Below are 104505 nucleotides of genomic sequence, written 5' to 3' on the forward strand. Positions count from 1 at the left end.
CAGAAAGACCCGTTATCCAGAAAGCCCCAGGTCCCGAGCATTCTGGATAATAGGTCCCATACCTGTACATAACACTGAACCATCCACACAGTGAATAGCATCTATACGTGTAAAAAGATTCACTGTTTGAGTGCAAATCTACTACTTTTTTTATACAGGGAGCCTTACATTCCATAACAAGATCTAACTGCCCCTTCCAATATAATAAGCATACATTTATTCACAAATCACAGTTATTACTTTCCTTGCATTTGTTTTAGTCTACAGGATAAATATATTTCTTGAGAAAGATGCAGTGCTAAGACTTTTTCACTTGAAGATCATATGATAAGGGTGTACTTGTGAAAGCCACTAGTCAATTTCCATTTGATTTGCTTGTGGTACTCACAATATAACTTCCTTCCTCGGGTCTGCAGAGTGGCCTCTACAAAGAACGTCAGAAAACCTCAATGGAAAAGTTCTAACTATCCACACCATGTCATGTACAATAATATGAGGATTTTAGGTACTAAAGACAGGGCTGGATTTACATAGCGGACGCCCCTAGGCCCACTGCCATTTGTCGCCCCTGTCCCCCCCCCCCTTTATTCGTGCAAATTTTCATGGAGATTATATCTCCTGTGCATCCCCAGTGTTTTTGAACCAATGTGGGTGTGGTTGGGCAGCATGCCGCCCCCCTAAAATCCTGCCACCCTAGGCCCGGGCCTAGGTGGCCTTTCCACAAATCCGGGCCTGACTAAAGATGTAAAAAAAGTAAAAGATTAGCAAACTTTAAATGTAATGAAGTCACTCCTCAGACAGTACTGTACTGTTCATCTTTGAGTGGTCCTGACTGGTTACTTGCATGGTCCTGATAGGGTTTCCTGTCTTCTACTCTGCCTGTCCTGACCTGTCTGTGCATGCCCTGCTCTACGCTGCCTGTATGTGCCATATTATGCTCGCCCTACTCTGCCTGTGCGTGCCATACTCTTCCTGCCCTATGCTCCCTGTGTGTGCCATACTCTGCACCCAAGAGCTCTGCTGCGCTACTCTGCATGAATATGGGAGGGAGGGGCAATAAAGGGAAGGGGATGGGGATTTTTGATTAACGGGGGTTTAGTTCTCCTTTAAATTCTCAGTGGGCTCTGAGCAGCTGTTGAGAAGCTAAGCTTGGGGGTTGTCAAAGTTTACAAGCAGGAAATAAGGTTTGTCCGTAATATACTATACTGGGGAAAAGAGACGGGAGCGCTCCAACCCCCCGCCGTATGTTTAATTCAATATATTGGAAGCCTTTTCTTTTTAGCGGTTATTTTTACGTTCTTAGAAACTTGCTCACCGCTATTCTAAAATGGTTCGGGTGCACTTGCCCCGAACCCTCCGCTTTTAACTTTCCAATGCCTATGATTACGTGTGGTAACACACGAAACGCGTTAGGACGATAGATGTTTGTGTAATAAAGTAAAGTGATATTTTACCGCTGTCTGGAGTCCTGTTGAGTGCGTGCCAAATTGCCGATTTCCAAGTCTTGTCTGTAATATAAGCTTATATTGTGACATTTCTATTCCTAAGCTCAGGTAAGAGACAGCAACACAGAACATGTGCAGTGAATCAGCAGAAAAGAAGATGGCAAGCTACAGGGCAATCTGTGTAGGCACAGATCTTCAATACTAAAGGGCTGTGGTCGCCTTGGGCAGGTACAAAAACATAATGTACAAAATTTCTAGGCTAGTTCTTTAGTTAGGCATTAGTACTCCTTCAAGGGTATGTATTAATATGGCTAAATAAACTTTTTTTTTTTTTTTTTTACATATGAGTGATGGGTGATATGCCTACAGTGAGCACCAACCACTTGTATTTTTGGTGTGCTACCACCATAAATGTGGATATGATCTTAAAAGTGCTTGTGATAACATGATTGTGGTTTTAAAGTAGGTTTGGTTTCAAAACTGGGAGTGATGCAAACTGGCTTTCATTATCAGCTCTCTACCACATAAACCAGAAAAATCCATAGCAGCCCATAGCATATGCTGTGCATCAGCAGAAAAGAATAGGGGAAGTTATTTTTTCAGAGGCACAGATCTGCGGTGGCCTTGGGGCTGGTACGGAAGCCTAAAACTTGTGATGCAACATGTCTTTTTGTTGATAATTTGTTCTCATTTAACAGTCAGTCCTCATTTGCAAGCACTTTACCCTACATGGAGTAACAGGTCTCCTTTAGACCTGTTGAACTTTATGTGCAAGACTAAGCAATAGTAACAGAATTTTAGGTCTCAGGACACTCATGGAGCCTCAAAAAACACCTTGGCAATTACTTTGAAACAATCAGCTTCATTCCCAATTCTCCAGTGCTCACTACCCAGCAGCTTGACTACTCTCTGTTGATGCCACGCATAGATATTGCTGGTGTCACTAAACTTATCTCCTTTGTACCACTCTGATCAAAAGGATGTGCAATCGAAGCAGTTTCCAATGCAGGAAGAGAAACCAGTGAAGTAAGATAACCAAGAAGATCTATCCAAAAGATAACCACCTCAGAGAATACTAGAATATTTATAATTTTTTCAGAACAGAGGAGATACAGCTGTGGTACTTAAAAACCCACAAATGCACCTACACAGATCACAGATTTTGAGAAACCCAAACGCACATGCTACTTTGCGCCTATATAAACGTTCATACATCTGTTATATTATTTCTCTTTCACTCTGAATGAGAATGGACTCTGTATCATTTGTATTCCTGGCTTTCTTCATCCAGTACACTATAGCAGGTATGTTTGTTCCTACTGTTTTGCTTTAAAGTTTTTAAAGGGGACTTATCAAAAAAGTTAAAATAAGCTTCATCATTCTGAATTAAGACATTTTATATATATTAGTTAATTAAACATTGTGAACAATTTCTGGAATAATCAATTTACTCTTCACTCTCCCCATCAGCATCTGTGTCTCGTTATTCACTCTTTATGCAAGAGTTGGGAGCCTGATTCTGAATGACAGCTAGGTCTAAGGGCTCTTACTGACGAGCGGTTGAAGCTGCACTCCCCTGAGTTCCGTTTTTCTGCCTTCAGCCGCAGGGGAGCGCAGGAATAGACGCATTTAGCTTTTTTCAATGGGGCTGTACTCACACTGGCGCATGTAGGCGCTGAACGCAGGTTGAGACGCAACATGCTGCATTTTTCCTGCGTTCGGCACCTACACGCGCCTGTGTGAGTACAGCCCCATTGAAAAAAAGCTAAATGCGTCTATTCCTGCGCTCCCCTGCGGCTGAAGGCAGAAAAACGGAACGAAGGGAAGCGCAGCTTCAACCTCTCGTCAGTAAGAGCCCTAATACAGCCTTTGGAGAGGCTCCTTTTGCCTAAAATATGTATTAGAGCTCACTGTTTTAAAATCACTGGAAATCCTGTTTCTTTACTTGTTAAAATGATTTATTCTGTTAGATTTTGTTTGTGCTGAAATCGGTTTTTGGATTAAGCTCTAATACATCTACTAGGAAAAGGGAACCACCCTAAAATAAATATTGGATCTAACTATAAACAATAAAAACCTGACACCCAACTCCTGCATGAAGAGGGAGAATGAAGAGAAACAGATGCTGAAGGGAAGAGTAAAGAGTAACTTGATTATTTCACAAACAGTACAGAATTGATCATATAAATATATATAAAGGGTCTTTTTTAGTATAATGAAGCTTCTATTTGATTTTCATGATAGTTCCCCATTAATCTTAAATATGCACTATATTTGCCGATAGAGGTCCTCTTTGTCATTTCAAAATATTGCTTTCTTCATCTGCTGAGGGTAAGCTCCAAGAAATAAAATCCTTCTGTAGCTGTCAAAATATCTGCATTAGGTCATACCACATACAGGACTACTTCAAAGTAAATAGTACAAGTACCTTACATTATCCAACATTACTGTTGTTCTGAGAAACATGTAAAAGCTGCTCCATTTTTATTTTTGGCAAATAATATTTATATCTATTAATTAATTATATTGTGCAATATCTGTAATTTCCTTAGTACTACTGTTTTCCAGAAGTGTTACCAGTTTTACACAAGGTATAATTAAACCCTTTAGTCCACATCCCTGTACTGGAATTTACTTTTATTTATATGGCTTATTAGAAGTCATCAAGGAGTTCCAGAGAAATTCCATAGCAATATTCTATGTGACCTCCTACTATGGGATACACACTATCCTTTACAATCTAAAGTGTTAAAGAGATAATAACATCAAAAATTAAACCTTTTTTTACATCTATATTAACATTATCTTTGCATGCTATTAATAATTGTCATAAAGTATTTGCCTAATGCTTTTACATTATCTATCTAATCCTCCATGATTCTCTATGAGGGGACTGTTTATGCAGTAGAAGTCCTTAAGGGCTCTTACACATGAGCGTTCTGACCTGCGCTCCCCTGCGTTCCGTTTTTTGGCGTTCAGCCGCAGGGGAGCGCAGGAATAGACAAAAGCCAGGCTTTTTCAGGCGACTGTTGAAAAGCGCATCGCCTCGTGTGGTTAGCACAGGCGTTTTTACATAGGCGCCCATACAAAACTGTCGCCTGCGCCGGTCGCGGCGACTGTCGCGGCGCTTTGTCGCCGCGACCGCAAACGCGTCGCTATCTCCCCGTGTGGACTAGCCCTAAAGGTTCAGTAAAGCTCCTGTGTAATAAAAATACAATGATAGCACCTTGTATACGTTTCTTACCACTGACCATGCCTTGAAACAACAGCCACTGCTCTTATCAGCTAAATTCCATGACTGTGACTGACACAAGTCTCCTATTCTCATATCTAATCAGTGTTACTTATAGGAACAGTAACAACAAAAAAGTGAAAGTGTTTTAAAGGAATGACAATTTAATGTACTGTTGCCCTGCACTGTTAAAACAGATGTGTAGCCATGGCTGCAGCCATTCAAGCCCAGGATACATAGTAGATAACAGATAGGTTCTGAAGAATCCCATTGTATACTACATAGCTTATCTGTTATCTGCTGTGTAACCTGTGCCTTTTCTCCTTTACCAGCTTTGAATAGCTGCCCCATGGCTACACAGCACCTTGTATGAACGGTTATAGAATTTCTGAAGCAAACACTGATGGTATTTTTAGTTGTACCATTTTGACCTTGTGTAAGACAAAACTCAGTAAAGGAAAACCTTTAGTAATAGTCAGGCAATTTATTCACACAGAATACAACATAACAGTTTTGTCTGGGTAAGCTGTTGGAGTAACACACAGAATGTCACCCAAGGACTCACCAAAGACACCTCTTGATCCAAGCGTTATATAGCTTTCAGAAGGCAGTTACAGTAATTGTGACTAGGGTACACGGAAATACCATACATGGTCTGGCGAGGAGACTTATTGGCATATACATTTATACATTCCTGTAAGATGTGCAGTTTTGCAACATAAGAGATTTCTGGTTCCAAATGTCCACAGCCTCATAAACATCTGTTGGATAAACATAGCCATTGTGGTACAGCCAGCTATTGAGCAACACTTCTGCAAAAGGGCATAAGAGACATGCTGACACTCTGGAATCTAAGTAACAGAGTGGAGATCATTTATTTGTATGGCCTAGTATAAGTTATATGAGTGACCATTGTCCACAGTTGACCATTAGCCCTTATAGTCCATCCTGCCTTGGGCCCTATAGGGTTATGGCATCATAGAGGGCAGGGGTAATAGATAACGACCCTCTGACACTAGCCATTCATCCATCATAGGAAATAGACCGTTCCAGATATAAAAGATATAAAATATATAAACAACACACCATTACTTTAAAAGACTTTAATGTTTTGGTGTTACTGTTCCTTTAATTGCACAAAATATCTTGTTTTATTTTATCTTAAAAATATCCGTTGTTATACCTATCGGCAGATGGCATTATAAATGGAAAAGAAGTTTCTAAACATTCTAAACCCTACATGGCATTTCTCAATATCACCGGTTATGACAAACCAGAAAATCGATGTGGTGGAATCCTGATAAGTGAAAACTTTGTCTTGACAGCAGCACATTGCAAAGGATCGTAAGTATCTTGGACCTCAGCTAAGGCAAAAAGGTTGTGTCTCTAGCATACATTATAAAACAACTGAAGGTATAATTGTTACTCTATGGACAACAGAATACATAGAATGTGTTTCTTAATCCTTACTAAGGCTGTACAACCTGGGGACATATCTTAATTTGGCCATACACTTGAAGAGCAGTTAAGAATGGGAGTGGATTTTTCCCAGATATGCCCACCTAGAGGTGAGTGATGTTGGGCTGATCCAATCCTTCGTCATTAGGGATTCGATCACAATGAGAGGAGAATAGGTGGTCGGAGAAAAGACTGCATTAATGAACTGTTGAGGTCCTCACCCAGTGGGATATTTAAACCTGTCAGTTCGATATCTGGATGATTTTTGGGCAGATATCAGTCATGGAAGCCTCCTGGAAGGCCCCATACAAGGGTCAATAAACTGCCGACTCGGGCTGTCAGCAGCTTTTATCGGTCTATGTATGGTCACCTTTACATGCAAAAAAAAAACTATAATGTGGCACTCAGGGGAAATGTTTAGTACTACCTGTGAGCTATTTACATACATCACATTTCTAATACAGCACACAATGGCACAATTTATCACAGCATTCATTTAAATAGGAACCTTCATCAAAACATTATTTTGTACCGATAAGAAACATGATTATTTCAGAAACAGTACAGGTATTGGACCTATTATCCAGAATCATCGGGACCTGGGGCTTTCCGGATAACGGGTCTTTCGTAATTTGGATCTTCACACCTTAAGACTACTAGAAAATCATGTAAACATTAAATAAACCCAATAGGCTGGTTTTACTTCCAATAAGGATTCATTAAATCTTAGTTGGGATCAAGTACAAGCAACAGTTTTCTTACTACAGAGAAAAAGGAAATAATTTTTAAAATTTGATTATTTGATTATAATGGAGTCTATGGGAGACGGCCTTTCCGTAATTCGGAAATTTCTGGATAACTGGTTTCCGGATAACGGATCCCATACCTGTATAACATTTCTAATTGATTATTCTTAGGAGGTGTCTTATGAGATGAACCGTATTATTTTTTCTCTAAAATGGCTCCTAAAGGTATTATATTCATTTTTAGTCCCATTTGTGTTAAGCATCTGTAAGAAATCAAAATGGTGCTGCTAATATAATGTAAGTGTCAGATCTTGATGTTTCATTTTGCTTCCTAGCCAAATTGTTGTGACATTGGGAGCTCATAATATTGATAAGTGGGAAAAAGTACAGCAGAAGATAGATGTCTGTGAGCAAATTCAGCACCCGTTGTACGAAAAAGATGAGAGCAAAGACATTATGCTGCTTAAGGTACAGTACCAGCTAATTTGTCTAGTGTCCTGGGTTAAATTGTGTTCTGTATTTCTGAAGAAGAAACATGTATTTTTGGCAAAAATGTGATGGCTGTAATGTCTAACTATATAGGAATAACATATTCATATAATATAAGGGCAAAGAAAGCGTTCTGGCATTCTTAGTGCAGAGCAAGCAGATTCAACTGTAACCTTTATATCGCTCATGGTTTTATTCTGTGACTGGGTTTTTTTTTATTCTCGACTTTCCTGATGCTGTCCCTCCTTACCCCCATCTATTTCCTAACACTGCAATGTGTCTTAACATATTTTAGGATGTAGTTTAAATGTATTCTACCAGATCCCTTCTTTTATGTTCTTTTTAAAATGCAGCTGAGGAAGAAAGCAGTGCAAAATAAATATGTCTGTCCTAAATGGCTCCACAAAAGTGTACCAAAACTAAAGACTGGAGATCTTTGCAATGTTGCTGGATGGGGTCGAATTAATACATTCAATCACAACATGGCTTCAAAACTGCAGGAACTTGACATGAAAGTAGTTGCTCCAAATGAGTGTACTAAAGCTTTCCCAAACTACAATACGAAAGAATTAATCTGTGCTCAGAACATTATAAAATCAAAATCTACCTGTTGGGTAAGTGATTAATAAGGAAAAAATCAACTAATGAACTACACTCAATATAGAAAAGCAAAGGAAAAATTTTTTTTTGTAACTTAAGAGTGAAACCACTCATTTTTGGGGGGAGGGGGGAAATGACTCAGTGCAAGAACTAGCTGCATGCTTGTGTTTTACCGCTGAACTAGGTATGATATCTTTGTTTTCTTCAGTCACTATAGACATCAGTAGATATAAAAAAAAGCATAAGGACAAACCTACATGCCACTGAAAGTTCAAAACTTAATAATATTCTTCATGTCATATTATTATTATGTTGTAGAGCAAGTCTCATGCTACTTACTGGTCCAGCAATAGTGTGCATCTGGTATTCTCAAGTTATCAAAAAATTTACAACACAATGAATTTGTTTCTCATCAAAGTCTTTTCTTCCTTTACTAGGGTGATTCTGGTGGACCTCTCTTTTGTGGCAAGTATCTTTATGGGCTTGTACATGGTGGTAAAGGAGACTGCACTGGCCCTCGCCTTTTCACCAGTGTTTTCTCTTATATTGACTGGATCAATAGCTCCCTAAAAAAACCAAAGTGCAAGAAAGAAAGCTACTGATTGTGAGCACAGGAACCAACTTCCTAAGCATGAACACAATCGAGAATTTACATTAGAGGTTATACATTGTGAACCTCAAGAACATGTTGTAATTACTTCTCTCTAAAGACAACATTACCCTCCATGCCCAGTAGCACGCATATATACTGCATTTTTTTTTTTTAATTAAACGATATTTTAATATTAGAGGAGCATTTAAAACTGATTCTTTTTAGTTGTAAGACATTGGGTATATACATGTATTGCTATCTTTTGACTTTTCATAGGGGCCTTATTAACATAAGACTCGTGAATTATTACACAGGACATAAAAGTCAGTAATTATCACAAGCAGAAAATACACATGGAGCAGGAATTCATCATCCTTAAATCCTCCCATCTAAATCTTCCTCCGTACAACTCACTAATCCTCAGTTTCACTGTGCATTCTTTCTATTCACACAGCACACTCATAAATAAATCTCTCTCCAGCAAAGTACATCTATCCTACCAAATATGTCCCTCAAGCCTCAATCCAGGCATAAACTGAGCTTCAATACTGATTAGAGATTCAACCAGGTTTCTACCTTTTTCAGGAGAGTTTGGATTCAGCTGAATCCAAGTACGTGGCCTAACGCTTCCAGTTGGAAAGAAAATGCAGCTCTATGCTTTAGCTAGAGTTGCCACCGGGCTGGTAAATATGATGCCAGTATTATAAATGGGGGGGAATAGGCAAAAATATAGAAAGAACGGTATTTTTTCCAGAAATTCGGGTCCACCCTTTTGGAGTGCATTGATGGAGCAATCAGTTCTGGAGTGCAAGGACCTGCACTCCAGGGTAGGTTGCAAAGTGTCAAAACATTCCAGCTTGTGCCTGCTTTTTGCACTTTGCTCCCTGTCTTGGGGTCAGTAAATGAGCCTTCATACATTTAAATAAAAAATTATCACATTTTGTATTGAAAGGGAGAGTTTGATAGCTTGCTCATTAACAATAATATACATAATATACATAGGCTTACTCTTCAAAAATAATTTGCTAGAACCTATAGCACAAAAATGTGCATTCTACAGCCCTCCCAGCTGTTACTGAGGAGTGGTCCTACAACTGCTGGAAGACTGCATTTTTTTTGTAACTTATATTTTATATCTCATCAAAGAAAAAATAAAACATGTTTGATACAGTCTACATCATACATGTGGATATATTCAACACGATTTCAAATTTGAAATTTGTAAAATATGTTACTTTATTGGTTCCATTAAAATTTGTTAGCTTCGGTACAGTGTATGATAATCACCATTGACGCGTTTCATGCCCTACGGCACTTCCTCAGAGTGTTACAGATTTCTTACAAGGCATAACTTTATAGCATATCTAAATGACAAACAATTCACACAGTGTGATTCTTAAAGGTGTATTACACATATATAAACCAAATTTCTCTTCACATTTCTCTTCAGATTTATATTCCCTATATATATCTATTAAGATTTTTAAGACAATCACAAGTTATTAAAAGAACTCTTTTTGATTCCATGTATGTTTTTTCTCTTTTGGGGATAGTTAGATTGCACATTGTGGAAATTTACTTAAAGAAAGCATTATTTTACATATTGTCAACTTAATAAATTGATCTATTCAATATAGTATTTAATCTCCCAATCTTTATTTAAACCTACTGGTTTTTCTGTTTCTAAAGTAAACATCCACCATGTTTCTCTTTTATTGATTCATTTCTCCAAATCCCCCTTTCTCCTATCTAATCTGACATGTTCTATGCCTTGGAAGGATATACATCTATCATTACCATTATGTTTATTTAAAATATGTTCAGCTATAGCAGATGAGACGTCTTTTCTCCCTACACATGCTATATGTTCCAAAATCCTATCCTTCATTCTCCGCATGGTTCTACCTACATATTGGCTTCCACATATACATGTTGCCAGATATATCACATTATCAGTTTTGCAATTTACCGGTATATAGGATTTACAGTCATATTCTTTGCCTGTAACTGAACTCCTAAAGCCCTTTGATACATTTATATAATTACAAGCCTTACAAACCCTTGCTCCACATTTGTAGGTATCTACATATGTTAACAAATTAGGTCTTCTATGTTCTCGTTTTTCGGGTAGCATGCTAGGGGATATATGGCTAGCAATTGATTTACTTTTCCTATACGTAAACCATGGCTTATCAATGTTTAATAACGGATCCGCACTGATCACATGCCAATGTTTCATTATTATCCTTTTTATATCAGTTGCCTCATTGCTGTAATCTGTCACAAAATAAACTTTTTCTCTATCAGTTGTTTTTGATCTCTTATGTTTATTAGTTCTATCACATTTATTTCTACCACTCTCCCTTAGCATATGGTTACGATCACTAAGAACAGCTCGATCATATGCCTTTTTTAAAGTTTTAGTACTATATCCTCTCTTTGCTAATCTGTCCCACAAGTACATTGCCACTTTCTGGAAAGCATCCCAAGTTGAACAAATCCTTCTTAAGGAATTGTCCAATCGGGATGCCCTCCAGAAGCGGTTCCGGGTGATTACTTGTCCTTAACAAAAGGGAATTTCTACTAATGGATTTCCTAAACACATCTGTCTTAATCTTGCCTTCTTCTTGTGTAAACTGTATATCCAAAAATTCTACACTTTTTCACTAGTCTTATAAGTGAATTCAATACCACATTCATTATTAATACAAAATGACACAAATTCTTGTACCTGTTCAGTATTTCCCTTCCAGATCACAATTAGATCGTCGATAAACCTAAAGTACTTAAATACATGTTTACTCCATTTTGACTCATCTCCAAAGATATGGCACTTTTCAATCCATCCCATGAATAAATTTGCATACGACGGCGCAAAACGCGCTCCCATTCCAGTGCCACATCTCTGGATATGATACCGCCCATCATACATAAAGTAATTATGGTTCAAAAGATACTGAACAGATTCAAAAATGAATTCATTTTGTTCTCAAGAATAGAAATTCGATTTACAAAGCCAAAAGTGTAAGGCCTGTAGGCCAAGATGGTGTTCTATTAAGGAGTACAAAGCTGTAACATCTAAAGTTATCCAAATCATATCATCTTCCCATATGACATCTTGTAACTTGGTTATAACATCTCCACTATCCTTTATATAGGAATTTAGATTAGTAACTATAGGTTGTAGTAGTTTATCCACATACTCTCCAAGTTTCTCATTTAGGGACCCCATACCTGCTATTATTGGTCTACATTTGGGGGTTTCCAATCCCTTGTGAACCTTGGGGAGTGTGTGGAATATGGGAATTTTAGGATGTTCACACCAAATATAATCAAATTCCTTAGTTGTAAGTATTCCCATGGATTTGCCAAATTCTAAAATCTTTCTAAGTTTCAACTGAAATGTCTTCTGAAGTGAATGTATGTTTGATACAGTCATTACATATGGATTTTAAGGAGCAATATATGGTCTCAGTCACATATTAATGCCCAGTGCTTAGGCTCATAATCCATGTTATACATGTTAGTCTGTAAATGTAACAATTGGCATTAAAACATTTATATAAAATCAAACAATAAGTGAAAGAAAGAAAAAAGGACAGAGAGAAACCAACTAAAGACCTAGTTCGCTAAATGCAATTTTTATTACTAAACCGTTTGTGATCTAAGTACATAGCTGGGTTGAGGTCGAGAGTAGTTCCCATGGAGACCAGATCTTGAGATATAAGGAGATTTATTTTGCAATCTTGCTAAATTATATTCATATTGTTTGATACCATTCACCCTGTGTTCTTGCAGGGAGGGGATAGAGGAGGTCTTCCATTTGGCCACAATTGAGATGCAGGCAGCTGAAAGTATGTGGTTGGCCATTTTTTGCATGTGCTTTGGAAGTTGCTTGTATGGTTTCCCCAGGAGTATGTGTAGAATGCATTTATCTAGAGTTTGATGGGTCACCTGATTCAGCAGGTTTATGATTTCATCCCAGAATGTCAGTATTTTGGGACAGAACCAGAATATGTGGGGCAAGTCCCCTTGATGCCCGCATTCTCTCTAGCAATTAGAGGGAGTTTCCGGGAATAACCTATGGAGCTTGACTGGTGTGTGATACCAAAACATTAAAATTTTAAAGACATTTTCCTGTTGTCTGACACAGGTAATCCCTCGTTTGGTGTTATCCCAGATCGCCTCCCATTCCTGGACTTCAATCCTTCTCCCTATACAGTCATCCCATTTTTGCATATAACTGTGTCTATATCCTGTTTCCAGGGAGGGGTTAGCCAGTAACTTGTAAATGGAAGAGATTAAACCTTTTTGGGGTAGTCCCTGAACTGCCAGGCGTTCAAAGGAGGTAAGATGGTCATCTATCTTTGTCACCAACGATAGGGCACAGTAATGCCTTAACTGAAAGTATTCGTACCATGAGAGTAAGAGGTCTGGTGCTCTGTCCTTTAATGCTTCCTTCATTGGGAAAGTACCATTGGCCTGTAAAGTCAGATCTTTTAAAGTGAAAAAAGGGGCATCTTTCCATTGCTGTATATATTATGGGGTTAATGCTGGCTGGAATTGAGGATTACCCAGGTGGGAAAGTAGTAGGGACGGATTTGATGCAAGCTTACATTTGAATCTTAATTTCCACCAAAGTTTTATTGTATGTTCCGTGGTCTTAAGCATCTGCACTTTAGGTTTAACCTTTCCCAAGTCGGACCAAATCCATGCATTAGGATGATAGGGTTGGAACTGGTGTGTTTCAATATTTGCCCATACAATATCAGAGGACCATCGTGACCATGCCAACACCTGGCGAATCTGAGCTGCTTCATAGTAATATTGAAGCTGTGGTGCCCCCATACCTCCCATTTGAACCGGGATTGTTAAGGTTTTTCTATTTATTTTATGTCTCTTTTTTCCCCATATAAAGACATGGAATAGTATCTGGATCTCCTTTAGCACTGTCTGGGGAATAGGAATAGGTAGAGTCTCAAAAAGGTAAAGATATTTTGTGAGGATAGACATTTTTAGAGAGGCTATTCTACCCATCCAAGATATGGAATATCCAGCCCATTTCTGTTTAGATTTTGTCTCTTGAACCAAAGGTGGGAAATTGTATCTAAAAAGATCTCAGTATTTAGGTGTGATTCTTATTCCTAAGTAGGTGATATAGTCTTTCTTCCAGTTCTACTTAAAAGTGGCCTGCAGTGCTCTCAAGGATGAAGTAGGGATAAGTAAGGGAAGTGCTTCAGTCTTAGTCACATTGATTTTATACCCAGAGAGAATGCCATAAGTGTCTAACAACTTATGTAGGGAAGGAAGGGACACTTGTGGGTTGGTTATCTTTAAGAGCACATCGTCTGCAAAGAGAGCGATTTTGTGTTGGGTAGGACCCACCTCTACTCCCTTAATGTCTATATGGTTACTTATATGAGCTGCTAGTGGTTCTATGCTCAGTGCATAAAGGAGGGGTGACAGATGGTAACCCTGCCTGGTGCCATTTGAAATATTAATCGGGGCGTTGGAGTGACCAGGTAATTTTAGATAAGTTGTGGGATTGCTATACAAGGCCTGCAGAGCCTGGAGAAAAGGTTCCGTTAAGTTGAGGTGTCGGGGAAGGGCGAAAAGGTGTGTCCAGTCTAGGCGGTCAAACGCCTTCTCATCGGCTGCTTGTGCTAGTGCTTGTCTATTCTGCGCTTCTAGTATGTTAAGTAAGTTAATCACTCGCCTTGTGTTGTCCCCTGCCTGGCGACCTAGTATGAAACCTACTTGATCTGCATTAATCAGTTTCGGCAATAAGGGGGCTAGCTTCAGATCAGTGTTCAGTAGGGCGATAGGCCTATAGTTGGTTTGGGTCCTTACCATCCTTTGGGTCCTTACCATCCTTCAGAATTAGGGTGAGAAATGAGGTTAAGTCTGTAGAAGGCGCGAATTTGCATGATTCACCGCTGGCGAAAAAATTCGCAAAACGCCCGTGCAAATTCGCTCGCGAAAATTCGGTGTCGTTAAAAAAAAAATATTCGGAGACAAACGGACGCCAGCGTCGAAAATTAGTCAAAAACGAGACACCGGAGCCATTTCACAAATTTTTCCGCGAAACAGCGCAAATTCACCCATCACTAGCTATTATACAGTTTGGTGAGATAGGGTAAGAGGGTGAGGCGAAAGTGCTTATAATATTGGTAGGGTAACCCATCTGGGCCTGGAGCTTTGTTATTGGGGAGGGTTTTGAGTGGGGCTGAGACCCCATCTTGTGTAATTTCAGCGTTTAGGGTTTCTAGGTCATTTTTATGAAAAAAAAAAAATCAGGTAGTGAGGGGGTTGTTCGCAGGGAGTCCGATGTCTGGTTCTGTCTTAAATTGTATAAGGCAGAGTAATATTTGTGAAATTGCGTTGCTATATGATCAGGATTGTGCATCAATGTGCCTGATTCATCTTTGATTGCCGCAATGGTGGACTGGACTTTTTGTGGAAGACTGCATTTTGAACATTGCTGTACAGCTAGAGAAACATCAAAAAGGCTTCACCACTGTATAGCCTGCCATAACAATGTTGTATTCCCACTGTTATTGCCAATAAGAAAAGAAATGTATATGAAGGACGAGAGCTCCCTCTGTAGGTGGTCATGCTGAAAATGACACTAGCTAGACCTGAAGCAGGGAATACCAGCAGGAATAAATATTGCACTCAAAATTGCACTTTGCTTGCTGTGTCTTGGTAAGTGAATGTGACCTTAGATTTTTTTTTGAATCTTGGAATACTTTGCTACCTGGCTTGTTATCTGGCTCTTGCATCACTGTATATGCACGCATGACACTTTACGTCACTTACCCGTGACTTCCTCAAAGGGATATTATTTGCATTTTTTCATTCAGATTTAAAGCTTTCCGCAGTTAATGTAACTGTGGACACAACTTTGTAAATCTTCCAATTTGAATGACGAGTAGAACACAAATGATAGCCCCTAAGAAAGTCACAAGTGAGTGTTGAAATGCATCATGTGTGCGTACACCGTGAAGCTAAGATGCACAAGCAGAGTAGTAAGGAGGTTTCAGGGCCAGATTTCTAGAAACGACACCCCTCATGCGCGAGTGCACTTTCAATCATAGGAGGACTGGGAAGTTTTGAGTCCCCAGTGCTCCTTAGGGATGCGGCAGGGCGGCATGCCACCCCTAGGATTTTGCTGCCCTAGGCCCGGGTCTTTGTGGCCTCGCCACAAATCCGGGCCTGTAAGGTTTGCTACTGAATGATTGCATGTACGGTTGCTGCTTTATGGAAAAATTTGACTGGCAGGCGAGGGACGAGCACAAAAGGAGGCGGAAGCTGGTGCAAAATGGGCGGGGTTATGGCACAAAAGGTGTGGGGCTATGACACTGCAACACTAGGATTTAGGGGGGAGGGAGGATTTAGAAGCGGGTCCACATACAAATAAGGTAAAATTTAGGATAATTGAGGGCAGACCAAGGTTAATCTTAAGAGTATTACAAAATTACCAGCAGCTACATTGCTGTTAAGTATGTATTACCAGCCCCGGCCTTGGCAGGTGTTTAACCGGCTAGGCCGGTAAAATACTGGCTGGGTGGCAGCCCTACGACATAATGTGACTCGCATGTAGTGAAAAAAGTTTCTTCTGTGAGTACTATGTCACTCTGTGATAGATGCTGAGAGGTAACTCACTGGCAGTATGGTATTCAGTGAGCAGGCAGGAAGAGAAAGCTGTTTGTCAACGAAGTGGAAATAATTATAGTAACACTCTGTGGTATTTAGGATTTGGGAAAATAGTCAAGGCTGAATATAGTTAAACCCTCTGTATTCTCTGGCACTGAAGTGTTAGGGATTTATTCAACAAAAGTGCAGCAATGTCTGTGGGTATACAGTGAAAAGAAATACATAAGTGAAAACATAAGCGAATGTGAAACACCTCAGCACATACATAGTGTATTCTGAATGGACAAGAGTCCTTATTAAAAGGGTTGTTCACCTTCACATACAGTTTCAGAGCAGATTAGGTCATTTTAATATGTATTTCTTCAAAAAATCTACTGACAATTACTTGTGAAGTGAGCATTTCTCTCTAGGGCAACAGTTAGTGGAGGTGCCAGGTTTGGGGGGTGGGGTTGCCTCCTCCTTTATACATATGACAGTGTGCATACCTCCCAACTGTCCCGTTTTTTGCAGGACAGTCCTGATTTTGACAACGCAACCCGCTGTCCCAGATTGTTACTGAAATGTCCTGATTTTCTCTTTGATCTCCTGCACTGAACAGCCAGAAAAGGATACAATGTTTCTAACTTAATTGGCTTTTGGCAGACAGCCCAGAATATGTGCCAGGTGTACTTAGATACTTTTGTAACAATTTAAGATAAGCAAAGAAACAATTGAAACAATTTAAGATAAGCAAGTCTCTTGGGGAAATTGTGACTTGCAGCTTAAAGGGCAATTCACCTTCATTAGCAAAGCTGTAATAACATAAAAACTGCAGAAATGTGTTCAAACATTCATAACCTGCCAAATTTTTGTAAAATGAACATGGTAATTAGGGGGTGTGTCCACAAAAATGGGCATGTTCAAAATGTCACTCTACGCTGCAAATCTTTTTATCCCTCTTTCTCATATTTTCAAAATGTTGAGATGTATGCAGTGAGTTAAAACTCTAATGCTTAGCACTGGTAGATGGCATCTCAAAACTGCATCTCACACCACTTTTTCATGTCTTTCATCTGATTGGTTGATAAACATATCAGGATGTTAAATAAGAGGCTGAGTTCACTGACTACAAGCAAAGCCCAATAAAGCTGCCCATAGATATTGAGATTTTTAAAAGATCAGATCCTGATCGTGAGACCACGATCTTCTCGGAACGATCCTACGATCGCGCGAATTTGCCATCAACTAAAAAGACCAATTTGCCAGGAAAACAAAGGGGAGCTGCCTCAAAAAGAAATGATGCTGTTACCTCAAACAGACTGCGAAACAACTTTTAAGGTGGCCATACACGGGCAGATTTTTTACTTCCAAACGACCAATCTCAGAACGTTCCGATAATATCGGTAAGTTATCGGGTAGTTGATGGTGTACGAACGATCGTCGGACGAACGATCGTCTCAACATTATCGTTCGCCAAATTGATCGGATGAGTTGAAAAATTTTAGTCGCTCAGGAATAAAATCGGCCAGTGAGTGTGAAATACAGACATTTGTCGTAGAACGATCGTTCTTTGCGCATGTCAGGATTGTAGAACAAGCCAACGAAAATATACAGAAGGACCAGAACATTCTTTGCTTAAGCTTCATTAATCATATGAAGCTATGTAAAGAAAATAAATTGGTGCTCACTACATAAATATCATCCTATAACCTCATATGTGATGAGTTTATTTATAAATTCATATGTCTGCATGGGGCATGGAAGGAGAAACTGACTATATCCTACAGACAATGACACAATGCTGGCACCACTCCTACTGTCTGATGAGGTGAAAACACTGCTACAAGTGTGAAAGTGCAGGGTATACAGTCTGTGTCTGATTGTTAAAAATGCATTTACAACTTTAATCTCAGGTAATCTCTTTATAGATACTGATTTTATCAGATACACAAAAACCAGACAGGTGCTGGACAACAATATCAACCAATACACAACTACACAAAGCAGTCACAGCAGCCAGACAGATGGTGGGCAAGACAAGAGGGGCTGCCACTTGTACAGCACAGACATAAAAACATTATAAACCACATAAAAATCTCTATATGTATTAAAAGCCACATGTATGCAACAGGTAATAGAAATAAAAGCAAGACCAATACTTTTTTTAAAAAAAAAATATTTATTTAAGCTGCACATGCAGCAAGCAACGTGCTATAGCATATTATGTTCATACACTATGCAGCAATTTTTTATAGCATTCAACACTATTAAAAGAATAAAAGAATAAAAGATTGGTTGCATTTGAAACACATGCAAAACATTATGTGATAAACATACTTGGGGAAAAAAATGCACAAGATTTTTACAGCAAATTATTCATCAGCATAAGAAACTTTTTTGCATATGTTCTCAAGTGTTGTTTCTAATGAATTTACAGATTTTTTAATGTTTGCCAAGATTTGCTTGCATTTTTCAATATCCCCTAAGATATTTTGTTCTTTTTTTGGATCAGAGTTCTTGGTTGCTGCTGCAATGGAAAACTCTTCTGAAATTTGAACATCTGGCTGTCCCTCTGTATAAAGATACAGTAGTTTTTGTGGTGCAATGTATTCTTCTGTGAAATAAAGTGGAAAATTGTTTTAATATTTTTTTTCTTTTTTTTTTTAACAGTGGTGGCTGCTTAGAACTATAATGTGTAACCTACCTGTACTGGTTAATAGAATGCATGGGCTGCTAGGAGATGTGTCACTCAACTCTTCCACTGGATTTTCTGTTGCATCAGAGGTTGCATAGGTTTTGGACTGCTCAAGTGGATCAATGGTCACAGTGTCATCCGAGTCATTATTCTCCTCCCTGTCATCCTTCTCACAATCCTCTGACTCTGGTGGATCAGGCTTGCCCACAGAAGAAGAGGCACTTCCTCTAGAATATTTTCTGGTCCAAAGCAACTTTTTACGCTTTTGTTCTGTAAAAAAAAAAAAGGGTAAATAACACGTTTTAGAAACTTAGAACTTCGATATAGTGAAGTACAAAAAATACTCACTTTTTTTAATTATCCTTCTAATGCTTAGAAGTTGTTCTCGCTCTCTCAACTTCAAATCTGACCATCTTTTACGAAGCTGGTCTTTTGATCTGGTTACTCCAAACTTCTTGTGAAGCCCTTGGATGACTATGTCCAAGATATTATTTTTCCTTGTATTCGGCCTTGAATACTTTGCCTCTTTGCAGTCATAATCTTTTTTTTCCAGGATGGACACCATGTACACCATCTCCTGTTTGGACATAGCAGTAGCCTTTCTCCTTGCACTGTCTTCCTCAGCAGTAAACTTTCTCCTTGCACTGTCTTCCTCCTTTCTCCTTCCACTGTCTTCCTCAGCAGTAAACTTTCTCCTTGCACTGTCTTCCTCCTTTCTCCTTCCACTGTCTTCCTCAGCAGTAAACTTTCTCCTTCCACTGTCTTCCTCATAGGTAGGCTTTCTTGTGCTACTGTGTTCCTCCATGGCTTCTCCACTGTGCTGCTGCATCAGAGGAACCTGTGTGATGTCACAACCGGAAGTAGGAGGAGCCAGTGAAATCTACGATAAATACTTTCGTTCGTTCGTTTGTTGCGCAGTTTGCGGGACCGAACGAGCTGATCTAGATCGTAGAATTATCCCTTCGTCTTTCTACGAATTTTCTTGCTGCTGTCTACTAACATAATTTGGTAAGTATGCCTTTTATGACATAGTCAATGCAATTACCTGTACACCAGTAGTTAATACGTTCGTTCGTTTGTTCCGCAGTTTGCGGGGCCGAAACCAGTAGTTAATACATTCGTTCGTTTGTTTGCTCCGCAGTTTGTGGGACCGAACGAGCCGATCTAGATCGTAGAATTATCCCTTCGTCTTTCTACGAATTTTCTTGCTGCTGTCTACTAACATAATTTGGTAAGTATGCCTTTTATGACATAGTCAATGCAATTACCTGTACACCAGTAGTTATTACTATTAATCATTGTTTCTTCAGCTACATTATCAACATGCCAGCAGAAAAATTTACCAACCCAGAATTCCTGAGAGAATTTATTGAATTGTACCGGGCCCTTCCTTGTCTCTGGAAAGTGAAATCGGGAGATTACATGAATAAAATGAAACGAGAAAAGGCATATGAAGAATTGGCAAACCTTTGCAAATCAGTGTGCCCCAAAGCTGATGTTCAATTTGTGAAGACGAAAATTTCCAATATAAGGACTGTTTTTAAAAAAGAATTAAACAAAGTGCAAGCTTCCAAAAAATCAGGTGCCTCAGCTAATGACTTGTATGTTCCGAAACTATGGTACTATGATCTGTTACTGTTTACAGTGGATCAGGAGGTGGCAAGGGACTCCAGGTCCAACTTTTCAAGTCATTTTGAATCCGAACTGACTCAGGCAAGCCAATCAGAGGATGTAACAGCCGTACAAGCGCATGACATCACAGCTGAACAAGTACTTGAAGAACAAGGGGACCACACAGAAAATATGTCCCAGGTAAGTTCATAAAAAACACAATGTATACATTTTAAAGATTATGTTTACTTTATTTTAAAATGAATGCTGACACAATTTAGGTACACATTAACTGCTGAAGCAGAAAACCATAGCTGATAGCATTTTAAAACCATAGCTGATTGCATTTTTAAACCATAGCTGATTGCCAATCTACTGCGCCAGTGTCATTGAAGAAATCAACATATTTCTCTCTGCTTAATTTGGCCTCAATAGTAGCATTTCGTGATGTAGCAGCTTGCAGTTCCAAAAGTCCATTTGGCTCACTTCGCCACTCGGCTGATATAACAGTTTGTTGATCGATGTCCTCTCTGTCCACCATATTTCCTGGCATGTAGGAAGCACTGCTTGTGCGGCGTAGAAAGTTATGTAGCACACAGCAGGCCAAAACAACACTATCAATTTTTATTGGGGATAGATTTATGGCGGAATGGAAAATGCGAAATCGATTAGCTAGTATGCCAAAAGCATTTTCTACAACCCTTCTAGCTCTAGTCGATAATTGTAAATTCTTCTTTCACGTGACAAATTTTTTTGTGGGAAAGGCTTTAAAACATGTTTATGTAATGCAAAAGCTTCATCTGCAACAAAAACATAATTCATCCCTTCTCTTGAATCAGAATTTGATGGTAGGTGTAATTGGTCATTTTTGAGCTGCTGCTGATAAAAAAAGGTTTGTTCCATGGCTCCACCATCTGACACTCTTCCATTTTTCCCCACATCAACCATTAAACATTCATATTTGGCATTAACTATTGCCAAAAGCACAATGCTGAAATACCCCTTGTAGTTAAAATAATAGGAGCCAGAACTGGAGGGAGGCTGGATCCTCACATGCTTTCCATCAATTGCTCCAAGACAGTTTGGAAAATTCCAGTAATCTTCAAATTGTTTAGCTACTGTTTTCCACTCCACTTCAGTTGAGGGGAACTGCAACAAAAAAAGGGTAAAAAATTATATTCATTGTAATTGATATGTTACATTTCTCACACTTTTTTTATTTTCACAGGCATCACAACACACTAGCAGTACTAGTGCTTCCAGCCTTCCAAACACAGATGGACAAGAAGATAGAATGTCACAAAAAATGCCAAAGGGCAGGAAAAGAAAAAATAAAGTAAATTATGAAGAATCAACACAGAAATTAATAAACGAAGCTGCTGCTCTTCTTCACAAGCCATCAGATGAGTTTGATGCATTTGGATTCGCGACTGCTTCCAAACTGAGAAGAATGGATGAAGAACAGAGGCTGTTTGCAGAATCAATTATAACTGAAGCCCTGCAAAGAGGCCTAAGAAAAAAACTAAATGACACAACTAGATGCATGGACAATCCATATGAAAGCACTAATAACTCAAACTGGTTTCCTCCACATCAATTTCCTCAGCACATACACAGAATGTCCACACCAAATTCTGTTGTAACATATGACCAACAAACGGCATGGCCATCGATGGTATCTCCTATACCAACAAACAATGGATTTAACAATAATGTTTCTATTTCAGAACAGGAACAACCGCAATATTCTCATCTATAAACCTGTGCACAATTGGATGTTTTTGCTCTTTTTTGTAATATAGTTTATATATTGTTAAATTATAATTCCAGTTATATAGTTTGTATGTATTATTGGTACACCCTGTGCATACTTTATGCAAAATGAATGCACTTTTTTTATTACACTTCTGTTTATATTTTATTTATGTTTCATTTCAATAAATGTTAAACTTTACAATACTCTGTCTGTCCAATGATGGCTGTGGGAGGTGAACCTGGCAGGGCTTTAATCTGAAAGTTTGTAAACTAAACAAATAGAGATTTTACCTTTAAATATTCTGCATTCAGTGCTTCCACTATGGCATTGCAGGTTTCTGGAATGATACGCCCCAAAGCCTGTGCAGAAATTCCCGCTGAGAATTTTAAATCTTCAAATGACCTTCCTGTTGCAAGATATCGTAGTGTTGCAATTAATCTCTGCTTTGCAGGTATAGTTTGCCTCATGCATGTGTCTTGTTTAGAAATCCGTGGTGCTACTGCTTGTAGAAGAGTGTTAAAACTGCTGTCTGACATCCGTAGGTAGTTTTTGAAATCATCAGGGTTTCTTTCTCTCAGCTCTTTCAATAGACCCATGTGTGAATACTGCTCACGCTTCATAAGCCATCGTTTGCTCCACAATGATCTCTTTTTTTTTTTCTTTTGTACTGATGTTAATAAAACTATAGCAAGTGCAGCTCTTTGCTTTGAATCCATAAATGAAGCCATTCCACAGATCGTTTGTTGATCAACGTTCGTCCGTACACGAAGGAACTTTCGGCAAACGAACATCCACCGATGACTAATGTTTTACATCACTTCCTGTATGCTGTACATCCTGCTTCCACCACAAGTTTATATCGCATCGTACGTTGATGTATAATCGTTGTTTTCTTTTGTCAAACGATACGATTATATCTGTTCATATAATCGTTCTCCGTGGATGGCATATCTCATGGTAAAACGATCGTCCGACGATCGTTTAACGATACGGTCGTTCATCGCAGAACGATAAAAGTTTGCCCATGTATGGCCACCTTTAGTCGAAACCTTGTGATACACCTCAGCCGTGTGTGCTACTGAATATATCCACAAATATAAAGTTCACAAAGATCGACCCAAACTGCAAGATTAACTGCTCAAGCTTCAGTGTTTATTGTTTAACACAACATGTTTCGAGTCTCATGAGACTCTTTGTCAAGTGTAAAGGGTAGCTGCCTGCTTGGCCCTGCAAACATAGATAGATTGCACTGGGGCCGATAAAGATTTTTTGACCTGGCCGATCAATTTCCTGACAGATGTCGGCCGAAAAATCGTAAGATGTACGATCATTCGAATCCCACTAACCGCACGATAATTTCGAAGGACTGGTCGGGCTTCCCTAAAATCGGTCATTCGGCAAGAGAAACATTTGCGTCTATGGGGCGCTTAAGGGCTGTGAGTAGTAGCATGGAAGACAACACCAGTCTTTTTGTGGAAACAATGGGCTGCTGGAAAAAGCAATGAAATCAGTCTGGGGGGTCTCTTGTTTGTAAACAATGGCTGGCTGCTGGAAAAGGTAATGAAACCAGTCTGGGGGGTTTTCTGTTGGTAAACAATAGGCTGCAAGAGAGGCGGGAAAATTTGGGGGTGGGACTAGGATAACAATGGTAATTAGAGTGGCAGTAAACAAAGTGGCATCAATACTAAAATGTGTTTTTCACGCATCCTCCCTCCCTACATTTTTTTCTAGTATTAACAAGCCAGTAAGTATTCAAATTGAGAATCTGTGGAGAGTGGCGGCAATGCTGGTCCTATGTGGTGGTTAGCAGGCCTTTGGACTTTGTGGGGGCAACTTCCAGGAATCTACCTGGCACTGATTCTGCTTTCCAGCCTTGTGAGTAAATCAGGCAAAGCCCATTCTAATGGTAACCACTGAGGTGCTAATTGGCACTGGTTTTGCTTCTGGGTCAAGAAGTACACCTACAGAAGCCCTTAAATGTCTACTATGATAACTGGTGATGGGCCTGGTCATTAGCAACTGTGCAAAGTGTGTTAACCCTTAAATGGCAATGCCATCCTATTTCACACTGGTGCAAAGGCAAAGCGAGCCCCATGTGGTGCTTTGTAGGCCCTGGAAGCAGGGCCGGGCCACGACACACAGGCGCCCAAGGCAAGCTGGGGGATGAGGCGCCAGCTTACCCGAGTGCGCATGCGCAAGATGTCGCTCGCGTGCGCAAGAAAGACGGTGTTTTTTATTTCTTTTGCGCTTCTGCGCATTTGCAAATTGGTGCAAACGTGCACATGAACAAAAATTGCCCAGAACATGCGTTCGCGCACATGCACAGGAGCACAAGTAGACGTAAAAACAACAGAGAGTCGGCACTGGACCGGGGGTAGGCGACAGAGGGGGGTACGTGCCTTGTGCCCCCCCCAGCTTTGCGCCCTAGGCACGTGCCTACTCTGCCTACCCCTTGGCCCGGCCCTTCCTGGAACTGTGCGTGGCAACCACTGGGAATCCCCCTTGCACTGATTTTTGCTTTCAGGCCTGGGGGTAAACCAGGTGAAACCCATTTTAATGGCAACCACTGAGGTGTTCACTGGCACTGGTTTTGCGTCCCGGGCAGGGGACATGTGTACTATGACAACTGGCGGTGGGCCTACCAATTTGCAATGGTGCAAAGTGTCTTTACTAAGTTTCTAATAAATATGACCTCCCCTTTTTCCAAAACGAATTATGTTGTCTGAGTGGTTATTTTGATTACTGTCTTATGGCAAAATTTGGTAATGTGGGTTTTAGTTTGAGTCAAAGGAGGCAGCTACATACTACAGACCTTAAAGGAACAGTAACATCAAAAATTAAAGTGTTTTAAAGTAATAAAACTATAATGCAGTGTTGCCCTGCACTGGTAAAACTGCTGTGTTTGCTTCAGAAACACTACTATTGTTTATATAAATAAGCTGCTGTGTAGCCATGGGGACAGCCATTTAAAGGAGAAAAGGCTCAGGTTACACAACAGATAGCATATAAGCTCTGTATAACATAATGGTGTTATCTATTATCCATTATTTAACGTGTGCCGTATAGCCTTTTTTCAATTTCCACCATTGCTACACAGCAGCTTGTTTATATGAACTATAGTAGTGTTTCTGAAGCAAACACAGCAGTTTTACCAGTGCAGGGCAACAGTACATTATATTTCCATTACTTTAAAAAACTTAAATTTTTTGGTGTTACTGTTTTACGGCTCTTACGGCTACTGTTACTGCTATAAGGCTCTTGCTGATCAGAGACAGCATTGCTATGGATCAGAAAGCTGCTGTTGTGTTTTTGCCAACTTGTTTCAGTGTTAGTTAACTTTAACACTGGGCAAAACCGTCATATTATTTCATCGCAGGCCGAGTCTGAGCTGCTAACTTTTCTTTTTTTTTTTTCGGTATCCGCACTGAAGGGATGTAAACAGTAAAAGTCTGCCCTAAAGGGAGGGAGGCGGTGATTTAGGGGGTAGTATATTCCAAGCATAACAATAAAGTTCAGTGAGTGGCTTTTGTAAAAGGAACAGAAAGATCACAGCAGGGTACTGTCTATGTCTCTTTTCACAAATGGGTGGGGTAGGGGGCTGTGGAAGCATATTTACATTCAAATAGGTTATATAATACTTATGCATCTGCTTTCCTTCACTAGTAATGTCTTCTGTTACACTTGATGGGGGATGTGCTGCTACGACAAGTAGGACAAAGTAACTATTACATATCCATCTCTAGGCAGTGTAAAGTATTCTGTTATATGCAATCAGAAGCTACATGAGTACAGGTAATGAAAAGTTTCTTCTGCTAGCCAATCAGGGGACACCAAGAGAAAATAAATTATTTAAAAGTTATGTTTCAAATTAAATCAGTGCAGCAGTAACATTGAAGTATATTTCTAGCAAATCTAGCCAGAAAAGCTGCACCGATTATATTACATTCACATACAGGCAGTGCAATAACACCGTGGTAACATGTCCTAAAATGGACACCATAGCTTAGCTCTTCACTTCTCTCTCCAATATTTTGGTCACATGCTCTGACATCACTAATCTGGGCCTTACTCTAAGTCAAGGGGCTGCTTTATGAAGTCACTGAGGGGCGTTGCTGAACAAACCGGATGTGGGTGAAGCAATATAAGTAAGGGCAACGTGTGATTATTGCACTGGTGTTGCTTTTTGTCGACATGGTTGTGGGTAAGTAGTAATAGTTGTAAGCACGTGTGGTGGCCTTTGCTTTGGTAATCTCCTGTAAAGAAGTTATTTCTGATGGAGGAAGGCTATTCTGTACGTGCGCTAATTCTATACTTTAGCTGTTATCTCTGCTTATCATTTTCTAACTCCTCGAGTTTGTTCTCTAGTTGGAGTAAAGGCGACCATCTTGTATTTAGTGAAACACGTGGGAGCTAACTAGTGGAATACAGTAGGTGGTTATGGACAAAGCAGCACGGGCATTGTGTAGTAGTTTTTCTTTCCTGCCCTTTTCCAGCTGGAAGATATTTTGGCATATAATTGTCTGCAGCCTATATCTTAACAAAATCTTCTTAGGGGGGCTTTAAAAGCAACAAAATAAAATCCAAATTTTACTTTTCTTTCTTTAGTGAAAAAGAAGCCTATCTCCAAATTCCAATATAAAAAACAATAACATAAAACATGATTGTATGCAATGAAATTCCCCAGCTGCTTTACTGACTGCTGCTGATAGGAAGCTATAGATTGATTTGCTGCACATCAGGGGAACTCTCTTTGGAACAGCATGGACACATTGTGCAGGGATATATTGATTTTTGCTTACTCTAAGGGCTAAGCTCTGTAATAAACCTCTGCACCTGCACACACCTTCCTTCCCAGCCATTCAAAACCCTGGCAGATCTGTTTGTTTCAAGTAAATGTGGGAACTTTATTTTTGCTTTCATGTGTGTGTACTGTAAATTCTAACTGTCTTCTATTTGCTTTTTCAGCTATCGACCTGTGCAGGAGGCCACATATAAAGGTATGATACAACTAAATCTTCTGAGCAGTGGGTTCACTTGTGTCGTCCAAAAAACATAAGGCCCTTGTTGCTAATGAAATATTTGGACTAAAACCCAGCGACTGGGGGCTTCAGGGCTGTGGTATTCTAACAAGTTGTTACCATCCTATGTCCAGGATTACCTGTGGCATCTTCCTATTGCTGTAATAGGATATTTAATAGATGTTTGCAGAGACCAGCAGATCTTGCTCCGATTGATAGAAAAAGCCAAGTGAACTAAGCAAGACAATAGTACTTTTAAGGGGCTTGGGTACTGCTATAATGGTGGTCACTATAAAATATTTAAAGGACCAGTTCACCTTCCAAACTTTAGTATATTCTTGGCATATAACTTTCCAGCTTCTAAATAAACCAGTGGTCAGCAACCTTTACTATCAAAAGAGCCATTTTGCCCCCTCTTTCACAAAAAAAAAGGTCTGGAGCTGCAAAATATAACAGGTTATAACTTTTAAAAAGTTTTAACTTTTTTTTAATTGTAACTGTTACAACAGAATACAACAAACAAAAGTGCAGTGTGTATGTGTAGGCCTACTTTGAAATAAATTAAACACTGAAAAGCCCTATTAAATGCTAGTGTTCTCATCTGTTTAAAGGTGAGGGCTATAGACATCATTAAAATATGTCATTACCGTCTATAGCCCTCGCACCGGCTGCAGCTGGACTCTGGAGGCTTCTCTCTTGTCTTGAGTGTGTGACCGCGGTAAGGACCATGATGAATCATCTTGCTGTGGCTCAGTCTTGCCTGTCACTCCTGGGACGTCTATACAGCCCTCCACCTGCTGGCGGCTTCCTGAGTTTGAGACCACGGTAATCTAACCGTTGGTTTACCGGGGTCGCACACTTAAGAAGCCGCTAGCAGGTGCGAGGGCTGTATATACGAAGTGACAGGCAAGACCGAGCCGCAGGATGAAGAGCCGCAAGAGCCTCCGGTTGCCTACCCCTGCTTTAAACAAAGTCTTAATTATGTAATACAGGAACGGCAGTTTCTGTGGCTAAACTTGGCATGATGAGATTGCATAGTCCGTGTTTCACCTGAGAATACAATGATTATGTAAATGCACTGAACAAGCTTTCTTTTGTTCTTGAGGTTTTGCTTGGTGTTTAACAATCCCTTTTTACATCTGATTTGTTTTTTTTTTAACCTTTAGATGTGTCGAAACTATGGCCACATCCTGCATTTGATTGAACGATGAACAACCAGACTAAGGTATGAAAAGTGGCGCTACCAACAGGCCATTGCTAATGGAAATGTTGGTGGGGAGGGTGAACAATTATCAGCTATATGATTGAGGAAATTTATTTGGGAAAAGCACTATAGTCTGACTTGCATATTGAAGCTTTAGGGTAAGGCCACACTGGGGAGATTTGGTCGCCTGGTGACTTTGAAGCTTTCGGGTAAGGCCACACTGGGGAGATTTGGTCGCCTGGTGACTAATCGCCTCGTCTTTGTGACGACCAATCTCCCTAAACACCTTTCCTGAGCTCTGCGCTGGCTAAAATGGAAAAACACCGGCACTAATCAAATGCTGCGATACGTTTTCCGAAGTCGCCTGAAGTTACCTCGTGAGGCAACTTTGGAAAACAAATCGCCGCATGTGATTTAGCACCTTTTTTTTGTTTTGTTTTTTCATTTTAGCCGGCGCATCGTTCAGGGAAGGCATTTGGGGAGATTGGTAAACTGCCAATGTGGCCTAACCCTTAAGTTGGGGCCTCATCACCCCAGGACCCAGTATCCGAGAAAGTTTGCTTAATTCTGTCAGTAGCAGCTCAATTTCATAATGTGTTTGTGTCCCTGTGTATTACACTTGTCTACAGTCATTATAAACCCAATACAGCTCCGTGATGCTGTTGTGGGGTGGGGGGTACATATTCTATATATAATGGCAGGCACCAGTGTTCTAAATTGGTGTAAATCTGGGGATTCCTGATAGACAAAGTTGTTTGGTTAATTTTGAGGTGTGAATCTAAAACTGGGTTTTTATGTTCTTGATGTGAGACCCCAGTTTGTCGCTTTGGTTTTATCTAACTGAGCCTGATGTGATGAGATTGCATATTCCGTGTTTCATCTGAGAATCCTATGATTATGCACATGCCCTGATCAGTCTCACTATCTTTGCAAATTTGAAATAACAGGATGAGCGTTATAAATTAAATCAACCTTTGTTGTATAGGAAATAGAATTTTGTAAGGGTACACTTAGGGGGCTATTTATCATGCTGTGTACCCTTACACACTGCTGATTGTAATAGGCAATTTTACCACAGCATGATAAATAGGGCCCCTTAGATGCTACGGTATGTATCCTCCTTTATGAATAACCTTCAAAATGCTGAACATTTTCCATATGTATTGAAAATATAACTTCCATAATGAGACTGGTGGAGTGAGCTAACGTGTAGAATAAATATTTTGTACTATTACTGTTGTACAATTTGAGGTTTTAATGTAATTACTTTTCAGGAACTAAAGTAAAACTTGGCAAGAAATGAAGTGAGTGCACCTTTTCCAGCTTGATAACTAATGGCACAACTATCAAGGTAAATATAGGCTGCCTGGGAAATCTTGTGTATTAATATGGCTTGCTGTTGCATATGTGATGGCTTATTAAAACAAAAAAAGGGGGGGGGTCTATAAAAGTGACCAGTCTGAAAGGTATAATGTAGTGATGCATCCTTGACCCATGGCAGCAAATATGTCTTGGCTACTCTTATATTTTTCACTTGGCAAACTACTTGTGCAGTTACTACCAAAGTACTGCAACAAATTTAACTGCCCTTTTTTTGTTACTGTTCTGACAGCTGTTCCTCTCTCTGCCCCAAGACATGGGCTATGGGATTTTAGGCTGTCAAAGAGAAAATGACCTTTTTCACTCAGGGGCATGCTATGGCAAACTGGCTGCCTGTCCTTGCCCGCTGAATTTTGCGGGGTCATACAAATATCAAATGGCTTATTTACATGGCACTTTGTGGCCTGGGAAATTTTTTTTATATATATATTTTTTTTCACTAGCTGGAGGGAAGGTGGCGAATAACTGTTAAAGTGAATTGCAAACTTTAAATTTATCACTTTGAAAATATGGCACAAGCTAATATCTTGAAAAATAACATTAGTTTAAGCATTAGGGCTCTTACTCACTGGCGTTCTGACCTGCGCTCCCCTGCGTTCTGTTTTTTGGCGTTCAGCCGCAGGGGAGCGCAGGAATAGACGCATGCCATTATTTCGAATGGGGCTGTACTCACTCAGGCGCGTGTAGGCGCCGAACGCAGGTTGAGACGCAGCATGCTGCATTTTTCCTGTGTTCGGCGCCTACACGCGCCTGAGTGAGTACAGCCCCATTTGAAATAATGACATGCGTCTATTCCTGCGCTCCCCTGCGGCTGAACGCCAAAAAACGGAACGCAGGGGAGCGCAGGTCAGAACGCCAGTGAGTAAGAGCCCTAACAGATACAAATTGTAAATGTTAACCTTTTAAAATCTCTTCTCTCAGGTGTTAAAACTCTGTAGAAGAACTGAAGAGCTCATCCATGGAAACCTGAAGCTGTGTAGTACTGGTTATTCACCAGTGAGCCTAAATGCATATAATGGGTTGCAATTATCTTGCAGTCTCATATCAACTGCAGGTATAAATCTGGATGATCTTCCTGACCTAAAGCTGATTTTGGGTGCCAGGATAGCCAGTTTTTCCCAAGTTAGACAGACCCAGCTGAATCCACAAAGGGATACCAGGAGCCTTGTATAGAGTACTATAAAACAGTGTTCTGCATTTCCCTCTTAGTTCCATTTATTTTATACTTTTGTTTTAGTCTAAATGAGTTTTTGGTCGATGCCCCAGTTCTGGCTGATAGAAATATTTAAATTCAGAAATTCTGCATTATCATAAACCAGCATATTCCAATAAAATTTACTTTATACTCCTTGGTTGCTTTTGTTTTCTCAATCCAAAGTGAATTTACATAATCTTAGATTCGTTGGGAGCTGAACTTCCAAACCACTCTGCTAATCACAGCACAATTGCACTACTTCATTTTTCCCATTTCATGGTGCAAGAAATTACTGGTCTTGTGACTCTGAAAGATGGAGCACAGCAGGATATAGGGTTTGTTGGAATGCAGACCACATGTAGAGATGACGACTGTGTGGTTGTAATATAAGCAGGTAGATATAATTAGGCAGGAATCATAAGGGAGTATGTTTTGACTGAAGCTATATGATATACTGCAGAGATACATTTTAAGTCAGACTTGAAGTTACAAATTGTGTATTGACTAACTGGACAAAAAAGGTTCAATATCTGAGATCATGTCTAGTATACACAACTGCATAACCAGAGTGAAGTGGCAGTATCACAGGGAAAAAAAACACAATTTCCAATAGTATCACAGGGGAAAAAACACCCATTTCCAAGAGTAGTTCCACTTTCATTTTGCTTTTTTTTTTGCTTTTTTTTTTTTTTTTTTTAAATTTCTTACCTTGAATCCTAACCTAACTCTTTGGGTTTGCATTCTTTTAACCACATTTAGTTTTTTTTTTTCTGCATTCTATTTTTCCACGGTGGGGTCATGGTTAGAGAACACAAACTGATGAAGTATTTTGTTCAATCTTTTTAAAGGAGAACCAGGCCCTTTCTATGAGACCTTATAGCAGCCCCTCTGGCATTTGCCAGAACCCACAAATTGCCAGTCTGGGCCTGAGGAAAACCAAGCCCTTATTAAAATCCCCTACCCTACATGCATCCCCCCAGACTAGGTGTTGCCCTGGTAAATGCCCTTAACTCTTTACTTACCCCTCGCAGATTCAGGGCATCAGTTCATGGGAGCTATCTTCTCTTTGGGTCTTCCGGGCCCGGCGCTTCAGCAATTTCCGTGGCTTTCACCAGCTTCGCACGTGCTGACATGCTGCTCTCTTCCTGAAGATTACCGGGAGAAGATGGCGTCTGTGAACTCTGATGCCCTGAATCTGCAACGAGGGGTAAATAGGGGCATTTACTGGGGGTAACAGCTAGGCTGGGGAGGAGCAGGGAGGGGCGTTTATGGGGGGGGTAGGGGATTTTAATAAAAAAAGTTGGTTCTCCTTTAAAGTTACATGAATTTTGAACCCAGAACCAAATCCTGGATTATATGCATCACAAACTCCTGCTGGAAAGAAGTACATACCATGCACCCTCATTGCAATAAATCATTTTAATTGATAGTAACATTATAATTTGGTAAGACCATTTTTGTTCTTAAATATACAAGCTAATTCTTTTAAAGCCTACTTACTGTAATTCCAAAAATTGTATTTGATGAAACTTTTAGAAATAACATCACAATTCTGTACTGCATCAGTGGCTAAGGAGTACAACATACTCTGATAAATAAACATGGTTATGTTTACACTCGTTGGATGAGATGTATAGTCAAAAAATTAAAGTGTTTTAAATGAATGACCATACAATGTACTGTTGCCATGAACTGGTAAAACTAGTGTGTTTGCTTTAGATACACAACTATAGTTTATAAAACCAAGCTGCTGTGTAGCGATGGGGGCAGCCATTCAAGCAAAGGAGACACATTAGACAATAGATATTGTAAATTGAAGAATCCCATTGCATAGTACAGAGCTTATCTGTTGGGTATCCTGTGCCTTTTCTCCATTTTTAGCTTTAAATGGCTGCCCCCATGACTACACAGCAGCTTGTTTATATAAACTATAATAGTTTTTATGAAGCAAATACACTTGTTTTACCAGTGCAGCACAACACTACATTATATATTTTATTACTTTAAAATACTTTCATTTTTTTGTTGTTACTGTTCCTTTAAGCTCAGGGCAATAGGCTGTGCAAAATAAATGTTTCTAATATAGTTAGAAATGTAAAAAAGGCTGTGTGCACGCTGGGGAAGGAAATATCTGTACAAAATGATTTCACACAGCACCATATTGAGGGAGTTACTACATAACCTCCATTCCTATGAATAATTAGGAGTTTATGATTTATAACCCTGCCTATATCAAGAGGAATGTCAGACAATATGCTGCCTATGTGAGCTAAAGTTCTTAACAAACCTCTGCTCTCTAAAACCTTATTTAGATATACAGAAGTGATGACAGAATAGTTATGACTGAACATCACTGTAACAATTCAAAGCTAAGTAATAACATGAAATAATAATCCTACAACTCAACCCTTACTTCTGTTGTGCAGTTCAGATGCCACTTATAATTAAATAAAGCTAGGAAGTATAAAAGATTCTCCTAGCTATTGATCTATCACGTCATGTACATATATGTAAGCTGGGAATGGCCATTTTGAATTTGGGACTAAATCAGTGCCACAATACAAGCCCCAGGGTGCAAATGACCTTTAGTTACTAGATGTAATTCAATTGGTTTATCATAAATATGAGGGGTCATTTATTTTAGCAAGCATTATTATGCACAATTTCATTAAAGGTACTTGCATCAAAATTTGCCCTTCACGTTGGTTAAGAATGGGGCGCTACTGCGCCTATTGACGCACAGGAATAGGGTTGCCACTTGTCCGGATGTCAAGACCATCTGCTTGGTCACTAGAATTCTGGAGACAACTCTGTATTGTGGGGGAAAACGCAGATTGTGCTTGAAATTGCACTTTGCATACTGCATCAAGATAAGTGATTGGCAGGCAGAATAGAAGCCTGTGAGGTGATCTGGCCTGACTACCTCCATTTTGGAGTATATTTCCTAGATGTGTCCCTGAATTTTCAAGTGATCTGGCAACCATATCAAACAGTTTTAGTTTTAAAAAAAACAAATGGAACACTCATCAGGGTTGCCACCTTTGCCAGCGGCTAAACCCAAACAAAGGGGGCGAGTCAGATAGCATTGGGGGTGGAGCAGTGATGACATAAACCAGACAGAAAGTTTTGATGTCCAGTTCAAAGCCACACTGGTGGCAACCTTTCTCTTAACTATATTATGCCTGATGAGTGAGCCCTTCAATTACAGGTATGGTATCTATTATAAAAAAAATCTGTTATCCAGAATGCTCTGAAATACAGCAATGCTAGTTTAGAAAAACAATTTCTTATGTTCGATTGATTTGCTTTTTTTTTTGTTTCTGTAATAATAAACTAACCTTACTTGATAATTCATTTATTGACCAGATTATTGTTCGGTTTTCACAAGGCTAAAAACCAAACAAAAACTTGAGACTGAACAGGCCTTAAAAAAACCGAACTGTTAGGGTCAAAACCAAACAGGTGGCAACCCTAGCACTTATTCATACCTCCCAACTGTCCCGTTTTTAGAGGGACAGTCCCTCTTTTGACAGCTCAACCCGCAGTCCCTCATTTGTACTGAAAGTCCTGTTTATCTCTGCACTGATCAGCCAGAAAAATAAACAATGTTTCTTACTTAATTGGCTTTTGGCAGAGAGCCCAGAACAGCCACAGCTGCTTATAAGATACTTTGTCCCTTGGGAAAAGTTAAGCTTTAAGCGATTTCTGATGGCGGCCCTGAACATAGGTATCACTTCTTATTGTTGCAGAAAGAAGTGAGATCAATTTGCCAGTTGGAAATGTTAGCACCATATGGCCTAAATAGAGAATATGACCTAAGCGCTATTTATCAGTAATTTATTGTAGTCATGTTTTAATTGGTTTTTATTTTATTTTCTTTATTTCGTAGGATGTTCATTTTATGTGCACATTGTGGACTCATTCTTTAAAATACTGTGATACTTGGTTAAGGGGGATATAACACTAAGATTGACATCTTAAGGTGGCCATATTCGTAACGATTACAACCATAAAAGATTATTTGTTCCTTAGACTGAGGGCCCACTTTCCAAACTATTATTCCTCCTCTCCTCACTCAACCTCTTTATTCTCCTAGTCTCTTTTTTCTAAATACCATACTCTATTGTTCCATTATTAAGATTCTTTGTTCCCATAAAGAAATAGGGAATGACAATGAAATAGGCTAAATGGTTAGAAGCAAGAGGCCCACTGACACCTGGGCCCACCAGAAGTTTTCCTGGTATCCCTGTAGGCCAGTCTGACACTGGTGGAAGGAGCATATTTTGGTTATACTGCGGAGAAAGCAGTGACAGGTTTTAGCAGTAGTATTAATATGATTAGAGAAGAAGAGAGACTGGTCAAAGATGACCCCCAAGCAGTGAGCTGCATTAACATTGTTAATGGTCATGCCAACAATAGTAATGGTGAAAGGAAGAGATGGGCTGGGGTTTGGGTGGATAGACCATGAGCTCAGTTTTGGCCAAGTTGAGCTTGAGATGGCATTGGTTCATCCAGGAGGAAATAGCTGCTAGGCAGAATGCAATCTGGGTTTGAACGTCATTGGTTAGTGAAGCGGTGTCTAAATATATCTGGATGTCATCAGCATACAGGTGAAGGGTGGGAAAATTGTTTGTGAATAGAATCGACTTTGCTTTTAAAGAAGTTAGCAAAGTCCTGGGGGTATGTTGACTGTACTTCCCTAATCACATTGTCTAGCCTTGAGTGGGAGTTTGCAATGCCCTGCCTTGGCACAGCTTAGGATGAATTTGGCCCAGCAATACTTAAAGAGGTTATTCACCTTCCAACACTTTTTTCAGTTCAGTTGGTTTCAAATAGTTTAGAAGTGTAACGTGTCATTTCTCACCTTCTAAAGCAGCTCTGGGAAGGGGGGGTCGTCAACCCTGTAAACTGTTCTAAATTGATACATTTAATTGATACATTTTTTATCTTTGTCCCTACTGAGCAGAATCCCTGAGTTTTATAAAAGGCAGCTGATAGAATTGATACAGTAGTTGCTAATATTCCAGAGTTGCTGCTGAGAAATGTATCAACTAAATGTTGCAAAATTGTAACAGTTTAGAGTCTGCACCTGAATTACTGATCTGCCAGTCTCAAACACCAGAGACAGGGACATTCAACTTTAAGCTTAGATTTTGAAAAAATAGACTATATCATACCATTTCTATATTATGACTAGTTGATTTCAGGATACCAGATCTATTTTCTACAGAACTAGCTAACTTTAAATGTAGCTTAAATTCTATATATCCTGCATCCCCTGCTACTGAGTTGCTGTTGCAGCTCTTGACCCCACTGTCTGGGGGTAGGGCTATATCCAGATAAACTCAGGCAATTACCCTACCAGCACATTGCTCCTTTGGCACCCAGCGAGTCAGACTGTTAGGACTTTCCTCTGCCTAAATCACACAGTGGGCTCAGAGCTGAGTTGGTGAGTGAATAAGTTATGTAATGGTGGCTGAAAAGAGCAATATGAGATTATTGGCAAGTAGCTTATTAAAGACGTATAGGTGGCTGCCTAGGGTGCCATCATCAAAAGGCACACTTTTAAGGGGATTTTTAGTTTTTCTAATTTTGCTTATTTAATAATTTATTTAAGTAGTAATCCTGGCCTGGCGTGGGTGGAATCCATCACCTCCCTCACTTGTCACCTCCTGCACCTTCTCCCTCACCTTCTCCCTCCTTCTTGCCGGCAAGTAACAGCTTCTGCTGGTGTGGTGCGGCGGCGCAACATGCCTCAATGACGTCACTGACACAGTTCGCCGACTGAGAGAGGCAGAGAGCTGGCGGCCTAGGCGTGTTGGTGTGGTTTGTGTGCTTCACTGCTCTGTCTCAGGCTCAGCATTTACAGACAGTTGAAGGAAGATTGATATTCTTCTATCAAGACGCTAGTAAGTGAAGCTTCCAGATTTGTGGGCCATATTTTTCTATTGCTGCTGGTCTGGGCGCTGGCACAGGTTATAAATACTAGGGGGACAATATGATGTGATCACAGACAGTGATCTGATTTATGTTTGGTTCAGATTGCTGCTGGCACAAGTACATAAGTTTGGGGAAAAATTGGGCAATAATTCTGATTTATTTTTGTCTGCTGCTGGCACAGGTAAAGATTGGAGACAATATTCTGGCTGCTGGGCTTGTGTACCAGGTGCAGGAGGGATGTATGATGGGTGGCTACTAGGCATGGCACAGGTGCAGGAGGGCTGTATGATGGATCAAATTATCATACTGTTTTGTTTTTTTGACATTTTTCAGTTTAACATTACACATTTATATTTATATAAATGAAAAGTTTAATTTGTTAATTTGTTGTACACTTTCTCACTTTCTTTATTTAAAAAACGACATGGTAAAGTGGGTAATGTAGGATGGGGGGGGTGCTGATTGAAGCTTTGCCTAGGGTGCCAGACTACCTTGACCTGGCCCTGGCTGGGTTGTTGGCATAGTTAATGGGATGAATTTGTATTAGAGATAAAAAACATGACCTGGAGTATTCCAGTTACAAGCCTTTTAGCTAGATGACCCATTAATAGCATACAAAATCTCTTAAACTGTGAAGACACAACACCTTCTGGTACATGGGAAGACTAGTAGCATTCAAGTAATAAACTGGTATAAATCACCCTTGTTGTTTTTTCTTGAAGGTATCTTAAGCCCCTGCTTCCATCCAAAGCTGAATCCAATAAAGCAAACGAGGTGGGGAAAGAATACCAAAAAGCTGCAAGGTGCCTTTATTCACCGTCACACGACATGTTTCAAGCTAGGTAGCTCTTTTTCAAGTGTATGTACCCATCTGTTTAAAGAGGCTTATTCGATGTACCTTAATTAATCATTGCTATATCAAAAATGACAAAGTGTTTATATAATCCTAATGTCTCAATTGTACCCTAACCTTTTAGTTTGTTAACTCTAATCTCTAGGTCCTTCTAACCCTATTGTACTCTGTAATCCTTGTTTGTTATCCACCATTTATTCCCTGTTTGCTATAACTGCAGTAAATCACTGCGTATCTTGACAGCGCTATATAAATAAATGATGATGATGATGATGTGATCTCATTAGGCAGAGGAATGCAGCATCGCCTGCTTTTTCTCTCACCCATCCTGAAAGGCTGCATGCAAACCTCCGTGCTAGGTCCTCTGCAGGCGATGCTGCATTCCTCTGCCTTATGAGATTGCATGCAGGAGAGTGATTTCCCCTGAGGATGTCCTAAAATGCTTTCTGTAAATAACTACTGGCAGCATACAAAAGAGATCTGATGAATTCTTGGGTGTAAGTTATGTGGGACGGCTACAGGTATCATTCCCAAGTTGAAGCTGTAGGTACAAAGTGTGGAGGGGCTGTGCATAGCCTGGGACTGCTAATGGGAGCATACAGGACATCTCTGGAGAATTCTATAGGTGTTATTCCCAGGTTGGGCTCATTATTTTACAGGAAGAGTGTGGAGGGGCTGCATGTTCACAGTAGGGAACTTCTCATGGAAGAGAAGAGAGTTCCGGTGACTAACTCAAGCGTTGTGCCCAGAAAGTGCTCATTAGCTTCTTGGAAAGCCAAGCATGTGACTATTCGGAGCAGATATGCCTAGCGCTGCAACGTTTCACTGATTCCCATGGTTTGTTCTTTGCCAACAAACATTGTTTTCAGGATTTCGCTTCTTTGAGTTAATGTGTAAAACATTCTTTGGCTTTGGCTGGGGCACCCTCTAGAGGTCACTCCAGGCAGTACACATTAGTTACGGCAATAAAATGCAATGGGATTAGCAAGTAAATTGTAGTAGAAGGATGGCCTTACTTTACCAACAGGACAGGTCCTAGCGCCTGCCTTTGTGCTCAGCATACCATCCACCCCCAAGCATGCACATGCGCCCAGGGCCACCATCAGGGGGGCACACTACAGCTGTACTGGGCCCAGACCTAAAAGAGGGCCCAGCTGTGCTGTAAAGTTTTTGCATGACTGAAGACCTGATGCCGCGCTGAAGACCCAAAGCCTCGCCTAAAAGCTGCACTGAAAAGACCTGAAGCCGCACCGTAGACACCAAGCAGCGATTGTCACGGCCGGCACCCAATACCAGAACAGGTGCCAAGTACCCTGGTCTCGGCTCGGCTTCACCAGTAGTGTGACCACCGTTGGGCTTCGGGAGGAGCCCTCAGCTTACTTGGGTGCCACCTGGACTTAATGAGGGGTACAAGGCAAGATGTTCTGGCTAGCAGAGGGGCACGGCAGGTAGCAGAGTCTTTTGGGCCGAAGGTCTCGGTACAAATGGAACAGGCAACAGAATCGTCAGACAGGCTGGGTCGAGGCAGGCAGATAACAAGAATCGTCAAACAGGCTGGGTCGAGGCAGGCAGATAACAAGAATCGTCAAACAGGCTGGGTCGAGGCAGGCAGATAACAAGAATCGTCAAACAGGCAAAAGGGTCAAAACCGGGTGATCAATCGAAGGGTTAAACAGTAGAGTAGTCGTAAGCAGTCAAGGTCAGGATCCAGAATTCAGAATAGTCAAAATAGCCAGGCAGGGGTCAAAACAGGGATCAAACAGATTCAGAATATAGCTCAAAGCACCAGGAAACGAAATCCTATTACGGGCACTGAACAAAACCAGGGATCCCTTTAAATAGTATTTGAATTTCGCGCCACTGCGCGCTGACATCATCACGTCAGCGCGCACGCGCATAAAACCAAGGAAGAGGCGCGCGCGACCGCTCAGTGCGGCGAGCGTCCTCGCCGAGGGGGCGGCAGGCGTCCCTGCCGTCCCCCCACTAGACCACCAGGTAAGTTCGTTACAGCGATGAAGCCCCAAGCGGCGCTGAAAATACCCCAAGCCCCGAAAAGACCCCAAGTCCTGAAGGGGGGGGGCTAACCACCAATGGTTTTTAAAACTTGTGAGTGAGGGGGTTTACCAATTTTATTGCTGGTGTTTGTGTGGACTTTTTACTGTGGTATTGGAACTGGGATGGGGCTTGGAGGCGGGATCTGGGGTGGGAGCAGGGGGCCCAGAAAATTTTTCTGTACAGGGCCCCGTGATTTCTGATGGCGGCCCTGCATGCGCCCAAGCACTGTGGAGCTGTGGGTCCGTGGGTCCCCAGTGCTCCTAGAATGCAGCTGAAATTTTGCTGCCCTAGGCCCAGGCCTTGCCACAAATCCAGGCCTGTGAAGGGACAGGATCTATGTATTCAGTACTTTTATTGTATGGAAATATTGAATACGCAGAGGTTCAGTTAGGAAAAGTCTAAAGTACTGTACAAAAAAATGTATACATAGTTCCAAGCTAAACGGTACTATGGAATTAAGATGTCCACACCTCTGCCCGACCAGCTCGCAAGCAATAACCCCCCAGCTACTTATCGCACCTCTGGCTGACTCACATGCCAATATAGACCCCACCAGCAGATATGCCCCCTGCTCATCACACCAACCGGACCACTTTTACTCCTACACTGCAATACAAGTAGTTTTGCTAAGAATACAGCAGAGGCATGTGTGTAGTGTCCTAGCAACCAGTTTCCAGTTGTGCCTGAGGCACGTGCTACTGCTGCCCACCCAAAGCTCCAGCTCTAATTCCAGAGACACACAGACTCTCTGCATCTGTGGAACTGCTTTACCCAGTCAGTGTGCAGTAAAGTATTGCATCATTGTGTTCATGGGAAGTGGCTATGGCTGCATTTATAATTAAACCATTGCAGTCCAATGTCTAGGACAGGTCTATAAGAAATTTATTTAATTGGGGTACATGTGGTATTAAAGCAATTTGAAAAGTGTTCAGGAGACTATGCAATTTTATGTCCAGACATGACACTAAATTCTTTATCTAAATAACGAATGCACAGAACACATAGCATTGATTAGGGTTGCACCTTTTACTGAAATATATACCAGCCATCTCTGTTACCTTTCATCCCTGTTGTAGCTATGTTTATATATATATATATATATATACTGTGTATATATATATATATATATATATATATATATATATATATATATATATATATATATATATATATATATATATATATATATATATATATATAAATTGTAGAGAAGAAGATATTGCCACACAACCCTCTTGGTTTCTGGGTGCAAGTAGTCAAAAAGGCACTGCCAAAGTAGCCAATATCATAGAAAAAATAAAAACTGACACAGCACTCCAAATTTTGTATGCAAAAAAGGATATATATTGTAGAAAAACATACCAAAGCCCATAGGGCGACGTTTCGGGGTATACAAACCCCTTTCTCAAGCCAAGGGCATCATTCAATTAACAAGCATTAGTTTACACCTATTTATACAAGGTAACACAGGAAGTTACATATAGCAAATGACATCATTGATGATCTTCACACATTAACCCCTTAATTGCTTAATGTTATCCATGCAGGTATACAACAACTCAGCGTTAGTCCACTGCATATCCAAATCCAGCTAAAAAGAAACAAAACAAAGAATAAAAAACAGAAATGAGACCAATGCTTATCCCGTCATAGAAATACATATAGGTCATAGTACCTATTAAGCCCATTTGGGGCTAACGTGTTTAGTTGGTGTATACACCATATCTCTCTTTTCCTCAACAATAGCTCTCTATCACCCCCCCCGTTTAGGGGAGGGTACACATTCCAGAACCATATATTTCAAATCTGTATCCTTATCTGTGTCCTTTCTCCTCATAATGCTTAGAGACTGGCAACTTCACATTGCCCTTCCTAATTGTAGATCTATGTTGGGATATGCGTGTTTTTATTTGCAATGTGGTCTCCCCAACATAGAGGAGACCACAAGGACAAATTAACACATAAACAGCAAATTTAGTCAAACACGTATAGTACTCCCTCAGAGTATATTTACGACCGGTGGTCGGATGCTCAAATGTTGTACCCTTATGCACACAACAACATTGTGAACATGTGAGACGGGAACCTCCCCCGCGATTTTGTACCCATGTATGATTGTGTTGAGACTTGTTTTTCCTTCGTGTCAGAATGAACCAACTGACTACCCAACGTTCTCCCCCTTCTATATGACACTAATGGGGGTCGACCAAACTCTTGAACTTCAGGATATGAGGATTGAAGAATCCCCCAATGTTTACGGAGAATGTTAGCCACCATATTGCTACGATCATTGTAATGAGTGACAAATGGTATGGACTGTTCTTTATCTTTACGATGAACCTTAGCTTTCCTTGCCCTGGTTTGGGCTCTATCTAGGACATATTTCAGATACCCACGTACAAGGAACTTATTATACATGTCCTTTGACTGCTGATCACGTCTCTCTGGCTGGCTAACTAGCCTCTCAACCCTAGTAAACTGACTAATGGGGATAGAGTCCCTAGTATGCACTGGATGATAGCTGGTGTAATGTAGTAATTGGTTCCGATCTGTGGGCTTCGAATATAATTCTGTAGTAAATGCACTCCCTTGTCTGTTTACTGTGACATCCAAAAACTGTATAGACCCCCTATCTCTATGTATAGTGTATGCAATATTCGGATGTGCTCCATTAATCTCTTGATGGAACCGGTCGAGTGAGTCCGTGTCGTCCCTCCATATCAGAAATATATCATCGATATAGCGCCACCACACCACGACGTGTGTGGTGAACGATATACGATGATAGATGTTATTCTCCTCCTGCCTAAGCATAAAGGAGTTTGCATATGAAGGGGCGACATTTGAACCCATTGCGGTTCCCCTAAGCTGTAGGTAATACTTGTCCTTGAATCTGAAATAATTCTCACAAAGGATAATTTCCAAAAGTTTCAAAAAGAATTCCACTTCCTCTTACCATATTGTTTGCTTTCCCTTAGTAATGTAGCACAAGCTTCAACACCATCTCTATGTGGTATGGACGTATAAAGTGAGGACACATCAAAAGTAACTAGTAACAATTCCTCAAAATCTTCTACCTGTACAGACCTCAATTTGTCTAAAAAATGGTTGCTATCTTTTATATATGATTTCCCTTGCTGCACCAATGGTGCAAGGATCCTGTCCAACATGGAGGCCATAGGGCAGAACAAAGAACCTATGCTCGCCACAATAGGCTGACCAGGTGGTTGGACAGGATCCTTGTGTATCTTGGGCAGCGTGTATAGTACTGGGGTAACCGGTTTATCAACCACTAGAAAATCTCTTAAAGGGGACCCGTCACCCAAAAAAATTATTCAAAATCCTATTTTATCAAATTAGTCAAGCAAAATGAACTTTAATTACACTATATAAATTATTTAAATCTTGCTTCCTTCAGTCTGGGATTTCAAAATTATAGCAAGCAGGCAGCAGCCATTTTGTGGACACTGTTATTAAGACAAACCTTGTATCATCTCAAAATCTTGTTTGTGCACCAGAATAGGGGACCCGATGTCCACCCCAATGCCCTGGCTACACAATTAAATGGTAAAGAGAATGGGGGAATGTGGGGAGAGCAGTGACATGTAGGAAGTGCTGAATGGAAAGTGAAAGTAATTGTCTGCCCCGCCTCTATGCCACTGGCATAGAGGAGTGGCAGACAATATTTGATTGACAGCTGAGATTTTTAAATGAGCTTGCAACATCTATGAATCCTTTAATAAAAAATAGAAATTGGATTTCATATTTAGTTTGAAAAGGACTTTTATCATACAGATTTTTGTGTCTGGGTGACAGGTCCACTTTAATTCAACGGAGATGGTCCCCTTTGTGAGCATTTTGGAAAAAAAATCCAAAAAAAATATTGACTTAATTTACTGTTTATGTGTTAATTTGTCCTTGTGGTCTCCTCTATGTTGGGGAGACCACATTGCAAAAAAAAACACGCATATCCCAACATAGATCTACAATTAGGAAGGGCAATGTGAAGCTGCCAGTCTCTAAGCATTATGTGGAGACACAAGGATACAGATTTGAAATATATGGTTCTGGAATGTGTACCCTCCCCTAAACGGGGGGGTGATAGAGAGCTATTGTTGAGGAAAAGAGAGATATGGTGGATACACCAACTAAACACGTTAGCCCCAAATGGGCTTAATAGGGACTATGACCTATATGTATTTCTATGACGGGATAAGCATTGGTCTCATTTCTGTTTTTTATTCTTTGTTTTGTTTCTTTTTAGCTGGATTTGGATATGCAGTGGACTAACGCTGAGTTGTTGTATACCTGCATGGATAACATTAAGCAATTAAGGGGCTAATGTGTGAAGATCATCAATGATGTCATTTGCTATATGTAACTTCCTGTGTTACCTTGTATAAATAGGCGGGGCAGACAATTACTTTCACTTTCCATTCAGCACTTCCTACATGTCACTGCTCTCCCCACATTCCCCCATTCTCTTTACCATTTAATTGTGTAGCCAGGGCATTGGGGTGGACATCGGGTCCCCTATTCTGGTGCACAAACAAGATTTTGAGATGATACAAGGTTTGTCTTAATAACAGTGTCCACAAAATGGCTGCTGCCTGCTTGCTATAATTTTGAAATCCCAGACTGAAGGAAGCAAGATTTAAATAATTTATATAGTGTAATTAAAGTTCATTTTGCTTGACTAATTTGATAAAATAGGATTTTGAATAATTTTTTTGGGTGACGGGTCCCCTTTAAGAGATTTTCAAGTGGTTGATAAACCGGTTACCCCAGTACTATACACGCTGCCCAAGATACACAAGGATCCTGTCCAACCACCTGGTCGGCCTATTGTGGCGAGCATAGGTTCTTTGTTCTGCCCTATGGCCTCCATGTTGGACAGGATCCTTGCACCATTGGTGCAGCAAGGGAAATCATATATAAAAGATAGCAACCATTTTTTAGACCAATTGAGGTCTGTACAGGTAGAAGATTTTGAGGAATTGTTACTAGTCACTTTTGATGTGTCCTCACTTTATACGTCCATACCACATAGAGATGGTGTTGAAGCTTGTGCTACATTACTAAGGGAAAGCAAACAATATGGTGAAGAGGAAGTGGAATTCTTTTTGAAACTTTTGGAAATTATCCTTTGTGAGAACTATTTCAGATTCAAGGACAAGTATTACCTACAGCTTAGGGGAACCGCAATGGGTTCAAATGTCGCCCCTTCATATGCAAACTCCTTTATGCTTAGGCAGGAGGAGGATAACATCTATCATCGTATATCGTTCACCACACACGTCGTGGTGTGGTGGCGCTATATCGATGATATATTTGTGATATGGAGGGACGACACGGACTCACTCGACCGGTTCCATCAAGAGATTAATGGAGCACATCCGAATATTGCATACACTATACATAGAGATAGGGGGTCTATACAGTTTTTGGATGTCACAGTAAACAGACAAGGGAGTGCATTTACTACAGAATTATATTCGAAGCCCACAGATCGGAACCAATTACTACATTACACCAGCTATCATCCAGTGCATACTAGGGACTCTATCCCCATTAGTCAGTTTACTAGGGTTGAGAAGCTAGTTAGCCAGCCAGAGAGACGTGATCAGCAGTCAAAGGACATGTATAATAAGTTCCTTGTACGTGGGTATCTGAAATATGTCCTAGATAGAGCCCAAACCAGGGCAAGGAAAGCTAAGGTTCATCGTAAAGATAAAGAACAGTCCATACCATTTGTCACTCATTACAATGATCGTAGCAATATGGTGGCTAACATTCTCCGTAAACATTGGGGGATTCTTCAATCCTCATATCCTGAAGTTCAAGAGTTTGGTCGACCCCCATTAGTGTCATATAGAAGGGGGAGAACGTTGGGTAGTCAGTTGGTTCATTCTGACACGAAGGAAAAACAAGTCTCGACACAATCATACATGGGTACAAAATCGCGGGGGATGTTCCCGTCTCACATGTTCACAATGTTGTTGTGTGCATAAGGGTACAACATTTGAGCATCCGACCACCGGTCGTAAATATACTCTGAGGGGGTACTATACGTGTTTGACTTAATTTGCTGTTTATGTGTTAATTTGTCCTTGTGGTCTCCTCTATGTTGGGGAGACCACATTGCAAAAAAAAACATGCATATCCCAACATAGATCTACAATTAGGAAGGGCAATGTGAAGCTGCCAGTCTCTAAGCATTATGTGGAGACACAAGGATACAGATTTGAAATATATGGTTCTGAAATGTGTACCCTCCCCTAAACGGGGGGGTGATAGAGAGCTATTGTTGAGGAAAAGAGAGATATGGTGGATACACCAACTAAACACGTTAGCCCCAAATGGGCTTAATAGGGACTATGACCTATATGTATTTCTATGACGGGATAAGCATTGGTCTCATTTCTGTTTTTTATTCTTTGTTTTGTTTCTTTTTAGCTGGATTTGGATATGCAGTGGACTAACGCTGAGTTGTTGTATACCTGCATGGATAACATTAAGCAATTAAGGGGCTAATGTGTGAAGATCATCAATGATGTCATTTGCTATATGTAACTTCCTGTGTTACCTTGTATAAATAGGTGTAAACTAATGCTTGTTAATTGAATGATGCCCTTGGCTTGAGAAAGGGGTTTGTATACCCCGAAATGTCGCCCTATGGGCTTTGGTATGTTTTTCTACAATATATATCCTTTTTTTGCATACAAAATTTGGAGTGCTGTGTCAGTTTTTATTTTTTCTATATATATATATATATATATATATATATATATATATATATATATATATATATATATATACATGTATATATATATATGTATATATATATATATGTATATATATATTTTAGGTATATTTTATATATATTTTATGTTTATAGATATATATATATAATATGTTTATATATATATATATATATATATATATATATATATATATATATATATATATATATATATATATATATATATATGTATACACATACGTTTATATGTTTATATATATGTTTATTAAGTAACATAATTTGTACAAAGCCCTGTACATTTTTGCAATAGAATAATAGTACTAACACAGAAAAAAACATTACAATAAATAACATAAAAATTCATAGTAACAAAGATTAAGAGGCAGATACTAGAGCTTACAATCTAAGTGGGTGGGGTTATTATGGCACAAATAGAAGGTTAATAAGTGCTGCTATTCACAGTGACTAGTGAGTTGCCCAGTAAGTGCCAACATTGGACCAGAGACCATGCTAGTGCTATCATTTGCCTGACTTTGGTCGGAATTTACAGATATTCTATCACTTTGGCCACTGCAAACAAACAAAACTGCGTGTAATTTGTATGTCATTAAGGCTCACAACAGAAAGTTATTACAGATCTATTGCCAGTCTGGGCCTGCTGCATTTCTCTGATCTGCACTGCACAGACTCTACCTTACTCCGATCCCCACTGCACCAAACATACACACGCAATTCAGGATACATATTCATGCTCACAGTGACAAAGAAGGTGAAGCGTTAGGCAGGGAAAGACAGTGCAGTTTTCCATACAGCAAGAAAAGGAAGCCTCCAGAAGCTTTTTGGTACAGCAGGGGCACCAGAGGGTATGGGGTCTATTGCCTATAATATGCGTCAAGTCAATCATTTTTAGATTTGGCCAAATAGCCACCATAAAAGTTTTGGCCAGATACCAGAGTATAAGTTGCATATTCAAATTTGAGCAAAAAAATTTTTTTTGATAGTTTGTGAAAAAAATATTGTAGGGATTGATTTCCAGATCTTTAAAGTCTGGTTTGGTTGAAGATCTAGGATTTCACAGAATCCAAAGCTACTGTGTCAGTCACACAGTGCAGGCACACTGAGCTCAGAGCTGTTAACTTACAAATGCAGGTTATCGGCCGGTCTGGTAACTCTCAAAAAAGTAGGAAGGGGGTTAACAGCCCTGGGAGCGTGTTTTGGTGCTGAAATACGCTCCATGTGCTTGCACCCAGGCTGCTGCAGTGGCTCTGGATTCAGTCACAGGAAAAGGCTGATGCCAGCAGAAGGGCAGGTCCATGTGGCATTAGCTTAGATCAGTGATCCCCAACCGGTGGCTCACAAGCAACATGTTGCTCAACAACCCATTGGATGTTGATCTCTGTGCCCTCAAACCAGGTATTTATTTTTAAATTCCAGGATTGGAGGTACGTTTAGTTGCAGAAAAACCGTGTGTTCTGCCAAACAGAGCCTCCTGTAGGCTGTCTGTCCGCATAGAGGTCACTAAATAACCAGGGATTTTTTTAATGCTTGAGTTGCTCCCCAACTCTTTTTACATTTATAGTTGTGGCAAAGGGAACTTAATTGTTATCCTCCCAGATACTTGTCCTACCAGCTGTGAGAGAGAAACAAATCTCTTGGTTGCCAACATACAGGACTTGAGGGAAAATAGGGTTTTGCCAGGTTTGAGGTTGGGACCATATTTTAGCAACTGTCTGGTTGAATGGTTTCTTATAAGTACAACAAAGTGAGAAAAACAGAAGGAAGATATGTCCATGAATGTTTTCATCAGGTGGATCCAGGAATGTAGAGGCCCAGTGAGGATCTAAATAATGAGCAGTTTCAATATATCCTGGTAATATACAGTAGTATAGCTTTCAAATGTTTTGGAGTTTTAAACTGAATTTTCTGTGGGGCCCAGTGATATCTAGTTATGCCACTGGTTTTTCTGTAGGCAGGTGATGGTATACAGTATCTAGAAGTGATTGATCTAAAGCATCTCTAAAATGTTTCACTACTGCATCGAATTAATATGCAATGGAGCATTCTTGTCAATGTTGTATTAATGGATGAAGTTGGAAAAAATGTACACTATTTATAAAATTGTACTATGTGTTTTTGCTGTTTTACTTACAGCAAACAACCTACACATGTTGTGAGTCACAGACTGCTTTTTTAACCACATCTGCTATGTTACTATGCTGGTACCAGGAATGAACTTATGTGAGGAAGGGCAGTGATAAACATTTTGGACCCCAAATAAAATAAAAATAATCAAAAGTTTATAGCTGTATAGTAGAGTAATCATAGGTCTGCCTGTACCTGGAAAGCTGCACCATCTGGTTTTGCCCAGTAGTCACATTAGGAAGATAAGAGCCACTAAAATGGGTTTACTGCTGTTGAAAAAGTAGCAGCTGAGATAATTACAGGTATGGGGTCCATTCTCCGGGAACCCTTTATACAGAAAGTTTTGAATTACGGAATAGACGTCTCCCATTGACTCCATTATAATCAAATGTTGAAAATGTATTCCCTTTTTCTCTGTAATAATAAAACAGTACCTTGTACTTGATCCCAACTAAGATATAATTAATCCTCATTGGAAGCAAAACCAGCCTATTGGGTTTATTTCATGTTTACATGATTTTCTAGTAGTTTTAAAGTATGAAGATCCAAATTACAGAAAGACCCGTTATCCGGAAAGCCCCAGGTCCTGAGCATTCTGGATAATAGGTCCCATACCTGTACATAAAACTGAACCATCCGCACAGTCAATAGCATCTATACGTCTAAAAAGATTCACTGTTTGAGTACAAATCTACTACTTTTTTATACAGGGAGCCTTACATTCCATAACAAGATCTAACTGCCCCTTCCAATATAATAAGACCTTAAAAGCATACCTTTATTCACAAATCACATGTATTACTTTCCTTGCATTTGTTTTAGTCTACAGGATAAATATATTTTTCTGAGAAAGAAGCAGTGCTAAGACTTTTTCACTTGAAGATCATATGATAAGGGTGTACTTGTGAAAGCCACTAGTCCATTTCCATTTCATTTGCTTGTAGTACTCACAATATAACTTCCTTCCTCGAGTCTGCAGAGTGGCCTCTACAAAGAACGTCAGAAAACCTCAATGGAAAAGTTCTAACTATCCACACCATGTCATGTACAATAATATGAGGATTTTAGGTACTAAAGATGCCTTACATTCCATAACAAGATCTAACTGCCCCTTCCAATATAATAAGACCTTAAAAGCATACCTTTATTCACAAATCACATTTATTACTTTCCTTGCATTTGTTTTAGTCTACAGGATAAATATATTTTTTTAGAAAGAAGCAGTGCTAAGACTTTTTCACTTGAAGATCATATGAGAAGGATGTACTTGTGAAAACCACTAGTCAGTTTCTATTTGATTTGCTTGTGGTACTCACAATATAACTTCCTTCCTCGGGTCTGCAGAGTGGCCTCTACAAAGAACGTCAGAAAACCTCAATGGAAAAGTTCTAACTATCCACACCATGTCATGTACAATAATATGAGGATTTTAGGTACTAAAGACAGTACTGTACTGTTCATCTTTGAGTGGTCCTGCCTGATTACTTGCATGGTCCTGGTAGGGTTTCCTGTCCCCTACTCTGCCTGTGCCTGTCCTGATCTGTCTGTGCATGCCCTGCTCTACGCTGCCTGTGTGTGCCATATTATGCCCGCCCTACTCTGCCTGTGCGTGCCATACTCTTCCTGCTCTATGCTCCCTGTGTGTGCCATACTCTGCACCCAAGAGCTCTGCTGCGCTACTCTGCATGAATATGGGAGGGAGGGGCAATAAAGGGAAGGAGATGGGGATTTTTGATTAACGGGGGTTTAGTTCTACATTAAATTCTCATACTCTATGAGCAGCTGTTGAGAAGCTAAGCTTAGGGGTTGTCAAAGTTTATAAGCAGGAAATGAGGTTTGTCTGTAATATAAGCTTATATTGTGACATTTCTATTCCTAAGCTCAGGTAAGAGACAGCAACACAGAACATGTGCAGTGAATCAGCAGAAAAGAAGATGGCAAGCTACAGGGCAATCTGTGTAGGCACAGATCTTCAATGCTAAAGGGCTGTGGTCGCCTTGGGCAGGTACAAAAACATAATGTACAACATTTCTAACCTAGTTCTTTAGTTAGGCATTAGTTCTCCTTTAAGGGTATGTATTAATATGGCTAAATAAACTTTTTTTTTTTTTTTTTTACATATGAGTGATGGGTGATATGCCTACAGTGAGCACCAACCACTTGTATTTTTGGTGTGCTACCACCATAAATGTGGATATGATCTTAAAAGTGCTTGTGATAACACGATTTTGGTTTTAAAGTAGGTTTGGTTTCAAAACTGGGAGTGATGCAAACTGGCTTCCATTATCAGCTCTCTACCACATAAGCCAGAAAAATGCTGGCACTGTGTACAACAGAAGTTAGACAGCACTGGTCTATGGCATCCTACAGCAGCCCTTCTTGACAGAAACAAATTGTTAGTTGGGGCTTGATTTTACATTGTAAAAAAAATGTATATACTGTATATATTGTGACTCTATCATCACAGCCCATAGCATATGCTGTGCATCAGCAGAAAAGCATATGGGAAGTTATTTTTTCAGAGGCACAGATCTGCGGTGGCCTTGGGGCTGGTACGGAAGCCTAAAACTTGTGATGCAACATGTCTTTTTGTTGATAATTTGTTCTCATTTAACAGTCAGTCCTCATTTGCAAGCACTTTACCCTACATGGAGTAGCAGGTCTCCTTTAGACCTGTTGAACTTACTTTTAAATGATAACTTTATGTGCAAGACTAAGCAATAGTAACAGAATTTTAGGTCTCAGGACACTCACGTAGCTTCAAAAAACACCTTGGCAATTACTTGGGGGGTTTACTTTGAAACAATCAGCTTCATTCCCAATTCTCCAGTGCTCACTACCCTGCAGCTTGATGTTTCACCACTCTCAGTTGAGGTCACGCATAGATATTGCTGGTGTCACTAAACTTATCTTCTTTGTACCACTCTGATCAAAAGGATGTGCAATCGAAGCAGTGTCCAATGCAGGAAGAGAAACCAGTGAAGTAAGATAACCAAGAAGATCTATCCAAAAGATAACCACCTCAGAGAATACTAGAATATTTATACACTTTTCAGAACAGAGGAGATACAGCTGTGGTAATAAAAACCCACAAATGCACCTACACAGATCACAGATTCTGAGAAACCCAAACCCACATGCTACTTTGTGCTTCTATAAATGTTCCTATTGTCTGTTATTTCTCTTTCACTCTGAATGAGAATGGACTCTGTATCATTTGTATTCCTGGCTTTCTTCATCCAGTACACTATAGCAGGTATGTTTGTTCCTACTGTTTTGCTTTTAAGTTTATAAAGGGGACTTATCAAAAAAGTTAAAATAACTTCATCATTCTGAAATAAAACATTTTATATATATTAGTTAATTAAACATTGTGAACAATTTCTGGAATAATCAATTTACTCTTCACTCTCCCCCTCAGCATCTGTGTCTCGTTATTCACTCTTTATGCAAGAGTTGGGAGCCTGATTCTGAATGACAGCTAGGTCTAATTCAGCCTTTGGAAATGCTCCTTTTGCCTAAAATATGTATTAGAGCTCACTGTTTTAAAATCACTGGAAATCCTGTTTCTTTACTTTTAGGATTTGCACAAAATTATTTATTCTGTTAGATTTTGTTTGTGCTGGAATTAGTTATTTGAGTAAACTCTAATACATCTACTAGGAAAAGGGAACCCCCCCTAAAAATAAATATTGGATCTAACTATAAACAATATAAACCTGAAACCCAACTCCTGCATGAAGAGGGAGAAGGAAGAGAAACAGATGATGAAGGGAAGAGTAAAGAGTAACTTGATTATTTCACAAACAGTACAGAATTGATCATATAACTATATATAAACTGTCTTATTAAATATTATGAAAATTCTATTTGATTTTCATGATAGTTCCCCTTTAATCTTAAATATGCACTATATTTGCCGATAGAGGTCCTCTTTGTCATTTCAAAATATTGCCTTCTTCATCTGCTGGGGGTAAGCTCCAAGAAATAAAATCTCCTTCTGTAGCTGTTAAAATATCTACATTAGGTCATACCACATACAGGACTACTTCAAAGTACATAGTACAAGTACCTTACTTTATCCAACCCTACTGTTGTTATGAGAAACATGTAAAAGCTGCTCCAATTTATTTTTGGCAAATAATATTTATATCTATTAATTAATTATATTGTGCAATACTTGTAATTTCCTTAGTACTACTGTTTTTCCAGAAGTGTTACCAGTTTTACACAAGGTATAATTAAACACTTTAGTCCACATCTCTGTACTGGAATTTACTTTTATTTATATGGCTTATTAGAAGTCATCAAGGAGTTCCAGAGAAATTCCATAGCAATATTCTATGTGACCTCCTACTATGGGATACACACTATCCTTTACAATCTAAAGTGTTAAAGAGATAATAACATCAGAAATTAAACCTTTTTTTACATCTATATTAACATTGTCTTTGCATGCTATTAATAATTGTCATAAAGTATTTGCCTAATGCTTTTACATTATCTATCTAATCCTCCATGTTTCTCTATGATGGGACTGTCATGTTTATGCAGTAGTAGTCCTTTAGCATTAGAATCAGGTTGACAAAATATTCAGGTTTAGAAACTTCAAGTAACGGACACTTACAAAACCAAGCCTGTCAGTGAAAAATAACCACTTTTAGGGGTAGGTATGTGGTGTATAAAAAATTCCATAAAATGGTCCTTCCTCAGTGTCTGAGGAAGGGCCATTTGTGTCCCAAAACATTTGATTGGGTGTGCAGTGTCTGAAGCACCTTGCATTAAAAGTTGGGATTATCCCGTTTGAAGCACAAGAAGCTACTGGTGTTCCATTTTGTTTAAAAGTAAAAAATATATTTCGCCACACATTGCTAGGCATCACCGTGTAAAAAAAGGGCATAACAATAGTGTCATTTTTCTCCGCATTTTTTTTTGAGCAACTTCCACCAAAACATACTTGCAAAGGAGTTCACATGGTGTAAAATAAAACACACCTTGATACATTTGCCATTTATTTTACACAGCTTTTTCCAGCATTTTTTTCCAGCAAATTTTGTTTTTACACAGCATAATAAATAGGTCCCAAACTGTACGTTAATATTTTGAAGATTAGTTTTTTTAGTATCAGTATCCCTTTAATGTATGACAAAATATAAGTTATGTTTTATAAAAGATCACCTGTCATTGCAAATCTTTTTTTCCCCTCCAGAGCTGTGAGCCACACTACAGCTAGAGGAAACAATACCACTATTAATCATTGTCAGCTGCATGCCACCCATTTTGGGGAAATCCTACATTTTTTGGAATTAAACTTGGATTACCCAGGTCCCATGGGTATCGGGCCAGCCTGCACATCATTTGTGCTTTTATAAGTTTCTATAATACACCCTGTTGCATGGATCTCCATTGTTTACATGTTACTATCTTCTAAAAGTTAAAATGGTATATAGTTCCACATGACGGGGTGGGCCACAAAGGCTCACAATTACATATACTGTTGTGCTCTGTGCTAGCTGGGGAAGAGTACATACTACATGCCACTATATCAACTTTGGAATAGGCTGCACTAGTTAATGTATCATGCTACCACCATAGCTTTGTTCAGATTAAGAACAACTGGCCTGGTATTGTTGTTAGTTTAGTTTTTACCACCTAGTTGGTTCTATTTGATGTAGCCATTTTCAGACAGGAGGAGAGCTATCTTAATCAGCACTGCGTGGAGGACAGAGAAGCTCAACATCTGTTACATCAATGCACAAGTCACAATAAGGCTTGTGGGTGACTGGCTGCACCGACATGTATAAAGGTTCAGTAAAGCTCCTGTATAATAAAAAATACAATGATAGCACCTTGTATACGTTTCTTACCACTGACCATGCCTTGAAACAACAACCACTGCTCTCATCAGCTAAATTCCATGACTGTGGCTGACACAAATCTCCTATTCTCATATTTAATCGGTGTTACTTAAAGGAACACTAACACCAAAAAAGTGAAAGTGTTTTAAAGGAATGACAATTTAATGTACTGTTGCCCTGCACTGGTAAAACAGATGTGTAGCCATGGCTGCAGCCATTCAAGCCCAGGATACATAGTAGATAACAGATAGGTTCTGAAGAATCCCATTGTGTACTACATAGCTTATCTGTTATCTGCTGTGTAACCTGTGCCTTTTCTCCTTTACCAGCTTTGAATAGCTGCCCCATGGCTACACAGCACCTTGTATGAACGGTTATAGAGTTTCTGAAGCAAACACCCCATTACTTTAAAAGACTTTAATGTTTTGGTGTTATTGTTCCTTTAATTGCACAAAATATCTTGTTTTATTTTATCTTAAAAATATCCGTTGTTTTACCTATCGGCAGATGGCATTATAAAAGGAAAAGAAGTTTGTCCACATTCTAAACCCTACATGGCATTTCTCAATATCACCAGTTATGACAAACAAGAAGTTCGATGTGGTGGAATCCTGATAAGTGAAAACTTTGTCTTGACAGCAGCACATTGCAAAGGATCGTAAGTATCTTGGACCTCAGCTAAGGCAAAAAGATGTGTCTCTAGCATACATTATAAAACAACTGAAGGTATAATAATTTAAAAAAATAGTCTAGATATAGCCAGGTACAACAGAATACATAGAATGTGTTTGTTAATCCTTACTAAGACTGTACAACCTGGGGACATATCTTAATTTGGCCATACACTTGAAGAGCAGTTAAGAATGGGAGTGGATTTTTCCCAGATATGCCCACCTAGAGGTGAGTGATGTTGGGCTGATCCAATCCTTCGTCAATAGGAATTCGATCACAATGAGAGGAGAATAGGTGGTCGGAGAAAAGACTGCATCAATGAACTGTTGAGGTCCTCACCCAGTGGGATATTTAAACCTGTCAGATCGATATCTGGATGATTTTTGGGCAGATATCAGTCATGGAAGCCTCTTGGAAGGCCCCATACAAGGGTCAATAAACTGCCGACTCGGCCTGTCAGCAGCTTTTATCGGTCTATGTATGGTCACCTTTACATGCAAAAAAAAAAACTATACTGTGGCACTCAGGGGAAATGTTTAGTACTACCTGTGAGTTATTTACATACATCACATTTCTACTACAGCACACAACGGCACAATTTATCACAGCATTCATTTAAAGAGGAACCTTCATCAAAACATTATTTTGTACAGATAAGAAAAGTGATTATTTCAGAAACAGTAGAGTTATTGGACCTATTATCCGGAATCATCGGGACCTGGGGCTTTCCGGATAACGGGTCTTTCCGTAATTTGGATCTTCACACCTTAAGACTACTAGAAAATCATGTAAACATTAAATAAACCCAATAGGCTGGTTTTACTTCCAATAAGGATTAATTAAATCTTAGCTGGGATCAAGTACAAGGAATTGTTTTATTATTACAGAGAAAAAGGAAATCATTTTTTAAAAATTTGGATTATTTGATTATAATGGCGTCTATGGGAGACGGCTTTTCCGTAATTCGGAACTTTCTGGATAACGGGTTTCCGGATAACGGATCCCATGCCGGTAACATGTCTAATTGATTATTCTTAGGAGGTGTCTAATGAGATGAACCGTATTATTTTTTCTCTAAAATGGCAGAACCTTAAGGTATTATATTCATTTTCAGTCCCATTTGTGTTAAGCATCTGTAAGGAATAAAAATGGTGCTGCTAATATAATGTTAGTGTCAGATCTTGATGTTTCATTTTGCTTCCTAGCAAAATTGTTGTGACATTGGGAGCTCATAATATTGATGAGAGGGAAGAATCACAGCAGAAGATAGATGTCTGTGAGCAAATTCAGCACCCGTTGTACAAAAACGATGACAGCAAAGACATTATGCTGCTTAAGGTACAGTACCAGCTAATTTGTCTAGTGTCCTGGGTTAAATTGTGTTCTGTATTTCTGAAGAAGGAACGTGTATTTTTGGCAAAAAATTTTATGGCTTTAATGTCTAACTATATAGGAATAACATTTTCATATAATATAAGGGCAAAGAAAGCGTTCTGGCATTCTTAATGCTGAGCAAGCAGATTCAATTGTAACCCCCTTTATATCGCTCACAAAACCCACATGGTTTTATTCTGTGACTGGGTTTTTTTTTTATTCTCGACTTTCCTGATGCTGTCCCTCCTTACCCCCATCTATTTCCTAACACTGCAATGTGTCTTAACATATTTGAGGATGTAGTAAATTTATTCTACCAGATCCCTTCTTTTATGTTCTTTTTAAAATGCAGCTGAGGAGGAAAGCAGTGCCAAATCAACATGTGTTGCCTATACGGCTCAGCCAAAGTGGACCAAAACTAAAGACTGGAGATCTTTGCAATGTTGCTGGATGGGGTCGAATTAATAAATTCAATTACAGGATGGCTTCAAAACTGCAGGAACTTGACATGAAAGTAGTTGCTCCAGATGAGTGTACTAAAGCTTTCCCAAACTACAATACGAAAGAATTAATCTGTGCTCAGAACTTTACAGAACCAAAATCTTCCTGTTGGGTAAGTGATTAATAAGGCAAAAATCAACTAATGAACTACGCTCAATATAGAAAAGCAAAGGAAAGATTTTTTTTTGTAACTTAAGAGTGAAACCACTCATTTTTGGGGGGAGGGGGAAATGACTCAGTGCAAGAACTAGCTGCATGCTTGTGTTTTACCGCTGAACTAGGTATGATATCTTTGTTTTCTTCAGTCACTATAGACATCAGTAGATATAAAAAAAAGCATAAGGACAAACCTACATGCCACTGAAACATAAAGTTCAAAACTTAATAATATTCTTCATGTCATATTATTATTATGTTGTAGAGCAAGTCTCATGCTACTTACTGGTCCAGCAATAGTGTGCATCTGGTATTCTCAAGTTATCAATAAATTGACAACAGAATGGATTTGTTTTACATCAAAGTCTTTTCTTCCTTCACTAGGGTGATTCTGGTGGACCTCTCTTTTGTGACCAGTATCTTCATGGGCTTGTTTATGGTGGTAAAGGAGACTGCGGTGGCCCTCGCCTTTTCACCAGTGTTTTCTCTTATATTAAGTGGATCAATAGCTCCCTAAAAAAACCAAAGTGCAAGATAGAAAGCTACTGATTGTGAGCACAGGAACCAACTTCCTAAGCATGAACACAATCTAGAATTTACATTAGAGGTTATACATTGTGAACCTCAAGAACATGTTGTAATTACTTCTCTCTCAAGACAACATTACCCTCCATACCCAGTACCACGAATATATACTGTATTTTAAATTAAACAATATTTTAATATCAGAGGAGCCTTTAAAACTGATTCTTTTTAGTTGTAAGACATTGGGTAAATACATGTATTGCTATCTTTTGACTTTTCATAGGGGCCTTATTAACATAAGACTCGTTAATTATTACACAGGACATAAAAGTCAGTAATTATCATAAACTGAAAATACACATGGAGCAGGAATTCATCATCCTTAAATCCTCCCATCTAAATCTTCTCCGTTCAACTCACTAATCCTCAGTTTCACTGTGCATTCTTTCTATTCACACAGCACACTCATAAATAAATCTCTCTCCAGCAAAGTCCATCTATCCTACCAAATATGTCCCTCAAGCCTCAATCCAGGCATAAACTGAGCTTCAATACTGATCAGAGATTCAACCAGGTTTCTACCTTTTTCAGGAGAGTTTGGATTCAGCTGAATCCAAGTACGTGGCCTAACGCTTCCAGTTGGAAAGAAAATGCAGCTCTATGCTTTAGCTAGAGTTGCCACCGGGCTGGTAAATATGATGCCAGTATTATAAATGGGGGGAAAAGGCAAAAATATAGAAAAATATATGTCCACCCTTTTGGAGTGCATTGATGGAGCAATCAGTTCTGGAGTGCAAGGACCTGCACCTGCAAGCACTGACTCCAGGGTAGGTTGCAAAGTGTCAAAACATTCCAGCTTGTGCCTGCTTTTTGCACTTTGCTCCCTGTCTTGGGGTCAGTAAATGAGCCCTCATATATTTCAATAAAAATACATTTTGTATTTAAAAGGAGAGTTTGATAGCTTGCTCATTCACAATAATATACATAGGGGCAAATTCACTAAGATCCGAAGTTGCGCCAGCGACAGCTTCGCCGCACTTCGCCGCAGGGAGGAGAATGGTAGCAAAGTTGCGCTATCGTTAATTCGTCAAGCAAAGCGAATTTACGCTAGCAATGCCTCATTTGAATACGACACCAAGTTAAAGTACAATGAATGTATATGTAGCAACAAATACATTGAACTACACAAGGCTGGGAAAGCTTCATAAAATAAAATAGAGTTGTTATATTGCCCTACACATGTGCCCATTGTATAGTTTAGGTGCCATATGTTAGGAAAATGTAGGGGGGAAGGAGTGTGCCTCCCAAAAAAATGTATGATTTTTTTCAGCCTATCACCCTTAAAAAAGGAAAAGACGCCAGCGTTTTTTGGGACTTAACTATTTTGGGACTTTTTCAACTTTTTTGTTAACAACTCCTATCTACTCTATTGCACTTCGCCTGCTCTAACCTGGCGAAGTAAACTCTGGCAAAGGAGGTCACGTTCAGAAAAAGACCAATGTTAGTAAATTTGCGTATTTTCGCCCCCTTCGCCAGAGTGCAACTTCGCACCCTAACGCTGGCGAAGTTGCACTCTGGCGAAGGGGGTGAAAATGCGCAAATTCATCATCATCGCTGGCGAATTTTTGTGAAGTTGCGAAATGACTTCACTCTGGCGAATTTTCGCCAGTGTTAGTCACTTCACCCTTTAGTGAATTTGCCCTGTAGTCTCTTGGCTTACTCTTCAAAAAGAATTTGCTAGAATCAACCTGTAGTACAAAAATGTGCATTCTACAGCCCTCCCAGCTGTTATTGAGGAGTGGTCCTACAACTGCTGGAAGACTGCATTTTGAACATTGCTGTACAGCTAGAGAAACATCAAAAAGGCTTCACCGCTGTATAGCCTGCCATAACAATGTTGTATTCCCACTGTTATTGCCAATAAGAAAATAAATGTATATGAAGGGCGAGAGCTCCCGGTGTAGGTGGTCATGCTGAAAATGACGATAGCTAGACCTAAAGCAGTTATGCTGGTATTCTGGGAATTCCAGCAGGACTAAATATTGCATTCAAAATTGCACTTTGCTTGCTGTGTCTTGGTAAGTGAATGTGACCTTAGATTTTTTTTTGGATCGTGGAAAACTTTGCTACCTGGCGTGTTATCTGGCTCTTGCATCACTGTATATGCACGCATAACACTTTAGGTAACTTACCCGTGACTTCCTCAAAGGGATATTATTTGCATTTTTCATTCAGATTTAAAGCTTTCCGCAGTTAATGTAACTGTGGACACAACTTTGTAAACCTTAAAATTTGAATGACTAGTAGAACACAAATGATAGCCCCTAAGAAAGTCACAAGTGAGTGTTGAAATGCATCATGTGTGCGTACACAGTGAAGCTAAGATGAACAAGCAGTGTAGTAAGGTTTCAGGGCTCGATTTCTAGAAACGACGCCCCTCATGCGCGAGTGCACTTTCAATCATAGGAGGACTGGGAAGTTTTGAGTCCCCAGTGCTCCTAAAGGATGCGGCAGGGCGGCATGCCACCCCTAGGATTTTGCTGCCCTAGGCCCAGGCCTTTGTGGCCTCGCCACAAATCCAGGCCTGTAAGGTTTGCTACTGAATGGTTGCATGTACGGTTGCTGCCTTTATGAAAATTTTTTACTGGCAGACGAGGGACGAGCACAAAAGGAGGCGGGAGCTGGTGCAAAATGGGTGGGGTTATGACACAAAAGGGGTGGGGCTATGACACTGCAACACCAGGAGGGAGTATTTAGAAATAAGGTAAAATTTAGGTTAAATGGGGGCAGACCAAGGCTAATCTTAAGAGTATTACAAAATTACGAGCAGCTACATTGCTGTTAAGTATGCATACCTCCCAACATTTTGGAAGTAAAAAGAGGGACAAAAAAGATTTTTCGCACGTAGAACAGCAAATTTTTTTGCCCACGCCCCTTTCTGTGGCCACACCCCCTAATTACCATGTTCATTTTACAAAATTTGGCAGGTTATGAAAGTTTGAAAATATTTCTCCTTATCTAAAATGTTTTTTTGTGTCTCAAAATTGTTACAAAGTATCTTATTTGCACCTGATACCTGTTCTGTGCTCTCTGCTAAAAGCCAATTAAGTGAGAAACTTTGTGTCTTTTTCTGGCTGTTCAGTGCAGAGAAAGCTGTTTGTCAACAATGGGAGTCAGTGGAAATAATTATAGTGACACTAAGTGGCATGGGAATAGTCAAGGCTGAATATTGTTAAACCCTCTGTATTCTCTGGCACTGAAGTGTTATGGATTTATTCAACAAAAGTGCAGCAATGTCTGTGGGTATACATTGAAAAGAAATACATAAGTGAAAACATAAGTGAATGTGAAACACCTCAGCACATACATAGTGTATTCTGAATGGACAAGAGTCCTTATTAAAAGGGTTGTTCACCTTCACATACAGTTTCAGAGCAGATTAGGTCATTATAAGCAAATATGTATTTCTTCAAAAAATCTACTTGTGAAGTGAGCATTTCTCTCTAGGGCAGCAGTAAGCGGAGGTGCCAGGTTTGGGGGGGGGGGGTCGCCGCCTCCTTTATACATATGACAGTGTGCATACCTCCCAGTGTGCATGTCCCGTTTTTTGCAAGACAGTTTGATTTTGACAACACAACCCGCTGTCCCAGATTGTTACTGAAATGTCCTGATTTTCTCTTTGATCTCCTGCACTGAACAGCCAGAAAAGGATACAATGTTTCTAACTTAATTAGCTTATTGGAACAGACAGCCCAGAATACGTGCCAGGTGTACTTAGATACTTTTGTAACAATTTAAGATAAGCAAAGAAACAATTGAAACTATTTATGATAAGCAGGTCTCTTGGGGAAATTGTGACTTGCAGCTTAAAGGGCAATTTACCTTCATTAGCAAAACTGTAATAACATAAAAACTACAGAAATGTGTTCAAACATTCATAAACTGCCAAATTGTTGTAAAATGGGCAAATCTTTTTATCCCTCTTTCTCATATTTCCAAAATGTTGGGGGTTATGCAGTGTTTTAAAACTCTGTGTAATGCTTAGCACTGGTAGATGGCATCTCAAAACTGCATCTTACGCCACTTTTTCATGTCTTTCATCTGATTGGTTGATAAACATATCAGGATGTTAAATAAGAGGCTGAGTTCACTGCCTACGAGCAAAGCCCAATAAGGGCTGTGTGTAGTAGCATGGAAGACAACACCAGTCTTTTTGTGGAAACAATGGGCTGCTGGAAAAAGCAATGAAATCAGTCTGGGGGGTCTCTTGTTTGTAAACAATGTCTGGCTGCTGGAAAAGGTAGTGAAACCAGTCTGGGGGGTTTTCTGTTGGTAAACAATAGGCTGCAAGAGAGGCGGGAAAATTTGGGGTTGGGACTAGGATAACAAGGGTAATTAGAGTGGCAGTAAACAGAGTGGCATCAATAGTAAAATGTGATTTTCTCGCATCCTCCCTCCCTACATTTTTTCTAGTATTAACCAGCCAGTAAGTATTTAAATTGAGAATCTGTGGAAAGTGGCGGGAATGCTGGTCCTATGTGGTGGTTAGCAGGCCTTGGAACTTTGTGGGGGCAACTTCCAGGAATCTACCTGGCACTGATTCTGCTTTCCAGCCTTGTGAGTAAATCAGGCAAAGCCCATTCTAATGGCAACCACTGAGGTGCTAATTGGCACTGGTTTTGCTTCTGGGTCAAGGAGTACATCTACAGAAGCCCTTAAATGTGGTGGGCTTACCCAAGTGTGCATGCGCAAGATGGCGCTTGCGTGCGCAAGAAAGACTGTGTTTTTTACTTCTTTTGCGCTTCTGCGCATGCGCAAATTGGCGCGAGCGTGCACATGAACAGAAATTGCCCAGAACATGCGTTCGTGCACATGCACAGGAGCACAAGTAGACGTAAAAACAACAGAGAGTCGGGCACCGGACTGGGGGTAGGCGACAGAGGAGGTACGTGCCTTGCGCCCCCCCAGGTTTGCGCCCTAGGCACGTGCCTACTCTGCCTACCCCTTGGCCCGGCCCTGCCTGGAACTGTGCGTGGCAACCACTGGGAATCCCCCTTGCACTGATTTTTGCTTTCAGGCCTGGGGGTAAACCAGGTGAAACCCATTTTAATGGCAACCACTGAGGTGCTCGCTGGCACGGGTTTTACGTCCCGGGCAGGGAGTTTGCCTTCAGAAGAAGCCCATACATGTGTACTATGACAACTGGCGGTGGGTCTACCAATTTGCAATGGTGCAAAGTGTCTTTACTAAGTTTTCTAATAAATATGACCTCCCCTTTTTCCAAAACGAATTATGTTGTCTGAGTGGTTATTTTGATTAATGTCTGATGGCAAAATTTGGTAATGTGGGTTTTAGTTTGAGTCAAAGGAGGCAGATACATACTACAGACCTTAAAGGAACAGAAACATCAAAAATGAAAGTGTTGTAAAGTAATAAAAATATAATGCAGTTTTGCCCTGCACTGGTACAACTGGTGTGTTTGCTTCAGAAACACTACTTTAGTTTATATAAACAAGCTGCTGTGTAGCCAAGGGGGAAGCCATTAAAAGGAGAAAAGGCTCAGGTTACACAACAGATGGCAGGTATGCTCTGTAGAACATAATGGTGTTATCTGTTATCCATTATTTAACCTGTGCCATATAGCCTTTTTTCAATTTCCGCCATTGCTACACAGCAGCTTGTTTATATGAACTATAGTAGTGTTTCTGAAGCAAACATAGCAGTTTTACCAGTGCAGGGCAACAGTACATTATATTTCCATTACTTTAAAAAACATTTTTTGGTGTTACTGTTTTACGGCTCTTACGGCTACTGTTACCGCTTTAAGGCTCTTGCTGATCAGAGACAGCATTGCTATGGATCAGAAAGCTGCTGTTGCGCTTTTGCCAACTTGTTTCAGTGTTAGTTAACTTTAACACTGGGAAAACCGTCATATTATTTCATTGCAGGCCGAGTCTGAGCTGCCAACGGTTTTTTTTTTTCCGGTATCCGCACTGAAGGCATGTAAAAGTCTGCCCTAAAGGGAGGGAGGCAGTGATTTAGGGGGTAGTATATTCCAAGCATAACAATAAAGTTCAGTGAGTGGCTTTTGTAAAAGGAACAGAAAGATCACAGCAGGGTACTGTCTATGTCTCTTTTCACAAATGGGTGGGGTAGGGGGCTGTGGAAGCATATTTACATTAAAATAGGTTATATAATACTTATGCATCTGCTTTCCTTCACTAGTAATGTCTTCTGTTACACTTCACTTACTCTGTTATATGCAATCAGAAACTACATGCGTACAGGTAATGAAAAGGTTTCTTCTGCTAGCCAATCAGGGGAAACGAAGAGAAAATAAATTATTTAAAAGTTATGTTTCAAATTAAATCAGTGCAGCAGTAACATTGAAGTATATTTCTAGCAAATCTAGCCAGAAAAGCTGCACCGATTATATTACATTCACATACAGGCAGTGCAATAACACCGTGGTAACATGTCCTAAAATGGACACCATAGCTTAGCTCTTCACTTCTCTCTCCAATATTTTGGTCACATGCTCTGACATCACGAATCTGGGCTTTACTCTAGATCAAGGGGCTGCCTTATGAAGTCACTGAGGGGCGTTGCTGAACAAACCGGATGTGGGTGAAGCAATATAAGTAAGGGCAACGTGTGATTGCTGCACTGGTGTTGCTTTTGTCGACATGGTTGTGGGTAAGTAGTAATTGTTGTAAGCACGTGTGGGGGTCTTGGTAATATCGTGTAAAGAAGTTATTTCTGATGGAGGAAGGCTATTCTATAGGCGCGCTAATTCTATACTGTAGCGGTTATCTCTGCTTATCATTTTCTAACTCCTCGAGTTTGTTCTCTAGTTAGAGTAAAGGCGACCATCTTGTATTCAGTGAAACACGTGGGAGCTAACTAGTGGAATACAGAAGGTGGTTATGGACAGAGCAGCACTGGCATTGTGTATAATCTACTTGTATTTTCTGTTCAAAGACTTTTAATATGGTTGTATTATAGCCTGGTTCTCTGTATCTAGAGCTCTTTGTACTGTAGTAGTTTTTCTTTCCCGCCATTTTCCAGCTCTTAAGATATATTAACATATAATTGTCTGCAGCCTATACTTTAACAATGTCTTCTTAAGGGGGCTTTAAAAGCAACAAAATAAAATCCAAATTTTACTTTCTTTAGTGAAAAAGAAGCCTTATCTCCAATATAAAAAAAATAAAACATGATTGTATGCAATGAAATTCCCCAGCTGCTTTACTGACTGCTGCTGATAGGAAACTTTAGATTGATTTGCTGCACATCAGGGGAACTCTCTTTGGAACAGCATGGACACAATGTGCAGGGATATATTGATTTTTGCTTACTCTAAGGGCTAAGCTCTGTAATAAACCTCTGCACACACCCTCCTTCCCAGCCATTCAAAACCCTGGCAGATCTGTTTATTTCAAGTAAATGTGGGAACTTTATTCTTTTCATTTGTGTTTACTGTAAATTCTAACTGTCTTCTATTTGCTTTACAGCTATCTACCTGTGCAGGAGGCCACATATAAAGGTATGATACAACTAAATCTTCTGAGCAGTGGGTTCACTTGTGTCGTCCAAAAAACATAAAGCCCTTGTTGCTAATGAAATATTTGGACTAAAACCCAGCGACTGGGGGCTTCAGGGCTGTGGTATTCTAACAAGTTGTTACCATCCTATGTCCAGGATTACCTGTGGCATCTTCCTATTGCTGTAATAGGATATTTAATAGATGTTTGCAGAGACCAGCAGATCTTGCTCCGATTGATAGAAAAAGCCAAGTGAACTAAGCAAGACAATAGTACTTTTAAGGGGCTTGGGTACGGCGATAATGGTGGTCACTATAAAATATTTAAAGGACCAGTTCACCTTCCAAACTTTAGTATGTTCTTGGCATATAACTTTCCAGCTTCTAAATATTTAAACCAGGGGTCAGCAACCTTTACTATCAAAAGAGCCATTTTGCCCCCTCTTTCACTAAAAAAAGTCTGGAGCTGCAAAACATAACAGGTTATAACTTTTAAAAAGTTTTAACTTTTTTTAATTGTAACTGTTACAACAGAATACAAGAAACAAAAGTGCAGTGTGTATGTAGGCCTAATTTGAAATAAATTAAACACTGAATAGCCCTATTAAATGCTAGTGTTCTCATCTGTTTAAAGGTGAGGGCTATAGACATCATTAAAATGTCATATCACTGTCTATAGCCCTCGCACCTGCTGCAGCTGGACTCTGGAGGCTTCTCTCTTGTCTTGAGTGTGTGACCGCGGTAAGGACCATGATGAATCATCTTGCTGTGGCTCGGTCTTGCCTGTCACTCCTGGGACGTCTATACAGCCCTCCACCTGCTGGCGGGTTCCTGAGTTTGAGACCACGGTAATCTAACCGTTGGTTTACCGCGGTCGCACACTTAAGAAGCCGCTAGCAGGTGCGAGGGCTGTATATACGAAGTGACAGGCAAGACCGAGCCGCAGCCTCGGGTTGCCTACCCCTGCTTTAAACAAAGTCTTAATTATGTAATATAGGAACGGCAGTTTCTGTGGCTAAACTTGGCATGTTGAGATTGCATAGTCCGTGTTTCACCTGAGAATACAATGATTATGTAAATGCACTGAACAAGCTTTCTTTTGTTCTTGAGAGGTTTTGCTTGGGTTTAACAATCCCTTTTTACATCTGATTTTGTTTTTTTTAACCTTTAGATGTGTCGAAACTATGGCCACATCCTGCATTTGATTGAACGATGAACAACCAGACTAAGGTATGAAAAGTGGCGCTACCAACAGGCCATTGCTAATGGAAATGTTGGTGGGGAGGGTGAACTATTATCAGCTATATGATTGAGGAAATTTATTTGGGAAAAGCACTATAGTCTGACTTGCATATTGAAGCTTTAGGGTAAGGCCACACTGGGGAGATTTGGCCGCCTGGTGACTTTGAAGCTTTAGGGTAAGGCCACACTGGGGAGATTTGGTCGCCTGGTGACTAATCGCCTCGTCTTTGTGACGACCAATTTCCCTAAACACCTTTCCTGAACTCTGCACCGGCTAAAATGGAAAAACGCCGGCACTAATCTAATGCTGCGAGTTCGTTTTCCGAAGTCGCCCGAAGTTACCTCTTGAGGCAACTGTAGAAAACAAATCGCTGCATGTGATTAGAGCTTTTTTTTTTTTTTTTTTCATTTTAGCCGGCGCATCGTTCAGGGAAGGCATTTGGGGAGATTGGTAAAATGCCAGTGTGGCCTAACCCTTAAGTTGGGGCCTCATCACCCCAGGACCCAGTATCCAAGAAAGTTTGCTTAATTCTGTCAGTAGCAGCTCAATTTCATAAGTGTTTGTGTCCCGGTGTATTACACTTGTCTACAGTCATTTTAAACCCAATACAGCTCCGTGATGCAGCTGTGGGGGGTATATATATATATATATATATATATATATATATATATATATATATATATATATATATATATATATATATATATATATATATATATATATATATATATATATATATATATATATATATATATATATATATATATATATATATATATATATATATATATATATATATATATATATATATATATAGACTCCAGTTTTGTCAGTGTTCTAAATTGGTGTAAATCTGGGGATTCCTGATAGACAAAGTCGTTTGGTTAATTTTGAGGTGTGAATCTAAAACTAGGTTTTTGTGTTCTTGATGTGAGACCCCAGTTAGTTTTATCTAACTGAGCCTGATGTGATGAGATTGCATATTCCGTGTTTCATCTGAGAATCCTATGATTATGCACATGCCCTGATCAGTCTCACTATCTTTGCAAACTTGAAATAACCGGATGAGCGTTATAATTAAATCAACCTTTGTTGTATAGGAAATAGAATTTTGCATGAAAACAAGCACCTTAACCATCAGAGTAAGGGTACACTTAGGGGGCTATTTATCGTGCTGTGTACCCTTACACACTGCTGATTGCTATAGGCAATTTTACCACAGCATGATAAATAGGGCCCCTTAGATGCTACGGTATGTATCCTCCTTTATGAATAACCTTCAAAATGCTGAACATTTGTAATATGTATTGAAAATATAACTTCCATAATGAGACTGGAGTGAGCTAACGTGTAGAATAAATATTTTGTACTATTACTGTTGTACAATTTGAGGTTTTAATGTAATTACTTTTCAGGAACTAAAGTAAAACTTGTCAAGAAATGAAGTGAGTGCACCTTTTCCAGCTTGATAACTAATGGCACAAATATCAAGGTAAATATAGGCTGCCTGGGAAATCTTGTGTATTAATATGGCTTGTTATTGCATATGTGATGGCTTATTAAAACAAAAAAGGGGGGGGGGGTCTATAAAAGTGACCAGTCTGAAAGGTATAATGTAGTGATGCATCCTTGACCCATGGCAGCAAATATGTCTTGGCTACTCTTATATTTTTCACTTGGCAAACTACTTGTGCAGTTACTACCAAAGTACTGCAACAAATTTGACTGCCCTTTTTTGTTACTGTTCTGACAGCTGTTCCTCTCTCTGCCCCAAGACATGGGCTATGGGATTTTAGGCTGTCAAAGAGAAAATGACCTTTTTCACTCAGGGGCATGCTCTGGCAAACTGGCTGCCTGTCCTTGCCTTCTGAATTTTGCGGGGTCATACAAATATCAAATGGCTTATTTACAGAGGGAAGGTGGCGAATAACTGTTAAAGTGAATTGCAAACTTTAAATGTATCACTGAAAATATGGCATAAGCTAATATCTTTAAAAATAACATTAGTTTAAGCATTACAGATACAAATTGTAAATGTTAACCTTTTAAAATCTCTTCTCTCAGGTGTTAAAACTCTGTAGAAGAACTGAAGAGCTCATCCATGGAAACCTGAAGCTGTGTAGTACTGGTTATTCACCAGTGAGCCTAAATGCATATAATGGGTTGCAATTATCTTGCAGTCTTGTATCAACTGCAGGTATAAATCTGGATGATCTTCCTGACCTAAAGCTGATTTTGGCTGCCGGGATAGCCAGTTTTTCCCAAGGTAGACAGACCCAGCTGAATCCACAAAGGGATACCAGGAGCCTGAAAATAGATTTGCACTACAGTGCAGCCTATCTTGATCCAACTACCTTGCCTGGCTGCATTAAGAGAATTCATCCAAAAAACGGCTAACCTGAAATGACGGGGCTGTCCTAGGAAAAGTGTAGCATGGGTTATTCTTTGTTGAATGACTTTCCACATGTATAGAGTACTGTAAAACAGTGTTCTGCATTTCCCTCTTAGTTCCATTTATTTTATACTTTTGTTTTAGTCTAAATGAGTTTTTGGTCGATGCCCCAGTTCTGGCTGGTGGAATATGCTGGTTTATGATAATGCAGAATTTCTGAATTTAAATATTTCTAATAAAAGTTACTTTATACTCCTTGGTTGCCTTTGTTTTCTCAATCCAAAGTGAATTTACATAATCTTAGATTCATTGGGAGCTGAACTTCCAAACCACTCTGCTAATCACAGCACAATTGCACTACTTCATTTTTCCCATTTCATGGTGCAAGAAATTACTGGTCTTGTGACTCTGAAAGATGGAGCACAGCAGGAATGCAGACCACATGTAGAGATGACAACTGTGTGGTTGTAATATAAGCAGGAAGATATAATTGGGCAGGAATCATAAGGGAGTACGTTTTGACTGAAGCTATATGATATACTGCAGAGATACATTTAAGTAAGACTTGAAGTAACAAATTGTGTATTGACTAACTGGACAAAGGTTCAATGTCTAGTATACACAACTGCATAACCACAGTGAAGTGGCAGTATCACATGGAAAAAAACACCATTTCCAACAGTATCACAGGGGAAAAAAACACCACTTTTTTTTTTTTTTTTTTTTGTTTTTAAATTTCTTACCTTCAATCCTAACCTAACTTTGGGTTTGCATTCTTTTAACCACATTTTTTTTTTTTTCTGCATTCTATTTTTCCACGGTGGGGTCATGGTTGGAGAACACAAACTGACGAAGTATTTTTTTCAATCTTTTTAAAGGAGAACCAGGTCCTTTCTATGGGACTTTATAGCATTTGCCAGAACCCACAAATTGCCAGCCTGGGCCTGAGGAGAACCAAACCCTTATTAAAATCCCCTACCCTACATGCATCCCCCCAGCCTAGGTGTTGCCCTGGTAAATGCCCTTAACTCTTTACTTACCCCTCGCAGATTCAGGGCATCAGAGTTCATGGGAGCCATCTTCTCTTTGGGTCTTCCGGGCCCGGCGCTTCAGCAATTTCCGTGGCTTTCACCAGCTTCGCATGTGCTACTCTCTTCCTGAAGATTACCGAGGAGAAGAAGGTGGCGCCTGTGAACTCTGATGCCCTGAATCTGCAACGAGGGGTAAATAGGGGCATTTACTGGGGGTAACACCTAGGCTGGGGAGGGGTGTTTATGGTGGGGTAGGGGATTTTAATAAAAAAAAGGTTGGTTCTCCTTTAAAGTTACATGACTGAATTTTGAACCCAGAACCAAATCCTGGATTATATGCATCATAAACTCTTGCTGGAAAGAAGTGCATGCCATGCACCCTCATTGCAATAAATCATTTTAATTGATGGCTGCAGGTAAACAATAGCAACATTATAATTTGGTAAGACCATTTTTGTTCTCAAATATACAAGCTAATTCCTTTAAAGCCTACTTACTGTAATTCCAAAAATTGTATTTGATGGAACTTTTAGAAATAACAACAATTCTGTACTGCATCAGTGGCTAAGGAGTACAACATACTCTGATAAATAAACATGGTTGTGTTTACACTCGTTGGATGAGATGTATAGTCAAAAAATTAGTGTTTTAAATGAATGACCATACAATGTACTGTTGCCATGAACTGGTAAAACTAGTGTTTGCTTTAGATACACAACTATAGTTTATAAAACCAAGCTGCTGTGTAGCGATGGGGGCAGCCATTCAAGCAAAGGAGACACATTAGACCATAGATATTGTAAATTGAAGAATCCCATTGCATAGTACAGAGCTTATCTGTTGGGTATCCTGTGCCTTTTCTCCATTTTCAGCTTTAAATGGCTGCCCCCATGACTACACAGCAGCTTATTTATATAAACTATAATAGTTTTTATGAAGCAAATACACTTGTTTTACCAGTGCAGCACAACACTTCATTATATATTTTATTACTTTAAAATACTTTCATTTTTTTGTTGTTACTGTTCCTTTAAGCTCAGGGGCAAATTTCTGTACTCAGGTTTCTGTGTAATTTAGGAATGGGGCAAGGCAAAGCACCAAACATTTTTTAATTTGAAGAAGCAATTCAGTTTAAAAATAAAAAAACTGGATAAATAGGCTGTGCAAAATAAATGTTTCTAATATAGTAAGAAATGTAAAAAAGGCTGTGTGCATGCTGGTGAAGGAAATATCTGTACAAAATGATTTCACACAGCACCATATTTAGGGAGTTACTACATAACCTCCATTCCTATGAATAATTAGGAGTTTATGATTTATAACCCTGCCTATATCAAGAGGAATGTCAGACAATATGCTGCCTATGTGAGCTAAAGTTCTTAACAAACCTCTGCTCTCTAAAACCTTATTTAGATATACAGAAGTGATGACAGAATAGGTATGACTGAACATCACTGTAACATTTCAAAGCTAAGTAATAACATTAAATAATAATCATACAACTCAACCCTTACTTCTGTTGTGCAGTTCAGATGCCACTTATAATTAAATAAAGCTAGGAAGTATAAAAGATTCTCCTAGCTATTGATGTATCACGTCATGTACATATATGTAAGCTGGGAATGGCCATTTTGAATTTGGGACTAAATCAGTGCCACAATACAAGCCCCAGGGTGCAAATGACCTTTAGTTACTAGATGTAATTCAATTTGTTTATCATAAATATGAGCGGTCATTTATTTTAGCAAGCATTATTATGCACATTTTCCACAAGTGAGTTGAGTCAAAAAACAATTTCATTAAAGGTACTTGCATCAAAATTTGCCCTTCACGTTGGTTAAGAATGGGGCGCTACTGCGCCTATTGACGCACAGGAATAGGGTTGCCACCTGTCCGGATGTCAAGACCATCTGCTTGGTCACTAGAATTCTGGAGACAACTCTGTATTGTGGGGGAAAACGCAGATTGTGCTTGAAATTGCACTTTGCATACTGCATCAAGATAAGTGATTGGCAGGCAGAATAGAAGCCTGTGAGGTGACTTGGCCTGACTACCTCCATTTTGGAGTATATTTCCTAGATGTGTCCCTGAATTTTCAAGTGATCTGGCAACCATATCAAACAGTTTTAGTTTTAAAAAAAACGAATGGAACACTCATCAGGGTTGCCACCTTTGCCAGCGGCTAAACCCAAACAAAGGGGGCGAGTCAGATAGCATTGGGGGTGGAGCAATGATGACATAAACCAGACAGAAAGTTTTGATGTCCAGTTCAAAGCCACACTGGTGGCAACCTTTCTCTTAACTATATAATACCTGATGAGTGAGCCCAATCCTTCAATTACAGGTATGGTATCTATTATACAGAAATCCCTTATCCAGAATGCTCTGAAATACAGCAATGCTAGTTTAGAAAAACAATTTCTTATCTTTGATTGATTTGCTTTTTTTTTTTGTTTCTGTAATAATAAACTAACCTTACTTGATAATTCATTTATTGACCAGATTATTGTTCCAAAAAACCAAACTGTTAGGGTCAAAACCAAACAGGTGGCAACCCTAGTACTTATTCATACCTCCCAACTGTCCCGTTTTTAGAGGGACAGTCCCTCTTTTGAGCTCAACCCGCAGTCCCTCATTTGTACTGAAAGTCCTGTTTATCTCTGCACTGATCAGCCAGAAAAAGAAACAATGTTTCTAAATTCATTGGCTTTTGGCAGAGAGCCCAGAACAGCCACAGCTGCTTATAAGATACTTTGTCCCTTGGGAAAAGTTAAGCTGGCCATAGACTCAAAGATCTGCTCGTTTGGCGACATCGCCAAACGAGCGGATCTTTCCCCCGATATGCCACTAACAGCATGTCTGTATCGGGGGTAATTAGAACGTTCGGCCGTATGGCCGAACAATTGAATTACGATGGGTCGGTCGGGTAAAAATCAAACCTTCCCGATCGATATCGTGGCCAGATATCGATCGGGAAGACCCGTCGGAAGCCCCCATTAGGGTTGCCACCTGTCCGGTTTTGAACCGGACAGCCCGGTATTTTGAAGGGCTGCCCGGTTCAATGCTTCCTGCCCGGTTTTCCAAATAAGGAAAACCGGGCGGGATTAGCTTGATTGACGCCGCGATCGGCCAATCGGCGATCGCGATGTCATAGCTCCGCCCCGTGACATCACGGGACCGCCCACTGACGTCACGGGAACGCCCACTGACGTCATGGGACCGCCCCGTGACGTCACGGGACCACCCCCTGTCCGGCTGGAGCCACAGGGAAAGGTGGCAACCCTAGCCCCCATACAAGGGCAGATTAGCTGTCAAATTGGTACAAACGACTGATATCTGCAGGTTTATCTGCCCGTGTATGGCCACCCATAGACTCACAGCTTAAAGGGCAATTCACCTTCATTTGCAAAACTGTAATAACTGAAAAAAAAAAAAAAAACACAGAAATGTGTTCAGAATTTCATAACTTGCCAAATTTTGTAAAATTAACATGGTAATTAGGGGGTGTGCCCACAAAAATGGGCGTGGTCAAAACAATCTCCCTGATATGCGCGCCAATCTTTTTGTCCCTGTTTTTTTTTCCAAAATGTTGGGAGGTATGACTTACTGTATAGTTAATTATGAGAAACCTTTAGTTTCCCTTTTAGTCACGGATTTCCACACATCATCCGTTTCCCTACTTGCGTGTTTTATGCAGCCATATTAAACCTCCATGCTGCCCTCTATGTTGCATCAAACCCCTTCTGCCAGTGCCGGGGCAATTTGATTTCAGATCTACCGCCTTAGTCTTCTTATGGGCAGCACAAGCTACGCCCTTCTGCAGTCACGTGGTGCTTTGTGACGCCCGATCCTAAGTAGGGCTACAGACTAGACACGCCCCACATTGGCTTCACGTTCTTCCGCCTACCTTTTGGTCACATGGCTGTGACATCACAACTTCCTGAATGCCACTGCATTCTAGCAACAAGGCACAAACTATGGCAGAGGGGAGTGCGGACACAGAAGCAGAAATCCAGAAGAGATTGCAGGTATGTACCTGTATGACATCTGCAGAGCGCGCATTGATATAATTGCATTCTGTTGCGTGCTTACTGCGATTTTTTTTAGTTTCCATGGATTGATGACATGTGTGCATTTGAAATGTCAGTGTCTAGGGATCTAATTGATGGCTTCATGTCAGTAGTCTTGTATATAGTCAGGCATGTGACAAAGACCTGCTTAGTAAAGTATAACTCATGCTATCTAATATAATGGCACAGATTATTTTACAGCTATATCATCTGTTACAATAAACTGTAAAAAAAAACAATAGTTGATTTAGTGCAGAGATGACAGTGGTATGGAAGCCGCCAATTTATTTTCCAGGACAGATAGCGACCATAATTATATCTGTAACTACATCTATAACATCACCGTATAGAAATACAGTACTGGCATGTCCGGCTTGAAGTCCGCAAGGACAATGTAAATGTGGCCATAGACATTAAGATTTTTATAAGATCTTATTGTTATCGTAAGACCAAGCTTATCCTGAAGCGATCGTTTAAATGTATGATTTGTCCAACAACTAAAAATATCTTTTCAAGCTATATTGTCTAGATGAAGCCAGAAAAACTGTGGGTAGCCACGTGCGTGGCCCAGCAGACAGCTGGATAATGGATACATTAAACTATGAGCGATGAAAATTTTCTAACCTGCCTGATCGGTTTCTGACAATATTGGACAAAAAATTGTTACATGCCTGATCGTTCGGTGCCCACCAACCTCATGATAATTTGAGGGATTTGTCAGATCGCACTAAAATCGGTCGTTAAGGAGAGAAAAATCTTAATGTCTATGATCACTTTTTTTTTTTTTTTTTTTTTTTTAAAGGTTTTTATTTTGCATTTTATAACAATAAACAAACACATTATGTCATGTGTGGTTTCATCTTTTTGTAGTTACATAAGCATTTAATAGGTTTGAATCGTGTACATTTGTATACACTTTAATTCAGTTATATTTCTGTTTTGCGACCCCTAGTCCTCTTGAATAAATGGTATAGATGGTTATAGCACTGTTTGCTTTCCCTCCCTGACAATTTTTTTCCCCTGAAGTTGCACCATCTTGGCTCCCAATGCAAAACTACTTCCAGTTGGTTACTGTACATCTTAATACTTCATGTTTTAGTGTAAGAGGTGAGGATTGGTTTGTGTAGATCTGGTGTATAGGCAGAAGCATACGTCACTTGTTTAGGGTTTATCTGCTAATTGTTTATTTAGGATTTCGATATTTTTTAAACATTACAAAATTCTACATTACTGTATAAGGCCGCACGGGACTGAAATGACTATTAAAGCGTACAATTGAAATGTTATTTTTAACCTTTAGGAACTTGTTGACCATCTTTATACATTCCGAGACCACTATTTTGAGACGCACAGTGTGGAAGATGCTGCTAGGAAGCAATATGATGTTGAAAAGGAAATGGAAAAAACCATTGCACAGATGGACGAGATTGATGGTAATGAAAGACTAAGAGTGACTGTAATAGTTTATGTTCTATTAGAAGTTCTAAAGCAGTCAGCCAACCTGTGGCCTTCTAGATGTTGTTTATGTCCCACTTCCGTCATCCCTTTGACAACCAAAGGGTGCTGGGATAGTTTGAGGGGGCCTCTGATTATCCATCATTGTTCCAATGCACAGATTGACTCTTGGACCCTCATTCTTTCTCTATTTTTTCTAAATACATTTTTAGATACCTGGAAGAGTAAAGCTTTCTTTTTAATGCTTCGAGGAAAGGCCTTAAATGTCACTCCGAATCATAGCCAAGAGGCAGAGGATGCACTATCTAAGGCAGTAAAATTGGATCCTGGACTTGTAGAAGGTTGGAATCAGCTGGGAGAGGTGTATTGGAAGAAAATGGATGTGGCAGCTGCTAAAACATGTTTTTTGGGAGCACTGAATCACGTAAGGGCCAGAGAAGGTTAATTTTATTAGAAGGATAAAAAAAATATAGCAAAAAAATAGTGACCCGTTTCTTATGATGACAGAATTATAATTGAATCTTGTACCTGAATGAAAAAAAAAATGTGAATGTTTATTTAAAATATGTCCAGCGTCTATTATTTAAAATATGTACAGCATCCTGCATTGGATTGTACAGCATTGGGTAGGTTTGTGATCAATTTCACAGCAAGGCAGAATGTAATAAGCAGTGCTGATTCATTGTAGTTTAGTAGAAAAATTACATTAAAGGAACAGTTCAGTAGAAAAACTGGGTAAATAGGCTGTGCAAGATAAAAAAATGTTTCTAATATAGTTAGTTAGCCAAAAATGTAATGTATAAAGGCTGCAGTGACTGGATGTCTAACAGAACAGAACACAACTTCCTGCTTTTCAGCACAGGCTATCTATTTACCCAGTTTTTTACTATATACTGAACTATACCTTTAAGGCCAATGGCAGACTCTGATTTTCGAACAATAACAGGGAAGTATACATTTTTGTTCCAAATTATTCACCATGTTCACGCTGACAGGCTGCTCCTATACTTTGTCATTATAGACAAAAGAGAGAAAAGACATAAGAGTTGACAAAAGCAGATCAAGCACTTGCAAAGGAAAGGCAAAGTGTGCCATTGGCCTAACCATGTGCCAGCAAGGGCTCCTGCAGGAGTGACGCATATGGAGATTTTTTACTGCCATTTATCTGTCAGTGAGAGTTCACTTATACAATTTGCTTAAGGAGAAGGAAAGGCTAAAATTAAGTAAGCTTTATCAAAAAGGTCTATACAGTATAAATACACCAGTAAACCCTCAAAGTAATGTTGCTCTGAGTCCTCTGTCAAAAGAAACACCACATTTCTTTCCTTATATTGTGTACACATGGGCTTCTGTATCAGACTTCCTGTTTTCAGCTGAAACCTCCAGGGCAGGGCTTGAGCATGCTCAGTTTGCTCCTCTCCCCCCTCCCTCCTCCCATCCCTGCTGTAATTTGAGCTCAGAGCTATGAGTGAGCAGGGAGAGACTCAGGCAGGAAGTGATGTCATACCAAGGTTATATGGCAGCTTCTATCCTAAACAAGTGTCTAGAGCTGTTTACTCAGGTATGGGAAATCATTCTATTATTCTACTATTATTTTAACTTATGATGTAGACTGTAATATTCTTTTTTTTTTTTTTTTTTTTTTTAAATTTGAAATTTTTATTGATTTTTACCAATACAGTGCAGATTGCAGAACGTAATGCAACAAAAGGACATCGGCTGAAGTAGTAACAAAGGAGGTATCTAGACAGCAGATCGATAAATGCAGTTTCCACATATGAACCAATACCTCAAAAAAGCTAAAGTGACTGTATTGTCAATTATAAAAGGGGGGATAGGGGGTTGAGAAGGGAAAGATAAAGAAAAAGAAAAAAAAAGGGGGAAAGGAAAATAAAGAATAGAGGAAAGGTGTCAGAAATAGCAGTGCGTTCAACCACAGAAGTACATCTAAACGAAGGTAACGTGTCCTACACCGTCTAGGTGCAGTGGCTCACCTCGCCACATTTGTCCTCAGCTAAAGCACGTCCAAGTAACGGGTCCACGGATGCCACTCCAGCTCCTCCTCATAACTTCTATCCAAAAGCCTGGCTCGAATGGACTCCATCGCTCTGATCCAATTAACTTTTGTTACAAGGGTCTGTACCCCCGGTATTAGCGGCTTTTTCCAATTAGCTGCCAGTAAAGATCTTGCTGCTGTAAGAATGTGTGTGAGACTGTAATATTCTAACACAGTTTGACAGCTGGTCTTAATATTTTATTTTTGTGTTTTTGTTCATTATTATTTTTGTTTAGTAGCTATTTAATTTTGAATGTGAGCAGCTATCTGGTTGTTAAAGTTTAATATAATCTAGCAACCTGTCAGTGTTTTGTATGAGAGGATGGAAATGAATAGGAGAGGACATTTATAGAAAGAGCAATAATAATATGGAGTAATAATACAATTGTAGCCTCACAGAGCAATAGTCTGGTTTGAAGACTCATAACTTTATCTCACTTTGTATTTGTATATAGTTGTGATGGCAATAAAACTAAATTTGAATGCTGAATCTTACTATCAAACACAGGCTCTCTTTCGTATTGTATGACTCACCTAGAGGAATTGTATATTGAAGTTCTGCCATTCAAAAATATCTAAATAGGCATTTACAGCTTCTCCATTGCCAATATAGGATCTTTCATTGTGCCAAAAAAAAAATATATATATATATAGTCGTGTTCCAAGGAATGACGCACTGCAAGACTTCATAATGAGATCAAGCAAAGTGAAGTTTATTTGACAAATAAACTTCACTTTGCTTTATCTCATTATGAAGTCCTGGAGTGCGTCACGACTATCTGCACTATATATGACAGCACCCAGGCAGTAAAACTCTGCTGGATTGGAGTGCACCACAGCCTGAATGTATGTGTGTGTGTATATATATATATATATATATATATATATATATATATATATATATATATATATATATATATATATATATATATATATACTGTTTCAAAAAGTACCCGCACTCTGTCTTGGTCCTGTGGTGGGTGCTTGGTCAAAGGTTATCATACAAAGTTCAAATTGGACCAGCACTCCACTTGTATTTTACAATGATTTTATTGAATCATCAATCATATTCTTCCTCTAGGTGAGTCATACAATACAAAAGAGCGTGTGTGTGTGTATATATATATATATATATATATATATATATATATATATATATATATATATATATATATATATAAAAATTTAAATACTGTTGTCAATAGCCTGCTGAAATTGTATTTCAAACTGAACTTCCCCATTGAAAATGTAGCCTTTTTGTTTTTTTAGTGCAAAAATAAGGTTTCTTTGCGTAACTTGTCCATGGTGATGCGACAGCAGCGATCACAGGATTCTGAGGAAAATAGTAGAAACATAATGGACAGTGTGAAAGAAGCAAAGCAAGCTGTACAAATGGACCCACAAGATGGGACTTCCTGGTGTGAGTACAAAATGGAAAATGTTATCTGCTTATAAAAATTTTATGTAGAGACCTATTTCTCTGTCTTTATAAATGAACTGTAAAACGCTTTTTGGGATAAAATACTGCTAAACTTTTTTGTTCCAAAATGTGCTTTTTATTTTCCCACCTTTCCTCCCACAACATCCATCAGAGGTACTTTTTGCAAACTTACTTGTCAGGTTTTTAGTTTTTAGTCCTTATCTCCACTTACTGTTAATTTTTTTATACTAGAAAAATGATGATATAATGTATAGAAATAATGCGTTACAGAAAAATACTGTTTGTATGTAGCACACAATGTCATTATAATATGCTATTTGTTAAAATAAATATGGCTATTCCAAGTTAGGTTTTCATTGAGAAATAATTGTATTCCTTAAGAACGATCTGTCTCAATTTATCTGTGTCATTATAAGGAAATATGAAACACAGATACAAATGCCCTTTTGACCACTTTTTTTGTTGCCTGTTGCAGACATCCTCGGTAATGCTTACCTCTCGCTTTTCTTCTGCACTGGACAGAATCCTAAAATCTCTCAGCAGGCTTTGAATGCATATGTGCAGGCAGTGAGTATCTTTGCTGTGTCCCTTTTGATAGCCCATCACTGCAATCTTTCTACATCGTCGTCATTTCCCATCACACAATACAATCTTGATTTACTATAGGAAAGAGTTGACAAGACGGCATCCAGCAATCCAGATCTGCATCTCAACCGAGCAACAGTAAGATACTGTAATAGCTACACGGCTTTCTTCCTTGGTGTTTAAATGTTTTTTCTGCCAGAAGCAAAAGTACATTTTGAATATGAATTTATGAACACTGTGAAGTTATATATATATATTATGCCGTATTCAATGCTGGCTATTCATGCTTATTGTTCCCTCTAGCTATGTAAGTATGAAGAGAGATTTGAAGGAGCATTAGAAGGCTTTTCACAAGCTGCCGCTTTAGAACCTTCATGGACTGAGCCAGTCATGAGAGAACAGCAACTGCTTGATTACCTGGGTAAACTGTGTGGCCTTCTATCCAACAAGGTACACCTCTAATTATGTTAAAATATATTAGAACTTTGCATTATGTTCTATTCTCCTTTGAATAAACTCTTGCCTCCCCTTTCATATTGGAGTGAAAGAAATAGTTTATGGTTTCATAGTAAATGGTCCTTGTTTCTTTAAAGTGTCTCTTTTATATAACCTTTCCTTTCTTTAGTTATTTATCCTTCCCTGCACCCACTTTTTTCTTTTGGCTCCACAGGGCAAGATACGAGGGAAGAGGCTGCAGAATATGTTGAGTAGCCTGACTCCTTCTCTTCTTGGTCATTTTGGTGGCTCTGGAGGGTTAGAGTTTAAACCACTGAGTTCTTTGGAGCCAGGCAGGAACCCTGGCTGTGTAGTGTTGGGGAGAGTTGTATTCAGCCTTATGCCTGAGGAACGAGTGCCATTGTGAGTAATGTAAACGTTCTCTGTTATAGATGTAATTTATAAGGGTGACAATTTTGTTAATGTCACTTTATGTGAAAAATTATTGATGACAAATATGTGTAAAATGTATGGTCATTACATTGGATACACTACTCAAAAAAAAATCTTGCACAGTTGCAGTGTCACAAAGCTAAAATTTGCTCAGAGGAAGTGGTGGGTGGGAAGAAATAATAGAATTACTGACTATCTTCGTCAGTAACTAAAGATACTGAAGGCTCTGCAGACTGTAAATGTAGAGAACAAGGCTGGGCTTCCATAATATAGTTTACCTGCCCTTTTTACAATTCCCTGCATTATATGGCAAGCACTTTGGGGCAAGTTGGGGCAACTCTTGACATGGCTATATATAAAGGTTGATTAGTACTGATCAATACATAGCCATTTAATCTTAAAAATTATCAGACACATTCCAAAAAACAAACCTAAGTTCTTAGAAAAAGAAAATCGAATTCATACTAAATCAATAGCACTGTGAAAGCTTGAAAATTTGTATGCTGATAGCTTTACTTATGTCCAGTGGGGGACCAATCAGATTTGTTCCCTGACTGAGGGGGCCATCCCCATTCATTAGGGAGGTGCAAAGAAGGTTTTCCAGGAGATGCAACATTCTCCAGAGCCATGTATTTAATGCCTGCTCAGGACTGGTGTTGAGTACAGGGCTCCTTGAACCTATGAGTAGTGTGCTCTGTGCCTTGTACCCAACAGAGCACAGCTTGCATGTTCCTACAAGTACAACACAAGTGCTAATTGTATAATTTATTATTAGCCCAAAAGAGTTCACAAATAAAAAATAAAGACCAACTGCATTTAGCCTTAGAATACCACTGTCTACATAATGGTGAACATTTTTGGCAGGTTTATTAAACTTCCCCAACTGAGGAACCTAGACAGTTGAATTTTTTGTCTGGAAAATTTGCAACAAATTGAAATAATTATAAAAACAGATTATGTTATCTGTTCATCTGAATGAGGTTTAATGACTTTTATGATCAACAATGTATCCGTAAGAATTGAGTCCTTTTAGGTGAACTTCCTCCAGCTGTAGCTGGTGTTCTGCAACTGTGAACAGTTCGTCTAGCGAAAGGCTGTCTCCCAAAACATTGTGCTTTGCTGCTCTGCAATGATGCAGTGATCATAGGGAATTATATCTTTGTGTCTAAAGATGATATATAATATATATGTCAAAATTAGGGATGCACGAATCCAGGATTCTGCTTTTTTCAGCAGGATTCGGATTCGACCCAATCCTTGTGCCTGTTCAAATCGGATTCTAATCCTAATTTGCATATGTAAATTAGGGGCGGGAAGGGAACTTGTGACTTTTCATCAGAAAACAAGGAAGTAAAAAAATGTTTCCCCGCTTTTTTCTTCCCCCCCCCCTCTAATTTGCATATGCAAATTAGGATTCTGATTTGGTTCGGTATTCGCCCAGATCAGATTTTTCACAAAGGATTTGTGGATTCGGTGCATCCCTAGTCAAAGTACTATAGATGTTGATTTGTTTTCTATTTAGCTATTGATCACGAAGCTGCCATGTTAGCTCCTTCAATGGTGATGTTGCCTTTTCAATAAAGGGAATGCTGACTGCTGCTTTTAGAAGCACAGAAACTGTTAAAATTCATCTTTTGCCACCCAAGAATATTTATTTTCAAACAGTGGTTGGTGCTTTGTCTGCTGAGCTAAGCACAGCAGACAGCATTTTGTCATATTTCATGAAGAGTTTTTTTTAATGGTTCTTATTCTATTTTTTACTTACAGCACTTTTGGGCTAGTAGATGCAGAGGGCACCTGTTATGCAGTAATGGTTTATAACATGGTAGAGAGTTGGGGTGTCCTCATTGCAGATTCTGTGACCATTCCTGATCCTCAATTGAAGCAGCATAATATAAAGCATAAAGGCCAGGTGAGACTATATGCATCTTTTCTTTCTTTCTTTAAAATTCTTTTTTTTTTTTTCTTTTTTATTTATTTATTTTTATTTTTTTTTATTTTATAGAAATTTTACAGAGAAATTTGTTGACAGTTATATAAAAAGATAAAAAGTAGATTGAAAAAGTAGATTAAAAAATATAAGACAAGTGCTACAAAGTTCTAACAAGTCCATTGTACCATATTAACACGTTACCAAAAAATTTGTTTAACAGAAAAACCCTGCATAGTGTTATTTCAATATTGTTATTCTGGCTGTTACACTTGCCTGGGATATCCATAGTATCTTAATTTGCGAAGTTAGATCCTCCATAATCCTTATCTAGCCTGTCCCTTAATTAAGGTTACTTATTTAGAAACCTGACCCATGGTTCCCAAATTTTCCAATATTTATCACTTTTGTTATGGATAATATGTGTTATTTCTTCCATCTTCCTAGTGTCTTCTACTACCTGTTGCCACTCCAAGTAACTGGAGTAACTTTAAAATTCATAAGTAGTTTTGCATATTACAATTGGATTATGATTGCATGCCATACAATAACTATCTGTTTTAATAAATATATACAATCAAAACTCTTCCCTCCCCCCAACAGTCTGCCCTTTCATCTGCCAACCTATAGATCCATAATTTTAATCAACTTTATGATTATTATTGTAATTTTATACTCGCAAAACAATCCTTATGAAAGTTGCTTGTAAGAACAATCAGTTAGTATAATTATTTTTATTCTAGGAACCCTCTGCTATGGTATGCGGTGACAGTAGGGTTTGATAACTAACACTGAATCAAATTGTCTTTTGTTCCATAGGCCTTATGTGCTGCTTGGAACAAGATAAAATGAAACAGATGGATTAAAAATTTTAAAAACACTGTATAGCCAGAATCCATTTGCAACACAAGCCAAGTTTGTTTTTGGCTCAGGTTAAATACATGTTAGTGTATATTTCACCTTTAAATATATGAACCTCACACAGATTTTTGTTCACATATAAGGGCATATATTTAAGTGTTATAATCATTAGCAGGAAAGTGTTAAACAGGTTGCCAACCTGTTTTTCAATTAGTTTGTTTGTATACCTGCATGATAATGAGCTTCTTACTATAGAGAAGCAGTTCAAATTATGGGTCCCCTACCTGTTTCTTTTAAAAAAAAAAAACAGGATAGGGGGGATAGCCACTGTTAAAAACACAAACTGCTATAACGAACAATGAAACTACAACATATGTACATTAGTAATGTGATTCATAACCGTTCAAAACAAAACAGTGCCCAAGCTCAATTGTACCCTAACCTTCAGTTTGTAAACTCTCGTGTGTAGGGCCCTCTAATCCTATTGTACTCTGTAAACCCTTGTTTGTTATTCACCATTTATTCCCCATTTGTTATAAACTAATGTAAAGCACTGTGTAACTTGTTGCAGCTAATAAATAAATGATGATGATGATAATTTGTTTTGTAACCTGTGCAACTAGAACTATCAAACTAGAACCAGTATATGAAATAACACAAAGGTTCAATACATTGTATGGTCGGTATCCCACCATCCAGGTGTTCTCTAAATGTGTTCCTTGTGATGTACATGTTTTACTTTTCTGCTTATCATGTTTTTTACAGATGTTTTCATTCCAAAGTATACGTGTTGACTCCCCTGTCCAGTTATTAGTCAATGGCAAGCCACAGGGACCTAGCACACAAGCCAGTGCAATAGTCGCTTACAGGCCTCAGAGTGATTGAAGAACATCAGGATCTTCTTGCAATGCTGTGAAGAGCAGGGACATGAAGGATATTTGCCATTTGTGCTGCATTTTATAGCCACAAAAAGCTGCATGAGAGCTAAGCATTTTTTGGTAATAACACTTATAAGAACTGATTTGTCCAGTTCCTTTATATCTAGTTGGTGCTACAGATTACTTTGGCAATAAATCATGTCCAGTATCACAATGGCTGCATTGATCTTATGACACAGCAGTGCCCTTATCGCAACTTTGTGTCTTAATTACTTTTTTTCCCCGGTCTCAGCCTTTTTTTAATATTTGTTTCCTCCACCTTTCCATTTAGTGCTTGTATTTATAAATTTGATATAAGATTGTGATTATTTATTTTTGCCAATATTTGTTGTTCCCCATATGTTTAGAGGGAATTTTTGTGTAAAGAATTAAAAAAAAAATAACTTGGTAGTGTGTTGCTGGTATTTGTTCACACTTTGTTTGAAGTTGCACAGAATAGCAAGAAAAAGATCATATTCTATATTATAACAGAAGGGGGGAATAAAAATGGAGGTGATAACTTTTTTTTTCTTGGAGCAGGAGTTGGGCTGGAGGGTGCTGGGCCATGTAGAATTGGCTTGGTCAGGAATACTGTTAGGCCCAGCTTTGATTAATTAAAGTGAGGTAGATTCTTGTGCACATTCTTCTTGACACAGGCAATTAAATAATAATGGCAGCACAGGTGGCATGATATCTGGATTAGCCACTACAAACAAGATAAAGAATGTGGTAATATCCCTAAATATTAATTTAGAATTCATTTTCTGAGGGCGACTTGGCAAGAGACAGTGGGACTTGTTAAAATCTACCCCAACTTGCTATCCTCAAAGAAACGTTATAGGGCAGCTAGAATTTGTTATATGCTTCATTTTATTTACTGGAAGGAAACAACCTTGGAGAAGGCGATTTTCCCAAATTATGGCAAATGATTCAAGGAATTGGCCAGTTACTTATCTCAACCACAGATAGACTATTAAACTTCCAAATCCTTGTTCACTATTAACATACATCGAGACTTTTGGAGTGAGGTAGTGTTAAATGCCTGTGTGACCCCATTGCACCGCCACTGGTCTTGTCCCCATAGGTCAGTCTACTGGGGTCGTAGATGACATTGTACCATTGTGCAAAACCAATTTGTTGTATATAGTGCCTGCTATATTAATATACAACATATTATATGGAAACATATGGGGACTTAGAGACCATTACTGGTGAAGAAGAATGAAAAGTTTCCCAGCAGTAGTATAGGAACAAGAAGTGGGATAAGAAAGAAAAAAAAAAAAAAAAGATGCCCAATTCTTCAGAATCGTAATCCCATCTCAGGATGAACTGGGGTTTTATTTCATACATGAAGTAGTGGCCGTTATTGCTGAGGTGTTTAGGAGACTTGTAAAAGGAGGACATTTAAATTAGACAAATGTGTATGGAGGCTGTATTTAGTTTAATGACCTGATCATTGGTGTACCACAGATTCTAAGACTGGTCTACAAAGGGTGAACTGGAATATACATGCAATATCAAGGAAAGAAGTATGTTTTGATATGTTTAAAAGAATACCTACTGTGTAGTGTATATTATCAGTTTTACAGTTTTTCTGCCAAAAATATAACAGTGGGTGCTTATCTGACTTGGCTCTTATAAGCAGGCTCCTATTTCTGAAAATGTGTTTCAACCCCATTCTTGGAGTTTAAAGAGCAGGGCTTTTAGGCACACACCACAGGGCAGGTGGAAATATTTGGCACTTTGAAATGCATTTTTTTTTTTTTTTTGCACTTTACATCATGCCCCAATGAGCCTGGATAGTGTAAATAGTTGAACTTCCTGCAAGAAAAATGACGTACATCTCTTAAAGGTACATAGGGGTGGCTTTTTGCTCCCATGATAAAGTGCATCCCTAGATTTTCACCTTGCCTCATGTAGAAGTGTCCCTAGCTCTAGTTTGTCCACCTGCATATGCATGAGTAATGTATTTAAATTTTATGTATAGTTCTATAAATAATGAACCTGATCATGGTAGTGTCTTGTTAAGTGACATGCACAAGGTGACAGGGAGTTGAGATGAAAATGGAAACATAGTTGCATAGTTAGTTACATAGTTAAATTGGGTTGAAAAAAGACTTTAAAGTCCATCAAGTTCAACCCCTCCAAATGAAAACCCAGCATCCATACACACCCCCTCCCTACTTTTAATTAAATTATATATACCCATACCTATACTAACTATAGAGCTTAGTATCACAATAGCCTTTGATATTCCGTCTGTCCAAAAAATCATCCAAGCCATTCTTAAAGGCATTAACAGAATCAGCCATCACAATATCACCCGGCAACCTCATTGTCCTGACTGTGAAGAACCCCCTACGTTGCTTCAAATGAAAGTTCTTTTCTTCTAGTCTAAAGGGGTGGCCTCTGGTACAGTGATCCACTTTATGGGTAAAAAGGTCCCCTGCTATTTGTCTATAATGTCCTCTAATGTACTTGTAAAGTGTAATCATGTCCCCTCGCAAGCGCCTTTTTTCCAGAGAAAACAACCCCAACCTTGACAGTCTACCCACATAATTTAAGTCTTCCATCCCTCTAACCAGTTTAGTTGCACTTAGTCTCTGCACTCTCTCCAGCTCATTTATATCCCTCTTAAGGACTGGAGTCCAAAACTGCACTGCATACTCCAGATGAGGCCTCACCAGGGACCTATAAAGAGGCATAATTATATTTTCATCCCTTGAGTTAATGCCCTTTTTTATGCAAGACAGAACTTTATTTGCTTTTGTAGCCACAGAATGACACTGCCCAGAATTAGACAACTTGTTATCTACAAAAACCCCTAGATCCTTCTCATTTAAGGAAACTCCCAACACACTGCCATTTAGTGTATAACTTGCATTTATATTATTTTTGCCAAAGTGCATAACCTTGCATTTATCAACATTGAACCTCATTTTCCAGTTTGCTGCCCAGTTACCCAATTTAGACAAATCACTCTGCAAAGTGGCAGCATCATGCATGGAACCTATAGTTCTGCATAATTTAGTATCATCTGCAAAAATAGAAACAGTACTTTCAATGCCCACCTCCAGGTCATTAATAAACAAGTTGAAAAGCAAGGGACCTAGTACAGAGCCCTGCGGTACTCCACTAACAACACTGGTCCAATTAGAAAATGTTCCATTTACCACCACTCTTTGTAGTCTATCTTTTAGCCAGTTCTCTATCCAGATACAAATACTATGTTCCAGGCCAACATTCCTTAATTTAACCAGTAACCTTTTGTGTGGCACTGTATCAAATGCTTTAGCAAAGTCTAAGTAAATCACATCCACTGCCATCCCAGAATCGAGGTCTCTACTTACATTCTCATAAAAAGAAATTAAGTTAGTCTGGCAAGATCTATTACGCATAAAACCATGTTGGCATAAACTCATAGTTTTATGAAGTCTAGCATCTTATCCTTTATTAACCCTTATTTTGTTTTCATCAACCAGCTGACCTTCCTCTGATAGTAAGGGTCCCACCACTTCCTGCTTCATTTTTTTACTATTAACATATTTAAAAAATAATTTTGGATTTTTTTTACTGCTTGCTGCAATATCCTTTTCTATATCAATTTTAGCTTGCTTTATAGCTTCTTTGCATGATTTATTGGCCTCTTTGTAGTGTTGAAATCCTTAAAAGCACGTCTTTTCTTACCCACCTGAACACCAACGCTTCTATTGAACCAAAAAGTTTTTGCTTTGTAACAACGTTCCTTGCTTACAAGTGGAATATACTGACAAGTATATTTATTAAGCAGCATTTTAAAACTTCCCATTTTTGTTCTGTGTTTAACCCTGTGAAAAGCATTTCCCACTTAATATGTTGTAGAGATGCCCTTATACTGTCAAAGTTTGCAAGTCTGAAATTTAGTGTTTTAGTTACTCCCTTATAGAATTGCTTCTGCAACAGAATCTCAAAGGAGACAATGTTATGATCACTATTCCATAAATGCTCACCCACACAAATGTTAGAGATGAGTTCAGTATTGTTAGTTATTACAAGGTCCAAAAGAGAGTTATTCCTAGTAGGTTCTTGAACGAGCTGGAATAAAAAGTTGTCATTCAGCATATTTACAAACCTACTAGCTTTTTCTGTCTTAGCAACCCCATTACCCCAGTCAATGTCTGGATAATTGAAGTCACCCATAGCAACATCTTGACCCAGCTGTGAAGCCGCTTGTATCTGCAAGAGTAGCTGGGCTTCATACTCGACACTTATACAAGGTGGTTTATAGCATACACCAATGATAATTCTTTTTGTTACCTTTTGCCCAGTCAAAATCTCTACCCAGAGTGATTCTACACCCTCAGCAGTGCCAGCTATTGTTATTTCTTTAGCGCATGGCTTTAATTCAGGTTTTACATACAAACACACTCCTCCACCCTTTTTAATCCCTCTGTCCCTCCTAAAAAGGGTGTAACCATTTAAATTCACAATCCAGTCAGATGTTTCATCCCACCAGGTCTCAGTGATATCAATTATATCATAATTTTTAGAGCATGCAATTAATTCAGGTCTCCCATTTTACCTGACAAACTCTGTGCATTTGCCAGCATACAGCGGAATTTACTACTTTTACTTTTAAAATTTGCATTACTTAGTGGAGAATTATACGTTAAGTTAGTATTATTCTGTTTTCCTTGTAACAGAGGGACCTCCTTAGCTGGTAAACTGTATGCCCCCCTCACTCCTCCCCCAAGACCCTTTACTAACTCCACTGCCCCGTCTACCCTAGCTTCCCCATAATTCTTTATCTCACCCACCCCCCTTGCCCTTGCCTCCAACCTCTTTCCCATTCTTTCCCCTAGCACCGTGGACCCCCTTCCATTGAGGTGCAAACCGTCACGACTGTATAGGAAAAAATCAGCCCAGTGCTCTAGGAACCCAAACCCTTCCTTCCTACACCAAGACTTGAACCACGCATTTAGCTCCCTTAACTCCCGCTGTTTTCCTAAACTTGCACGTGGCACGGGCAAAATTTCAGAAAAGATGACATTGGAAGACCTTTCCTTAATCTTAGAGCCTAGATCCCTGAAATCACTCTTTAAGGTCTTCCATCTACCATTTATTTTGTCATTAGTACCGATATGCACTGACAGCTGATATGCACTGACAGCCAATAATTTGTCTATCCGATCAACCACATGCCGAACCTTGGCACCAGGTAGACAGCAAACTGTTCGGTTGTAGCGATCCGAACGACAAATTACCCTATCAACTTTCCTAATAATTGAGTCCCCTACAACCACAATCTGCTTAGGCCTGACTCTACTCTCCTCCCCACCACTACTAGAGAAACTGGTCTCCCGGCTGTTAAGAGAGATCAGCCCCATCTAGAATTGCTAATCCAGAGTTCATACTCCCATCATCTTCACACAATCTGGCAAATTTGTTGCGATGTATAAGCTCCGGATCAGCCTCCATTTTCCTTTTGCCCACCTTAGATTTTCTAACTGTCACCCAGCTAGCTGCCTCAACATCCTGCTGCTGTTCTGTTCCCCCCAAACTATCTGACCCCGCTAGGTCCTGCTCAGTGAGCAAAAGACTCCTTTTAAGATTGTCAATCAAACGTTCTATCTTAGCCACCTGATATACTATGTATCTCTTCAAAGTGAATTTTATTTGTTGTATGATGAATAGAGCATACGTCATTCTTTAGACCAATAAAGTTTAATAACATAAAGAATTTATTGCTTTGAATATTGCATAAATATGAGAGAGGTTGCTGTGGTATTGCCACATGGGTTCTCTCCAGTTGTTTGGCAAAGCATTACAGCAGCACCTTTTCCAAAATGGACGACAGGGGAACGTTGCTGAGAGGGCTGCAGAAAAGTCTCTTTTAAAGCAGGGCAAATGGGTGAGTAGACCAGCCTTCATGAAATCTCAATGTGCTCTCAAAAGACTCACTGATTTACACAAAGTCACCAAGCAGTGAAATATCAGCCTATAACTACCAAAGAGAGCCCTGATTTGGTTAAAATAGAAAATGTTTATTTTTTTATTTAAATGTCAGTCCATGGCCATGTTCATTGAATTATACCTATGACTTCTTTGTTTTGAAGTAATCACAGGTAGATCTGTAAATGGCTTAGGTACAAGAATCCATCACTATCAGCTCTTGATATTCTGGGCATCATATTATAGCAGAGAGCAGAAGCTGGCTGAGCAGGAAACCGCTATTAAGGTACATGGCGAATAGGAAGCCTTCTGTAACCAATGAAGTGCACAGGGTTACCGTTTAGACAGGTGATCATAATCCTCCCAGATGTCTCTGTTTGATGATAAAGACAATTTGGGGGTCTTGCCCGGGGGTCTTTTATCAACACACAGTCAGTGAGATGCAGCCTTCTAATAGATATCACATCTCTACGTTGAATAAACCTACTACACAGATTCTGCACTTCTGTAGCACTGGCATGTATAAAGGTGTTGTGAGGTTTGCAGGCATTCTTAACCATGATATGTCTTGTCTTGACAATATTGTTACACTTAATTTTTTCATTCCGACCAACTATGTGATTCCTCTTAAAGGCCCTAAAATTCTGGGTATCGGATGGGAGAGAAAAGCTGAGGAGAATGCAAAGTGTCAACAGGAAAGGTGAAACCAGTACCATAGTGTCAGGAATCTGAAATTAAAGACACAAAGCTGTTAAAATGAAAAAGTCTATTACCTCAAGTAATGTCCTCCATTGATTAAGTCTTCTACATCAGATTGATTATGTCTGATGCAGCCAACCTTAATCAATGGGGCACAAGAGAAATCATCACAGGACTGCACAGAGGTTTTCTTTATTCAGATACAAGAAGGAGGGATCTAAGGAAGAACTTAAAAGGCAAACAGACTTCTAATACTTGTCCTGGTCAGGAGCATGGAGGGAGAAGCTGCAGAATGGAAGAGGGAGAAACTGGGCTGGCTGCCATCTGCAGTATAGGCAGACAGGACTACTTCAGAGTGACATGGAGTTTAATCCAATAGCAGAGGAGGGGGATTCAATTGTAGAATTCAACTCATATGCAGAGCAAAAAGAAATGTGCTTTGAGAGGGTGAGGCCATATTTAATGCAGTATACTAAAAATGATAGACATTATTTAATAGATTATTCTTTATAAATTATTTTATTCAACAAGTAGAATTTTATTACTGAAATAAAATTATAGAGACACTTTTCTCAGTTCAGTTGTTTTCAGATTGTTTCCCCCATAAACAAAGACTATTTTCAATTACTTTCCATCTTTAATTTTTTACCATTTTCCCAAAATTAAAGTTTAAAGGGGAACTCCGGCTTCCAAATCAAAATTTGATAAAAAGGCCCACATAACACAGAAACGCCTAATATACCCATCACAGTTACCTGTTTCTTCAAAAAGTAGAAATAAATGCCATTTTCTATGCTGAAATCCAACTGTTTAACAGCTCTTCTCTTTCTGCATCATTTGAAATCCTGGCAGGGAAGGAGGGACTAAACACTGATGTTACAAATTGTAACAACTTCTCCACAGCTTACAGACAGCATGCAGGAACTACATAACCCACAATGCATTGTACTGTAATGTTCAGGGAATTGTAGGGTTTGGAGGATGCAGGCTGAGGACAGATGGCTGAGTAACTAGTCAGCCAGCTCAGCAAAGTAGTCAGACAGATCAGCAGGAGAGCATGGGGCTAGGCTTAGGGAACTGTTCCAAACCATTAAAAATAATGAAAAATCTGCATATTTTTTAATTGATGTATGTTGCAAAGTTTCTTGAAATTATGTTTACTTTTCAAAAAGCTTAAGTTATGTTTGTGTGGCGTTCCCCTTTAATGTTCGTGTCTGGTGTTTTAGTGTGGCAGCTCAGTAATCCAGGAGCATTCTGAACTGTTACAATTTCATACATTTAGTTGATACAATTCTCAGCAGTATCTGTGGCATATCAGCAACTATTATATCAATTCTAATACCTTTAACCCTTTAAGTGCCAGCAGAATTTCACATTTTGGTTACGCGAAATGCCAGCCATTTTTTAAACATTTGTGCTCTCTCACTTTAGGGGCATTTTCTGAGGGGAAACCTATAGTTTACCTAGGAAAACTATACATTGTTTTTTTCGGGAGAAACTGAGCTTTTTAAATGTGCCTGAGTTTTCATGTATTTCCACCTCTGCAAAAAGATTTATAGCGCTAAATACAAAAAAAAATATTTCATTTTACGAATGAAAATCCAACTGATTTGGAAAGCCTCATATCTCTCGAACGTGCCAATACCAGATATGTATAGTTTTAGGCAGATTTAGGACTTCTGTACAGCAAAAACTGCCAGCAGTATATTACCGAATTTTGAAAGCAGAAGGCAGAAAATGGCATACTTTAGATTCCAAGGCCACAAAATCCTGAAACATTAGGTTTACCCCAGAAACCCATATATTTTTGAAAAGTACACATTCTGCTGATTCCAAAATGGGTAACTATGTCTCTCTACTCCTATCTACCAAACATCAAAGCTTGTCTGAGCGTAGTGGTTTTTATAAAAATGTATCAAAATTCTGAAAAATCACTTCAAAGGTTTTATTTTGCTGCTCCGCATATCCCACACTGTAATAGGTACCAAGAAAAAGCACCCTGAATATGATTGTCAGGGGTCCACTGAACAGTTCGATGCCCATTGTGCATAGCTTTACCAATTTATCTGGCATTTACAGACCCCAATATGAAGTTAGCACATACAAATTGTCCAGGACTTTACTTCAGCTACTGAAAAATCAACACATTGACTGCATTTTTTGTGGGGTAAAAACACAAAAATATATGTTTACCCCCAAAAACCATATATTTTTGGAAAGTACACATTCTACCGAATCTAAAATGGGTACCCATGCCTTTCTGCTCCAAACGACCAAGTCGCAAGGCTTTCCCAAAATTGACAGTTTTGGTGAAAAATCTGAAAATCGCCTCAAAGCTTCAACTTTCCAGCACCCTATCGCCCATGAATCATTACTTACCAAGAAAACGCACCCTAAATATTATTGCCAGGGGTCCACAGAATAATTTGGTGCCCATGGTGCATAGGTTTACCAAAGTATCAGGCATTTAGAGGCCCCAAAATGAAGTTAGCGCATACAAATAGTCCTGTGGGTAACTTCAGCTAATGAAAAATCCACACATTGACTGCATTTTTTGTGGGGTAAAAACACAGAAATATAGGTTTACCCCCCAAAACCATATATTTTTGGAAAGTACACATTCTACCGAATCTAAAATGGGTACCCATGCCTTTCTGCTCCAAACGACCGAGTCGCAAGGCTTTCCCAAAATTGTCGGTTTTGGTGAAATATCTGAAAATTGCCTCAAAGCTTCAAATTTCCAGCATCATATCGCCCATGAATCATTATGTACCAAGCAAAAGCACCCTAAATATGATTGCCAGGGGTCCACTGAACAGTTTGGTGCCCATGGTGCATAGGTTTACCAAAGTATCTGGCATTTAGAGGCCCCAAAATGAAGTTAGCGCATATTCAGCTACTGAAAAATCAACAAATTGACTGCATTTTTTGTGGAGTCAAAACACAGAAATATATGTTTACCCCCAAAGCCATATATTTTTGGAAAGTACACATTCTACCGAATCTAAACTGGGTACCCATGTCTTTCTGCTCCAAATGACTGAGTCGCAAGGCTTTCCCAAAATTGGTGGTTTTGGTGAAATACCTGAAAATTGCCTCAAAGCTTCAACTTTCCAGCATCGTACCGTGCATGTATCATTACCAGCATAAAGCATCCTAAATATGAATGTGGGGGGGGGTCTACTAAACAGTTTGATGCCCAATATGCATAGATTTACCAAACTATGTTGCATACAGAGACCCCCAGATCCAAATAGGGCATATGAATTTTCATGTATGACACTCAATATAAGCACCCGGTATGTGTATTATGTGCCATGAGACCCCCTACCAGTATGTAGACCCTAGAAAACCATATATTTTCCGAAAGTATACATTCTGATGAATCTAAAGCAGGTAATGACATCTTTCTACTGCAAACTACCAAACCGCAAAGCTATGCTAAACATAACGCTTTTTTTGAAATTTCTCAAAATAGTTACAAAGCTTGCATTTTACCCCATTATATACCGCACATTTTGTAATGTACCAGCAAAAAGCATCCTAAATATGAATGCCAGGGGTCTACTGAACAGTTTGATGCCTGATATGAAAAGATTTACCAAACTAGGTGGCATACAGAGACCCCCAAATGAATATATAGCAGACAAAATTTCCATGGGCAAAACGAAGTAACAAAGAACAGAGCCAAATGGTATAAAATCAGTAAAATCTAACAAAAACACAAAAATCTATGGATTTTTTTTTAGCCTAATGTAATTAGCAGTCAGAATCAAAGTTTGATTATTTTAGCATGGCTAAATAGGTTTTACGGATAGAAATAAGCGAACAACACCTACACAAAACTGAAAATGAAATAAAATGGCTAAACATGCAATAAAATGTCTCAAAAATCACCAATATCACTGAAATTGCAATATAGTCATTGAAATAACATACAAAAAGGTATTGCGCAGTGCAATTAGCAAATACGCAATTCGCAATGGCAATAAAACAGCCAAAAAAACAGGCAATGCAATAAAAGAAAAAAAATAACACAAAATAGTGTATGTGTGCGTACAATATGCAAATTGTGTGTTGTATGTGTGTTGTATGCGTGTTGTATGCGTGTGCAAGCGTGTGTAAGTGCTGCAAATATGTGTGACCCCCCCGATCCCCCAAAATTGAATGTATGTGTGTGTAAGTGTGAATGTAAGTGTATTAGTACAATACGTGTGTGTTTGTGTGTGGGGGGGGGCACTAACCTGGGGTGGCCGGCTGTAGGTAGTCCAGGAGTCTGACTTGGAACATTTGGAGACCGTCTTCTTTTTTGGCCCTGGTGAGTAGGCGGGGCTTGATGATCAGGAAGCGCAGGCAGCAGCAGGGCACCTCGATTTTCCTTGCCTGCTGCTGCCTTGGGGCCCCTGGGCGATCTCGCCCCAGGGGCCACTCGTTCCCCACTTCCGCTCGTTGCCTAGGGGCTGGGGGACGAGTTGGAACGGAGCGAGCGGCTTTACAAGCCGCTCCTCCGTTCAGTAAATGCAGGCAGCAGCAGAGCACACACATTTCGCGTGCCTGCTGCTGCTTTGGGGCCCCTGGGCGATCGCGACCCAGGGGCCCATCTTTCCCCACCTAGGCTCGTTGCCTAGGGGCTGGGGATCCTGCTGGGCACACTGGGAACGGAGCGAGTGGCTTGTAAAGCCACTCCTCCGTTCTGAAAGTGCAGGCAGCAGCCGGCACATATGCTTCACGTGCCTGCTGCTGCCTTGGGGCCCTTGGGCGATCGTGACCCAGGGGCCACTTGTTCCCCGCCTAGGCTCGTTGCCTAGGGGCTGGGGAACAAGTCGGAAACGGAGAGAGCGGCTTTACAAGCCGCTCCTCCGTTCAGTAAATGCAGGCAGCAGCAGAGCACGCACATTTCGCGTGCCTGCTGCTGCATTGGGGCCCCTGGGCGATCGCGACCCAGGGGCCCATTTTTCCCTGCCTAGGCTCGTTGCCTAGGGGACGGGGAAGCTGCCAAGGACACTAAGAACGGAGCGAGCGGCTTGTAAAGCCACTCCTCCGTTCTGAAAGTGCAGGCAGCAGTAGGGCACATATGCTGCACGTGCCTGCTGCTGCCTTGGGGCCCCTGGGCGATCGCGACCCAGGGGCCACTTGTTCCCCGCCTAGGCTCGTTGCCTAGGGGCTGGGGAACAAGTCGGAACGGAGAGAGCGGCTTTAGAAGCCGCTTCTCCGTTCCCAAACCTGCAAATGCTGCAGAACGTAGAATCTACGATCTGTGGCATTTCAAGTTACTTTGCCACAGAACGTAGATTCTACGTTCTGTGGCACTTAAAGGGTTAATGAAACTCATGGATTCTGCTCAGCAGGGACAAAGATAACAAATGTATCAACTAAATGTATCACTTTAAAATAGTGAAGGAGCCAATGACCCCCCACCCCCTCCCAGAAGTATTAGAGTATTAGAAAAAGACAAATAGAGAATAGAAAGTAATTGAAAAAAGTATTTAAGGTGAACAATCTGAAACCAACTGAACTGAAAAAAGTGTTTGATAACAAGTGGAGAAAATCCAGATCCACATCCCAAAGGTGTATTATATAGCAGTGCTTGCTAATAAATAAAAGCAGATGCTCACTATATTAAGCAGGCGGAGGACAATATTAAAAAACCTACAAGCTGATAATTTGCAGTATAATAAAAATGAAAAGAACCTGAGCAGCTATGTCCTCATAAGTATATCTAATGTCTCAACAAAAGGAGCTATATGAAAATATTTATTTACAGTAAGGTCAACATTAAACAGGAATCCATAAAGCTTATACTCCAAGACCATTACTGATGCCAGCATCATACAGTCTTATGTGTGACATGAAGAATGACATTGCTGTATTACACGCTCTATGTAAAAATATGGATATACAGTAGATCTCCATGCCAAACTACTAGTACATCTAATCAAATACAGTGTGCTATGCTATATTAGATCTCAGTACAGAATGTTTAGTATTCACTAACGATGTGCGAAATTTTTCACCAAGTTTTGCCTGAAAATGATGGCCATAGACTCTAATGGGTGAAAAAAAATTGTCACACATTGTCGCCCATAGACTTTCATGCACTTTCGGCAAATTTTTGACATTTTGTGAAGCAAAATGGGTCAGATTCGCCCATCGTTAGTATTCACTGCTCCGTTACTAGTCCATGAATAGACCACACCCCAAGCCTACAACTGACTGACTGACTACAAAGTCATAGCAATAACAAATTGAATACAGTAATTAACAAGGGACAAGGGTTATTGAATACAGCAAAGAATTGAAAAAGATGTTTTTTCAGGGCCATTGCCAACCTATACCCCTCCCAGGACCTGTACAGTGATAGCAGACCTGGGCCACCTCCTGCAGCCGAGGGATCTGCTCCCTTCTATAATTATGACATTGCTGCTATTGTTTCAAGATGCCATTATTTGCAAAAGGGTAAACTGCATGCACTTAGAATAATACAACTATAAAGATAATAAGAAAGTATAAATAAAAAGAGTTGTTCTCCTTTCAGTCATGCTAGCGCTATGGCCCACCAACCCAAGCACACAAAACAGAGAATAAATGAAAAAGATCTCACCTTGGTGCCAATATGCCTGTTTTGTGTACAGAAGAGAAATGGCAGGGCAAACAGTGTGATTGCAGAGATAATGACCAACCAGTGGTAGTCGCCTGTTTATTGTAGACAGCGATATAGTTGGGCAAAAAAACTGAAATAGTAATTTGCAAATAGTGTGGGTGTTAACGCACCCTTTTATAGATAAAGCATCTTAAGCATTACCTCGACCCGTGTTACAGAAAAAGGGGAAGCAACAAAGTAAGTTACTTATTCTAGTTGTTTAATGCTATATATTGGCAACTACAGTATGTGGTGGCAGTTAATGGTGTTCAGTAAGCAGGATATCTTGTGGGTTTCTGTAGACAGCAATATTGTTGCAGTTCATGGTTTCTCACTTGTCTTTCTTTTTTTCTTACAGTTCATCTCAATAAAGCAGAGGTTAACGTGAGGAAGTATATAAGAAAAAAAAATGGCAATCGTTTCAGAAACAAAACGGGTGTGCGTCAGGCTAGCTTTATCAGTCCCTCCTCTTGTGCAAACAGTCAACATGAACAACTTTTGTAACCCAAAAGTACTGTATTTAAAATGTTTCTTAATTCAGTTTTATGAGCAGCAACATATAGGGGGTTATTTATGAAGCATGGGAAGTTTCTCAGTATTTTGTTAAAACCACACTGACCAAAGTCCAGCAAACTTTTTTACGGTATTTATCAATACATTTTCACAAAAAAGTCTGGTGTGGGGAAATAGATAACATCTTAAAAATCGCAAAACAAAAATCCGAATGGTGTGAATGGAAGTAACTCCCGTAATATATAATACAATAATGAGTTGACCATACATTCTCAAATATATTTGAACCAGTAAAAAGGCTCTAACCATGATGCTGTTTCTGAACATTTTCTTTCAATTGTTGTATTCTATCTAAGTGTTGTTCACACTTCAGGGGTATATGAATCAATTAGATAATGCAACATGCAGAACCAGCTATAGTACAGCTGCCACCTTGATCTGCAGTAATGTTCTAAATGGGGCTGTATTTCATTATTTTAGATTTCAATTAATCTGCCACTGTATGACGTGACATCCTGCCTATTGCTAATATTATCAAGTAACAGACATCTCTGACATATTGTAAAAGGCTCTCTTAATATATCAAATGCTAATCCATGCCATATCAAATAATACTATAGAATTGCCCTTAGATGCTTCCCACTTTGCCATTATGTGCTTTGGAATTTGGCCATTATTTAAATCCAAATCATTAATAAACCACATAGCAGGTGCCACTTTTCCCAAGTAACAGAGCTACAATTCATAGTCACCAAAGAATAAACCCTGTGGTCAAAGGTGGCATAAAAACCTGCAGGCAAAGCCAATGGTTGAAAAGGGTTGATGAGAGATGAAGTAAAAGAACAGCTGATATTAGCTTCCTGCATGCTTGGTTACTTATGGAATAAATACAGATGACTGTCATTTGTTTAAGTACAGAACTGTTCTTGTATTCAGCAGAGATGTGTATGAGTGCTCTTATAGCTTTCTAATTTATGTACAGATACAGGCTAAGGATATGTATTGCCTTATTAGAATATGGAGAACAGATCCAGCTATTCTAAATTTTAGTAATAAATGCAATGTAAACCAATGAGTTTCCCAATGGCTAATTCAGGTAATATGCAGTTCTCTGGTGAACCTCACCTTACACAGAGTATCAATCTGCGAGCAAGTGAAATGAACATACAGCAAAAATAAATAATTAGGGCAATTGTAGACAGGAAAAAAAGATGATTGCAGTAACGTGGTGGCAACCATAATTTTTTATCTACTGAGCTCATCTTGAGAGCATGCTAGACCATAGACTCAACATGATGTAAAAGGGAATTTGTCAACACAATTCTTATCAGAAACAGCCAATGCACTTGTCTTTGCTAATCTCTACTGCTTATCACAAAAAAATAAAGCATGGTTGCAAAAATGACCCTGCTGTTGAGTTGTGTAACTATATGGGCCCATGCCCCACCAACCACAAAAAATTATTTTTTGGGCCCCCGCAAATTGTTTAGGAAGAAAATCACTGGTTACCCATAACACACATTTAAACCTACCTCTCTCAGATCCCCTGCAGGAGAGAAGGGCCAGGGCAACCAGTGTGATTGCTATACAATGACCATGAAGTGGTAGTTCTTTCTGCTGTTTATTGTAGACAGAGATATAATTGGGCAAAGAACTGAAATGGTCACTTGCAAAAAGTCTGGGTGTAACAGCACCCTTATATAGATAAAGCATCTTAAGCATAACCTCACCCTATGTTACAGAAAAAAGGGGGAATTTTAATAATATAGACCAGTGCTGTCCAACTTCTGTGGTACAGAGGGCTGGAATTTTTTCCGGCCTACATGGTGGAGCGCCAATAATGGAAGCCAGTGTTGACCATTCCCTGTTTTTAAACCACACCCACATTACCACAAGACAATGTCCACATTTATGGTGGTAGCACCAAAAACCCAAATGGTTGGTGTTCACTGCAGGGATATCACTCATCACTCATATGTGAAAACAGGTAAGTCATGTTAAGACATACCCTTAAATCCATATGCCTCCTCCTACCCTGGGGATAACACAGCAACCCCCACCCCAACACCTTAGGCCCCCTAACAATAATTTTCAAATGCCAGCAAACCCCCAAAACAAAAAACCAGGCTTATGTTTCACAGGCAGGACACACACTGGCAGAGTATGGCACACCCAATGACCATAGGGTAGCAAGAGTATGGCACACCTAAGGAGAATAGGGCAGGCATATTATGGCACACACAGGGAGCATGGGGCAGGCAGATTATGGCACACACAGGCAGAGCAGGAAAGGCAATGTATGGTACACACAGGGAGCAGAGGGCAGGCAGAGTATGGCACACACAGGGAACATAAAGCAGGCAGAGTATGGCACACACAGGGAGCATAAAGCAGACAGAGTATGGCACACCCAGGGAGCATGGGACAGACAGAGTATGGCACACACAGGGAGAATAGGGCTGGCAGAGTAAGGCACATACAGGGAGCATAAAGCAGGCAGAGTATGGCACACACAGGGAGCATGGGGCAGGCAGAGTATGGCACACCCAGGGAGCATAGGACAGGCAGAGTATGACACAAACAAGGAGCACATGGCAGACAGAACAGAGCAGGAGAGAGGGAAACCTATCAGGAGCACTCTGAGATGTACTACATACAGTGACACAATGCTGGTGCCCCTTCAGCAGTTTGTATAAAGTGTGAACAGGTGAACAATGTGGGCAGTCTGGGTCTCAGGTGTGAACAGTTCAGGGCTTTAGGGATGTGAACAATAAGAGTTGTTACAAGTGTGAACAATGCAGGGGGGATAACATGTGTGAACAGTGCAGGATTTTATAGTCTGAATTTGAGGTTTAAACAATGCAGGCGCCAAGTAATCTCTGTAGTGATACCATTTAAATTTTACACAAGGGGTGTGTGGCCCTCGGGCCTCCAGTTGGACAACCCTGCATAGCTGTCTGCTTCCTCTTTAGTTACACCACTGATCTTCTAGTTGTTTATTGCTATATTTTGGCTGTTATCTGCTGGCAGCTACCAGTGGTCAACAATGGTCGAAGTAGCCCAAAAAACACTTCGAAATTCGAAGTTTTTTTAATTCGAATCCTTCATTCGAGCTTTGTAAATGTGCCCCTTACAGTTCATCTCAATAAAGAATTTAAGAAACAAAATGATAATAGTTTCAGAAGCAAAATAACTGTACTTTAGACTAGCTTTATCGCTTTCAAAGGTGTGTGTGTGTGTGTAAGTAAAATGAGCGATTAATAGAACTACAACATAAAGATGGTGCTAAAGACTTTTGCATTACCCAGTGGTGGTTTAATGAAATGTGGGCCCCTAGGCTACATCCAAACAGGACTCCCTAGACAATTGCTGGGATTGGATTTGTGCATATCCAGGCATGTGTGCATCCAAGCTCTATACGCTGGGTGAGCGCTGGTTGAGGTTCGATGTACACCAGTGATGTGACTGGATCTGTACACATCCAGGCAGGGGCGATCCTGGCCCCTCCGCCGCCTGAGGCACCCCTGCATCCAGGAGCATGCACACGCCTTGTCTGCCTTCCTCACCTTCCTCTCCAAGCAGGTAGAACAACCAGACCCAGCAGCACAAAAAAAATAACTTAAAAGAAAATAGTTTTGGGCATTTTTTGTTTGGGGCAAAGGTATAACATCTATAGGCATTATTTGAGATATCCCAATTAACCTGCAGACCAGAATAGGAACCAAATTCTTGAACCAATTCTAAAGCTTTTTGTTCATTCTTCTACAGCTTTAAATGGAAGACCTTTAAGGCCTACAATCTCATCAATATCGACATAGCAAATAATATAGGGGAAGGACGGCATCTCTGTCTTGTTCCCTGGTGTAGCTCAAAAGATGAAGAAACCAGATTATTCACTCTAAGTTGGGCCTTTTTTTATTAACTGCTGATATAATGAATTTTGTAACAACTCTGGTGCCTGCTGACCAGTTCCCATAACTACACAGTCTAAGATATGTACCTTCAGCAGAAAAACAGGTGTTTTGATGTTGCTTTGCTCATGGATTAAATGACAAAGAGCATCTGATCTCTTTGACTGTACATGAACTGACCTGGAACTTAAATAGCTCTGAAACTGTAAAACATAAATAATTAATGTAAAGTTCAAAAGTTCTTAGAAAAACATCCTAAGCAATTTTATGTTGTTTTTAAATCTTTTCAATAGTTTACTAGTTCTTGAAAAAATGATTTAGCAAATTTGCATAGTTCTACAATAGCGTGTACCCCACTAATAATGCAATATTACCCAGTCAGCTTCAAGTTCTTGAACATACTGCTGTACAAATATATGAATAACCCCGGGCCGGTACAGTTTTCTCCTGATAGGAGCACCAGCCTAGGGTGTCAGGCAAGTATATACAATTACTTGGAGTGCCTAACTTTTGGCACCTCCAAATAAATACCGAATTTCCTTTAATACAGAGAAGTAGCATAACCCTACAGGTCTTGTCCCCAGAGTTCTACAGGGGTTGTAGATTACATTGTACCATTAAGCAACACCAAAGTACTGTAAAGATGTCTACTATATTATTATACAATGTATTATATAGAAATACATAGGGCTTCTTTGGAGTACCATAGATATGAGACTACATTGTCTACAAATGGGGAACTGGAATATATATATGTAATCTTAAGTAAATGAGTATGTTTTAAAATTATGACTATAGTGGCAGATCATTAACATCAAAACATTAACAGTTGCATATTTTCATTCCAAGCACACTGTGGGCTTCATAGATAAACTAATTTCAGGACACTCACATGGCATACTTTTGTAATGTGTTGCTGTGATGTGTGCAGAATGCAGCAAACTAATCTTTGTCACAGAATAGTAACAAGTGGTAAATCTTCATAGTAGACCACCAATGGCTTTGCATTACTTTTATAAGGCACTAGCAAGGCATGTACGTTTGTAGTTTTGCAGCAGGTTTGGCAGGGAAAGGCATTGGTGCCATGTATAAATATATACAGTAAGTGGGCCTTACAGTTTGCTCACTGGGTGCTAATTTAACTAAAGTTTTTTCCAGGGGACACATCCATTGAGAAAAAAATCTACATCTTAAATGAACTGTAAACCTTTCAAATAAATGAATGTAAAATTGCTTAGCAATTGGAAAGACATGAGGAAAGTCATGTAAAGATTCTCATGTTTTTCCTAAACAACGCAGCATCCAGACAGTCCTATTTTTTTATTTCAGACAATTTCCTGACTGTGTCCACGTCGACAGTTGGCACAACTGACCAGTAGGTGGTGCTGCTGTCAAAACATTTCATTATATTAATAGGATGGAGAAGAGAACATTTTACAGTCCAAATGCCTCGGGTCTCAGTTGACTGCTAATATAAGGGAGTAAAGGCCTGATTTGGCCCTTATAAACAGGCTTCTGTCTGTTTAAAATGTAACATGCTTTTCAACCCCATTCTAGGGACGGAAAGAGCTGAGCTGTCAGGTGTACACCACAGGGCAGGGTGCAAAGAGCAAAAAATATGGCACTTTGACATTGTTTTTGCACTATCCCTGACATTTACAAACATACGGCAAGTTGCAAAGAAGTGTACTTCCTACAAGAAATATGATGTTCACTTCGTAAAGATAGACGTGGGTGGCTTTTTGCTCTCATGGTAAAATGTTTCCTGAGGGTAGATTTTACCCTACCTCATGGCAGAAATTCCCCCAGCTGTACTTTGTCTATCTGTATTTGTATGAGTAACTTAAAGGAGAAGGAAAGGTCTTTCTACTTGGGGGTGCCAAAAGTTAGGCAACCCCAAGTGATCGCATGTACTTACCTGAAACCAGGGCTGGAACTAGGGGTAGGCAGAGTAGGCACGTGCCTAGGGCGCAAAGCTGGGGGGGGGGGAGCCAGGCACGTACCTGCTCTGACACCTACCCCATTGTCCAGTCGCGTCTCTCTCCAACTGCCACGAATATTTTTTTGTAATAATGTGCTTCTGCGCATGTGCGCACGTACTCGAGCGCATGCGCGCTCGAGCGCACTTTCGCGCAAGCGCACCCAAGCACGCACTCAGCTGGCGCCGTGACCGGCCAGGTTGCCTAGGGCGCCTGGCTGGGTTGGCGCGGCTCTGCCTGAAACCCCGGGCCGGCACACCTATTAGTAGAAGACTGCACTGGCCAGGGATTCTTCCAGTGAGCTTCTTCTCTCTTCAAATTTCCCGGGGCAGACGCATGCGCAGTAGAACAAAATAGCTGTTTTTTCTTTAAAGTTTGGCTTTTCAGTCTACTGCGATGCACAGCTGCAAGAAAATAGAATAAGCCAAAAGACGATCACTCTTTGGTCTTGGTCTTGTAAGTAGGCACTTCTGCTGAATTGGTGGAGGCATTTGCAATAGAATATTGGAGGTATAATTAAGGGTA

The 104505-nt window shown here is 39.6% G+C and overlaps 6 protein-coding genes, 2 long non-coding RNA genes and 2 other non-coding genes across 19 annotated transcripts; 8 read left to right on the plus strand and 2 right to left on the minus strand.

Moving 5' to 3' along the window:
* Window positions 1-2017: 2017 nt before the first annotated feature.
* Window positions 2018-10868, plus strand: LOC108704981 (mast cell protease 1A). The gene is made up of 5 exons (XM_018241732.2): window positions 2018-2749; window positions 5871-6021; window positions 7217-7349; window positions 7724-7984; window positions 8408-10868. Exons 1-5 carry the CDS (start codon window positions 2689-2691, stop codon window positions 8570-8572), a joined length of 771 nt encoding a protein of 256 aa, XP_018097221.2. The 5' UTR covers window positions 2018-2688; the 3' UTR covers window positions 8573-10868.
* A 7519-nt stretch (window positions 10869-18387) lies between these two features.
* Window positions 18388-19898, minus strand: LOC121399463. Of its 2 annotated transcripts, XM_041580216.1 has the most exons (4): window positions 19645-19898; window positions 19241-19587; window positions 18902-19162; window positions 18388-18811 (listed from the first exon to the last, which is right to left on the minus strand). In XM_041580216.1, the coding sequence occupies exons 1-4, from the start codon at window positions 19719-19721 to the stop codon at window positions 18570-18572; spliced, it is 927 nt and encodes a 308-aa protein (XP_041436150.1). In that variant the 5' UTR covers window positions 19722-19898; the 3' UTR covers window positions 18388-18569. The 2 variants fall into 2 exon arrangements, with proteins under 2 accessions (XP_041436150.1, XP_041436149.1); XM_041580215.1 differs by having other exon boundaries at window positions 18389-18811; window positions 19241-19898.
* On the plus strand, window positions 19766-22556 carry LOC108710786. 2 transcript variants are annotated; one of them, XM_041580213.1, is made up of 4 exons: window positions 19772-19900; window positions 20034-20123; window positions 20203-20704; window positions 21732-22556. In XM_041580213.1, exons 3-4 carry the CDS (start codon window positions 20216-20218, stop codon window positions 22260-22262), a joined length of 1020 nt encoding a protein of 339 aa, XP_041436147.1. In that variant the 5' UTR covers window positions 19772-19900; window positions 20034-20123; window positions 20203-20215; the 3' UTR covers window positions 22263-22556. The 2 variants fall into 2 exon arrangements, with proteins under 2 accessions (XP_041436148.1, XP_041436147.1); XM_041580214.1 differs by lacking the exon at window positions 20034-20123 and having other exon boundaries at window positions 19766-19900.
* LOC121399464 lies at window positions 20736-23527 on the minus strand. The gene is made up of 2 exons (XM_041580217.1): window positions 22550-23527; window positions 20736-21652 (listed from the first exon to the last, which is right to left on the minus strand). Exons 1-2 carry the CDS (start codon window positions 23048-23050, stop codon window positions 21197-21199), a joined length of 957 nt encoding a protein of 318 aa, XP_041436151.1. The 5' UTR covers window positions 23051-23527; the 3' UTR covers window positions 20736-21196.
* A 2509-nt stretch (window positions 23528-26036) lies between these two features.
* Window positions 26037-69328, plus strand: LOC108707042. 4 transcript variants are annotated; one of them, XR_005965048.1, is made up of 6 exons: window positions 26037-26051; window positions 64466-64591; window positions 65410-65441; window positions 66610-66668; window positions 68097-68173; window positions 68746-69328. It is a non-coding gene; the product is annotated as an uncharacterized LOC108707042 (long non-coding RNA). The 4 variants fall into 4 exon arrangements; XR_005965046.1 differs by lacking the exon at window positions 26037-26051 and adding an exon at window positions 62498-62512; XR_005965047.1 differs by lacking the exon at window positions 26037-26051 and adding an exon at window positions 64162-64182.
* On the plus strand, window positions 26378-31028 carry LOC108707041. Of its 4 annotated transcripts, none has more exons than XR_001934204.2 (5): window positions 26378-26404; window positions 27225-27256; window positions 28444-28502; window positions 29756-29832; window positions 30783-31028. It is a non-coding gene; the product is annotated as an uncharacterized LOC108707041 (long non-coding RNA). The 4 variants fall into 4 exon arrangements; XR_005965049.1 differs by lacking the exon at window positions 26378-26404 and adding an exon at window positions 26532-26550; XR_001934206.2 differs by lacking the exon at window positions 26378-26404 and adding an exon at window positions 26668-26686.
* LOC121399593 lies at window positions 30088-30232 on the plus strand. Its single transcript, XR_005965167.1, has one exon. It is a non-coding gene; the product is annotated as a small nucleolar RNA SNORA79 (small nucleolar RNA).
* Window positions 51358-58098, plus strand: LOC108707040 (mast cell protease 1A). The gene is made up of 5 exons (XM_018243960.2): window positions 51358-52065; window positions 55175-55325; window positions 56545-56677; window positions 57066-57326; window positions 57755-58098. Exons 1-5 carry the CDS (start codon window positions 52005-52007, stop codon window positions 57917-57919), a joined length of 771 nt encoding a protein of 256 aa, XP_018099449.2. The 5' UTR covers window positions 51358-52004; the 3' UTR covers window positions 57920-58098.
* Window positions 68429-68573, plus strand: LOC121399594. Its single transcript, XR_005965168.1, has one exon. It is a non-coding gene; the product is annotated as a small nucleolar RNA SNORA79 (small nucleolar RNA).
* A 4588-nt stretch (window positions 69329-73916) lies between the features above and the next one.
* ttc5.S (tetratricopeptide repeat domain 5 S homeolog) lies at window positions 73917-84781 on the plus strand. Of its 2 annotated transcripts, XM_018243961.2 has the most exons (10): window positions 73978-74132; window positions 75475-75607; window positions 75842-76053; window positions 78955-79105; window positions 79602-79693; window positions 79793-79849; window positions 80015-80161; window positions 80382-80569; window positions 82367-82511; window positions 84156-84765. In XM_018243961.2, exons 1-10 carry the CDS (start codon window positions 74049-74051, stop codon window positions 84273-84275), a joined length of 1329 nt encoding a protein of 442 aa, XP_018099450.1. In that variant the 5' UTR covers window positions 73978-74048; the 3' UTR covers window positions 84276-84765. The 2 variants fall into 2 exon arrangements, with proteins under 2 accessions (XP_041436152.1, XP_018099450.1); XM_041580218.1 differs by lacking the exon at window positions 75842-76053 and having other exon boundaries at window positions 73917-74132; window positions 84156-84781.
* The last annotated feature ends 19724 nt before the right edge of the window (window positions 84782-104505 follow it).

The sequence above is a fragment of the Xenopus laevis genome, chromosome 1S (genome assembly GCF_017654675.1).
Source record: "Xenopus laevis strain J_2021 chromosome 1S, Xenopus_laevis_v10.1, whole genome shotgun sequence".
Lineage (NCBI taxonomy): Eukaryota > Metazoa > Chordata > Amphibia > Anura > Pipidae > Xenopus > Xenopus laevis.

Bases quoted from the DNA above. Each gene is read 5' to 3' on its own strand.
- LOC121399464 (XM_041580217.1), bottom strand. From the start codon at position 23,050: ATGTTCGTTTGCCGAAAGTTCCTTCGTGTACGGACGAACGTTGATCAA. The intron at 21,653-22,549 runs GTAAAATCTCTA...TTTTTGTTGCAG, and splicing joins TGAATGCAGAATATTTAAAG to TTCCCCTCAACTGAAGTGGA.
- LOC108707040 (XM_018243960.2), top strand. From the start codon at position 52,005: ATGAGAATGGACTCTGTATCATTTGTATTCCTGGCTTTCTTCATCCAG. The intron at 52,066-55,174 runs GTATGTTTGTTC...ACCTATCGGCAG, and splicing joins CATCCAGTACACTATAGCAG to ATGGCATTATAAAAGGAAAA. The intron at 55,326-56,544 runs GTAAGTATCTTG...TTTGCTTCCTAG, and splicing joins GCAGCACATTGCAAAGGATC to CAAAATTGTTGTGACATTGG.
- LOC121399463 (XM_041580215.1), bottom strand. From the start codon at position 19,721: ATGCAGCAGCACAGTGGAGAAGCCATGGAGGAACACAGTAGCACAAGA. The intron at 19,163-19,240 runs GTGAGTATTTTT...TTTTTTTTACAG, and splicing joins TAGAAGGATAATTAAAAAAA to AACAAAAGCGTAAAAAGTTG. The intron at 18,812-18,901 runs GTAGGTTACACA...TTTATTTCACAG, and splicing joins CATTCTATTAACCAGTACAG to AAGAATACATTGCACCACAA.
- LOC108704981 (XM_018241732.2), top strand. From the start codon at position 2,689: ATGAGAATGGACTCTGTATCATTTGTATTCCTGGCTTTCTTCATCCAG. The intron at 2,750-5,870 runs GTATGTTTGTTC...ACCTATCGGCAG, and splicing joins CATCCAGTACACTATAGCAG to ATGGCATTATAAATGGAAAA. The intron at 7,350-7,723 runs GTACAGTACCAG...TTTAAAATGCAG, and splicing joins AAGACATTATGCTGCTTAAG to CTGAGGAAGAAAGCAGTGCA.
- LOC108710786 (XM_041580214.1), top strand. From the start codon at position 20,216: ATGCCAGCAGAAAAATTTACCAACCCAGAATTCCTGAGAGAATTTATT. The intron at 20,705-21,731 runs GTAAGTTCATAA...TTATTTTCACAG, and splicing joins ACACAGAAAATATGTCCCAG to GCATCACAACACACTAGCAG.
- ttc5.S (XM_018243961.2), top strand. From the start codon at position 74,049: ATGCCACTGCATTCTAGCAACAAGGCACAAACTATGGCAGAGGGGAGT. The intron at 79,694-79,792 runs GTGAGTATCTTT...GATTTACTATAG, and splicing joins TGAATGCATATGTGCAGGCA to GAAAGAGTTGACAAGACGGC. The intron at 79,850-80,014 runs GTAAGATACTGT...TGTTCCCTCTAG, and splicing joins TGCATCTCAACCGAGCAACA to CTATGTAAGTATGAAGAGAG.